The 144,179-nt window shown below is 41.9% G+C and overlaps 2 protein-coding genes across 3 annotated transcripts; one reads left to right on the top strand and one right to left on the bottom strand.

Annotated features, from left to right (window-relative positions):
- Window positions 1–12,429: 12,429 nt before the first annotated feature.
- Window positions 12,430–109,952, top strand: LOC139479173 (uncharacterized). Of its 2 annotated transcripts, none has more exons than XM_071261974.1 (2): window positions 12,430–12,492; window positions 107,411–109,952. In XM_071261974.1, exon 2 carries the CDS (start codon window positions 107,578–107,580, stop codon window positions 109,126–109,128), a length of 1,551 nt encoding a protein of 516 aa, XP_071118075.1. In that variant the 5' UTR covers window positions 12,430–12,492; window positions 107,411–107,577; the 3' UTR covers window positions 109,129–109,952. The 2 variants fall into 2 exon arrangements, with proteins under 2 accessions (XP_071118075.1, XP_071118074.1); XM_071261973.1 differs by lacking the exon at window positions 12,430–12,492 and adding an exon at window positions 66,917–67,069.
- Window positions 109,953–136,444: 26,492 nt separating this feature from the next.
- On the bottom strand, window positions 136,445–140,538 carry LOC139480258 (ankyrin repeat domain-containing protein 50-like). Its single transcript, XM_071263303.1, has one exon. It carries the CDS (start codon window positions 139,810–139,812, stop codon window positions 137,860–137,862), a length of 1,953 nt encoding a protein of 650 aa, XP_071119404.1. The 5' UTR covers window positions 139,813–140,538; the 3' UTR covers window positions 136,445–137,859.
- Window positions 140,539–144,179: the final 3,641 nt, after the last annotated feature.

Raw genomic sequence — 144,179 nt, forward strand, 5'->3', positions numbered from 1 at the left:
TGTTGGTAAAAGTCTCCAATTCCCCTATACCGATCTACCGTCCATGTTGGTAAAAGTCTCCAATTCCCCATACCGATCTACCGTCCATGTTGGTAAAAATCTCTAGTTTCCTCTACCGACCCGGTACCTCTTTGTGTCAGTAATCTTCACTAAACTCCGATACAACTCTTCTGCTGATGCCAAAGTACTTCAAAGTACCTGCACTACTTGATAGAAGGTATTTCGTTTTAAGATGCATATAAAGATAAGCTGAAGATATAACATCTTGGAAAGTTAACGATGAATGTGAAATATATATGCAAACGTTAACAAACCCAAACCAATGATGTTAATCCTCAGAAACATGATTAGCCCTGTCCATCTGCTCCCCTGAGTGATGAATCTGACGGACTTTATTTCTGCCGTACTACAAACGCATTATTCCGCTATGTCAAACAGATAAACGTTGTAGTACCCAAGGGGCAATTGGCCGCAAACATTCAACACTAGTGTCCTCGCGCATGACCAGAAGCACTGAAGACCCCATGGCCTTCAGCATCACCCGACCCGACCTTCCTCTTTAATGACCATCAGGGGTAAGTAGGTCATAAGGTCATCAGAGACTTGAAGTGGGTGAAAGGGCCTTGGGAAAAACACGTCCAGCTAACTGACCGCTGGGAAGCGCGAAAGGCATGTTCGATTAGATCAAACACGGTCCAAATATTATTAGAGTGGCGAAATAGAAGCATTGCAATATGTCCATTTGATGTGTAATTCTTGAAGACACAGTCGGAAATAGACTGTCCGCGTCTTCTAATACTTTCTATTACGGGAGATTCCCACAAAATAACTCACCCAAAGTCACGTGATGCGTATTTTGGTGCCTTTGTGTCATCAATGAAGGCACAATAAATGATGTACGTTGCGTGTGGCGTTCACAAACTAAAAAAACGTGACATATGTGTGGGTAATGATTGACATAAATATTTACATAGCATTTAACTCGAAATAGCACATGTCTTTCAAAGTTTTAGTTAAATCACGCCTTGTCGCTTGCTGTAGGTTTGTTTGTTTGTTGTTTAACGCCGCACTCAGCAATTTTCCAACTATATATGGCGGCTTTCTATGAATATTCGAGTCCGGACCAGACAATCCGGTGAAGTTGTATACTGGTTATAGGGTATACCAAGTATATACGAACTTCATCACTGTTGACATGTTTTTACCAAAGTACAACGACTACGTTTTTTTGTAAGTCGCTTATGTGCCGTCATCTAGCAGGTTAATTGTGATCACAGCCTGCAACCCTGTATCGTATTAATACAAACGTGATTTTTGTTTGTTTGTTGTTTAACTCTGCACCCAGCAATATTCCAGCTATATGACAGCGGTCTAAAATGACCGAGTCTGGATCAGACAACCCAGTGATTGATATCATGAGCATCTATCTACGCAACTGCGATACGATGATATCCATAAACCCAGTCAGCGAGCCTCACCGCTGAATACCATAGTCGTAAACCCATTACCATGTGCACAGTGCTGACGAACCAATGACCTAGCTAAGCGACAAAACCATTTCCATATTTATTAGATATGTCGGCAGAATATTTTTTAACTTTGTAGCAGCTGGACAAAAAAGAGCAAAATTATTTATTGGCCGTTGTTCTCAGATGATTCTTTTGATATTACCGTTAGCATATGTACATGATTTAGGCACAACGAACAGACAAAAGCTTTAAGAAAAGGCCAGCGAGTGAGGGGATAGGTTTAAATGCCGTTGCTCTACTTCAGAGGTAAACGCAATACAATACAACCTTGTGTCTCTACTTCATAGGTAAATGCAATACAATAAAACTTTGTGTCTCTACTTCATAGGTAAATACAATAGAATGGAACCCACTTTCTCTACTTCAGAGGAAAATACAATACAATGAAACCCTCTGTCTCTACTTCAGAGGTAAACGCAACACAATACAACCATGTGTCTCTACTTCACAGGTAAATGCAATTATACAATAAATCCCTTTGTCTACTTAATGGAATCATGTGTCTCTACTTCAGAGATAAAAGCAATTAGAAACCCCGTTAATCAGGAACCCCCATACCCGGGCGAATATGCTAATTCAAGGGGCATGCATATTTGGTTAATCCGTACGATTTTTACAAGGAATGTCTGGATGAACGGGGGTTCACCGTATATGTTGATCGTATGAAGGCACTTCTTTAAAAGCGAAATCCGTCATTCTCCCAAGAGTGATACGTCTCCTATGGTCCTATAGGATACGTTGCATATTCGCGCCATTGTGCGAACAGTTGGCATGCATGAACGAGTAGGTTTTTAAACATATTCAAGGGAATCACGGTAGGGGATAGACTTACATAAAGTTTCCGAACTTGAATATGCAAAAGATCTCTGTGTTTATTTGTCTTGTAATACAATAAAAGGAAGTCATGAGAATCTCTTCATTTTTAAAACGTTCCTGAAACTGATAAATATATATCTAGACTTGCTTGGGTGTTGTCGGGTACATATGTTTGTAGGAGGGACGGGACGGAGGATACCAAGAATATGCTTAAAATTGTACACGAAGGAATCGAACTGGATTTCCGGAGCGACAAACGAACGCCCTTACCACTAAGTTACAACATCACTCATATACTTGGCATGGCACTTGGGACTGTAGGGAAATTATATTCAAGCATCGCTTATTCAAGACAAACACGTCTTCAGTCACCGATTTATTTGTTCGGTGGTCCCATTAGGAACGTTCTAGTTGAATGGCGTTTTTTATTAGCTACGTAGGTTTAGATGATTGGAAATACAGTCACGGTAACTGAGTTCATACTTTGACATATACCTAAAGTCATTACCACAGTGCCTGTTGACATTGGCTGCATCCGCGGATCAGCCTTTGATGGTCCCCAGGTGGGCAAATACTACTGTGTCATTAAGCCTGGTCACGTGTCACTCATTCCAGTTTCCGTTGCTTGTCAACCAATGAAATTGATCGATATATCATCACTTAGGGAAAGGTCCTCTCGTGGTAACCCTCATCATGTACAGTGAAATAAAGGTAATTGACAATCTCACACAAATGTTCGAGTGCGTGGATTAGTCGAGCTGTTGAATTATATCGCACGGACAACAAATCAATTATTAAAATATAACTGTTCCAGTCTATTTCGGCAGAAAACTGTTTGTTTTTAATTCACAGTATTTATTGCGTATACACTTTGGTGATTGTCGGATACGATAGTCGGCTTGGTGGTAAGAGTGAGCTTGTTGGTAATAGTGAGTGGGTGAGTGAGTGGATTTAACATTATTTTAGCTGTATCACGGCGTGTCAGCTTGATGAGGAAAACCCGAAGTGATGCAGGTGTTCACCTCTTAGGTGAAGACTCGTGGAGATCCGCGTGGAGAGTAGTTCTTCAACAACCCATGCTTTCCGTATCCGTAACAGTAGACTAACGGGATCTTGTGGCCAGGCCCCCTGACTTGCTTGATGCATGTCATCGTATCCCAAATGCGAGGATCGATGCTCATGATATCAGCCATTGGATTGTCTGGTTCAGACACGATTATGTACAGACCGCTGTCATATAGCTAAAATAGTGCGGCGTTAAACTACAAACAAACAAACAAACAAAACGTTGACGAAACTCACCAGGGACGGGTATGGTGCTGACAAACCTAGAAACATAATCAAAGCGAACCGGGATTCGAACCAACGATCATATTTTCTGGCTTCTCCAAGGAAGGCTGCTCGGCACAGCAAATTGTTGCGTCTTTGACGACTGCAAATGTAAGATGGAAGTCAAATATCCTTGTAGACTGATAAATATCTTATTGCATTAAGTGTGTCATCACTGATTTCCAATGGTGTATCTATATCACCTCTGTTTTCCCATAACACCCAGTGGAATATGTTTCGTCTTGCCGTGACGTTTCATAATTATTAGATAGTAATAGGAACTTCAGAACAGCATACCAGGTTCAATAATTATGAGAAATAATGTCCCTTCTCATACCTTGTGATACCCCTGGCCAAAAAGCCGATAACCGTGAAGATACGGGGTAGAGTAGGTCTTCAGCAACCCATGCTTGCCGTAAAAGGCGACTATTCTTGACGTAAGAGGCGACTAACGGGATCGGACGGTCTTGTCAGCGGCATGTCATCGTATCCCAATTGCGTGGATCGATGCTCATGATATCAGTAACTGGATTGTCTGGTCCAGACTCGATTATTTACTGACGCCGTCATATTAGTGGAATATTGCTGAATGCGGCGTTAAACAACAAACAATCAATCAGGCGAAAGCGACATCTTTCGTTGCGCAAAGTCTCGCTCGTATGACAATTAGGGCGTCTGACAATTGGAAGTGAACCGTTCACACAATAATGAATCTATTTGTCATGTACTTTTTTATCATGAAAAGTATTTACCTAGTAGTTTCATAGCCCAAACAATACAAATATCACAAGTAACTCATTTATTTGATTCATTAAATCGGTTCATATTTTTCACATTTATCGAGAGTTCTAACTCCATAATAAACACACCATGGCTTATGCCCCTTGCAATATGACGTTACTGGTGCCAACTGACAAAGGAATGACGTCATTAGACTTTATTAGACCCGTTTCACGTGGTGTAGGTACAGGTGTGTGATTCTAGCTTCTCAGATGCGCAGCTTACTGCTCTGTTCGGTGAAGCGTTGTTCAAAATACAAATACTCTAAAATTATTTCGTTTTCCAAAATCGCGGCTGAGAAGACAACAATGCGTGGATAACGTACTGTAAGATTCACGATGATGGTTGGAAGGGTCCGTTTTATGAATTGAGGTGCTGTCGTGTTCCGCGAGAGATTATACCTGCTGTTTCTGAAACGGATCAGAAGCGGGTGGCCTGTTTAGTTCGGAAAACGAAGGCCTCATAACGGCATAACATTTTCAAACTTATTGTGAGCTTCCTCCTTTCACTGTGATAAAAAATGAGTGTATATTTTCAAACACTGATATAAGCTTATTCTAAAATTGCTTCAAATAAGAAGGAGACACGGGTGGCCCAGTCGTCTAAGGCGCCGCGATTCGCTGATTGTGGGTTCGAATCACGGTTCGCCCCGATTGTGTTTCTAGGTTTGTCAGCACCTAACACGTGCTCGTGGGTTTCACCAAAGTGGTAAACGTCTGAGACCTGCATCACTTCGGGCTTTCCTCACACATTAATCTGACACGCCGTGATATAACTGGAATAGTATTAAAAGCGGCGTTAAACCCAACTCACTCACATTCAAATAAGAAAGAAAGCGATGTTTGCGTATTCACTTCCCCTTTAAGCTGGTATTACTGAAATATTGTTCAAAGCGCCGTTAAACCCAACTCATAGCTCATCTTAAAAAAATAAATATACCCCAAAGCTTTGGTTCACTAGTTTTGCTCTGGAACATACACAAATCACCAAGGAATGAATTCTCCTGGTTCTATTTTTCCAACTACCCTTCTCTTCAGGAAAACTCCACAGCAAACCACGAGTAGGAATACAAGCATGCCTGGGTGGGTGGCCGGCGATAGCGATATGCTAACACATGGCAGGATGCCACTAGCGTTCACTCTCATTTTTGAAATTTGAAGTAGCCATGGAACATTGTTTCAAGTCCTGCATGTCATGCATCGAGATGAAAGCAGCCTCTGCTCACCTGGATCTGATGAAGGTGATATCACGGTGCTCATGTATAGCGTTTATCTCTGCCCTATATCACACAGCCTTATCTCTGCCCTTTACAGACTAGGCTGTTAAGGAAAACCAGGTCCACGGTACTCTCTGCAGACGTTTGATGTATTATATGTGTACACAAACGTACTTCTTTAAAATAATAAATACAACAGGAAAAAGACAATTTGTAGAATTCGTGTCGGTAGGGAATAAATTATTAGAATATAAAGTAAAAAACACCAGAGAATAACCAATTTCTAGTATTTCCCGAAATAGATTGCATTGAGCGTGAAAGGCATATAGTGGCAAAAAATATATAAATGGATCACTCAAAATCAGCGACGACACCAGGTCTTCATGGAAAGGGTAAACATGTCCTGCCCTAATAGTAGCACCCACCACTCAAACAATTTGCATAAAAAGTATACACAAAAAAGGAACACTCTGTCTTCAGAGCAACCCGGTAAATCAGGAAACATGCCTTTCTGAATAGTTTGTTGTGAATATGTGCATAACTATATAGAAATGGCAGTGCTGACCCATGCTTTCACTGGGATGTAAATCGTACACATAATATATCATACAACACATAATACATGATCCATATACATAATTATAGTACACAAGAAACTATACATAGATCAGCTTTGAAGAAAATGATCTCTTTACATATAAAATATTACACAAGAAACTATACATACATTAGCGTTGAAGAACACGGTCCCTTAACATATATTATATCATACAACATACTGTACATACATCAGCGTTGAAGAACATGATCCCTTTACATATATTATATCATACAACACACTATACATACATCAGCGTTGAAGAACGTGATCCCTTTACATATATTATATTATACAACACACTATACATACATCAGCGTTGAAGAACATGATCCCTTTACATATATTATATTATACAACACACTATACATACATCAGCGTTGAAGAACATGATCCCTTTACATATATTATATTATACAACATACTGTACATACATCAGCGTTGAAGAACATGATCCCTTTACATATATTATATTATACAACATACTGTACATAAATCAGCGTTGAAGAACATGATCCCTTTACATATATTATATTATACAACATACTGTACATACATCAGCGTTGAAGAACATGATCCCTTTACATATATTATATTATACAACTCACTATACATACATCAGCGTTGAAGAACATGATCCCTTTACATATATTATATCATACAACACATTATACATACATCAGCGTTGAAGAACATGATCCCTTTACATATATTATATTATACAACACACTATACAAAAATCGGCGTTGAAGAACATGATCCCTTACATATATTATATTATACAACACACTATACATACATCAGCGTTGAAGAACATGATCCCTTTACATATATTATATTATACAACACACTATACACACATCGGCGTTGAAGAACATGATCCCTTTACATATATTATATTATACAACACACTATACATACATCAGCGTTGAAGAACATGATCCCTTTACATATATTATATTATACAACACACTATACACACATCGGCGTTGAAGAACATGATCCCTTACATATATTATATTATACAACACACTATACATACATCAGCGTTGAAGAACATGATCCCTTAACATATATTATATCATACAACACACTATACATACATCAGCGTTGAAGAACATGATCCCTTAACATATATTATATTATACAACACACTATACATACATCAGCGTTGAAGAACATTATCCCTTTACATATATTATATTAAACAACACACTATACATACATCAGCGTTGAAGAACATTATCCCTTTACATATATTATATTAAACAACACACTATATAAATATCGGCGTTGAAGAACATGATCCCTTTACATATATTATATTATACAACACACTATACACACATCGGCGTTGAAGAACATGATCCCTTTACATATATTATATTATACAACACACTATATACACATCGGCGTTGAAGAACATGATCCCTTTACATATATTATATTATACAACACACTATACATACATCAGCGTTGAAGAACAGGATCCCTTTACATATATTATATTATACAACACACTATACATACATCAGCGTTGAAGAACAGGATCCCTTTACATATATTATATTATACAACACACTATACATACATCAGCGTTGAAGAACAGGATCCCTTTACATATATTATATTACACAACACACTATACACACATCGGCGTTGAAGAACATGATCCCTTTACATATATTATATTATACAACACACTATACATACATCAGCGTTGAAGAACATGATCCCTTTACATATATTATATTATACAACACACTATACACACATCGGCGTTGAAGAACATGATCCCTTTACATATATTATATTATACAACACACTATACATATATCACCGTTTCTGTATAGAAGTTATCAGCTGGTGGGTCACGTTAACGACGATCGTCTTCAATACTTACATGATGTTATGACTACTGGTGCGGTTAAAGTTTTCATCATAGTGGTGAATTTGTTAGCAAGATCCGAATAATAGTCAACCCACTGTTTACAGTTATCAGTTAAAAAAGCCAGCATGACATACTCTGTAAACTGCTTTATCGGCAACTGCACGTCTTCGCTTACGAACATGTTTAAATGATTTATGATGGCTTCGCGTGTCGTTTCTAGTTTTGTGCTTATTTCTTTACTCTGGTTACGCTTTGATTTTCGGTGTAAACGTCTAAATTCCATTTTACCCTTTTATACGATCTGTATTAGTGAGAGTTTTCTCCCCTTGGTCCATAATCTGTTATCAACTCTCGTTCAGACATGCTAATTTTATAGAGGTAATGTAAACACATTATCTTTCAAATAGGACTTTAAATGTGCCCCAAACACTTTGAGGGATATGGTGAGAGCTAGTGTTGATAAGGTTTTTACTTTGGTCTGTCCTAAAGTGTTCCATGACACCAGGGTGAACATGTAAGATAACGTAAACTTTAGGAATAACAACTTCTGGCTTATTGCATATAGCGACGTTTCGATGTAGATTTTTACACTGTTATCAAGCTGGAGTGACAACAGCCAAGTGATGAGAGGTAAATATGCATGACAGGTTGTGATAAGCTGCAGATTAACATTGACAACAGCAGGTAATAGATCCATGTTATATTCGGGATAACACTTTCTTAGTAAAGTACAGCTTCTAGTAATTTTTGGGGTTGCTTCCCATCAAGGATTCGAACCCACACTGCCAGAGTGAGGCACCTAATCGCCATCACACAAAGTCAGCGATCTAACCCACTCAGCCACCGAGGCTTCCACAAAATGAAAGTCCAACAACTGGTAGCCTGGCAGTGTGGGGGTACCAGAATCTGTAATGAGGGAATGAAGGATATGAAGGACACGGGTAATAAAGCCAGAAGTACAGTAAGGATAAGGAGTAAAGGTATTGAAAGGATTAAACAATTGTGACAAGCTGATTGGATCCTAATGACTATAGTTGTCCAACTTCTAGAATGCCAATCAAAGAGTCAGGTTGAACAGGGTCAGATGCTGTATATATACGTAGGGGGTAGTGTCTGTCCCAGCTTCTTTTGTACACAAAATTATGTGCAATTCGTCTGTTGTACGCCAGTTTGGGACATGTGTTGTATCCACATTGGGTGGAGCTTGATCGATGCTGACAAAGCAAGGGAAGTAGTCCGAAGTGTCATGGTAACATTGATCAAGGATGCTTCAGTGGATGAGGCAGTTGTACAGGGGATGGTGCGAGCGCATAGTATCTGGGGGTGTATTTACATTGTCTACTTATGTAAGTTAACCCGGATCTGTGTTGCATCAGTTCTGAGTTACACTTACAATGTGTCTATGATCAATAACGTTTTGATTTACAGTAAACTACGGTTATAACGAACTCAAAGGGACCACTAATTTTAGTTCGTTATAACCGTAGTTCGTTATAAGCATATATACAGCATATATACATCAAATGGCCGAGGCTATAAAATAAGTTCGTTATATCGGTCAGTTCGTTATAAGCGTGTTCGTTATAACCGTAGTTTACTGTAGTTCTTGCGGAGACAGTAGCCTCAAATGACAGCATCAACTTTGGCAGTATCATTCATGTATATATCAATGAGTTCTTCTGAAGTAATAACATACATTGGACGTAAAACATGATTTGAGAGAATAATGGCAGCATATGACGAGGGCATCAATATTACACACAGAATCTACAGCAGCAGCTAAAATGAAGAGTTATCACGCAACACGTAGATGTATAATTACATAAAATAGCAGTACACAAGAGCCTCCAGCAGAAAGTAAATTGGGAATTACATGAACAGGTAATAACTGAAAACCCTGACAAGACATTAAATCTATACTCACAATCCGGCGAAAGCCAATGTTCCTGGAGAGCCAGTATGTCCACTATTTTAAGAACTACGTTGTTTATATGGCACGTGCCATGTAATAGACCACGGACATTCCAGGTAAGAAGATTAGAGTCATTATTGTAAACAACACGGATGTGACTGAGTTGGACACTAGTTTCAGCATTGATGTTTTTCTAGTGACGTCATTGATTGTTATTATTATTACTGTACAGTTAATGTTGTTCATTATTCCAGAAGAGAGGACGTATTCGCGTCACTGGATTTCTTCAGGCCTGGAATTTTGATATTAATGACTTAATTGTAATCGTCACACGCTATATTGACTTGAACTGTGTCGCTCTCCTTAAAAGAGGAGGGACCCTTTACATACATAATGTGATATAACATTCCATACCTGTATCACCGTTGAGTGATTGAGGGAGTGAGTATGGTTTTACGCCGCTTTTAGCAATATTCCAGCAATATCACGGCGGGGGACACCAGAAATGAGTTTCACACATTGTACCCATGTCGGGAATCGAACCCGGGTCTTCGGCGTGATGAGCGAACGCTTTAACCACTAGACTACCCGATCGCCCCGTATCGCCGTTTAAGATCAGGTACCCTTTACATACATTTTCAACATGCTATGCACGTGTCACCGTTGAAGAGCAGGGAATCTTTAAATACGTAATGTGATACAACATCCCATACCTACTTTCACGTTAGTATTAGACAGTGTTACAACTGATATAGCCACCTACTTTCACCTTAGTTACCGGACAGTGTTACAACTGATATAGCCACCTACTTTCACCTTAGTTACCGGACAGTGTTACAACTGATATAGCCACCTACTTTCACCTTAGTTACCGGACAGTGTTACAACTGATATAGCCACCTACTTTCACCTTAGTTACCAGACAGTATTACAACTGATATAGCCACCTACTTTCACATTAGTTACCGGACAGTGTTACAACTGATATAGCCACCTACTTTCACCTTAGTTACCGGACAGTGTTACAACTGATATAGCCACCTACTTTCACCTTAGTTACCGGACAGTGTTACAACTGATATAGCCACCTACTTTCACCTTAGTTACCGTACAGTGTTACAACTGATATAGCCACCTACTTTCACCTTAGTTACCGGACAGTGTTACAACTGATATAGCCACCTACTTTCACCTTAGTTACCGGACAGTGTTACAACTGATATAGCCACCTACTTTCACCTTAGTTACCGGACAGGGTTACAACTGATATAGCCAGTTACCTTCATGTCAGTCACGTCACCAGGCAATGTTATATATAACTAACATATTACGCTTTTTTCACGTTAGTTACCGGCCGGTGTTATAATGAATATATTCAGCTAAGTTCACGCTAGTTGCCTCGCAGTGTTTCAACGAATACACAGGGTATGGGTACAGGGAAGTGTTTCAACTAACCTAGCCAGCTACTTTCACGTTATGTTACCGGTCAGTGTTATAACGAATAATAGAGGGTAAGGTACCGGGAAGTGTTTCAACTAACATAGCCAGCTACTTTCACGTTAGTTACCTGTCAGGCTTACAACGAATAATACAGGGTAAGGTACCAGGAAGTGTTACTTACTACAAACTAATATATAGTGTTGCTTACAGGTACAGTTAACGGGAAGTGTTACTACTAATATAGCCTGCTACTTAGAGGGTATCTCTACCGGGAGGGGGTCTGTGTTTGTAACGACGTCGACTCTATGATTGGACGACTGCTGGTGCTTCCAGGTTTTGTTCACTGTTGATGCAAGCTAATTATGTCCTATATGCACTTTGTGAAGAAAGACAATTTCTTTGCACATCAAAGAAGCAGCGTGGGGGCCCCTACAGAAAGTTTGCTTGTGGCATGTCCACAATTTGCTGAAATCAATTAGAAATTTTCTTTCAGCTTGGGGCAGCTGGGAAGGGAAACGTAGTTCTTTGACCTTCCAACTGAACCCGTCCAGAGAAGATCTGCCAAGGCCGACAGTCCGTCGACTCTAGTCAAGCATCACGATCAACGCTCTCCGTGCAAATACAAGTTTCTCAGAGTCATCAGAACACTGAGCTCGGCCTTCGCAGCGGCCGATCTGGGGCACGTTTGCTTCTTCTGACCACCAGCATTGGCTGTCTGCTCAATACATGATCGGTTAACCACTTGAGCCCGAGGCTGGTTCACGGCACGTGGGTAGAGCGCGCGAATCACGCGCAGCAAGTGTCGTCTGCTGGACATCGGCTGTCGTCTGCTCAGTCTACAGCACCAAGCAAGGTGATCCACGGTGATTACTCGAATCGATTGCATGGTTGTTACCTACCTTGAGGGACAAGGCTGCTGCATCTTATAATTGGAAAATGACATTCTATAATTCCAAGGATATTACGTGATCATGATTTACGGTGAGTTATGTTTACGTCTCTGCTGCGGGCAAGGTGAATGAATGTAGAAATACTGTGTACGTTATGGTGAAATCATTCAAGTAGTTTTAGCTCTGCAGGGCAGAGATGGCCTTCGTAGACGTTGAGCTGGTGCCTGTAAGTGTCTTGACTTCACATTGGCTTCGTTAATTAGGGTTCTCTTGAAGGAAACACGTTCCATCGCCCGTGGCACAATTTCTTTTAATATGAACCTACTTTTTATGCTTTTAACATTTCTTGCTTCTCAACTCTTTGATTTTGTTTAAAAACAATCGTCAAAGCTCATTCAAACAGTTTCTGTTCCGTCAGAGTGCGGTTAACGATAAAATCGTAATACATCTGGAAAGTGACAAAAACGACAATGAAGTTTTGTGGTTGCCGCCAGCAGAATGCCTGAGATTCCGTCCAAAAAATGGAGCAACATTTCCTGAAACCACTGGCAGTGCAGACGTCAGTGTTACCATTGTAAACAACACTTTCTGACTTCGTGCTTATACTACCAGGAGCGCTCGCACTCTCTCTAATGAAGATGCAAAAATGCAGGTGTAATATTATGATTAAAAAATCCAGTAAAAATCTATTGGTTACGCAACGGCTCCTCGGGCTCTGGATGCCCCGGGAGTAATCAGGGAACTTGCAATAAATATCATGAATCCTTAGAAAGTTCTTGACAAAAATTGACTTTGATCTTAAAACGGTGTTACGGTTGCTTCAGCTATGTCCATTGGCTCCTCGGCGTGTATTTATTGTCATCTATGCAAAACTATCACATCCATGACACACTGACTCTTAAGATGAAGATTCGTTTCAAAACCCTATGGTATTGTATCAAGTGACAGATGAGCTTAAAACTACCGTATAGTTTTGCAAACGCGGATCCAGGGAAGGGTAGGACGTGCAAGGGTTCGCATTTCTTCTTTTAAATATAAATAAACATTTGGAAGTTGTATATAGCTTATCGGGTATACCAAGTATATACATATTTCAGCACTGTTGACATGTTTTTACCAGAGTACAACGACTACGTTTTTTGTAAATCGCTCATTTGCATTCATCTAGCAGGTTAATTGTGATCCCATCCTGCCACCCTTCTTTTCGAAAAACACTGTATCGTAGTAATACAATTATGATTTTTGTTTGTTTGCTGTTTAACGCCGCACTCAGCAATATTTCAGCTATATGACGATGGTCTGAAAAATATTCGAGTCTGGACCAGACAATCCAGTGATTGACATCATGAGCATCGATCTACGCAGTTTGGATACGATGACGCCTGACCACCCGATCCCGTTGGTCGGTTCTTATGGCAAGCATAGTCGCCTTTTACGGTGAGCAGGGGTTGCCGAAGACATATTTTACCCCGATATACAAATATAAAAAGCCCATAGTTTTGTGCCAGTTACATTAACACAAGTATGAATGGTATTATCTCGAAGTATTATGACAGAGAAATGTATGAATACCGCCTTTGTATGTGTCTCCCTTAAAAGAGAAAATATCATTACCCTTTATGATTGGCCCATGTGACAGAACTACGAGTTTGCATACCCCTATCGTATTGTCTCTTCACAGGATACGAGTTTGAATACAAGTATATGCTTTTCCCCCTCGTGTTCTGTTCCCTTTTCCAGAGATAAGAGTTTGAACAGTCCTTTCGTATGTACCGACAGTGTCATCCAACTGTCCTCTTTCTGTCACCCAACTGTCATCAGTCACCTGTCATCCATCTGTCATCCAACTGTCATTCAAATGTCACCCAATCGTCACCTAACTGTCACCCAACTGTCATCCAGTTGGCACCCATCTGCCATCCAACTGTCATCCAACTGTCATTTATCTGTCTTTCATCTGTCATGCAGCTGCTGTCACCAAACTGTCACCAAGTTGTCATCCAACTGTCATCCATCTGTCATCCAACTGTCATCCATCTGTCATCCAACTGTCATCCATCTGTCATTCATCTGTCATTCATATGTCATCCTTCTGGCATGCAGCTGCTGTCGCCAAACTGTCATCCAGTTGTCACAATCTGTCATCCAAATGTCACCCATCTGTCATCCAACTGTCATTCATCTGTCACCCATCTGCCATGCAGCCGCTGTCACCAAACTGTCATCCAATTGTCATCCAACTGTCATCTACTAGTATCTGTCATCCATCTGTCATCTATCTGTCATCCAACTGTCACCCATCTGTCATTCATCTCTCATTCATATGTCATCCTTCTGGCATGCAGCTGCTGTCACCAAACTGTCATCCAGTTGTCACAATCTGTCATCCAAATGTCATCCATCTGACATTCATCTGTCATTCATATGTCATCCTTCTGGAATGCAGCTGCTGTCGCCAAACGGTCATCCAGTTGTCACAATCTGTCATCCAAATATCACCCATCTGTCATCCAACTGTCATTCATCTGTCACCCATCTGTCATCCATCTGTCATGCAGCCGCTGTCACCAAACTGTCATCCAATTGTCATCCAACTGTCATCTACTAGTATGTCATCCATCTGTCATCCATCTGTCATCCAACTGTCATCCATCTGTCATTCATCTGTCATTCTTATGTCAACCTTCTGGCATGCAGCCGCTGTCACCAAACTGACATGCAATTGTCATCCAACTGTCATCTACTAGTATCTGTCATCCATCTGTCATCCATCTGTCATCTATCTGTCATCCATCTGTCATGCAGCTGAGCCCAGTTGTCCCTAATCTGTCATCGATCTGTCTTTCATCTGTCACCCATCTGTCATCTATCTGTCACCCATCTGTCATCCAACTGTCATCTATCTGTCACCTATCTGTCATCTATCTGTCACCTATCTGTCATCCAACTGTCACCCATTTGTCATCTATCTGTCATCCATCTGTCATCTATTTGTCACCCATCTGTCATCTATCTGTCATCCATCTGTCATCTATCTGTCACCCATCTGTTATCCAACTGTCACCCATCTGTTATCCAACTGTCACCCATCTGCCATCCAACTGTCATCTATCTGTCACCCATCTGCCATCCAACTGTTATCCAGTTATCATCCAACTGTCATCTATCTGTCACCCTTCTGCCATCCAACTGTTATCCAGTTATCATCCAATTGTCATCTATCTGTCACCCATCTGCCATCCAAATGTTATCCAGTTATCATCCAACTGTCATCTAACTGTCACCCATCTGTTATCCAACTGTCACCCATCTGCCATCCAACTGTCATCTATCTGTCACCCATCTGCCATCCAACTGTTATCCAGTTATCATCCAACTGTCATCTATCTGTCATCCATCTGTCATCCAACTGTTATCCAGTTATCATCCAACTGTCATCCAACTGTTACCCATCTGCCATCCAACTGTCATCTATCTGTCACCCATCTGTCATCCAACTAAAAACTGTTATCCAGTTACCATCCAACTGTCATTCATCTGTCACCCACCTGCCATCCAACTGTCATCTATCTGTCACCCAACTGTCATCTAGTTATCATGCAGCTGCTGTCACCAAACTGTCGCCCAGTTGTTCCTAATCTGTCACCCAACTGTCTTTCATCTGTCATCCATCTGTCATCTATCTGTCACCCACTTGTCATCCATCTGCCACCCATCTGCCATCCAACTGTCATCTATCTGTCACCCAACTGTCATCTAGTTGTCATGCAGCTGCTGTCACCAAACTGTCGCCCAGTTGTCATTCATCTGTCACCCAAATGTCTTTCATCTGTCATCTATCTGTCACCCATCTGTCATCCAACTGTTATCCAGTTGTCATCGAACTGTCATCCATCTGTCATCTATCTGTCACCCAACTGTCATCCATCTGTCATCCATCTGCCACCCATCTGTCATCCAACTGTCATCTATCTGTCACCCAACTGTCATCTAGTTATCACCCACCTGCCATCCAACTGCCAACCAAATGTCATCCATTTGTCATACATATATCACTAAACATACATTTAGGATACCTTATATTGGCATTGAAGCGCAGTTAAACTTAGTAACCATGGAAAAAGAAATGTTGGATGTTAGTAAGGACTCGAACACACACTAATCCGCAGTGAAACACATTCTCCATACTCCTATACTCTCCCTGCACCAACCGTCTCTACGCTTTTTACAATGTCTCAGCACTCTCTCTATTATGTATTGGTACTCCCTCTACTATCTATCATACTGTTCCTGCACTCCCTTTAATATATCCAACTGTACTCTCTACATAGTCTCCGTACATTCTCCATACTCTCTGTACATTCTATATACTTTCCGTACATTCTCCATACTCTCTTTACTTTTTCAATACGCTCCGTACATTCTCAATACTCTCTGTACATTCTCCATGCTTTCTCAATACTCTCCGTACATTCTCCTTACTTTCTCCATACTCTCCGTACATTCTCCATACTCTCCATACTTGTTCAATACGCTCCGTACATTCGCAATACTCTCCGTACATTCTCCATACTTTCTACATACTCTCCATAGTTTCTCCACACTCTCCGTACTTTCTCCATACTCTCTGTACATTCTCCATACTCTCCGTACTTCCCCCCTACTCGTTGTACTTTCTCCATACTCGCTGTACATTCTCCTTACTCTCCGTACTTCCTTCATACTCTCCGTACATTCTCCATACTCCCCGTACTTTCACGCTACTCTCTATAAATTCTCTATACTGTCCGTACTTCCTCCATACTCTCCGTACTTCCTCCATACTCACTGTACTTTCTCCATACTCGCTGTACTTCCTCCATACTCGCTGTACTTTCTCAATACTCTCTGTGCATTCTCCATTCTCTACGTACATTCTCCATATTCTCCGTACTTCCTCCATACTCTCCGTACTTCCTCCATACCCGCTGTCCTTTCTCCATACTCTCCGTACTTCCTCCATACTCTCCGTACTTCCTCCATATTCGCTGTACTTTCTCCATACTCGCTGTACATTTTTCATACTCGCTGTACTTTCTCCATACTCGCTGTACTTCCTCCAAAAATTCTCTATACATTCTCCTTACTCTCCGTACTTCCTCCATACTCTCCGTAATTCCTACATACTCGCTGTACTTTCTCCATACTCGCTGTACTTCCTCCATACTCTCCGTACTCCCTCCATACTCTCTGTACTTCTTCCATACTCTCCGTACTTCCTCCATATTCGCTGTACTGTCTCCATACTCTCCGTACTTCCTCCATACTCTCCGTACTTCCTCCATACTCGCTGTACTTTCTCCATACTCGCTGTACATTCTTCATACTCACTGTACTTTCTCCATACTCGCTGTACTTCCTCCATATTCTCTATACATTCTCCATACTCTCCGTACTTCCTCCATACTCTCCGTACTTCCTCCATACTCGCTGTACTTTCTCCATACTCGCTGTACATTCGTCATACTCGCTGTACTTTCTCCATACTCGCTGTACTTTCTCCATACTCTCCGTACTTTTTCCATATTCTCTATACATTCTCCATACTCTCCGTACTTTTTCTATATTCTCTATACATTCTCCATACTCTCCGTACTTCATCCATACTCTCCGTACTTCCTCCATACTCTCCGTACATTCTCCATACTCTCCGCACTTCCTCCCTACTCGCTGTACTTTCTCCATACTCTCCGTACTTCCTCCCTACTCGCTTTACTTTCTCCATACTCTCCGTACTTCCTCCATACTCTCCGTACTTCCTATATACCCTCCGTACTTCCTCCCTACTCGCTGTACTTCCTCCATACCCGCTGTACTTTCTCCATACTCTCCGTACTTCTTCCATACTCTCCGTACATTCTCCATACTCTCCGACTTTCTCCATACTCGCTGTACTTTCTCCATACTCACTGTTCTTTCTCCATACTCTCCGTACTTTCTCCATGCTCTCCGTACATTCTCCATACTCGCTTTACTTTCTTCATACTCTCCATACATTCTCCATACTCTCCGTACGTTTTTCATACTCTCCATACATTCTCCATACTCTCCGTATATTTTCCATACTCTCCGTACATTCTCCATACTCTCCATACATTCTCCATAGTCTCCGTACTTTTTCCATACTCTCCATACATTATCCATACTCTCCGTACATTTTCCATACTCTCTCTACATCCTCCATACTCTCCACATATTCTCCATACTCTCCGTACATTTTCCATACTCTTTGTACATTCTCCATACTCACTGTACCTTCTCCATACTACCTGTACTATATCCATACTCTCCGTACATTCTCCATACTATTTCCATACTCTCCGTACGTTCTCCATACGCTCCGTACATTCTCCATACTCTCCACACATTCTCCATACTTTTTCCATACTCTCTGTATATTCTCCATACTCTCCGTACATTCTTCATACTCCCTATTTTCTACATACCCTTCGTGCTCTCTCCACACTCTTTGCACTTTCCCAATACGGGGCACGGGTGACCCAGTTGTCTAAGGCGCCGCAATTCACTGTGCAGAGTTGCGTCCCTTGGACACGCCACAAACCTACGATTATGGGTTCGAATCCCGGTTCGACCCGATTATATTTCTAGGTTTGTAAGCACCATGCCCGTGCTCATGGGTTTCACCGAAGTGGTAAACGTCTGAGACCCGCATCACTTCGGGTTTTCCTCCCACATTAAGCTGACACGCCATGATATAACTGGAATACTGTTAAAAGCGGCGTTAAACCCAACTCACTCACTCACTCACTAAATATCCCAACACTGTCTGTACATACTCCATATTCTCCGTACATTCTCCAAACTCTCCGTACTCTCTGTACTTTCACAAAACTCTCTGTACTTTCTCAACACTATTTACCTTCTCGATACTCTCTACCTACCCTATACACCCTACTTTATCAATACTCGGTACTATCTCCATAATCTCCCTACATTGGCCTTACTCTCCGTACTTTTACCATACTTTACGTTCTTTTTCCATACTCTCCGTACTTTCTTCACATTTGCTCTACTTAATTCTCTCTCTACATTATCCACACTCTCAGTACATTCTCCATGCTCTCAGTACTAACCTAGTACTCTCTGAACTTTCACAACACTATTTATCTTCTCTATGCTCTCTATTTTCTCAATACTCCCTGTACTTTCTCAATACTCCCTGTACTTTCTCAATACTCCCTATACTTTCTCAATAGTCTTTCTCCACACTCTCTGCATGCTCTCTGTATTGTATGCATTTACTCACTGTATTTGCATATTCCGTGTTATTTCTCAATAATCTCTGTACTCTCGCTACTTGATATTCTCTCCGCACTTTTTCCATGTCATCAATACTCCCACTCTAATTTTTCCATACACGATATACTGTTCCTCTGGTTTCCCAGTAGTCTCACTGACTCAGTTGGTGTGAAAATGGCGACCATTTAACATTTGCAGCCATTTTGAATATTTTGGTGGGTAATGTAATTGCACCCTCAAAATACACACCAATAGGAATATCAATGTAAAATGTCACGTCAAAATAATCTTTCAAATGATTCCTATTTTGCCTGTACCTGTTCTGTACCCTCTGTTGTTTCTGTCTTTGATAATCTACGTATAGTTTCTCTGTGCAATATGCTTACTCCATTTCACCACGTTGCCCCTAGCGTCTCCGGCCTACGTGAGTGGGTGGAGGGTAGTGGCCGGCCTTCTGCACAGCGGCACATCGCAACTAATACAGCAGCTTCTGTTGAATGCCAGGGAAATCAATTAATGCATTACTTGATCAAATCAGTGCAGCCAGGATACAAAGAACTCGGTGCTTTACATAGTAAATACACTACTGCCTAGAAGTTCATTCCCCTTACACGCATGGGCAACGCGTTACGCAACCAGTGTGCATCGGGTTGGTCACGCGTGTGATACCCGTGTGCAACGCGTTGCACACGGGTGTGCACCCCGTCCGCCACTCGTGTGCAACGCGTGGCACACTCATTAGAGGGGGAACAAACTTTTGACCAAAGGAGGACCCGTCTTAAGCTGAACCTGGAGGTGGTAACAAGGAGAGAAAATTTTGTTATCCTGACGAAAAATGATAATGCACATGTATTTCCTAATGTCTCCTTTCTTTATGTGATTTTGTGGGAATAACATGAATACTGTTGTGATCAAATAGATGTGTTTTGTTTTATACGACCATTGCTTCTAAATCCGATGGTGTTATGAGAATACATGGTCCTGGAACATGTTATTGCAATTGAAATGCTTTTATTGTGATTTGACATTAACCGTCTGTAGTACGACTTTCAGTGATAATATGTATGAGGTTTGGCGGCGCATTGTTTTTATTGGACCCTAATTACTTTATGATGACTTGGACTCTTTATCACAGCTCCATAGCCGTGAGGCTGGAAAAGAGCAGCATGTAATTAATGAGGGTGGGTTATATCATTGAGGATACACTTGAGGGAGAGAATACTAATTACCGTACTACAGGAAGAGACCTGTAGACGTAAGCGCGGGGTTGTGTTTTAGCTGGCCGTTCGATAATGGCCGCCAGGAGAAGTGAGCTTTGACTGCGTCATCTAAAATAAATAATAAGATACAGCAGTGTTATTTTCACGGTCTGTTGAATAAACTCCCAGTGCAACGGTCAATGTATCTTCTACTTGATCCTTGATACATCATTTTGGCATTCACAATATATAGTATTTCAACGTACAAAAGAGCACTGATCTAATGCAATTCCGCGGGAGTAGTTGTTACCTGTGCATTACTGTATTTTCTCAGTGAGTACCCGGATGATATAGCAGAAATCTAGACTTGTTCGCGACCTGTGCTCGCCATTCGTAAGCGCATTTTTATTGAAAGTAGAAGGACATATGGTCACACTGATCAACAAAAATGAAATACAGTTTTTGAAATGTAGGTATATTTGTGGGGAGCATCGGTAATGGTGATGCAGTTTTGATAAGTCACTTGCTTGGTAATTGTGCGATCTTCGTGTACACTATTTTGACTTGCAACACAAAGTAAATATTTCATCTGCACATTGCTTATTTTACCGTGTGTATATGTTTACATTCAAAATGTAAACAGATTTCACTAAGGAAACGTATTAAACGACTAAATATTCAGTTTATTTTACAAATTAACTGAAAAATATGTCCATCTTTATTAATATGATAACGAATTCCAAATATTTGTTTATGTTTAATATCATCACCAAGTACAGTTCTGTATTGTTTGGCTTCTTTTCTTAGCATAATTAATATATTGTGATGTGTTTAAGCTCTTTTGGTCGTCTTTATCATTTTTAGTCAGTCGGTTAAATAAATGAATGGATTATTCAGTCAATTTGTAAAATGACTGAAATATTTAGATATTTAATAAATTGCCTGAGTGAATCATATTTTACACATTGACTGTAACATTTACACGCTTACAAAGAAAATACTTGTGAAAACAACGTCTATCGCGCATCGAAAAACTTCCCAACCAAACGGAAAGGAACAAGAATGATTCTGTTCAAAGCTGTAGCGAATGAATGAAAACAAAATGCAAATATCATTATTACAACCTACCAAAGTTATAATGTATCCGGGAATATCAACATAAAGGAACAATATCCATTGCGTCTGCAGCAGTACAAAAATACTTATTCGATGTCAAATGTCTATGTGAGAATCAAATACTTTAATAATAATTATTTGGAAACAATATTTGGAATATATATGAAATATATTAAAATATTTAAATATATCGTTTTTAAACGTTATTTAAATGTATAGAATATTATAACCCGTGTCTGTTTCTTAACTGATCACTTAGTTTGTTTCAATTGTTTCACATAGGTGCCAAGTTAGCTTAGAAAGCCCACGTGACAACTATTTTTATAATGTCCACGGTTCTTAAAAACATACATTGAGTTAGATAACAATGAACAACCAGTCAGTGTATTATCGGTTACCCTTTGAACAAAGTATGTTGTTTTTACATCTGTACTTCACGCCATGATATGAGTGTATTCCCTAGGTTTAGTAACCCTACCTTCACATGTAAACACTTACTTTTGACATATCCACTGTGCAAGATAACAGTAATTAATCAATCAACGTATTTCCTGTTGATCCTTTGATGTCTGGGAATGATCAGTTGATTTACAAAAAAGTAAATCAACTGATCATACATCTCTTGCTGGGCTGCCACGTGCATAATTCACATTCCACCTCACTTCAAACCTGGATTTAGATTAAATAATTACCCCAGGAAGACCAAATTTGAACCTTTATCCGGTAATCTGAGTGGTGCTACAACTGAGTATACATAATATAAATTCATTAACTGAGCAGCATGTGAATTACGACAAATACAGAAGTGTAGGGTTAAACCAGAAAATGTGGATGACAACAAGGGAGTAGTAATTGTATCATCCACGCAATCCGAAATCCGCAAATGCTTTCACTCAGGGATACTTTTTTTATTATCAAACTGTAACAATCAGGGGTATTTCCAAATAACGACATCCGATGAGCTTTCGCCGTTATTTGTCTGTTTGTTTAGGCTGAAGAAATTAATTACCATGCGCCCTTTGTTGAAATCTTCATAGATCACGGGTAACCAATCAGTTTTCAAAAATGCGTAAGTTTATTTAGCTGTCCTTGCAGACTGGTAGCCCAGTCTCTTGTCACGCTCGGTTGCGTTAACGAGCAAATTGACTCACGGCAGCTAGTAAGCCCAAGCGGAAATCCAAAGGTCGTATTACCTGAAGAATCAACCTTCATTTGCGAAATATCTACTGCTCTTAAAATCAATATTTCTCCCAATACTAAAATTCAGAACTTTCTAACCAAGGATTACCAGTTGAAACTGGTCGATGGCTGAACATTCCCAGGGAAGACAGCCAGTGTCCACTCTGTGGTTCTATCGCTGTGGGAGATGAATTGCATTATTCATTCCGATGTGAAGCTTTACACCAACGGCGATATGAACTCTTAAATAAACAATATATTAAGTTTCCAAACATTTAAGAAAATTATGACCACTAACAGTGTAAGAAATCTAAAAGGCCTATCTAAATTCCTTAACAATGTGTACAATACAATTGGTAAATTGTATTAGTATCCACGTATCCTATTTTTATTATTTTTGTTAAATTGTACATAATAAAAATTGTAGATAATTGTATGTCATGTTATTCTAAGAATAAATGAGTTTGAGTTCGACACCCGAGAAGAAGCCAGAGATTAGTGCTCCCTTTTGAATAGTTTACAATCATGTGTTTTAGGGTTAGCTGTGTTGGCTTAAACGTATTTTTATTTCAAAAGAAATCTGGATCGGTAAACAAGCAAAACTTGCTTATGTAATACCTCTCCAGGTAACAACTTAACAACAGCTGGATATATATATATAAGAGAGTGATGAACATAAACATACAAAATGCACAAATGAAATACACGAAGCCAGTACACTGAAGCAAGTGGTGTCTGTGAAATAAGGTAATGCAGTTTTCCTTTACTACATGCATAAAATTAAGCTACTCAAACCTTTTGCTTTTGACAATGATGTCATGAACTGATTTAAGAAGAGTCATGTTTGTAGAACTGCTTAACTACTGCCATGTGATATCATGTTTAGACCATACCCATGTGTGTAGAAATACACAGTGTTTCTGATATTATCGTATTTTTTAACAGTTATAGAAAAAGTGAATTGCATCTTCAAGGTGATATCCACAAGTGCAGTCTGGTATGTCTGATACATGTCGTCTAAACTTATCAGCGTTTAAGTCACTGCAGCCGAGCCTAAGGCGACAGTGGACAATTTGGCATGATCTATGAAAATATTTGAAGTCAAAATTATTAATAATTGCATCAGAACGATTAATTAAGGATTTGATTTCTTTTAATGAGCGAGCATTAGTTACTTCATCGGATAGAGGGTTCCGCAGGTTGATCATATCCAGAAGAAATGATAATAAGCATAGGTCTGTGTTCTACATTTGATTGTTTGTATGTTGAATCTTTTTCTAAGGTTATATTTGCTGTTATCAGAGAATTGAATATACACTTTTCAAATATTTTGGCTAAGCAACTTGTGAGTGCTACAGGTCTATGATTTGGGCATTCATGTTCATCGCTGACACTGACACCGCATCAGCCCGGCAGTGGACTTGACACAGTTATTTGCGCACTGATTATATAACTCCTACAGACAGGTGGGGTGGTTGTTCAAAGCGAAACGGACGACCCCGTCTGTTATCTAATAAATGCTGTGCGGCGCCTTTGATCTTGCCTCCAACCATACACCTTATAGTAGTAAACGACGATCAGGATGGCCTGGAAATAAACACAATTCTGTCTGCCCAGTGTATCCACAATTAACTAGAATGCTTCATATCTACAAATATATATACAGAAAATTGCATCAGTGTGGTTTATCATGTACAATGCATTCTTACGCTTAGTGAGGCAGACTGAAATTGAACATTAGGATAACGTCAGCAGGGATAAAAGAGGTCATACCAAAGAACTTTATTTACTAGTGGAAAAATCAGACATTCCGATCAACCACTACAAGCCCCGGCCGGATCTCAAGGTTGACCAGGTGTTTGCACTTCTTTATTTAATCATTACGCTTTTTTACCCTAATAGTATAAGTGCTTCCCCGTGTGCGAGATAGGCTAAAGTCGGAAAGCGCACGTTAAATCTCCGAGGTACCTATCTACCAGAACTTTATTTGCTGTTCTGGTCATACATAAATATATGTAAGTTACGTACATGGGGAGGCTAGATTATTTACAGCTTACAGCAATATAGTGCAAATATTATGTTCAATAAAAGAAAACGTTGATAGATCTATAACACACGTTTTGTACTTTTAAACAAACTGTGGACTTTTAAGACATTTTCGCTTATTGTAATAACATCTAGCTAACCAATCATGTCTATCTATGAAATCTACAAGCATAGTTGCTGTCAAACCTTAAAAACATATACAGGGAGGTAAGTTTTGACTTGCAAGCACCTTAAGGTGAGTTTACTTTTAAACTGTTAAAAGCTATTGTCCCTTCAATACTAGTATAAGTCTGGAAGCTGTCTCTCGGACTGTTATGAGTTATGATGTATTTTATGATATAACTGGGGAATGTTCAAATTAGTTACTGTCATTTAATCCAACGTTCTAACTGTCAACTGTCTCAACAGGATCATAGGTTTGGTTATATATCTCCTCCCTGTCTCTATGTCTTAAGTTGGTAATCGGTAACTGCGGTCCAAATGTATCAACTTATTCATCTATTGTTGCAAACTTGACTGATTTAAACATATCTTATTGATCATGAACTACTCAGTCAGTCAAGCACCTGTATCAGAAATGTAAAACCAGCCATGTTTCATGTAGTCCCAATATCACTGAAAAATGCCGATGTAACGTGACATATAAATTTACTCACAGACAATATATTTTTCGTGAGAGTGAAGCACAATTTTATTAAAGTTTTATTAACAATTTCATAAACTATAATAATATTAATATTAAAATTCATCATCACTTGCCAAGTTTATGAAAATGTCCCCATTTGGGAGATGTCACATATAAACAAGGATTCGAACTAAATTTGATCGTCTTTGACACTGAGGTTTATCCCCACTTTGCCAGCAAACTGCAGAAGATTAACAGTGAGTGAGTGAGCATCGTTTCTATGTTTATACAAGAAAAGATGTCATGCCAAAAACGCTCACAGTAGTTAGTGAGTAAACTCACGACCTGTCATGACCTGGTTGAGTGACTTCCTCCAATCAACACGAAAGGATTACCCACAGAGAAAGAAAGGATTAAAGTCACCCATAAATCTTCTCCTAACGTAGTACTCCAACTTCTAAATGCCTCTCAAAGAAGGATTAAAATCCTAAAGATATCCTATCTACGTGGTATAGGTAGTCACAACCTCTAATAATAAACTGTTACGTTTGGTATCCCCAGCAATACTCACCATGGTCATTGGGCAAATGTAAAAATCACAAACCCTAACGAGATTCTGTCAACATGGTCACACCCGGTGATTGTGAAGATCTCAAATTCTATCAACTGTCAGACAGCATGGATGTTCATATTCATTTACAACATCCTCTTATAATTAGTATAAAAGTGTCCCACACAAAACCTTCTTTTATTTATTCTTTCAAAATACAACACAGAAAGTGGGGTGTGGGGAAATGGGACATATTCCTACGTGAAATAATGAGACATTAGTAGTGGTGACGGCTATATCATAATTGTACTGTCTAAAGCATAAATTTGGCGAACGAAAAACGTTATATTTGCAATCAAATGGAATGACTCCTGTGGGCAAATGAATATGTTCGCAATCCACAAACAATCATTTTATTAATGGCGAACATTTACCAACCCGCGACAATTGTGTCAACACGGGGGTTCCCCTAGCAATAAACTCGCATCTAAATTCACTACTGTTCTACTGTCGGCTAGCCACAATGGCTAGACTGGACCCTAGTGGAATGGTTCATGCCATAAAAGTCTAGCAACCGAACACTAATTAAGATGGGCCGACCTTGTATTTACGGTCTGGTGAGCACAGCTCAATGGCCGCTCATTAACTCAAATTTCACATCTCCCTGTTTTGTTTTATCTCACTATTCATTTGATAAATTTGTCAACTTCAACTGGAACCCGGTCCCGTGTTACACGCGTGGCACACGCGTGTGCAACGGGTTGCACACGCGACGCACACCCGTTGCACACCCGTGTCCAACGGGTGCTCACCCCGTGTGCAACCCGTTGAGCACCCGTTTCACATGCGTGTTACACGCGTTCTCAACGCGTGTTAGGGGAATGAACTTTTAGGCAGTAGTGTACGTACTGCAGAAAATGCAATATTGCTTCAACTGGGTCCGAGTGCCCTACATGGGAGTAGGTGAAGGATTCAGAGTAAATAGGGTTTAAATGAAGCTACTCTCAGGCCCCAGATATGAGTGTAGGCTAGTTCATGTCATGCTATGGTGTTCTTCTATCGTCACTGCTAGAAATATTTTCAGCTCTGAACATGGTAGGTTCGTTTAAATGTATCTTGCTTTCAATGGTCAGCTTTTGGTACATGTGTTTGCCACGGGTGCCACCGGTGGGGCAGGATAGGCTCACCTTTTCACACGAACACCTGGTGTCATTACTATTTGATAGTGATTCATAAACACATGCTCATGATATAGTCGGAATAGTACAATCGACTCTGCTTTATGCAGCGATTTCTATTGGATATGGAAAGGGTTTTGTCACTATATTTATTCAACAGGGTCTAGTTCTACTGGGTGGGTGCAGGTTTTTATACCTGTGGCTAACGAGGCCGGTGACAGTTTTCCTTGACCGTGGTCCTAATGGTCAACTTTGGCTGCGTTTTCTAGGTCTCAGATTTAACAGAGGCCCATAGAACAGGTGAAGGTCATTGTGCAATGCTGGTCCTTCGCGGCCTCGGTAGTGGGGGTAGGCGTTAGCTCTTCTTCATAATAGATTTGTCACGGACTGACAATTTAATAGAGCGACATATATGGAAAGATACAGTCAGAAACACTAGCCCTGAATGATGACGCCTCAGGACGACATCCGATGTTCCATTAAACTACAACTTATAATTCGCGAAGGTCGAAGATCAGGCCATTTCTTGCGGTAAAAAGTATGTTTCCTGTGGCAAAATCTGACCGGTTAAACTATTTCCTCCATTTCAGTACAATATTCGCCGACGGCCAAGAGAAGTTATCGCACTTTCTCTTCCGTCACCGTGAAACGTGGCTGCTCCCACTTATAACCTACTCTCTTTCCGGACATTCCTAACATTTACCGAGATTTAGCAACTACACTCATCAATTAGAGCCGCAACTAGGAACTTCAATCATCAATTAGAGCCATAACAAGAAACTGCTATCATGAATTAGAGCCATAACTAGGAACTGCTTAATCAACTAGAGTCATAACTAGGAATTGCATCATCAACTAGAGCCCTATCTAGGAAATGCATCATCAACTAGAACCAGTACTAGGAACTGCAACAAGGATCTAGAGCCATAACTAGGACCTGCAATCAGGAACTAGAGCCATAACTAGGAACTGGAATCAGGAACTAGAGCCCTAACTAGGATCTGCAATCAGGAACTAGAGCCATAACTAGGATCTGCAATCAGGAACTAGAGCCATAACTAGGAACTGCAATCAGGACCTAGAGCCATATATAACTAGGAAATGCATCATCAACTTGAACCATTACTAGGACCTGCAATCATGAACTAGAGCTCTAACTAGGAACTGCAATCAGGGACTAGAGCAATAACTAGGAAATGAAATCATGAACTAGAGCCCTAACTAGGAACTGCAATCAGGATTAGAGCCCTAACTAGGATCTGCAATCAGGAACTAGAGCCATAACTAGGACCTGCAATCAGGTACTAGAGCCCTAACTAGGAACTGCAATCAGGAACTAGAGCCATTACTAGGAACTGCAATCAGGAACTAGAGCCATAACTAGGATCTGCAATCAGGAACTAGAGCCATAACTAGGATCTGCAATCAGGAACTAGAGCCGTAACTAGGAACTGCAATCAGGACCTAGAGCCATATATAACTAGGAAATGCATCATCAACTTGAACCATTACTAGGACCTGCAATCGTGAACTACAGGCCTAACTAGGACCTGCAATCATGAACTAGACCATAACTAGGAAATTGAATTATGAACTAGAGCCCTAACTAGGAACTGCAATCAGGAACTAGAGCCATGGCTAGGAATTGCATCATCAACTAGAACTGCAATCAGGAACTAGAATCATTACTAGGAACTACAATCATGAACTAGAGCCCTAACTAGTAACTACCGCCCTAACTAGTAACTAGAGCCATAACTAGTAACGAGGGCCATAACTAAGAACTGCAATCATGAACTAGAGCAATAACTAGGAACTGCAATCATGAACTAGAGCAATAACTAGGAACTGCAATCATAAACTAGAGCCCTAACTGGGAACTACAAAAGGAATGGAATGGAAACATGAAGTTTTACGTCGCAAAGGCTTTCAGCCATAGCACGACGTTCAATACAAAAGGATCTATCAGTAATATACTCATCATGTCAAGACAATTTGACAATTTAAATTTATATGCATTTCTAGTAGAAACAAACAGACAAAAATGAAATGTAGATACTCCTGATCTAGATGCGAAAGTTTCAAAACAACTAATTATTTCTGGACATATCGGATTTACTGAGTAATTTATTACGCACTCGTAGACTTTGATAGATGTATTGTAATATCTTAGTTAATTTTTGACTAGGGAAACCATTATAAGATAATATTTTGTTCATGGAATATTGGTTCTTAGTAATATCATGCATATATTTCAATCTTAGGTTGTCGTAAATTGGACATATAAACAAAAAAGTGTAATTCGTTTTCAATATGGTTTTCGCAGAATGGACAAAAACGCATATCCTTAGGAATAGAGGAGAAGCGACCCCTGTTGCACATCAAATCATTTAACCCTAGCCTAAGTTTAATAAATGTGTCTCTAATGTTTCTCTCTGTTTTAGTATGCAGGTAAACCTCTGACGTTAGACAATATTTAAAGGTTTTATAGACGTCGTAGCGTGTACTGTTATCTAGTGACGACCTCCAGTTTTGAGTAAACATATCATTTGCTACCTGCTTAAAAGAGCCAAGAAATACATTTTGTCTCCAATGCTTTGATTAAGCCAAACATATCCAAATCCGTAAGAGAAGAGTAAATGCTTAATGTTTGATGCCAAGGTTACGTAACCACCACTATCACGATAGACAAGCATTTCGTAGCATTTTCTTGGGATTCGTTACCGCGACATCTGTTATTTTGAGCCAGTATCTGAGTAAACGTAAATATGAACAAATATATAACGGGCATCTACCACATTCGCCATAGACCATATGATTTGGAACCGATTTAGAAACATTTAAAAATCTTTTACATGCTGTTAAGTGTACATTTTCAATATTGTAATAGGTTTCAAAACCCCAGACCTTTGATCCATATGATAAGATTGCTTGAACTTGAGCATCAAACATTTTGAAGAAAATAGTAAGTGAGATAACACGCAATTTATCTAGAACGACAAATAGAATTATTAGGGCCTTTTTTGCTCGTAGGGCGAGATCGTTAACTAGATGTTTAAGAATAAGGTTCAACGGTAAATCAACACCGAGGTATTTATACATGTTTGTAACATTATAGGTTGATTATTAAAGAACCATTTATCTCTCGATGCAAGAGGAGCTCCTCTCTTAAATACGATAATATTAGTTTTGCATCATCAACTAAAAAAACAGGTGCAATCAGGAACTAGAATCATTACTAGGAACTGCAATCAGGAAATAGAACCAATACTAGGAACTGCAATCAGCAACTAGAGTCCTAAATAGGAACTGCAATCAGGAACTAGAGCCATAACTAGTAACTAAAGCCATAACTAGGAACAAGAGCCATAACTAGGAACAAGAGCCATAACTAGGAACAAGAGCCATAACTAGGAACAAGAGCCATAACTAGGAACAAGAGCCATGACTAGGAACAAGAGCCATAACTAGGAACTAGAGCCATAACTAGGAACTGCATCATCAACTTGAACCATTACTAGGAGCTGCAATCAGGAACTTGAGTCCTAACTAGGAAATGCATCAACGGAAAGGAAACGCTGCCTTAAGCAATAGTCCATCCATATCACGGCGGTGGACACCATTAATGGTTTTCACACATTGTACCCATATGGAGATTCGAACCTGTGTCTTCGGCGTGACGAGCGAACGCTTTAACTACTAGGGCATCCCACCTCTCTAATCATCAAAGATGGCGTGCACAGTTATGTTAATAATTTCTATGATCCGCTGATTCCGGGGCCCATTCTCAGCGCGTCAGCAACCAGACCGTGCTCATGTGTTTCATTGATGAGGTGAACCGATGACCTGTGTCCGTTAGGAATTTACTGCTACGGTATGGTCCAAATTTAGAACGGTGTAAAATCACAACGAACCCACTTGATTGATTCGTGTTTGATGGAATTCAGCCATGCCATGACTTATATACATAAAACGCATTGATATTTGTGTGAGTCTTGGTCGGATATTGCCACAGTTGTTGAAAAGCTAGTGTAAATCTAACAGCTGATTATATATGTAACTTTTAACATTAGCGGACTTGATACTCGACTGCTGAGTAAATAGACCTATTGTATCGTGTTCACCGGGGGAAATTACGAGAAGATCCTTAATTTTAACTGACAATAATTGGGCGCATGAAGATACCACAAACTACGAACTCTATTTCGTTTGGATAAATCTTTGAGCTTATTTAAGCCTGGAACTGACTTTGAGTGTTTGTAGGGTTGGGTGGCTGTTTACTGTATGATCAATGAATGGCTCACGTTATTGGATATTGTATGGTTACAACACGCGCACCACAACAACTCTCATCGATGAGGATTTTGACATTTCAGCTTTGAAATTTGAGATTTGGAATCTCTCCAACCATATAAGTGAGAACCAGTGAATGTTTGACAGGGATTCGTGGGACAGAATGACTGATCGGTGGGACAGGGCTTCTACGTCATTCTGCACATTATAAACAACACTAGGAGTCGGTTTCCTCAGTTGAGATGTTCCATGTTTGACATACTGGATATGCGTTTTGTGATAATTTATTTCAAGTAAACTTTGCCTATTAACTCTTTGTATATGCTGGATACTGCTGGATATGCTAAGTATAACCAAGGTGTATGAACTATTGGATATGCTATTCATCAGGTATCGTGTGAACGATTTGATATTGTATGTTTGACGTTGGCGTATGAACTGTTGGATATGCTATGTATTATATGGAGATATGAATTGTTGGATATGTTGTGTATCGTCTATGGTGCAGTGGTGCAAACAGTTGGATATAAAATGTATCACGTAGAAATATGACCTGTTGGATATGCTTTCTATCACACATGATGTGAACAGTTAAAGTACTCACGGAAATGAAAAAAAACTGTTTTTTCGATCTCAGATTTTAAATGAATGCCTTTAATATACAAAATATATAAATATTCAAACAACTTAATAAGTACTTGGCACAAATACAGCGTATCAAAGGTTTTTGTGTCTTTTTACACGTAAAAGTGTGTAAAAATATGAACAAAACAGACTATTGTGAAACTGAGCATAACCAGGTGTTAGTAGATCAAGGTGAATGACTTATGACACAATGACGACAGGTGAAACCAGGTGCTTGAAACCCACGTGCATGTGATTTGTCAGTGGTTAGTGATTTGTGAGTGGCATTGTGGGATAGTGAATCATCGTCAAAATATCAGAACGTAAAAGTAACATATTCCCTTCTCAAACAACAGCTTACATGTCATCATTATTATGTACATAAACATAGCTGTTATTTTTATTGTTGTTTTGATAACTTTTTCCAGGATAATTTCCATAATGCCTATAGCCTGTTTCTGCCATGTCAATGTGGACTTTTATTTTTGAATGTTGAAAGTGCTTACAAATTACCTCCTGTAAAGTACATTTTGTATTGAGCACAGAGATAAAACTAGCAAATCAAGACTAGTACTTTTCCAGTTGTTTTGTTATTTCGTATTTACATCTACGTAATGCTTTGTGTCGATTATTAAATCCAGCAAAACAGGTTTTTTTTCATTTCCATGAGTACTTTAGAGATGCTCTGTACCATGTAGAGGTATATGAACAATTGGATATGATATTATCGCATAGAGGTATATGAACTCTTGTTTGATATGCTTTCTATCACACATGGTGTACGCAGTTGGATATGCTATGTACTCCGTAGTCATATGAACAGTTGGATATGCTTTCTATCACACATGGTGTACGCAGTTGGATATGCTATGTACTCCGTAGTGATATGAACTGTTGGATATGCTTTCTATCACACATGGTGTACGCAGTTGGATATGCTATGTACTCCGTAGTGATATGAACTGTTGGATATGCTTTCTATCACACATGGTGTACGCAGTTGGATATGCTATGTACTCCGTAGTGATATGAACTGTTGGATATGCTTTCTATCACACATGGTGTACGCAGTTGGATATGCCATGTACTCCGTAGTGATATGAACTGTTGGATATGCTTTCTATCACACATGGTGTACGCAGTTGGATATGCCATGTACTCCGTAGTGATATGAACTGTTGGATATGCTTTCTATCACACATGGTGTACGCAGATGGATATGCTATGTATCCCGTGGCGATATGAACACCTGGATATGCTTTCTATCACACATGGTGTGCACAGTTAGAGATGTTGTATACTACGTAGTGGTATATGAGCAGTTGGATATGATATGTATCAAATAGAGGTATATGACCACTTGGATATGCTATGTAACGCGTAAGAATATGAACAGATGGATGTGCTATGCATCGTATAGAGATAGGCACCGTTGGATATGCTTTCTAACACATATGGTGTGAACAGTTGGATATGATTTGTAAAAAAGTAGAGATGTGAACTATCTAATTTGAAAATGTGTGTTTTAGTTACAAAAGCACGAGAAACACTTGTCAAAATTGGTAAAAATTTGTTTTTCCCATAGTCAACTTTCCTTTTATGTCGAGCAATGTTCCTGCAGCTCCATCTCATGGTGTCTACATCTCACAACTTTGAGGTACCATCGAGCATGTGCTGTCTACCCAGATTGTAAAGAGCATCATTCAACTCTTTTTGAGAATGTGTTTGATCTCGGCTACAACATTCAAGGCCACAGTGAAGCTTTCAAAAAGTATCAAGGTAAATAAGTGAACGACATTTTCAAATTTAACGCATCAGTGACAAAATTAATGTCTGATACAATTCCCTTTTTTGACTTGTACTACACGTTCCCGTGCTTTATCCGGTGGACAATTGACTTACCTTTGCATGTGTTTGTGACACCTTTTCGCGAACACCTAGTATCGTCACTAGTTGATAGTGATTCGTAAACACGTGTTCATGATATAGTCGGAATGGTACAATCGACTCTGTTTTTGGTAGAGAATTTGTATCTTTGTCGCTTATATTTATATAATATGGAAATGGTTTTATCGCTTTTTTCATTTATACATGTCGTCATTAGTTGAAAGTGTCGGCGTATAATAACTGAACACTAGAGGGTTGGAAGTGAGCATGACACTCTTGTCAAACGAATCAGAGAAGGAAAGCTGTATGCTGGCAATAGGGAAGGTGGGGTGTAGGGGCAAGAGAGAGAACTAAAGCTTATGATACCTTTATATACATGAATATTAACATAGTCTAAGTAAAAGGACTATATAATAGGTAGGTTTGTGTTTATCAACTTAATATTCTGAAATGTGAAACATAAAACAGAAAAGCTACATCAAAATATTTTAGTTAATCGAGATGACATAACAATCATTCAACAACAGGTGAAATATCTAACAGTTTATAGGATGGATACCACGTCCCAAGGGGTTTAACAAAGATGGATAGTTGCATCCCCAACAGGTTAATACCATGGATACTAATTAAACATACCAAGGGGGTTAATATCATGGATACTATCATACCAAAGAGATATATACCATGGATACTAAGTAAACATACCAAAGAGGTATAAACCATGGATTCTAAGTAAACATACCAAAGAGGTATACGCCATGGATACTTAGTAAACATACCAATGGGGTCAATACCATGGAAACAAAATAAACATATCAAAGGGGTTAATACCATGAATACTAAGTAAACATGTCAAAGGGGTTAATTCATCGATGCTAACATGCCAAAGAGATATATACCATTGGTACTAAGTAAACATACCAAAGGGGTTAATACCATGGATAATAACATACCAAAGAGATATATACCATGGATACTAAGTAAACATACCAAAGGAGTTAATACCATGGGTACTAACATACCAAAGAGGTTTATACCATGGATACTAGGTAAACATACCAAAGGGGTCAATATCATGGATACTAAATAAACATATCAAAGGGGTTAACACCATGAATACTTAGTAAACATGTCAAAGGGGTTAATACGATGGATACTAATATCCCAAAAGGGTTAACAAGATGGATACGAACACCCCAAAGGGGTTAATGAGATAGATACTCACATCCCCAAACGGGCAATGTATATACGCTTAAGTTGAATGCGTGTCATAGCTTGTACTCAAAGAGATTGACATTTTTAAGAAGTTGTAAATTATTTCCACCATACACCTCACGTTCTTTGTTAGTGGCTTGTCTCATATTACGTAAACTTGTTATCTAACACTTCAGTGTCCCGTTAGAAATATTTGCTTTGAGGTAAAAAATGTGAAAAATGCGATCCACTCGCCAGCTGTCAATCAAACTCCATCACCGCTTTGAGGAAACGGTTTGCACGTGCAGGCCGATGATAACAACAGCCCATTTGGTATTGCTCATCCGTGAGGTGGATATTCCTCAGTTGAAGATTTATTTGGATATTTCCCAAAACTGCCTTCTCAAGTAATTGGATGTTTTGCTGTGCCAATAAAGCCTTAGTCTAGCACGATCCATCAGGCACCCGTGGACCCATATACGGAAATATGTATTCATATGTATCTACACTTCCCGCCTTCTTATAGTCACTTGTATCTTGCTTAACTTCCCTTTCCTGTCTTCTCCATGTTGGTAATAATGATTATGATGATAAATACGTTTCATTTTCCTCGTAAGGTGACAAGAAATGACACGATGAGTAAATGTATTTGTATCAGCGGAAGGCAAACGATCTATGTTTGTTGTACCCCAGGTTCGCCGGGGATTCAGGCGTGTAAATATTATTTTTTTACCCCGTGGGGATTACGGGTTAGAATTGGTCCCTAGCGACACATGCATGTCGTAAGAGACGACTGAATGGTCAGGGGGTCAGGCTCGGTGACGCGGCTGATTGCGTGTCATCTTACCATTCTGCGTTGATCGTTGCTCACAATATCGATCACTGGAATTTTGTCCAGACACCTGGAATATTGTTGAGTGCGGCGTTAAGCAAACAAACAAAGGTATTATTTTTCCGGATTTCAGGATTTTACTGCAAGGACAGATTATCCGAACTCCTAAGTGGCAAGATTTGTTTTGTTATGTAACGCGTACTTGGCACTATGTCAGTAAATAATCGAGTCTGCATCAGACAATCTAGTGATAGAAATCATGAGCATCGATCTACACAAATGGGATACGATAACATGCATCAGCGACATTGACCACCAAATCCCTTCAGTTGCCTCTTACACGTGACAAGATGATGTGTATATTCATGGCAAGTTCCCTGCTTCGTGTTACGCGCATTTCACTAAGCGGAGTCACTGCGTTAACCTACTGGGCATAAAAAGACGAAAACAATTGTTGCCTCGAAGTATTTGCTCAGACATATTTGATCCCAACATTACAGTTTGTCGTTGCTACCAGATGTGTTCTGTGTCACTGTTTGGTTATTCTGAACCTGGGGCGGTCGGGTAGCCTAGTGGTTAAAGCGTTCGCTCGTCACGCCGAAGATCCGGGTTCGATTCCCGACACGGGTACAATGTGTGAAGCCCATTTCTGGTGTCCCCCGCCATGATATTGCTGGAATATTGCTAAAAGCGGCGTAAAACCAAACTCACTCACTATTCTGAACCTGTCTACATAGTCTTCACTATGCAGCTGAACTGTTGCCAAGATAGGGATAATGAGACATCTTTATATCCGTATTATTCGAAACGCGTTTATGCTAATGTACAACGATACGAGCGATGTAGAGAGTGAGTTTTAATGATTGTGTGTCATACTGATTTTGCGAAAAACGAGTGTCAGATTTGTGTAACATCTCAATAATAATATTTAAATTCTAACATGGTATTCACGTAAATGTATGGTACCATATGACTTTCTATTTATCATCGATATGTGATTACCCTTTGTCTTCGGTATTGAAAAGTGTCAAGAAAGTCAACACGCAACAACATTATTAACTGAAGATGACGTCACACTCATTGTGACGCAATTGCACATGACCTTAACAATATATGTGTTTTTTGTCAACCGCAACAATTCTTTAAGCGCCTGAGTTCGTTTTAACACGTTTGAGTAGTACTAGCTTGTATGAACTGTAATAATTGTAACCATGTAGATGCACATATGAAAGACGAAAGGGTTCATTGGCAGGCCTACGGATTCGGAGTGTGAAGGCACGAGTGATTCTTACTTCCTGTTCGCCTCCTTGCCGTACAGGTGAGAATAAGCACAGCATAGAGTCGTTGCCTGGTACATTTCAAACGTACACACGTGTATTTGTATATATACTTTACATAAAGAGTTTACGTACAGCCGATGTGCAGGAATGCTATGAGTGAGCTGGCGCGCACACACACGTGTATACAGCATCCTCCTGGTATATGTGCATGTCAGGTTCTGTAGAGATGTAGCCGAGAATACTCCAATGCTGCTGATGGGGTTGAAGTAATATTTACTCACTCATTCTGTATAGAGGAAAGGGTCAAGGCGAGGGGAACCTTTTATACTATCGGTCTAGTGATCTGTGATACTGTATAGAGAGGAAGGTGTCACACTGTCTAACGGTCACTTAACAGATGTGATGCTGTATAAAGAGGAAGCTGTCACACTGTCTACCGGTCACTTAACAGATGTGATGCTGTATAGAGAGGAAGGTGTCACACTGTCTACCGGCCTCTCCAAAGATGTGATGCTCTTGTCATAGCGACTGATTCACGACAACCATTGTCTGAAGAACATTTGATTCCAAAGACTAATTTCCCTGTAGACATGACATGTGCATGTTTCCATAACTTAATCATCAATATGTATTAGGCGCTTATCCCCCTTGTTAATCCTCACCAACATTTCATTGTATTTTGACTGTCAGCCAACCCGGCCTCTATATCACTTGACGTTAACTACTGTTATTTATAGTATGACATTTATTGCCTTAATTGTTCGTCCCCTGAGCTGTGTCGGTTCATCACTCCCAGAAGTCCAATGTCCAGAGCAACAGCATTGTCTGCCCGTTGTTGTTCATTTCTCTATATATGTTACCATTTCACTGTTGGTCACCACTCCGAGTGCTGATGTAGGGACCACCTCGAGCAGGATGTGTCGCTCTTAGGAAACGTCCAGAGATTGAGCTGGAGCTCAGCTCATCGCTGTGTTTGTGTTGTCAGAGGTGGTATTCCGCTCATTGTGTATTTGTTGTTTATTGTTTTTATGTATGCATAACACGTTCCTGGATAGTGATGTCGATTGTGTCCTTGATTCCCCAAGAGCTAATTCCCCGTCAACATGCGCGTTGACATTGTACAGAGAGGAAGGTGTCACACTGTCTACCGGTCTCGACACATCTGTGATGCTGTATAGAGAGGAAGGTGTCAAATTGTCTACCGGTCTCGACACATCTGTGATGCTGTATAGATAGGAAGGTGTCACATTGTCTACCGGTCTCGACACATCTGTGACATTGTACAGAGAGGAAGGTGTCTCACTGTCTACCGGTCTCGACACATCTGTGATGCTGTATAGAGAGGAAGGTGTCACACTGTGAACCGGTCTCGACACATCTGTGATGCTGTATAGAGAGGAAGGTGTCACACTGTGAACCGGTCTCGACACATCTGTGATGCTGTATAGAGAGGAAGGTGTCACAGTGTCTACCGGTCTTGACACATCTGTGATGCCGTATAGAGAGGAAGGTGTCACACTGTGAACCGGCCTCGACACATCTATGATGCTGTATAGAGAGGAAGGTGTCACACTGTCTACCGGTCTCGACACATCTGTGATGCTGTATAGAGAGGAAGGTGTCACACTGTCTACCGGTCTCGACACATCTGTGATGCTGTTTAGAGAGGAAGGTGTCACACTGTCTACCGGTCTCGACACATCTATGATGCTGTATAAAGAGGAAGCTGTCACACTGTCTACCGGTCTCGACACATCTGTGATGCTGATTTGTTGGCGATTATGTATATTCAGTCTCTACTACCACTAGGAGAAGACAAACAGCTTCTCTCTCTGAAAGGATGAGCTGAACATTTTATTTACACAGCACACTGTTTCGGGACATGCAACAAGCCCAACCTACAAACCTGAGTTAAATATTTTTTGTTCAAGTATTTTCGGAAACAAATAAGTATTTAAAGAAATCCCCCACCCCCGAATATCACACATGGTCCACTCCTAAAAAAACGCTAGTCTTATACATCTCTGTCACTCACACACATCCTATAACGGTAAATACCAACCCTATCGCTCTTCACCTCATCACCACAACTCATGGAATGTATGCAATACTAGGCACAATATACTAAGAAGCCACTTCGAATATTTATTGAATACATTTATTGGAGCGTCTCGACCAAGGACGTAAACATACCATGTAGTTACAAAACACGTGTTGTAATGTAACTATAGGCATGGAATAAACTGGCCTCTTAAACGAGTCCCTGTTCTATAGAATTAATGAAGGAAGACTGTAACGGTAACAGTCGTGACGTCATGGACGACGGTGGAGGAGCGCGTTGTTGGTTGTTGACGAAGTGATCAAAGTAAGGCTTACAGGCCATAAGATGTGGAGTTACGAGATGCCGAGTCGCAGGGAGAGGAACCCAGCATGTGTCGTCATTTGAAGTGAATTTACGTCTATACAACACAATACAACAGAACCTCGTTACACGTCAATGAAAAACTTTACGTCAATTTACTTTTTAAATGCAGATAGCCCGTCAATCCAATATACATAGCTTTTCAAGTTGAATATCTGGAAACTAATTCCTCTTGAACAATAACCTAACTTTTAAATCTGAAGTAATTTTCACATGCAGTTTGTTTCAAAAAGTTTTATACGGTAGACATGTGGAGGACATTTTCACATTTAACACATCAGTGACAAAATTGATGTCCGATGCAATTTCCTATTTTGACTTGTACCATATATTCCCATGGTTTTTTTTCAGGTGAACAATTGACTTCCCCTTGCATGTGTTTGTAGCGGGTGCCACCGGTGGGGCAGGATACGCTCACCTTTTTGCAAACAGCTGGTATCATCACTATTTGATAGTGATTCATAAACACATGCTCATGATATAGCCGGAATTGTACAATCGATTCTGCTTTGTAAAGAGATTTCTATTGGATATGGAAAGGGTTTTGTCTATTTATTCAACTGTTTCTAATGCATATTTCTGAACCAGAATATATGGCATTTCCTTGTTGCAAGCAGTGGTTTAAATTCGCATTCCTTCAACACATAACCTGTGATAGCAATGGTAACTTGCTAATTGGGGATGCTGGAGAGTGGTCAGAGCAAAGATAATCTTCTGCTTTCTGTTAATCAGTACTTCCGAGCAGTGACAACTATACTTAAGTGTAGTTGAACATAGATAATCCGTTAACTACCAATCAGTACTGTCAACCATAGACAATCTGCTAACTACCAATCAGTGTTGTCGAACATAGATAATCTGCTAACTACCAATCAGTACTGTCGACCATAGGTAATCTGTTAACTACCAATCGGTATTGTCAAACATGGATAATCTGCTAACTACCAGTCAGTATTGTCAAACATAGATAATCTGCTAACTACCAGTCAGTATTGTCAAACATAGATAATCTGCTAACTACCAGTCAGTGTTGTCGAACATAGATAATCCGCCAACTACCAGTCAGTATTGTCAAACATAGATAATCTGCTAACTACCAGTCAGTGTTGTCGAACATAGATAATCCGCCAACTACCAGTCAGTATTGTCAAACATAGATAATCTGCTTACTACCAGTCAGTGTTATCGAACATAGATGATCCAGTCCCCAGCATTTTGTATTCTGTACACAGTCCCCATTATATTGTATTCTGTATTCAGTCCCCAGTATATTGTATTCTGTATCCAGTACCCAGTATATTGTATTCTGTATCCAGTCCCCAGTATATTGTATTCAGTATCCGGTACCCAGTATATTGTATTCTGTATCCAGTACCCAGCATATTGAATTCTGTATCCATTCCCCAGTATATTGTATTCAGTATCCGGTACCCAGTATATTGTATTCTGTATCCAGTACCCAGTATATTTTATTCTGTATCCAGTACCCAGTATATTGTATTCTGTATCCAGTCCCCAGTATATTGTATTCTATATCCAGTCCCCAGTATATTGTATTCTGTATCCAGTCCCCAGCATATTGTATTCTGTATCCAGTCCCCAGTATATTGTATTCAGTATCCGGTACCCAGTATATTATATTCTGTATTCAGTCCCCAGTATATTGTATTCTGTATCCTGCTGTTGGTATATTTTATTTTATATACATCCAGTACCAATTATATTTGTTTTATTTATCAAGTGTATCATACAGAGTATATTTAACGTTATAACCTGTATCCAGTGTCTTGTGGTTTATAAGTTGCATCCAGCTGTCCCTTATGTTTCATTCAATGACCTATATTTGCTGTTGCATGTTGTGTATTTTGAGGTCAGTTAGTGGTAAACACGCTTTGTAATGATGTTGTCTCCACGGAGGGGAATGTTTCATGAATTCTTTCATTCCACTTCACGTTTTTTCACTAATGGAAACAAACCTAGTTTTTAAAGATTGCAACTTTTCCATTCAAACTCTCTTTTTGTTTACAACTGATTGTAGGCCGATCAACAGAGGTCCGTTCATTCGCTGTTAATAGTGCTCTGGTATATAGCACTGCGAATCATCTCAGCGCCTCAAGGAATAGTAGTTCCTTGCCAGACCACCAGATGTCTCCTTTCACATCCGCCCGACATAAACAAAATGGCGACTAGTTTTTGCCCATACAGTTGGCTCATCTTTATATCAAACTAGAGTCGTCAGCAGCAGTAAACATCGACTACAGTAACATCATTGTGAGCGTCTTAACGTAGGAAAGGATGTTTCACCGAGTTTGCTATTTGTAAACTTTGGCCATTATGACCGCGACCACGTGGGGACAGAGTAGGCCAACATTACCAGTAACTCCGGACCAGTTGGGGCGGGGCTCCGGGGCTCCGGGTTTCTCGGATAATAATCAACCAGTTACAGTTGGTAACCTATTTTTCTTGAGTAAGAGGAAGATGTCCCGATTATACGTTATAAGATGTTATTCTGTTTCATGAGAAATCTTTCTCGTTAACGTTTTTATATGCTTTACCATGATGAATAATGACCGGGCATTGTCAAGAAACATAACATAGCAGAAAAAATATATTATTTTCATCTAAGACCACCTTTTTGGGTTTCCATATCCATATGGTTGTGAAGTGATCCCGTTGTGTCATTGAGTGAGTGAGTATTGTTTTACGCCGCTTTTAGCAATATTCCAGCAATATCACGGCGGGGGACACCAGAAATGGGCTTCACACATTGTACCCATGTCGGGAATCGAACCCGGATCTTCGGCGTGACGAGCGAACGCTTTAACCACTAGGCTACCCGACCGCCCGTTGTGTCATTGGACTAGTCTGCTGTTGAAAATAAGGAACAGGAACCGTTGTTACAATTACATCAACCATTCTATCTCTTCTGTCTTTGGTCATAGGCTCGCAACTGCTTAGATGAATGGGAAAAGGGGGCACGGGTAGCCTAGTCGTCTAAGGCGCCAAAATTCGCTTGTTGCGTCCTATGGTACCGTCAGAAACGATTGTGGGTTCGAATCTCGGTTTGCTCGGATCATGTTTCTAGGGTTGTCAGCATCATATCCGATCTAGTGGGTTTCACCAGAGTGGTGAACATTTGATACCTGTATAAATTCGGGCTTTCTTCTCCCATTGTTAAAAGCGGCGTAAAACCCAACTCACTCCCTCAGTCAAACTGTGAACAGATAGGCGTCACCTGTCAGATAACTGGTCATTTGGGTAATGTTGAATTCCAGTGGTCGGATTTACATGTTTATCATGAACCTCGACCCATCACGGAGGTACTGGTGGAGGACTTTTGACTTCCTGTTCAGTTTGTATAATCGCCACAAGGTCGTGTTGGTGAGATATTGTGGTTGTGCATTTGTCACACTTCATTACTATGCTTTTTGTGTACTCGCAAGGCCGTTATGGTGAGATATCGTTGGATGACACTTGTCATTATTCTGGAATATACACGCTGTCTAATGTGGCCACGAGGACGTTATGGCCAGATATCGTTGGATGAGACTCGTCACTGTTCCAGAATAAACTTTCTGTCTAATGTGGCCATAAGGACGTTATGTAGAGATATTATTGGATGACAGTTGTCACAGATCCGGAATATACACGCTGTCTGATGTGGCCACGAGGACGTTATGGTGAGATATTATTGGATTACACTTGTCACTGTTCCGGAATATACACGCTGTCTGATGTGGCCACGAGGACGTTATGGTGAGATATTATTGGATGACAATTGTCACTGATCCGGAATATACATGCTGTCTGATGTGGCCACGAGGACGTTATGGTGATATATTATTGGATGACACTTGTCACTGTTCCGGAATATACACGCAGTCTGGTGTGGCCATAAGGACGTTATGGTGAGATATTATTTGATGTCACTTGTCACTGTTCCGGAATATAAACGCTGTCTGATGTGGCCTCGAGGACGTTATGGTGAGATATTGTTGGATGACACTTGTCACCGTTCCTGAATATACACGCTGTCTGATGTGGCCTCGAGGACGTTATGGCGACATATCATTGGATGACACTTGTCACTGTTCCTGAATATACAAGCAGTCTGATGTGGCCATAAGGACGTTATGGTGAGATATTGTTTGATGCCACTTGTCACTGTTCCGGAATATAAACGCTGTCTAATGTGGCCACGAGGATGTTATGGAGAGATAATATTGGATGACACTTGTCACTGTTCCTGAATATACACGCTGTCTGATGTGGCCACGAGGACGTTATGGAGAGATAATATTGGATGGCACTTGTCACTGTTCCGGAATATACACGCTGTCTGATGTGGCCATAAGGACGTTATGGTGAGATATCCTTGGATGACACTTGTCACTGTTCTGGAATATACACGCTGTCTGATGTCGCCTCGAGAACGTTATGGTGAGATATCGTTGGATGAGACTCGTCACTGTTCCAGAATAAACTTTCTGTCTAATGTGGCCATAAGGACGTTATGGAGAGATATTATTGGATGGCACTTGTAACTGTTCCGGAATATACACGCTGTCTAATGTGGCCACGAGGATGTTATGGAGAGATAATATTGGATGACACTTGTCACTGTTCCTGAATATACACGCTGTCTGATGTGGCCTGGAGGACGTTATGGTGAGATCTTGTTGGATAAAACTTGTCACTGTTCAAAAATATACAAGCTGTCTGATGTGGCCACGATGACGTTATGGAGAGATATTATTGGATGTCACTTGTCACTGTTCAAGAATATACAAGCTGTCTGATGTGGCCACGAGGACGTTATGGAGAGATATTATTGGATGACACTTGTCACTGTTCAAGAATATACAAGCTGTCTGATGTGGCCACGAGGACGTTATGGTGAGATATCGTTGGATAACACTTGTCACCCTGTCCAGGTGTATAAGTGCTGCTGCGGTCTGAAGATACCCAGGCTTGAGTACACCAATACACCTTTCCTCACCACAAGTGCTGAATTACCAGTCCACGAGACTCCGCGACGAGGAAATCGATGGGTTTAGTGTTTCTTTAATTAAGAAGACCGCAGCCTGATTGCCCCTCGCCAAAGGAGGACAGATCCCACTCACGACTCTTGGCCAGAGAATACTGCCAATTACTGCTTTACAATCTCCTCGTTTTGAGTTTACAGCTCTTTTTAATGATTCGACTCCTCACACAGTAACGTATGACATCGTCTATCCATAGTGCCACACACTCCATCACAGCGGAAGAGGCTGTCGCTTTAATTATAAAATATGCAGTTTCATCCTGAAATCGTACAATCTGCTCTTTATCCCATTGCCTATTCGTAATGTATGACATGTTAATGTTAGCGCAATTTATGTCTCGAATAATGAACAGAATGAAGTCGGCTTTGATAGTGTATTGAAGGTGTTCGCTGGCTAATCTAACCAGATGTTGTCTTGCCAGGAAACTTTAGATTAACCCGAAACAATCATGTCTATCGCTATACAGACATCACTATTGTAATCTATGTGTATATAGACATCCATTGTCAGGTGAAGACATTCTATTCAGTATGTTTAGTGACACCCATATTTAGGTGAACACGTTCTATTCGGTGTGTATATGGACATCCATTGTTCGGTGAAGACACTCTATTCTATGTATATGGACATTGATCACTAGATGAAGACATTCTATTCGGTGTGTATATGGACATTGATCACTAGGTGAAGACATTCTTATCAGTATGTATATGGACATTGATCACTAGGTGAAGACATTCTATTCAATGTGTATATGAACATTGATCACTAGGTGAAGACATTCTATTCAGTGTGTATATGGACATTGATCACTAGTTGAAGACATTCTATTCAGTGTGTATATGGACATTGATCACTAGGTGAAGACATTCTATTTAGTGTGTATATGAACATCCATTTCTAGATAGAGACATTCTATTCAGTGTGTGTATGGACATTGATCACTAGGTGAAGACATTCTATTTAGTGTGTATATGAACATCCATTTCTAGATAGAGACATTCTATTCAGTGTGTGTATGGACATTGATCACTAGGTGAAGACATTCTATTTAGTGTGTATATGGACATCCATTTCTAGATAGAGATATTCTATTTAGTGTGTATATGGACATTGATCACTAGTTGAAGACATTCTATTTAGTGTGTATATGGACCTAGGTGAAGACATTTTATGCATGACGTGTATGGACATTCACTAAATATGATTTCCGCTGTCTTCAATAGATGCCTACCTCTGTTAAAGCGGAGACATGTTTAGACTTAAAATGTAGTTCTATTGTACCTTATACACACGTGTCTACGGTACTGTATAACCACGTGTCTACGGTACTGTATAACCACGTGTCTACGGTACTGTATAACCACATGTCTACGGTACTGTATAACCACGTGTCTATGGTACTGCATAATCACGTGTCTGTGGTACTGTATAACCACGTGTCTACGGTACTGCATAACTGTGTGTCTGTGGTACTGTATAACCACGTGTCTACGGTACTGTATAACCACGTGTCTATGGATGGTACTGTATAACCACGTGTCTACGGTACTGCATAACCGTGTGTCTATGGTACTGTATAACCACATGTCTATGGTACTGTTTAACCACGTGTCTATGGTACTGTATAACCACGTGTCTATGATACTGTTTAACCACGTGTCTACGGTACTGTATAACCACGTGTCTACGGTACTGTATAACCACGTGTCTATGGTACTGTATAACCACGTGTCTATGGTACTGTATAACCACGTGTCTACGGTACTGTATAACCACGTGTCTACGGTACTGTATAACCACGTGTCTATGGTACTGTATAACCACGTGTCTACGGTACTGCATAACCGTGTGTCTATGGTACTGTATAACCACATGTCTATGGTACTGTTTAACCACGTGTCTATGGTACTGTATAACCACGTGTCTATGGTATTGTATAAGCGCGTGTCAATGCAGCACGGAAGTATGCCATCTCATTACATGGCCTCGTCGCGCTGGTGCCGAGCCTGACGTTCCAGCGTCAATTGATGGATATGAGGTTCTTGTAAAAGTATTGGTCTACCTTTGAAATATTTGAAAATCATAACCTTTAACATTTCCTCTTGTTCTCGGAATTCTATCAGTACGTCTCTAGAGGCGGTGCTTTTTTTGCAAGCAAGAAGATTTCCAACAAGGAAAATAATTACATTTCTCATGTTGTTAAATGGCGACGTTTTTATTAAAGCACGCACGTCTTTGAGCGGAGTAGGCCTATGTAATTACCAATATTAGAAATTACGCAAATATTTTCCTGCACTCAAATGTCATTATTTGAGTTATTTGAGGCCCACATTCTGAATGTTTAAAACAGAAATATGTAGACATACATACATAATTCCTGTGGTTAATTTAAGTCGTAGGACAAGAAATATTAGCATGTTCTTTAATTATCCCTGAACTCAGTCGTTGGTTTCGTCATTTCTAACATAAAACCAAAGTCAACCAACGTTCACGTTTAGTACTCTCAGTCGCTGTAATCCTTTGAGTAAGATAAATAATGATTAAGCTGAATAAACTACAGTTCGTTACAGTGATAAGGATTACAGTGGGCTTCAGGATTACAGACTACAGTCCGTTACAGTTTTACATGATGTAACGGCGATGTTTCAATGAACATGAGAGTGGCGTGGCTGACGTACATCTTGATTCAAGAACACCCCAGGTGACCCACAACAGCCTCCTTGCTCTGTATAGTGAGTGAGTTAGATGGGTTTTACGCCGCGTTTAGCAATATTTCAGCAATATCACGGCAGGGGACATCAGACATGGGCTTCAAACCTTGTACCCATGTGGGGATTCTAATACGGGCCTTCAGCGTGACGATGGAACGCTTTAACCACTAGGCTACCCGACCGCCCCTTGCTTTGTATAGTGGAGAATTATAATACACACACATGCACGCACGCACGCACGCACGCACGCACGAACGCACGCGCGCAAAGTATTAATTGCAAAGTGCTCCTTGGCGTTGATTTTCGCAGTAGATTAATACATCCGCTCGGATATGAATGTTGTTTTTTTTATTGCAGCTTATTCAAGGGATGTTAAAGAAGTACAGAACTTTGTGTTCTCATTTAGTCAAGATGACCATCAATGTGAATGTTTCCAATGAGAATTGCTTCTGATCAAGTTAGCAATTACATTTGTTAACCCCCTGCAATGTTACGACCCTTGGGTCAGTGTGCTTTGAAGTAGCAGAGATGTTACATGATGAAAGATGGCCAAATTGCCCAAGAAACAACTTGACTCTCAGCTAGTGGATCAGAAAACCCCACAGAATGCTTCTGAAGAAGATAACTACGATGACGCACCCAACGAGTAACGGGTATGCTTCTGACAAACTAGTGATCACACCCATGGCGTATCTTGGATTCGAACCCGCTATAATAGGATCCTGACATACACCCTTACACCACTAGACCCCACATAAACTTTGTGGAAACGTATCACACGATTTGAAGGATACACATGGCTGAGAGCACACTAGGACGTCCGGAAAAGTGTAGAAATTTGGAATAAAATATATGCAGTAAACTACGTTTATAACGCACACGCTTATAACGAACTGACTGATACAACGAACTTATTGTTTAGTCCCTGCCATTTGTTGCATATATACTGTATATATGCTTATAACGAACTACAGTTATAACGAACTTCAATCGGTGGTCCCTTTGAGTTCGTTTTAACCGTAGTTTACTGTAATTCATATTCAAAATAAATACATATTTAATATATATTTCATAAATATGTTTGTTATGCACCGTGAAACAGACTGCGGCTGAAGCCAGCTTGTTAATGATGTTATGCAGGGGCAGATCTAAAATGGAAAGGTCGTTATTGACTTATATTGGATGTAGCTCTGATTAGATTAACGACTTCTTACGACAGACGCTATGGTGTTGTGTTGTGAGACGGGCGATGTTGGGAGAACAGCCAACCGTCAACCCCAAACCTAATTACTCTGTGATGAAACGGCAAGCCGAATTATGCCATAAGGTTTTCAGGGCGTACTCGGTATTTAATGACACACTGACATTCAAAGACCCCCTGCGAATCACTGGCTTTGCTAAACAGGGGAATTAGAACGTGTTCCTTGCGCATGAGAGGAGGGTTGTCTGTACGCCGGACCTGGTTCATCGGAGGGACATGGGAAACGTCGGATCCATGGAGATGACGTTACAACGTGACGTAAACGTAATAATAAAGTGTTCAAAATAAATCACTTGTAATGTTATCAAAGACATCACTCGATATGACGTTTGGTTTGTAATACAGTAAACTACGGTTATAACGAACTCAATGAGGCCATGAATGGTAGTTCGTTATAACCGTAGTTCGTTATAAGCATATATAGAGGATATATATAGCAATGAACGGGACCAAAAAAATGTTCGTTATATACGCCAGTTCGTTATAAGCGTGTTCGTTATAAACGTAGTTTGTTTTCTGTATGCTGAACAATATATATTGTTTACGTAACAGGCTTTTTGACTCTATTGTAACAACATCCCAATTTACTAAACAGTATAAACAGTATATCATTACTGCTAGTGAATCATACCGTACATCACTTGCTTGATAACGGTGTTAGGGCCTACACCGAAACGTCGGTGCTAATTGTAAAGAAGTTGTTCATCCATGTATCTTATCCTTACTTAGTACTCCAACTTCTTAATGCCTCTCAACGAAAACGTATCGAGGATATAAACATTTACCCTAAATCCATGATTAGACACGGGCCTCCGATCAATATATGACAATGTTTACTATACACTTTATAAATGTCCATTTTCCGTTTAGCATTAAGACCATGGAACTTGAACATAACGGAACTGGTTTCTTTTTGGATCAAAAACATGCCTGAAAAACATGTTCACATATATTTTGTTTTTAGTAGGTTTTTAGTAAGTAAATCGATGACTAGCGTGTCTGTTGTTCAACGCCGAAATGAGCAATATTCTAACAATATAAAACGTCAATGCCAGAGAATACCCAGTCTCGATTATCCGATGAACAGATTCCATTTTGGGTAAAAGGGAAAATAGCGGTGAAAATTATGAAGGGATCACTGAAAATCAGTCATGACACCGTGTGTTCGCGAAATTACCACGGTGTCATATATAGTGTGAACCAGGCAAACCAGAGCAAGACCACCGCAGATTCCATTAGGCGCAAAAGGCAAAGTAGCAGTGAAAATTATGACGGGATCACTGAAAATCAGTCATCAGACCGTGTGTTCGTGAAATTACCACGGTGTCATATATAGTGTGAACCAGGCAATCCAGAGCAAAGGCCATCGCAATCAGAGCACCGCACGATGACACACAATCAACCATGTCATAGAACCTGACCTCCTGATCTCCATTTTGAAACAGGAAGTACGGGAGACCTATTCTGACCCGGATTCCTACGGGACTAAACTGCCAAAAAGACCAACCAGAATATAAATTTCACACCACACCACACCACACCACACCACACCACACCACACCACACCACACCACACCACACCAAACCAAACCACACCACACCACACCAGACCACACCACACTAAACGTCTTAAACGTATGCAATGAGTTGATATCAATCATTCTCTGCCTGTGAAAGATTTCTCTCCTCGTATCTTCAATGGGGAAGGAGGGTATCCTAGTGGTTAAGTCGCTCGCTCGTCACACCGGAGGACCGGGTTCGATTCCCTGCATGGGTAAATACAATATGTGAAGTCGTCGTGATGTTGCAAAAAGCGGCGTAATACCAGAATCACTCATTCGCCTGAACGTCGAGATGACGGAGACAGACTGGTATTTTGAATTGAAGCAAAATGAACTCTAGTTGCCTTATTACGCGTTCCTGAAATATTTAAAAGTGATTGTCGTTAGATTGGTGCCCGTCAATCTTAAATCCGAATGTTTGACCTGTAGTAGTATTTATGTAAATCAAATATCCATATTTAATCATCTTGAAACTTTGCTAAAATATATTTTACATTAAAAAGTTTTAATGTTTTAAAATATGCTAAATTACCAATTACGTTAATATCCTTAGATGTTAGATCTCCTACGAATATTGATGAACTCGAGACATGACCCAGATGGCCTGAGGTCGGACGGCTCCTCAACCTTAATGCGCCGACCGACCTGTAGTCAGACACAGTGATTCAAACGTAGTCTGCACACTGTCTCGAACCCTTGTAAACCGATTCTAATCAGATCCACAGACACCCCCTGTACACCTCCTTCAGTATGAGTTATCCCCCCTGTGAGGGTGTCTTTGTGTTGCCCGCTCCCTGATAAGGCACGTCAGGACGGGACTTCAGGCCTATCCATCATACTCGGGAGTAGAGCGAGACCAGGGTTTCATATCCAAGATCTCACGACTGTGTAAGGATTAGAAACAATCTATCAACGGCGTTTTTTCCCTTTCAAAGGCTGCATTGGTTCTATCAATTGTCCCCTGTTTGTGTGTTTGTATGTCTTTTAATCTTGAACGTATCCTAATTCTTGATCATTATGATTTTGTCTAACTGCAAACATGCTATATGCTCGGATATACGGCGGTTATTGCTTGTGTATGTGTGTGTGAGGTGGTGTATACAGACCTATGTGTGTGTGAGGTGGGGGATACAGACCTATGTGTGTGTGAGGTGGGGTATACAGAGCTATGTGTGTGTGAGGTTGGTGTATACAGAGCTATGTGTGTGAGCTTGGTGTATACAGAGCTTTTGTGTGTAAGGTAGGTGTATATGGAGCTATGTGTGTGTAAGGTTGGTGTATACAGACCTATGTGTGTGTGTGAGGTGGGGTATACAGAGCTATGTGTGTGTAAGGTGGGTGTATACAGAGCTATGTGTGTGTGTGAGGTGGTGTATACAGAGCTATGTGTGTGAGAGGTGGTGTATACAGACCTATGTGTGTGTGAGGTGGTGTATACAGACCTATGTGTGTGTGAGGTGGTGTATACAGACCTATGTGTGTGTAAGGTGGGTGTATACACAGCTATGTGTGTGTGAGGTGGTGTATACAGACCTATGTGGGTGTAAGGTGGGTGTATATAGAGCTTTTGTGTGTAAGGTAGGTGTATATGGAGCTATGTGTGTGTGAGGTGGTGTATACAGACCTATGTGTGTGTGTGTGTGAGGTGGGGTATACAGAGCTATGTGTGTGTGAGGTGGGTTATACAGAGCTATGTGTGTGAGCTTGGTGTATACAGAGCTTTTGTGTGTAAGGTAGGTGTATATGGAGCTATGTGTGTGTAAGGTTGGTGTATACAGACCTATGTGTGTGTGTGAGGTGGGGTATACAGAGCTATGTGTGTGTAAGGTGGGTGTATACAGAGCTATGTGTGTGTGTGAGGTGGTGTATACAGAGCTATGTGTGTGAGAGGTGGTGTATACAGACCTATGTGTGTGTAAGGTGGTGTATACAGACCTATGTGTGTGAGGTGGTGTATACAGACCTATGTGTGTGTGAGGTGGTGTATACAGACCTATGTGTGTGTGAGGTGGTGTATACAGACCTATGTGTGTGTAAGGTGGGTGTATACACAGCTATGTGTGTGTGAGGTGGTGTATACAGACCTATGTGGGTGTAAGGTGGGTGTATATAGAGCTTGTGTGTGTGAGGTGGGTGTATATAGAGCTTGTGTATGTGAGGTGGGGTATTCACAGCTATGTGTGTGAGGTGGGTGTATACAGAGCTATGTGTGTGTAAGGTTGGTGTATACAGACTTATGTGTGTGTGAGGTGGTGTATACAGAGCTATGTGTGTGTGAGGTGGTGTATACAGACCTATGTGTGTGTGAGGTGGTGTATACAGACCTATATGTGTGTGAGGTGGTGTATACAGAGCTATGTGTGTGTGAGGTGGTGTATACAGACCTATATGTGTGTGAGGTGGTGCATACAGAGCTATGTGTGTGTGAGGTGGTGTATACAGACCTGTGTGTGTGTGATGTGAGGTATACAGACCTATGAGTGTGAGGTGGGGTATACAGAGCTATGGGTGTGTGAGGTGGTGTATACAGACCTATGTGTGTGTGATGTGAGGTATACAGACCTATGTGTGTGAGGTGGGGTATACAGAGCTATGGGTGTGAGGTGGTGTATACAGACCTATGTGTGTGTGCGGTGGTGTATACAGAGCCTGTGTGTGTGAGGTTGTGTATACAGAGCTATGTGTGTGTGATGTGAGGTATACAGACCTATGAGTGTGAGGTGGGGTATACAGAGCCTGTGTGTGTGAGGTGGTGTATACAGACCTATGTGTGTGTGATGTGAGGTATACAGACCTATGTGTGTGAGGTGGGGTATACAGAGCTATGGGTGTGAGGTGGTGTATACAGACCTATGTGTGTGTGAGGTGGTGTATACAGAGCCTGTGTGTGTGAGGTTGTGTATACAGAGCTATGTGTGTGTGAGGTTGGGTATACAGAGCTTGTGTGTGTGAGGTTGAGTATACAGAGCTTGTGTGTGTGAGGTGGGTGTATACAGAGCCTGTGTGTGTAAGGTGGATGTATACAGAGCCTGTGTGTGTAAGGTGGTGTATACAGAGCTAGTGTGTGTGAGGTGGGTGTATACAGAGCTAGTGTGTGTAAGGTTGGTGTGTATAGAGCTTGAGTATACACAGTGTGTCAAGTGTACAAGGTGGGTGTAGACAGGGTGACGTGTACAACGTGGGCGTATACACAGCTCCTTCATCACGTCACAAAAACAATGACAGTATAAAATATAGTCGTGTATATTCAAATTGGGATGGAATTAGTTTACGAAATTCTGTATTCAATAACTGAAATCTCTTGACAATTTGGCTTTTTTTTCAAACGTTTCTTTGTCGAGCTTTACATTCTTGAAGTGATTTTTTAAAGAAAGAAGTAGCGCGAGGCATTGTGGACAGACGCATCGATTTATTAGGCAAACATTTGTCCCAACTGTTTCTTTTCAATCTCATTGCGTGTATGCATTACTGCAGTATTTATCTCCCTTGTAACAAAAATGATAGAAGATGATTTGATTGGAGCCGAGGTAATTCAGGCAGGTAGTTGAAGGTTGTTCTCTGCAAATACATCGACCCAGCTTCCATCAGTGTGTAACAGCTTCTCTGTGAATGTCACCAGCAGTGAAGAAGACGGTGAACATCCATGTCATGTCAAAATGAGGCCATTGACATGGACGAGGAGAACTGTCAATCATCGGCTCAAGTGATACATTGCATCACTAAAGGAATTCCTATTAAATAGCACTCACGTAATTACCAGTCACCGTGATTCCATTGACGATGACAGAACATCATGTCGCGACTGTGAACATCCATCAATGACGTTATTTACATGATATTGACTGACAGGAATAGCCTAGAACAAATAGCAAACCTCGTGTCCGGTGTGACTCTCGCGAGACGAGACCTGGATGTATGAAGGTTCCGTCTGTGCGTCTTCACCGCTGGAGTGTTTGATCACTGTGACGTTATGCTGACGGTCCATTTGTTGTAAGGCAACTGAACAGCTGAATGGTCGTTGTAACTTGAACACCTACACGCACACGCTTGAGGATATAATGAAGTTAAAACGCATGGCTTGTTCTCGTGGGGTCCTGCTTATAACTGTAACAAGTTACATGTCAAAATACTCGTGTAAGGTATAGACCACAGTAGTTGTACATGCCATCGGAATGCTGGAATGGTGCGGTGCGGGAGAATTCGATGTTTCGCAGGAGAGTTCATTCACCTTACAATCGGCACTTGGGCAACTGTCCTTCATACACGTCTTTAAGTATACCTCTCCAACCCAGTGCGTCATATAAAACGTCTGTAACAAAAAAAGTTAGGGGATATTGAATATTTTGATGGATATTTTTATGAAATTGTGTGCTCAATCTTTCCACGAAATAATCTTTCCCTAAATATTCATCATCCCGAACGTTTATGTACGTTATAGTCAGGTTGGGCCTGTATGATATGTACGTTGTAGCCGAGCAGCTTAACTATATGAACGTTATAGAAAGATTGGCCCAGTATGATTCATACGTTGTAGCCGAGCGGCTTAACTATATGTACGTTACTGTCAGATTGGCCCAGCACGATGCATACGTTGTAGCCGAGCGGCTTAACTGTATGTACGTTACAGTCATATTGACCCAGGACGACGCATACGTTGTAGCCGAGCGGCTTAACTATATGTACTCAATAGTCAGATTGGTCCAGTGTGATATATACGTTGTTGCCCAGCGGCTTAACTATATATGTACTCAATAGTCATATTGACCCAGTACGATGCATACGTTGTAGCCGAGCGGCTTAACTATATATAATTTGGAGTATGTTTATGATAAGTCGTAAGTATTCGTGTAAGTCATATCAGAAATGCAACCATGCAATATAATGACAATATGACGCATAGACAAATAACTCCATCTGTACACCTTTAACGACATAAAGGAAAATCAAGGGTCTCCGAAGATGTCGCTAACGAGATTACCACCTCTTACATGTCCACGTCGCCGTAGGGTGATTTTCACTCAAAACATCAAAGATGCATTTTCTGCATTTCCTAACAGATCCGAAAGGGCTAGACATGAATTTAAGTTTTAATTCCAACAAACTATGCTACGCACTTCTCTCCTTTCTGGTGCCACTATACTCAGCTTAAAACATTCTGTAGAAACAAGGAATCGCATTGTGATTTCTCCTAGCCGCTCCATTGACGTTGGAGGCAGGAGAGGAGTGAGTGAGTGAGTGGGTGTGGTTTTACACCGCTTTTAGCAATATTCCAGCAATATCACGGCGGGGGACACCAGAAATGGGCTTCACAAATTGTACCCATGTCGGGAATCGAACCCGGGTCTTCGGCGTGACGAACGAACGCTTTAACCACTAGGCTACCCGACCCATCCGAAGCAGGAGAGGAGCTGGTACCTATATACTAGTATATATTTCTGATTTTATGATACTTCTACATCATTTTGTCGTCATGCTGATGAAATACCTCAGTTATGAGGTGACGTCGGGGAACAAGATACGAACGGCTAAGACACATTTTTTTCACATCCCATTTCACTGAATTCAGAGTAACGGTAACGGTAACGGTGCCCGTGGTGTTTATTATCCCTAATGTCGGTGTTGATGGAACGAATTGTTTAAATGAGTTGCACCATAGGCCATTACGAAAATGATTTATGACAAGATAATATACTGTTATGGTCCAGAAAAAGAATTCCGTGTTTGTTCACCTTTTTTCCAAACATCTGTTACATGAATACGATCGAAATCTGCACTAATTATATATCTTAGCGACTAATTAAACAACGGTCATATAATGACATGCGGGAGATAACAGGAGCAGAGCAGACCAATCTTCTCGAGTAAATTCTGTGAACGCAGATTTACGATTTAAGCGCTAGACGCCCTCTATCCCAACCCCCGCCTGTCTGTATTATTTTATCATGAGACATGATATACCGCCCGACATGCCGATTGCCATCTTTGACGGCAGCGCAGCTGTCCAAACTGACCAGTCGATCACAGACAGTGTCCAGTTGCTGTACTTAAGATTTACCTGACCTGTTATATGGACGCTGGTGTCCGCGCTATAGGCAGTAGGCCGCATGTGTGCAGCAGAACCCTCACATGAAGAAACAACACATCTGTTATTGTTATTGTTTACAAAAGCTCAAAATGTGTATGCATTCCTTCAGAATGCAGCTGATGCTTTAGATGCCCATGGATATCTGAAAGCCACAGTTCCTTCATACAGATTAATGGTTAGCAGAGACCATACACCGAATATATCCAAGGCCGTTGTCGGTATATGGTCTCTGCGCTTAGTCTCTGAAAATTAATAATTTTGAGGGAAACGAACAACTCTAGTTTTAAAATTGAAATTGCTTGTTTGTTGTTTACCGCAGCACAATATCCCAGCTATATGACGGCGGTCTGTAAATAATTGAGTCACGAGTCTTTTCACAGGCGTGTATGATATTGTAGCAGACTTTGACAACTAGCTTTTGGAGCAAGGCATCAGAATGTATTGTGCAAGGCACATCTAAGTTGTTATGTTTTCAGGTGATTTATTGACCTATTCGTTGAGTCATAGTTCACCAATTGACACGTTTTAGTCAGTGAGTTGCTGCTAATCGACTTTTACTCTGGGATACCAGAGGTTTTTACTCTCTTTTTTTATTTTGTTTGTTGTTTAACGCCGCAGTCAGCAATATTCTAGTTAAGCCTGGACTAGACAATCCAGTGATTAATATCATGAGCATCGATCTACGCAGTTGGGATTCGATGACATGCATCAAGTAAGTCAGCAAGCCTGACCACCGGATCCCGTTAGTCGCCTCAAACGACAAGCATAGTCGCCTCTTACGGCAAGCATGGGTTGCTAAAGACTTGCTCTACCCCGGATCTTCACGTGTTAAATTGAAATTTGAGAGGTGGACCTGCTTCATTTAGTGCTAGAACATTACAGTAAAAACTGGACTGAACGTGAAATAATATGGTCCTGGTACTATGACGACTACTGCATACTTCAACCCAGGTTTACGGGGGTATTTAATAATAGCTATGATTTTTTCGGTCATTAAATTCACGGAACAGAAACGTGTTTTTCAGAGTTTAGTGCACAGTTGCGAATAGATAGATAAAAAAATAGATATTTGTATTGATGCATAAAGTTAAAGAGGTATGTCACACCAAACATCATGATGTAAGCTTACAACTATGTACAGACGTCAGTTAGAGGTGTAATTATTACTATAATTTTAATTACTGCGCGTTTGAATCAGTACTTGGTTACCCAAGTTCTGCCCTGTTGAAAATAAAATGCCATCATGCTTGATGAGGGAGAGTCTAGTAATTTGAACATCCACCAGTTCGTGCCTTCTGTTCAAACAACTTCCATCGACTGGGTCAGGGCGACCCGCCGCCGCCATTATTCTGACGGAAGTTGAAGGGTCTGAAAGGAAATTGCAGTGCACTATGGGACGTGCGTGGTTGTGTGGTTGTGTCTTGACATTATGGGATGGGACTGCGTTGGGTATTCGTTGTGACGTTGTGTAGTGGCCCAGATGGCGAGGATATGTACCGTATGCTATGTTACAAGTTTATTGCGAACAAAACAATTTTTATATCTCGTTTTATGTTTGGGTTAATGTAAAAGTAGAAATAGAAGGGATGATTTCCGGAATCATGTTTGTTTGTTTGTTTGTTGTTTAACGCCGCACTCAGCAATATTCCAGTTATATTACGACTGTCTGTAAATAATCGAGTCTGGACAAGACAATCCAGTGTCGATATCATGAGCATCGACCAACTCAATTGGGATACGATGACATGCATCAACCAAGTCCACGAGCCTGACCACCCGATCCCGTTAGTCGTGAATGACTGGAATATGTGTTGACTTGAGTCATGTTGATGTGTTTACCAATCACGACAAGGACTGATACATATTATTTACCCATAGACAAGGACTGATACAGACTTATTTACCTGTAGACAAGGATTGATACAGACTTATTTACCCATAGACAAGGCCTCCCAAAGACGTGTTTACCACTCGTTGAAGACTGACTTATTTTTGAGGACTGTTTACTGACTTGTTGACCTATCGATCGTGACTGACACAGGCCTGTTTACCTTTCGTTGATGGTGTATTTACATTTGTTTACCCAAAGGTTGACGTCATCAAGACCTGAATGTCGACGTATTGCAGACCTTAATGTTGACGTCATTGAGACCTGAATGTCGACGAAACGGAGACCTCATTGCTTCTTATCGACTCCACTGACTTCCTATCGTTGAGAACTGATTGCAGACTTGTTTACCTATCGTTCAGGACTGATACAGCCCTGTTTACGTTTCGTTGATGACGTGTTTACCTTTGTTTATAAATTGTTGATATCATGGAGACCCGATTGTTGATATAATGCAGTCCTGATTGTTGACGTAATCCAGACCTGAATGTCGACGAATTGCAGACCTCAATGTTGACGTTATGCAGACCTTAATGGGGACCTAATGTAGACCTGAATAGTGACCTAATCTAGACCCCAATGGTGACGTAATGTAGACCTCACTTTTGACGTAGTGTAGATTTCATTGTTATAATAATATGGGTTCTGGAATTACACTCGGTGCATGCTCAAACCGCGATATTGTTGACGTAATGCTGACCCAATTTTTGACGTACTGTATATCTCATTGTTGACATAATGTACACCTATTTTTAGACGTACAATCTCAAATCAAAAGCTAATGATATAATAGTCCATCACCGTTGATGTCGAAAATGTTCATCCCTTACACTTTTCAGATGAGAAAAAGATTGCAACAGGAATGTGCGTATTATTATCATTTTACAATGGCGTTGGGGAGGCTTATATTGCCCACAAGGGTACAGTGGGTCTGTTTCCCGATGTACATGTACCCCAGCTTCCGCCGTTCTGTCAAAGACCAATTCTTACATTCGGCGTAAATCAATACCCGCTAACTCACTCACTCTTCTTTTACACACACGGGTGGCATAATGCCCTGTTCTGTTCGTGAACCTTTGAGTATCTCAACGTCAACTAATTCTGGCGTTTACGTCACATACAGCATGACAAGGGCGATTAGTTTACTAATTATGTCAATTTCAACATGAAGAAATTTTACCTGGGCCAGTAATCTTGACAGTGAAGTAAGGGGTGAGAGAAGTGAAGGAAACATGATTCATTTACATGTATAATCAATAACATTGCGTTCGATTCGCTATATTGACACAATATGTGTAGCTAGTTTCTGGTACCCTGCTGGAAACAGTGTTTATGTTAATATGTCAAGCCAACAACAACATGTACATGGTATGACGTTAAGACATACAAATTATAGGCGAATACAGTATGATAATGAGAAACTGTGGCTCTAACTGGAAGATTAAAATGAAAACCGCCACCCGATTTTCGCAATTCGAGAAATCAGCAAACACAATGGTGGTATATTGTCATACCCTTCTTTGATACGGTTTTGAAAGTCATCACGTCTGGAATTATTCCTTTTAGCCTTGGATTTGCATAGAATTCCAGCGCTAAGTAAGATTTTCTCTCGTGTCGCCATGCTTTATAAGCCAAATATTCAATATAGATTGTGTAACCATGTCTCCTGTAAGTATATCCAATAAGAAAGAGACTTCATGGATGTCAACTTCTTCCAACTGATGAATCAGTAAGTATATACTCCGAAACGTTGTGTTCCTCGTAATAAAGAAGTTGACATCCATAAATTCTCTTCCTTATGTGTATCACCTTTAAATGTCTTTCAAAGACTTGAAGTATGTAGATAGTGCAAAAATGTTTCCAAAAAGCTGCACCTGGACGTGTATGCGCTGCACAACAAATATTCAACAGTTAATGAGTTACTTAACCAAACAGTATTACCATCTACATGTTCTAAACCTAAGATCAATGTATTGCACTGTGTGTAAGACCCAAATAGAGTTTCCAATGGCTGTCACGTGGAACCTACACCCCTATGTGTGTAATGAAACCGTTCAAACCAATTCCTCCAGAGAAAACCTTGCCACATTTAACTGTTAAAGGTTATGGCGATTCAGATAAAATTCCTTATTGTAATGCGAAACCTTTCAATTGATTTTTTGAAATGGCATCAGTACGGGTAGGCTTATAACCGTTAGTTGCATAAGAACTGTTTTCATGATAAATTCATACTTCTGAATCCAACTGCCTTCGATTTGATATCGCAATTTAGTAAGGCCATATGTAACACCAGAAACTAACACGAAGCTGACTGTTTGTGTTTGACCACGACTTAACAATATATCTTATCGATTATAGTAAATGCCTGAATACATTTCCTGGTGAATATTTCATACAAACAGTTTCCTCCACCAGATCCATTGTACGGACTGACATCGCTACAGTTGACTACCCGACAGTCGCCATTGTTCCTTCTACACTGGATCAGCGGGGGCTGGAGAAGAAGAATCTGTGACGTGTTTAAAGTGGCTAGCGACGTTTGTGTATATTGGGTATCTTGTTCTTGTATCCGGAAGAAGGATGAAACTGATGTGTAAATACTGATGCTTGCCTCAGTATCCATGATGAACAGGTAAGTCAGGTCGTCACGAATTGTCACCGAGTCCCCCATTGGATCTCCCCAGGGGATATCCAGATTGTCGTAATTGTCAGTCGATTTAATCTTTGAATGGGTTTGGGTTTGCTACCAGTAGGGCAGGACATGCTTACCCTTTTCGCGAACACCTGGTGTCATCACTGATTTTCAGTGGTCCATTCATATAATTTCCACAGCTATTGATCCTTTACGCCAAGTGGGGTCTGTTTCGACAGAAAATCAATCTAGGCTGGTTATTCTCTTGCATTGACAATTTATATATACTTCGTAGTTAATGAAAGGATGTGTCGGCGGTCATTTTAAACTTAATTATCAAGGTGACACGGGTGGCCCAGTCGTCTAAGGCGCCGCGATTCGCTGTGCAGAGTTGCGTCCCTTGGAAACGCCAGAAACCTATGATTGTTGGTTCGAATCCCGGTTCGCCCCGATTATGTTTTGAGTTTGTCAGCACTATACCTGTCCGTGGGTTTCACCGAAGTGGTAAACGTCTGAGACCTGCATCGGCTTTCCTCCCACATTAAGCTGACACGCTGTGATATGACTGTAATACTGGTAAAAGCGGCGTTAAACCCAACTCACTCACTCACTGTTCATGGGCGGATACAGTTTTTTTTAAAAGGGGGTGCACAATTAAGATCTATTTATTGTCTTTGGTGGTAATTTATACAGAAATAAAGATTTTTTTCGAAATAAAAAGGGGGGTGCACGCCAGAAACCTGTGATTGTGGGTTCGTATCCCAGTTCGCCCCGATTATGTTTTTAGGTTTGTCAGCACCATACCCGTGCTCGTGGGTTTCACCGAAGTGGTAAACGTCTGAGACCTGCATCACTTCGGGCTTTCCTCCCACATAAAGCTGACAAGCCGTGATATAACTGGAATACTGTTAAAAGCGGCGTTAAACCCAGCTCACTCACTCACTCACTCAAAGAAACTGCTAATGTATCAAAATTCATTTCTAAATCTTTTGGTTTAAAATCGTTGTGTTCTGTTGCCTGATAATATGGAATGTAAAATTGTGCTAGAACACTTTCAACATTCAAATCCCAGTTCAAGACATTTCTTTTTAAAAAAAATGTCTGTGACTTTTGTCTTTGTGTTTGTTTGCGCTTTGAGCATGCTCAGGCGTTGAGGTAAGCGCTATATGAATAGACCTATTATTTTTATATTACTATTATGTGTGAGTGGGGCGGTCGGGTAGCCAAGAGGTTAAAGCGTTCGCTCGCCACGCCGAAGACCCGGGTTCGATTCCCGACATGGGTACAATCTGTGAAGCCCATTTCTGGTGTCCCCCGCCGTAATATTGCTGGAATATTGCTAAAAGCTCACACACTATTATGTGTGAGACTGTACGGGATATGTGGATGTAGGTGATATTTATAGGGACACTTGAACTAATTCAGTACACGGACACTGATTCTTGTTTAAGACATTGTATCTCACGGCCATATACAACAGAAATCTATCAGTCAATCAGTTATTGAAATCATTAAGGCTGACCTACATTAAACATGCATTATGTAGTTCATGTACACATTATACATACAACTCAGATGTGTATGTTTCGACCACTTAATTGTCTGGTTTATTGACAGACCGCCGTCGCATGGCAGGAGTATTGCTGTGCGGCGTCAGACAACAAATACTTACGTTCTTATGCAAACTGTGTAAGTGGCCGGTTCTACCGGTAGAGTAGGACATGCTTACCCTTTTCGCGAACACCTGGTGGAATCACTGATTCTCATAGGTCCATTCATATAACTGTCACCCTATTTTCCCATTTACGCCAATGGAATCTGTTTCGTCGGATAATCGAGATTGTTTTTTTGACGTTAACGTTTCCTATTCTGCATTTCATAGCCTGGTGTATGTATGGTGATAAACAGTTCAGTGTATTGCTGCTGTCAATCGGCCTATATTCACTTTACATGTTCGGTAATAAATACAGGTAAATATGTCTTCCATAATTCTTCATTTAAACCGCTTCTATATGAAAAAGAATAATTGAAATATTAGCATTGGATAAATAAACATATAAGTAAGAATGTAAGTAAATAAAGAAATAAATAAATAAATATAGATAAATAAATAAATATAGATAAATAAATAAATGAATAAATAAATGAATAAACAAATAAATCAATAAATGATAAATAAATAAATAAATAAATAAATAAATAAATAAATAAATAAATAAATAAATAAATAAATAAATAAAAGAGAAGATAGAAGATAACATGCGTACCATTTTGTCTTCATACACATAAAAGTTACTTATTAACACTTTTAACGAAGCTTTCAATTATTCAATATTCCGGGAAACAAAACCCAATCACGTGTTCTGTGGTCATCAAATACAATATTATTTCGTAACACTTTCTGGAAAACTATCAAAAGACTATTCCCGTAACTCACACACAGATACAACCCGACGTACGTTTATCACGAAGCCTCTGAGAAGAGGTAACCTAGCAAATATGAAAATAGTATGTACACCCAAGTCGTTAGCATGAGTTTACAACGCGTTTGCTTCCCTCACACTGAACATACTCTCACTGCCATATAAGCATCGTCAGATATGCGTAGACTCAAGTTAATACACTTTTGAATTCCGTTTCCCTGAGCATTAAGTAATCACTAGTAGAATATCTACCTTCTTTTGTAATATAACTTTTCATAATTGGCTTGAAGCCGACTTCCTCGACTAAATCGACTGACTATGTGGCGACTCATGCATATTGCTGTTTGATATTAACCCTGGCTGCCACAGTATATGCTATTCGCCATGGCTCCAGTAATGGAGCTTCATAGACGGATCAATGGACGGAACGGCGATGACGTTGTGTGGTCGGTAGAACGCATGATCATAATCACTGTTAATTTCAAACGTAGTATTTTTTCCCCTCTCGATTGCCCAATGTGTTCCAGTAGGCTCGAGTCATTATAAAACCGTATAGCGAAGCAATGAACCCGCTGTATTGATCATTAAGTCCAAGTCGTTTTGGTCAATATCATAAAGAATATCATATACCCGTTAATGCATATTTCACAAACGTAAAAGTGTACATTTCTGCCTGTGTATAGAATTACGTGGAGACACGCCAAACGGGTACACTGAACGGGTAATTAGCTATCAGGGGCCTTGAGCTATCCACAGCAAAAACCTTTAGGAAATCGATGTGAGGTCTAGTATTGCTTATTCTTTATTTATACAGCAAAATGTCGTGTTTCCGCTAAGTAAGCTTCATCCCCTTGTGTTGGTCGGAAGCCCCTTTTGTTTGGGGCATCTTTTCGTGTTATTCGTATATAAAGGTATTCTGGTAGTGCATTATGAAGTACTATAGAGATACATAACGATATTATGTTAAACGTAATTTATAAATCGTTTTGTCTTTGGGTGATTCTCTATGGGTTTATGAGGGTGTCAGTACTGTTTCATACGTTTGTGTACGAGTATCTGTATGCAGGTGCTGTAAGGGATCCACAACACTGATTATGTTCCTCCAAATATTGGAACACAATCTATAGTTGGTTAGTAACAACTAATTAGTATGGTTGTTAACACAGCTCTTACTAGGAAGTTTAAGGTCTCCCCACAGTGTTCCAACTGCAACTTTTCCCAGTGTTTTCCGAATTTGTTGTCAGAATGCTCCCACACGGGTAAATATGCAAATAATTATAGCGTAATGGTGATAGCTTGGCAATAAGAAATGTTTAATGGTCTGAAATATAACGAGGTATTTATATAGTGCAATATTATGAATTATGTTATGATGTGTGTCTGTGTGTGTGTGTTTGTGTGCGTGTGTGTGTGCGTGCGTGCGTGATTGTTGCTTGTACTAGTTCTTACTTATGCTGGTTTTATAGCAATAGTTCACTGAGATACCAGGTTTAACATGAATTTTAAAAAATGACTTTCACTGCATAAACAGAGTATGAACCTTCATACATGGTCAACTATTACGGTGTCGGAGCATTGTCAAGGTTGGTCCAGGATACTCATAGCGGTCTTGGCATGTAACGAGGGCGTTCCAGGGAAATCGCCGAGGATTACCAAGGGTTTCCAAAAGTGCTTCAATCCATAGAGTTCCCAGAATCTCACCCGAGTGTTCCCAGAGCGTTCCCCAGCGTTTCCCAGCGTTACCACAAACTTGGTGTTTCTTGGGTGTTCCCAGAGCGTTCCCGAGTGATAACACACTCTTGGTGGTCCTGGGGTGTTCCCAGACCGTTCCCGAGGATTGCCACACTTTTGGTGTTTCTGGGATGTTCCCAGACCGTTCCCGAGGATTGCCACACTTTTGGTGTTTCTGGGGTGTTCCCAGAGCGTTACCACACTCTTGGTGGTCCTGGAGTGTTCCCAGACCGTTCCCGAGGATTGCCACACTTTTGGTGTTTCTGGGATGTTCCCAGACCGTTCCCAAGGACTGCCACACTTTTGGTGTTTCTGGGGTGTTCCCAGAGCGTTACCACACTCTTGGTGGTCCTGGGATGTTCCCATAGCGTTCCCGAGCGTTACCACACTCTCGGTGTTTCTTTCGTGTTCCCAGAGGGTTCCCGAGGATTGCCCCACTCTTGGTGTTTATGGGGTGTTCCCTGGGCGTTCCCGAGGGTTGCCGCACTCTTGGTTTTTCTGGGGTGTTCCCAGAGCGTTCCCGAGCATTACTTAACTCTTGGTGTTTCTGACGTGTTCCAAAAGCGTTTCCTATCGTTACCACACTCTCGGTGTTTCTTGGGTGTGCCAACAGTGTTGCCAGGGGTTTCCTGAGCGCTCCCAGAGTGTCCTTTAAGTGCTCCATTATGCAAACAAAGAGACTGGTGCCACCACAACGGGAAGGCTTCCCGCCGTGTTGGAGGCCCAGTCAAAGGTATTCGCGCTTAATGTTTTCAATACCGGCAATGAGAGAGTCGCCTAGATTATTGCCCTGGCATCTCGTCTGCGGATCTACGTGTGTTTCATCAGCAGCCATTCATTAGTGTTGGAGGTGGACTTGAGATAAAGGTGTTCCTAACACCCAACGTCGACCTCATGCAGTCTATGCCGATGTCCTTCCCATCTCACAGCTGTCACCAACTTGCAGTATGTCAGCTTGAAAACACTGCCGTTGATTGAGGAAGCCCGTGATTAGAAAAAACCCTCATCACCTTGGTTACGTAAGATTTTCCCTGCCATTTTCAAGCATTTGTGCCTGGGCTGAATGCCGCCCAAAGATGTCGTCTGTCAACTCCGGAGGCACTTCCGGGTAACTAGTGTAGCATTGATATAAACTACCGTCCTTCTGTCCTCGATCGCTCTCCCTTACTTCCCATACATTCCGCTTTGTGTCGAGAAACCCGGTGACAACGTGTTGACGTCGCACGGCTGTTTTGTTGTTTCTGGAGAGTATTTACTGTGGGGAGTGATCCTTGTCCCCAGCCCCCTGCCCCTCCAACCACCCCTCCCCCGCCCCTTCTGTCAATATTAGTCAGCTTTAGTCAAGTCCGTGGCCGCCAGCCGCACTAGAGATCACGTGCATACTGGGTATGTTGATCGATGCCGTCAGCAGAAGGTGAGGCGGTAGTGGTACCGGTGTGTTGCAGCGGAGGGATACTGATGGTGATGCCAGCTTCACTATGGACGGTAGCATCGCCGGCCTTTACTCGGATCACCGCTACTCCAGGAAAAAACAACAGCGGATTACCAGTTCTATAATGTGTGACGTTGGGTGTACTTTTCGCATCGTTAGAACAATGCACAGGTATTTATACTCATTTCATGACATGTTTGTTTTTTCAAAATATCTGATTTATTTTTTCAAAATATCTGATTTGTTTTATTACACGAATTGAAAAAATGTTAAGTAAACTAATTGCAACTTGAACATCATATCTATGCATCCCAGCTTTGCATAAAATACTGGCAGTCGAACAGCTCCAGTGGCGTGAAGTGATTATATCTTCTGCAGTGCACTGTTTACATTCCGTACATTCTTCTAGCATTCATGATTTAACTAATACTACCGTCAGAAAATTAAACTTTAAATTAACCCGAGAGCATATTGATCAGTTGAAATGAAACGCTTTGTTGTCTGAACCTCAGTGTCGATTTTACGCGCAGGAAAACCTACATACACTGTCTATGTAACTAATTACTATGAGTATATGGTATCAAATTTCCATCAGCCTTAATTATTCTATACACGCTACATAGCCTGGTCGATGTCCTCTCCCCCGGCTCAGAGCTACCTGTCTATCATCAACCACAGCAAACCACTACACAAACCTTTCAAATTAAATAATAATCAATACCATCAAAGCGATTAAGTTGATGCCAATTAGGTGTCTTTTATTTGAAATTTGCAGCTTTAAACATATGTAACATAACATCCATCATTAAGTATGTCCGATGTTGTATTTAAGTCTCATTAAGCCATGTGGAGCTGAAACTTCATCGATTAATTCTTTCAGGAAGCGAAGTCTAACATGGGAGTCCGTGTATCATGGCCTTTTTGTGTAAACACAAGTGTACATGAAAGTGATGAGTTTCGACACGACTTTTTACCGAAAAACAAATAAGTTCATTCCGTTCATAGTTCGTACTGTTGAACCAAATAGAGTGACCACTTAGTGTGTCTTCCGTCAGAATACATCAATGATATCAAACCTGTTTTAGGTGATGGAATAGGATCGTTGAGTAACTATTTATGGTTAATACAATAATGAGCTGAAGGAAGGATGGACTATTAAGCTAAATGGAATTAGAAACAAAACTTGTGTTCGTCCACAACAGTGAAATGTTTTCTTAATGTGTATAGTGATGTCAAATATATAGAAACGTATTGTGTACTTACTATAGCCCCAGCACAAGCTAAACGGATTTAGAACAAAACTTGTGTTCGTCCACAACAGTGAAATGTTTACTTCATCTGTATAGTGATGTCATATATATAGAAACGTATTGTGTACTTACTTTAGCCCCAGCACAAGCCAAACGGATTTAGAACAAAACTTGTGTTCGCCCACAACAGTGAAATGTTTACTTCATCTGTATAGTGATGTCATATATATATAGAAACGTATTGTGTACTTACTTTAGCCCCAGCACAAGCTAAACGGATTTAGAACAAAACATGGGTTCGTCCACAACAGTGAAATGTTTACTTCATCTGTATAGTGATGTCATATATATAGAAACGTATGTGTACTATAGCCCTAGCACAAGCTAAACGAAAACAAAACTTGTGTTCGTCCACAACAGTGAAATGTTTACTTCATCTGTATAGTGATGTAATATATATGGAAACGTATTGTGTACTATAGCCCCAGCACAAGCTAAACGAAAACAAAACATGCGTTCGTCCACAACAGTGAAATGTTTACTTCATCTGTATAGTGATGTCATATATATGGAAACGTATTGTGTACTATAGCCCTCGCGCAACAAAAGACACAGAGGAAACTTCTTGAAGCCTTATGTCTCAACAGGGACGAAGAGGATAAAGGCAATGTGAACTATGAGATGTTAGACTGTGTGATTGTACGCGGCACACCTGTGGTATGCAGTTTACCTCGCTTTCAGCAATATCCAAACCATATCGCCACCATGATACTGTGTCCCCACGTGGGAATCGAACCAGGTATTCAGCGTGTTTGAGGGAACGCCTTTACAACTTGACTACCCTAGAAAGATGGGTGGATATAACGTTAAAGGGTGTGGAGACTACACAATCATGTATCTTCGTCTTGCTCAGGATAATATATAGATTCTGGGTATTAGGTACCAATTAGGGTATCCTTGAAAATCACATTCGTGAAACCGTTTGTAAATTATACAGCTCATCTTTGGACTTTTTTAGTATATATATAGCTAGGGTTATATATATTTGACACATTTACAAATGTTATTTTATTAATACTTTCAAACCAAAAGTAAATAGCCTCAAATTATGGAATTATTTTATACGATTGTATGTGTCGTACGCCTGCCCTACACAATGTTATGCGTCTTACTGTGACGTCACAATGTTAGATTGCACTATTGCGTCATACTGTGTTAGAGTGGATTGTTATTTTTGCTTTTGTTTATCGTTGTAAATAACAGCGTTGTAATAACATTTTGAGTGAACAATCAGTGACCGAGAAGTAATGTTGACATGTTGTTGTTCACCTGCGGCTGTTGGCATATCACCGTTTCTCAGGGTCCGCATGACATTCTCGATCGTCTTTGAAGTGACATATGTTAATATGGGCACGGACAACATGAAAGTAGGGAATACTCTATAGACTTCACAGGCAATTCAAAGGTCATGGTCGCTGAGTGATGCGGTTTGCGTAATGACACAGAACACGGTGTTCATCTCTCCAGATCTGTCATTACCTGTGTAATACTTCGCGACAAATACCAGAGGGGACGCCATTTCTCCAGATCTATCATGATCCGTGTAGCACATGTATCACAGATACCAGAGGAGACGCCATTTCTCCGGATCTATCATGATCCGTGTAGAACATGCACCACAAATACCAGAGGTAAGCCACCTCTCCAGATCTATCATAATCTGTGTAGAAATGTAACAAAAAATACCAGAGGGGATGCCACCTCTCCAGGTCTATCACAATCCGCGTGGAACATGTACCACAAATACCAGAGGGGACGCTGTCTCTCCAGATCTATCATAATCCGTGTAGAACATGTACCACAAATACCAGAGGGGACGCTGTCTCTCCAGATCTATCATAATCCGTGTAGAACATGTACCACAAATACCAGAGGGGACGCTATCTCTCAAGATCTATCATAATTCTTGTAGAACACAAAAAGGGATGGCTTTAGGATAGACCACTTCCCGGGAAGTTTATACCCGATTTGTTCTATTCGCTCCAGCATCCAAAAGTTGTTTTGTTTTTCGTTTTTGAGCCGAACCATCATCTATGTCAGATTGTCTTTCATAATGTGTGTAGATTTACCACTGAGTATGTGAGATATCGATATATGTTGATGATGTCATTGGCTGTGTAGAGATACCAATATTGGTTAATGATACCACTGTTAGAGGCAAGGTACCAATATATGCTAATGATGTTACTGATTGTGTTAAAATACGAACATGCGCCAATAATATCAGTGAAAGTGTCGAGAAAAACAATATATGCTGATGACATCATTGACTGTCGAGATGCCATTATATTTTAATGATTTCACCGACTGTGTCCAGATACCAACAAACACCAATGATACCAGTTACTGTATATAGAGTTACTAATAGACATTAATGCGTGAGTGAGTATGGTTTTACGCCGCTTTTAGTAATATTCTATCAATATCAATGGCAGGGGACACCAGAAATGGGCTTCACACATTGTACCCATGTGGAAAATCGAACCCGGGTCTTCGGCGTGACGATCGAACGCTTTACCGCTCGACTATCTCACCGCTGCTATGATACGTGAATGATACAACAGAATGTGAATAGATGTGAATTTATTTGAATGGTATCACTGGCCGTAGATATATTAACATCACGAACTGATATACCTGACTGTGTTCAGATATAAATGTATCTTTATGATATCGCTGACATATTGTCATGGCATCACTGTAGAGATACTAACAGACCATGATGTATCGATAAGTCATTTTGAAATACATCACTGAATGTAGAGATAGTCCAAACCATCGTCGTCACGTACGCGGCCGTCATATCGAGGTATCTATATCAACGTCTTTGTAGACATGTCAATATATGTTGTTTGTTTGTTTCTTGTTGAACAGAAATATTCCATCTATATGACGGCGGTCTGTATATAATCGAGTCTGGACCCTACAATCCAGTGATTGACATCATTAGCACTGACCTACGCAATTGGGATACGATGACATGCATCAACCAAGTGTCACAAGCCTGACTACCGATCCCGTTAGTCGCCTCTCACGACAAGCATATTTGTCCCTTAAGACAAGCATGGGTTGCTGATGACCTATTTCTACCGGGATCTTCACAGGTACAATATATGTTGATGACACTCACCAACTGAAGAGTATCGCGATGATACCTAGATAAGGTTATTTAGCAGATCAGATTTGTTGATGAATGATTGGCCTGTGATGTATTAGTGATTCTCGTGCTCGTGAGTTTCACCGAAGTAAGAAATGTCTGAGACCTGATTACTTCGGGGTTTCCTCCCACATGAAGCTGAAAAGCGGCGTTAAATCAAAATCACTCACTCATTTATGAGTGAGTGACATAGTTTAACGCCACATCGACAGTATTCCAGCCACATAGTGACAAAGAGACAGGTATCAGAAATACAGATTAGGTTCCATGATATACGAACTTATCTCAGGAAGGTTAGATGAGTACTGGAGAACGTTGGGCGTTAGAATGTGGTTTAGTACAACCGTCGGAATACTTTCCAGCTTCTCAAGCGTGTATAATAAACACGAACCTATGAAAATATGAGTGTATGATTCATAAGCCAATTACAAGTATGATTAATACTTCCACGGTATTCGAGTTTTACCATATTGATCGTATTGAATAACTCATGGTTTTTTAAAAACATATTTTATTGTCCAAAAACACAAAGGGGTTGGGCACAAGTGCAAACTGATAATAATTATAGGTGTGGTCATAATCAGAATCATTGTTGTAATAGCGATGTTAAGAATGGTAATGTAGATTATGGAAACTCGGAGCTGTGTGAGAACATATTCAGTGACACAGGTAGCAGACAGGTGGAAGATGCGGAGAAGAATACTTTGTCACAAAAAGACCGTTAGTGTGTAAAGGAAGTGATATTGGATGACAATACACAGATACTAGGTCAAGGAGACACGATCGGATAAGTAGCACCTGGGAACGGCTGTTCGATCTGTGTTGACACACCTTGGTAATCAATGCAGCACGTGTGATACGTGGAGAAATGCAACAGTACACCTGTGCGTGCCCACGAACTGCGGTATGTGGTGTGAGTGCTACATTTGCTTTTTACAGTCTTCTCGTCACGTGATAGGAACGCTAGAAATCAGTTATCAGATATGAACGAGGTCTTAGTGTATCAAGGGGGCACGGGTGGCCCAGTCGTCAAAGGCGCCGCGATTCGCTGTGCAGAGTTGCGTCCCTTGGACATGCCAGAAACCTATGATTGTTGGTTCGAATCCCGGTTCGCCCCGATTATGTTTCTAGGTTTGTCAGCACCATACCCGTGCTCGTGGGTTTCACCGAAGTGGTAAACGTCTGAGACCTGCATCACTACGCTGACCACATTACGCTGACACGCAGTGATATTACTGGAATAATATTAAAAGCGGCGTTAAACCCAACTCACTCACTCACTCACTCACTCACTCACTCACTTAGTGTATCATAATAAATAGCTTCCTAGGGTGTGTTTGTGTTCAAACGGAGAGAGTATAAGAATTGATTAAAACACGTTGCAAAATATAGATTTTTTTAAAACTCTTTTTAACCATTAGATCATTTGGATTCTTGGTGGAACATTGGTTCCTCAACCATACTGGTTTACTTATTGATGTAATGTTCAACAAAGAGCATATATAGTAACCGTGGGACGTATCTATCTACCATATAGTTTTTTTACCCCCCATAAAGTATATCTAAACACCATAGATTATATCTAGTCACCATAGAGTATACCTAGACACCATGGAGTATATCTAAACACCATAGAGTATATCTAGACACCATAGAATATACCGAGACACCATAGAGTATATCTAGTCACCATAGAGTATATCTAAACATCATAGATTATATCTAGACACCATAGAGAATATATAAACACCATAGAGTATACCTTGACACCATAGAGTATATCTAGTCACCCATGTGTCCACCAAGAGCCCATGTAGTCACAATAGAGTATATCTAGTCAGCATAGAGTATATCTAGACACCATAGGGTATATCTAGACAACATAGAGTATATCTCGTCAACATAGAGTATATCTAGACACCATAGGGTATATCTAGACACCATAGAGTATATCTAAACACCATAGAGTATACCTAGACACCATAGAGTATATCTAGACACCATAGATTATATCTAGCCAGCGTAGAGTATATCTAGACACCATAAAGTATACCTAGACACCATAGAGTATATGTAGTCACCATAGAGTATACCTAGACACCATGAGTATATCTAGTCAGCATAGAGTATATCTAAACACCATAGAGTATACCAAGACACCATAGACTATATCTAGTCAGCATAAAGTATATCTAGACACCTTAGAGTATATCTAGTCCGCATAGAGTATACCTAGACACCATAGAGTATATCTAGTCAGCATAGAGTATATCTAGACACCATAGAGTATATCTTAACACCATAGAGTATACCTAGACACCATAGAGTATATCTAGTCAGCATAGAGTATATCTAGACACCATAGAGTATATCTAGACACCATAGAGTATATCTAGACACCCACGTGTCCACCAAGAGCCCATGTAGTTGTCCTAGTGCATATCTATTCAACAAGAACATATGTAGTTGTCCCAGAGCATATATTTCCAACAAAACACATAAGGATCTGTCATAAAACATCTATTCAACATAGCGCATATCCTTTCAACAAAGAGCATGTCTATCTATTCAACAAAGAGCTCATATAGTTGTCCTAGAGCATATCTTTTCAACAAAGAACATATCTGGTCTTCATCCAGCATATCTAGCAAGCGCACAGAATGTCTAGTGACCATTAGGTATTATTTTGTCACTGTAGAGCTTATTGAGTAAATATGAGACAAGAGGATGTCAAATAGTCAGTCAGCATATGTTTAATCTAGTCGTAATCATTTAGTGTTCTGGATTAGAAAACCATCTCAAATCAACAAAGGGCAAATTAACTTCCGAAAGGCGATCGTCATTGATCTAAGGGATCTGTAAATAACAGCATTACCTATTATCTGTGATCAACATGCGTGGACACAACTGTCCTGATTGAGGGGGCGTTTGTTTTGAACAGTACTGTACGGACACGACCCCACTTGCTGTCTATTGATCGTGATCAACATACAGTGTGTTGGTCAGTTACACGTGTATTTACAGGAAATAACCACACAGAGGATACATGTTTCTCATAACCATGGTTTCAACTGTTCAACTTTTAATGTTAATTCCAAGCCCTGTCATTATATATCCAGTGACTCAGTGATTAACCCATATTTCACCATGCCATATGCTCATAGCCTCAGGGATGCTACCATACACTGGCATGTTTAATAACAGCTGGATAAATACTTATAATTAATTCACTGTGTAAGTTGCCAACTGTTACGTGTTGGTTTACGTTAGTTATCCGGCCGTTAAGTACGACTGGCGAGCCATGACTCTCTGTGTCACAGTCACCTACAGGCTCGAAGCTCAATAGTAATATTCGTCAGTGTGAAAGTAATAATTGTTAATCGATCCTTTAGCTGTAAAGGTACAAGTGAAATAAATGTTTTATGGTCCTCTATTCCAGTAATTGTCTACTACAACATTATTTGCCAATTGTTAGTGTAGTGAGTAGGTTTTTGGGGTTAATACCTGGGTATAGTCTACCACAACGTTATTTGTCATTGTTAGCGGAGGTCCGTAGCTGTTTATATCAGGATGGCTAGCTATATCCACTACATAACCTGCCTTGATGGCGGTAGTAAGGGTATGTCAGGAGGTGTATACTGGGTATAGTCTTTTACGTTATTTGTCATTGTTAGCGGAAGTCCGTAGCTGTTTATATCAGCATGGCTAGCTATATCCACTACATAACCTGCCTTGATGGCGGTAGTAAGGGTATGTCAGGAGGTGTATACTGGGTATAGTCTTCTACGTTATTTGTCATTGTTAGCGGAAGTCCGTATGTGTTCGGAGTTTATACCTGAATGGCTGGATATAGTCCACCACAACATTACTTGCCTTGATGGCGATATTATGGAGGTGTCAGGAGTTTATACCCGTGTATAGTCTACGATAAAATTTTGTACCTTGATTTCGTTTGTGAGAAGGTGTTCGGAGTTTATGCCCGGGCATATTTCTAGCAGAAAATATACACATAGCTATAGGGTCTGGCAGTGTTTATAGTTGGAAAGTTCTTGAACAAATACCGACTACTTGAAACCGGATGTAGTTTGATAACAAAAATGCAATCGAATATTTTCCACCCAGACTCTGCTTTTGTATATTTGAATATTCCGTTTCCTCAGATTTGATAACAATGGAGGACCTTTTTTTAATTTTCGAATGAATAAACAAATCTTAATGTTTATTATTTGTGCTGTTTAAATATCTTCGTATGTTTATCGTTGTAATCAAGTCTTTAGACTCATTAGGGCGGGAAGTCAAACAAAGGCTGCGTGTCAGGCTTTCTCTGTCCCCCATACAAATAGTACTCTTTCTCAAGTAAATAACCATTAGGCGTTTAAGTCAGAGAGAAGCGGATCGATGTGTTTGCATAGACATTGCTATGTAGTCAGCATGTTCATGCACTGCTATGTTTCGCGGTGGGTAATAAAGCCATTATCATTGAAACTGTTCATTTAAGAACAAAAATAACTATATAGGCCCCTTTTGAGAACCATCCGGCCATGCCTGAGTTCTAACGGTCGTATGATCCGAATCTTTATACTCGTTACTCGAACCGACGCACGCTGTATATCAAACCAACATAGATTTAAGCGCATCTTTGTCCATTGCCCGCAGACATGGTTACAGCAGTAACGGCCTTTACACCATGACGTCAACTATATTGACGTCGCCTACAAATTGATTGACATACAGAGGCCGCTATTTCTGTCATGTATGTAGTTGAACACTATACAGCAATTGCCTGTGTCACCATCGGCTGATGGAACCCGGATGTTCCGCATGTGCCCGTTGCTGCAAACCAATGTGGAAGGTTGATGTTTTGGCAACAATGTCAGAAGCTGTATTGGAATGAATGAGTGAGTGAATGATATTTTACACTGTAGTCATTATACCATCTATTAATGTTAATATACTATATTCCAGTTGTGGTACGGTGGTAGGTAGCGTGTAGGTAAAGCGTTCGACTTACACACCAATGGCCTCGGTTAGATACCAAGATGGGTAGAAATTGTACAGCCCTTTTCTGGCGACACCAGTCAAGGCTTTTCTTGGATATTGTTTAACGCGATGTAAAGCCATACTCACACACTCATTCAGTTGATCCAATTGCAGTAAATGAGCCAGGGCCCCCTTCCACAAAGCCATCTTAGCGCTACGAGTATTGAAAGCCGACGTTAAAGTGTTGGAGTTACGATCATCTTAGCGCTAAGAGTATTATAGCCCATGTTAAAGTGTTGAAGTAATGGTCATCTTAGCGCTACGTGTATTATAGCCAAAGTTAAATTGTTGGAGTTACGGTCATCTTAGCTACAAGTATTGTAAGCCTATGTTCAAGTGTTGGAGTTACGATCATCTTAGAGCTACGAGTATTCAAAGCATATGTTAAAGTGTTCGAGTTACGAACATTTTAGCGCTAAGAGTATTGTAAGTCTATGTAAACGTGTTGGAGTTACGGCCATCTTAGCGCTAATATTGCTTTGTGGAAAGAGGCCCGTTTCAGACTTCCTTAATACCGACTTACGTCGGTCGTGCCGCTAGGATCATAGTGCGAAAACGGGTCGAAAGTCAAATCTTACAGGGTATGAGCCTCTAATCCCAGTAAGTAGTGTTTCAACTGTCATAAACTTCACTCACGAGCTACCAGTATGGGTATCATCCAATCTCAGTTCCCCTCAATGAGAGATGCTAGGGTCATTAGTTACCGCTGTGTGCTAAGTATCTCCCTCGTGTTTACTCAGGGACACAATGTTTACGTGAGGAACAGATAAACAGGGTTGTACGGTAATCTGGAAACAAAACATTGATCACAACAGACATATTTTTGAATTCTCCTGTTTACACGAACTGGCCAGATGGTGGAGTGGTTCACTGATGGTCCGTGACTTTATGAACATATTAGATTATTTTTGGTCTGTTAAGATGTGGTAATAATGTTGCTCAATGATTTCGGCGCCGAGGCAATAAACACTGGTGAGATTCCTTGCATATTCCACCTTGAAGGATATACACTTCAACATCTAACAGGTCATAACACAGGTATATGTATGTGCCAAGATATATAACCTGATACTCCTACACTACACCTACACCTGCACTTACAACTACACCTACACCTACACCTACACCTGCACTTACATGTACACCTACACCTGCACCTGCACCTACACCTACACCTACATCTTCAACTTCACCTACACCTGCACATGCACCTGCACCTGTACCTACATGTACACCTACATCTACACCTACACCTGCACCTACACCTGCACCTTTATGTACACCTGCACCTATACCTACACCTACACCTGCACCTACACCTACATGTACACCTGCACCTGCACCTGCACCTGCACCTACACCTACACCTGCACCTATATGTACACCTGCACCTATACCTACACCTGCACCTGCACCTGCACCTACATGTACACCTGCACCTATACCTACACCTACACCTGCACCTACATGTACACCTGCACCTATACCTACATGTACACCTGCACCTGCATCTACACCTACACCTGCACCTACATGTACACCTGCACCTGCAACTATACCTACATCTGCACCTGCATGTACACCTGCACCTACACCTACATGTACACCTGCACCTGCACCTACATGTACACCTGCACCTGCACCTACACTACACTACACTACACTACACTACACTACACTACACTACACTACACCTACATCGTCACCTACATCGTCACCTAGATCTACATCTACACCTACACCTACACCTGCACCTACACCTACACCTACACCTACACCTACACCAACACCAACACCTACAGCTACAGCTACATCGTCACCTACGCCTACATCTGTATCTACACCTACACCTACACCTACATCTTCAACTTCACCTACACCTACACCTACTGCGACATCTCGGTTGTTGTATCGACGCCTTTGTGCGAGTGCACCGGTTGATGTTGCATAAGTAAATATTGATACACATAAATGTCGTAACGCAAATGATTTCTCGGTCAATGGGCCACAGTTTATGTCTGGTGCTGCTACCCACAGATGGAATCGTGCAACCCACTATGGATAACTAAATGGCAAGGTTATCACTGTTATTGTTCTACCGTCCAGATAAGGACAAGTGTTATATATTGTATAGATGAGAGGTATTGCATGCATTTTAGTGCCTCCGGCTAATGTAGCTACTCCAAATAACATGAAGATATCAATACCTGAATAGCTTTTACGCTTGATTAAGACATTTTTTTCACTTATTCAGAAGAATATTATTCAAAACATATGTTTTCGAATTTTGGTTACTCCAGAAGAAACTTTATTTTCATTCCGGGAATGGCCACATTTCTTTCCATATATATAAGAAATTCCTGCCAGTTTTGTCTGCACTACCAAGACTTTGCAGTACGACCACGCTGTACAGTGAGTGAGTGAGTTTGGTTTTACGCCGCTTTTAGCAATATTCCAGCAATATCACGGCGGGGGGCAACGGAAATGAGCTTCACACATTGTACCCATGTCGGGATTCGAACCCGGGTGTTCGGCGTGACGAGCGAACGCTATAACCACTAGGCTACCCAACCGCCCCAGACTGTACAGACATGAGGTTCCTCTCGTTTATTCCTACAACTACGACATTGCAGTGACGACCACACTGTATAGGAGGTCCATCACGCGTGTAGGTCATTAGGTGGAGGGGCGGTCGGGTAGCCTAGTGGTTAAAGCGTTCGCTCGTCACGCCGAAGACCCGGGTTTGATTCCCGACATAGGTACAATGTGTGAAGCCCATTTCTGGTGTCCCCCGCCGTGATATTGCTGGAATATTGCTAAAAGCGGCGTAAAACCAAACTCACTCACTCACTCACTCATTAAGTGGCAAAAACTTTCAGCTACATGATCTGATAAAACCTGGGGTAGCATGTTGTATCAAGGTGTACACGATCGCAATAATTGATATGCATATTCACTTTATGTCAAAAAATGATAACTAGCGCATGCTTTGCAACGGGAATCCACTTCCGGTGACAATCAGGAAGGCTACACCTGTCTGCCCGGAAATCAAGTATTGATCAGAATTTGAGAATGAGGAAATCAAGAACGAGACCTGGCCAATGTTTACCAACGTTTTCAGTCCTGAAACGACGCTGCCCTGTCTTGGCCGTAATTGTAACAAATATACCTCCATGTGACGAGAGTCACGGGCACGACCTTCTAACTGACTGTCGTAATTGGTACTGATTGTCGTAATACTTAAATCAAATAAGAGTGGACCTTCGGTCGTTCTACCAGATTCAATATTCCCAGCCTTACTGAGAGAACAAAAACGAGATTCATACACTCTTGAGAAGAGGGATTTACAGAATGAGAGAATAACACAGACATGTTTAACTCATGAAATACTTGAATTCAAACAGTGACAGTGGCTGAAATGTAGCGGCGTTAATCAACAAACAAACAAGCTCGACGTATTGATATATTTTATATATATCCATATATAAAGTTCGAATGAGTGCTATATCCAATATAGTAGCTCAACGCATTAGTGGGCACGATGAAATACAGTCATCAGACAGAAATGTAATAAAAAATAATTAAAACCTTCTCACATCAATATCATGCTCTGTGGCACATATGAATATTCAATTTCAATTATGATTAAATTAACCTAACCTAGACTATAGAACTGTCCATATCACGCTATGTTAGTTGCATCGATAATGTATGTGTGCACTGGATGTAGTGTATGGCGTACCTACATATGCAGTGTCCTTTATTTACAGTATAATTTATTGTCGGATTCATGTGCACATCCCAATTCTAACAGACTTTACTCCTCTTGAGATCTTTCTTCCACCATTGAGACACCTACACACAGAGAGCAAGGTAAGAAGGGAAACCTGTAGGTTTACATATGTACGACAGGTGAGTATGATCAGTGCAGAGGTCTGCAACTGGGAGGCAGATGAAGCGATGTGGGATGCAGAATGATACTGATACAGTGGGTGTAGGGTTGTCGGAAATGTCAAATAGGTGGCGTGTGCGAAATACCTCTTTTAAAGCGATGGTTATCTGTTCTCTAAACAACATGTAAGTATAGCCAGTGAAGACTACGTATAGGGTCACCATGTAGACCTTCTCAAAGGGTACCGGTGAACAAGGGAACAACTGTCATCGATTTGGTAAAACTGATGTCAGCACCAGTCTTACTCAATGTACGTATCCATATATATTTCTTTGGTCAATGTGTGTTCTAAAGTGTATCTTCACTCGAAGTATGTGTCAAATATGTTTTTAAATACGTTCTCAAACATGTCCGACCCGTGAAGATCCGAGGTAGAATAGGTCTTCAGCAGCCCATGCTTGCAGTAAAAGGCGACTATGCTTGTCGTAAAAGGCGACTAATGGGATCGGGTGGTCAGGCTCGCTGACTTGGTTGATGCATCTCTTATCCCATTTGCGTGGATCGATGGTCATGATGTCAATTTCTGGATTGTCTGTTCCAGACTCGATTATCTACAGATCGCTGTCATCTAGCTGGAATATTGCTGAGTGTGGCGTTATACACAGACAAACAAACAAAATCAAATATGTCCGAGTTTTATCACAAGCTCAGTAGAATTTATCAGTTATGAGTCAACTACGAAAGAAATGTTTGTGCCGAGACGTTAAAACTTCCCGCACTGTGATGCAAAACGAATGTATGTCTTAAACATTTTTGTACTTATAATCAACGGAATTATATACACAGCAGACGTAATTCTATATGTGAATGTGGCCTATATTCTCAAGCAGTCGACGTGGGTTCTGTACGTGATGTGTGTTAAATATGATCCGACTCTCAAGGTTTTTCGTCAAATATATACATACCTTCACTCAAGGTATGTGTCAAATAGGCCCACGCTAAAAAGCTACGTTTGTTACAAAAGGCCTGGACTCCATTCCACAAAGCTCTCTTTTAACCATAGACTTGGTGCGATAGCTTTCAGGAACCAGGCTCACAATGTGAGGTGAAATTGGGTTTAACGTCGCGTCCAAGATTATTGCACTTAAATAGCGACGTGCATGCCCGTGTGTGTGTGTGTGTCTGCTTGTAATAGACCGGACTGATACTGATTTATAGTGCTAGCCCACTGAGATACCATGCCGCAGTTGAACATGAATACCCCACTCAGACACAGTATACTGACTCCGAGCCGACCAGTCCTTGCTTTAGCCCATACAGGGTAACAACAAGTACCATCTTTTAACGTCTGCTGTTTGTTGATCAATATGTATCCTGTTATTGTTCCAGTGCAATGTTGAAATATATCTGCAGTATTTATTTGTCCTAAAGGGGAGTAGTCTCACATCGGAAAAGATGGGGCGAATCGTAACAACAAAACCGTCCCTGCTGTTCTATGTCATAGACCAGGTTCTAACGTTACAGAGGTGTAACAATACCAAATATAGAAGATGGCTATTGTTTGTGAAGGGTTGACAATGAAGGTGTAGGTCATGCCACAGCATCACTCAGCAGCTTCTGAAACCAGACCAAGTCGCTCGATGATGATTTAACAATGTTCTTGTGAAACGCTTTTTTAATATTTCACAGTTTATCATGTTAGACACCAATGAAATATGAATCGGGTAGGCACTGAGTGAGTGAGTATGGGTTTACGCCGCTTTCATCAATATTATTGTTATACAGTGTAATACTACAGACATCTTTCACAAATCCCAACGTCAAAATGCTGGTATATGGTGGCCTTGTTGGCTATAACGTAAGAAGCGTTGACCTTCACCGCTGAGAAGACCGTGTTTAAACATTCGTAAATAACTATCCATTCCTTATATGACCTTCAACACCGAGCACCTGACTTGATGACCTACAGTGTAATACCACAGACATCTTTCACAAATCCCAACGTCAAAATGCTGGTATATGGTGGCTTTGTTGGCTATAACGTAAGAAGCGTTGACCTTCACCTCTGAGAAGACCGCATTTAAACACTCGTACATAACTAATCATGTTTGTATACGGGCTGTTCCGTGATCTGCGTGACCTCAACCAGATGAGGTGTCTGCCCCGGCCTGTTGAGTAATACTGCCTCCCCAGAGCCTTGAAGCACATTGCTCGACCTGCAGTATATAGTTACGACCATGTTAATCTACCATCTAGCTCATAATGATTAAATAAGGCTGCTTCATCTACTTTCAATATTTATCAGATCAATATTGAAAATGAATAGGTTATCTTTCCTTAAGGTCTGAGATAAGCTTATTATCGGAGTCACCCAGTGCATTTGAACAACAGCACTATTGCCTACAGCCGAAGTATTTCAAACGGATCAAGGTAATGGTGATCGTTTTAGAACAAGTTTTACAGGACGCCCTGATTGGGAGGTTAAACTGGGAGGTTGTTTCTATGCCTACGTCAGAAAACATTGTCTTAAGAACATTCTTGGCCCACAAGTCGTGACATTGTTACAAATGAGCGGCGTGCAACTGTAACAACTGCTTGCTCGGAACAAAATGCTCGTTGAAATACAAACCGATATCTATCAGAGCATATCAAACTCAATCAAACGGAAGGAAGATACTTTTTTTCAAATTCTATTTCAACGCACCCACAAACATGATCATTAAATAGATTAGTTTTATACACGAATCAATATCATATCGCGTTAGTAAACATTTCTATGGCATGATTCGTTACAGGGCATTCAGCGGGTGATTTAAGGATTATGAGTTCTTCAAAGTCACTTTGAATGAACGTCTAATCAACGCATCTTCTCCTGTGAAAAGCAACCCAACGCATCTTGTGACCCTGTATTTTTTAAGAAAAAAAAACACGCAGAAGGCCCTGTATGTTAGAGGAGGCAAAGTGACCATGTATGTTAGAGAAGACACACGTGATCATGTATGTTAGAGAAGGCACACTTGATCGTGTATGTTAGAGAAGACACGTGGCCATGTATGTTAGAGAAGACACGTGGCCATGTATGTTAGAGAAGGCACGTGACCATGTAGGTTAGATAAGAGACGTGACCATGTATGTTAAAGAAGACACACGTAACCATGTATGTTAGAGAAGACACACGTGGCAATGCATGTTAGAGAAGACACACGTGACTATGTATGTTAGAAAAGACACGTGGCCATGTATATTTGAGAAAACACACGTGACCATGTATGTTAGAGAAGACACCTGACCATGTATGTTTGAACAGACACACGTGACAATGTATGTTAGAGAAGACACACGTGACTATGTATGTTAGAGAAGACACACGTGGCAATGTATGTTAGAGAAGACTCCTGACCATGTATATTTGAAAAGACACCGTCACAATATATGTTTGAGAAGACACACGTGACCATGTATGTTGGAGAGGATATCAATGTCCCTGGTCCCTTCTAAAACCAGCGGTTATTTGAGCCAAGCCATCTTCTATCATGTTAACATTTGATTCAATGCTTTAAATTGGGAACATTTTTTAGTTCCGTGGTGAAAGGGTGGAGTTATTGAATTGTATTATGTTTGAATGTGATGTCTCTAGATTGCCGTCACCTCATCACCTCCTCGTCTATAGATAATTGCATTAAGCAGATTCACGACATGGTAACGAGGTTATAAGCTCCTCTAATTATTTTTCTAGATTAATCGATCTAATTTATCATGGCTCCACCATCAATAATCCATTCTCCGCTTTTAAAAGATTAGGCTTTTTGTGATTCACCGTAGGAACTGCACGTTATAGAAGCTAATGGCAAATTTCTTGTACTATTTCTCGCGCAACTGGTTCACTCCGAGTTTAGCTAACATAGCCCTAAAGAAACTCATTGCACGCATCTCCTAGAGCTGACGCATATTCCTTAGTGCGGAATCGTTGCGTGTCGGGTCTAGTGTGCCACACATACAGATATTACGTTTGTCGTAAGTCATGTGCATAGCAGAGTGAGTGAGTCAATCGGTATTTACACTGCCTTTAATATTTTTTCCAGAGAGTGCCATCGTGACATGGTTTTGAAGGCTGCACTTAGAATATTTATTTTATCGCTAGTTTTTACACTGAATAATAGTAATAATACGTGTACGTATATAGCCCAATTCCATACACATGTAATAAATGTTATATTCGGATAACACTTCTTTAGAAAAGTACAAATTCTAGTAGTTTTGTAAGTTGAGTCCCATCCGGGATTCGAACCCACACTCTCAGACTTAGTCACCTAAACGCCACCCAAAGTCAGCCAATTAATCCTCTCAGCAACTGCATACACATGACATATTTTATGCGCTACAAAATTTATATCATTGATAATGATGATTAATAAGCTATAATACATTAAATGCACTCTGAAATTGAGATGTATTTATCGATAAAGCACATTTCTGAAGAGGAATGTCTTTAGCTGGGATTTTAAATGTCAAGAGATGAAGATGGACAGTCTTTTATTTGTCCAGAAGATAGTACGGGCAGAGTTGAACTCCCTCTGATCAAAGGATTTCAGTTTTGTTAGTGGGACTTCAAGGAGAATCTGGTTTTCTGATCTGAGAGCGTGTCAGTTCCATTATTATATGAGACAATGGCCAGGTGAGCTTCACTGCATGGCCTACTTTATTTACATTTCTACTATGAGATTGTAGGGCATTTTCAGATGCTTTTATGTCTCCCTTAAGAATCATTAAGTACTCACTGAATGACAATCTAATTTTCTATGTTGCTGTCACGATACGTTTAAATGCGGAGTGAGATATGACAGCTAAGAGATTAACCTGTAAAATCAGGATCATTTCTGTCAGTTATTACTGTATAATTAGGAGGAGAAGATTGCTTAATTGATGTCGTGAAAGATGGTCTGTTCTTGTTGGCTTCTTTTTCCGTGTAAAAGAAATACGATTTGAATAGACATATAATTTTGGAGCTTGAACTGCCATTATGACCTTGAGTCGTGCGTATGGGACGGGGGATGGGGGGGGGGGGGGGGGTGTGGGGTGTGTGGGGGGATGTATACGCAAACCCCACAGTTGAACAGCAATCATTTGACTCTAGAGTCAGTGTACCAGGATATACTTAGAAAAGATGTAACTGGACAGTGATACTAAGACATAGAAAATGAAGGATGTGGAGTGGTGTGCAATGGGTAATGGGGTGTTCATGATTATTGCACTTATGTGCGTGCGTGCGTGCGTGCGTGCGTGCGTGCGTGCGTGCGTGCGTGCGTGCGTGCTTGCGTGCTTTGTACTAATCCGGACCTATGCCGGTTTCATAGTACTAGCCCACTGAGACAAGGGTGCACGGGTGGCCCTGACGTCAAATACGCCGCAATACGTCGTGCAGAATTGTGTCACTTGGACACGCCAGAAATCTATGAGTTACCATGCCGCAGTATAATATGGATACCCAACTTCAGGTGTGGGTGTATGTGGCTCTAATCCGGACTTACTTCGGGTTTATAGTGCTAGCCCACTGAGTTACCATGCCGCAGTTTAATATGGATACCCAACTCATACTGACTCAGAGCCATACATCGTTTTCGGCCAAGTACGTAATAACAAGTACCTTTAACGTCTTTTGGTATGACGCTGCCGGGGATCGAACCCCGGACCCTACGCTCTCTTACTCGAGAATCATACCTTCACCAATGAAATAGATCGATACTGGCAGGTATTACTAAACTACACCATCATACTTAGATTAAGATAGTCATAAATGGACCTAGACAAAAGTAGTTATTACTAGTACATACTAGCAGTTATGAAAGGGGTCCGTGTAGATCCGGGGTAGAATAAATCATCAGCAACCCATGCTTGTCGTAAACGGCGACTATGCTTGTCGTAAGAGGCGACAAACGGGATCGGTTGGTCTTGCTCGCTGACTTGGTTGATGCATGTCGTCGATCCCAATTGCGTGGATCGATGCTCATGTTATCAATCACTGGATTGTCTGGTCCAGACTCGATCATTTACAGACCGCCGTCATAGAGCTGGAATATTGCTGAGTGCAGCGTTAAACAACAAACAAACAAAGTTATGAATGGACCAATAAGAAATAAACTAAGCATTCATTCCCAGACAGAGTCAGTCACAATCAGACCATCAGGTGATAGCGCATACACTGCCTTTGCAGTTTGTAGAAGTAGTCGTATATCTGACAGGTTTATCATGTAAACAAAACCTGCACGTGTTCTATCTATTCAATCTGCGAAGAGCTTGCTCCGTGGAGGTCAGGACCGGGTAACGAAGGTACTTCCACGGCATTAGCCCATCCCATCTGAACAAACGGATACCGGTGACCGTGAAGTTAGGTAACTTAAGGTCATTGACCCCTCTACATCATATCACATACTTCTGTGAGAGTGTGGCATGATGTTTGTTTGTTTGTTGTTGAGCGATGTACTCGGCAACATTCCAGCAACATGACGGCGGTCTGTAAATAATCGAGTCTGGACTAGATATCCAGTGATTGACATCATGAGCATCGATCCACGCAATTGGGATCGATGACATGCATCATACCAAGTCATCGAGCCTGACCATCCGATCATGTTAGTCGCCTCCTAGGACAAGCATAGTACTCTTTTACGGCAAGCGTGGGTTGCTGAAGACCTAGTGGATAAAGCGTTCGCTCGTGACGCCGAAGGCCCTGGCTCGATTCCCAACACGAATACAACTTCTGGTGTCCCCGACGTGATATTGCGGGGATTTGCAAAAGGCGGCGTAAAACCATACTCACTCAATTTGACGAGGGGGTAAATCCAAAGGGATGGAGGTGCGTAAAATTTGGTGAAAGAAACGAGGATATATGGGTATGGCGCTTTCTCAGTGGCCAACAGCGGATCCTGACACAATCAAGAGGCAGTATTCTGCACAGCGAATTGCTGTTCCTTATGCCACTCGCCCCGTGTCACTCGCATACAACATTTTTAGGAGACTACACTTTAATAGAGTTTTATACATAATGGTGATGTAACACTTGGCAATATAATCCTGGTACTGTCTCCGGAAACGCCATATGAAAGAGTTATGTCCCCCTTTACTACGTAACTAAGTGAGTCAGTGAGTCAGTGAGTCCGGTTTAACCGTATTCCAGTTATATCACGGCGTGTCAGCTTAATGTGGGAGGAAAGCCCGAAGTGATGCAGGTCTCAGACGTTTACCACTTCAGTGAAACCCACGAGCACAGGTATGGTGCTGACAAATCTAGAAACATAATCGTGGCGAACCGGGATTCGAATCCACAATCATAGGTCTCTGGCGAGCCCTAGGGATGCAACTCTGCACAGCGAATGGGCCACCCGTTCCCCCTACTGCGTAATTAAGATAAGAATGCATAACATGTTTGTGTCGTTGTACTTTTATACTACAGAGTCAGTAGACTCTTCACTGGTGTTGTCAGAAGTATGTCTGTAGTTGTTGCCATTTCCACTGGCATAATTGGTTGATTGAGTACTATTCCATTATGAATAATACATCAAGTTATGCACCTTGGCACCAGTGAAACAAGTCACGTGACAGCTAATGAATTTGGCCGTTTACTTGATTAGTTCCCCCTTAAATATTAGTGTGGACACCGCCTCGTGGTGCAGTGGAAAGAACGTATGTCTGGAGACCGCCTCGTGGTGTAGTGGATAGTGAGTCTGTCTGGAGACCGTCCGGTGGTTTAGTGGAAAGAGCGTCTGTCTGGAGACCGCCTCGTGGTGCAGTCCTTAAATATTAGTCTGGAGACCGCCTCGTGGTGTTGTGGAAAGAGCGTCTGTCTGGAGACCGCCTCGTGGTGCAGTCCTTAAATATTAGTCTGGAGACCGCCTCGTGGTGTTGTGGAAAGAGCGTCTGTCTGGAGACCGCCTCGTGGTGCAGTCCTTAAATATTAGTCTGGAGACCGCCTCGTGGTGCAGTCCTTAAATATTAGTGTGGAGACCGCCTCGTGGTGAAGTGGAAAGAGCGTCTGTCTGGAGACCGCCTCGTGGTGCAGTCCTTAAATATTAGTCTGGAGACCGCCTCGTGGTGAAGTGGAAAGAGCGTCTGTCTGGAGACCGCCTCGTGGTGCAGTCCTTAAATATTAGTGTGGAGACCGCCTCGTGGTGTAGTGGAAAGAGCGTCTGTCTGGAGACCGCCTCGTGGTCCAGCTCTTAAATATTAGTGTGGAGACCGCCTTGTGGCGTAGTGTATAGAGCGTCTGTCTGGAGTCCGCCTCGTGGTGCAGCTCTTAAATATTAGTCTGGAGACCGCCTCGTGGTGTAGTGGATAGAGCGTCTGTCTGGAGACCGCCTCGTGGTCCAGCTCTTAAATATTAGTGTGGAGACCGCCTTGTGGCGTAGTGTATAGAGCGTCTGTCTGGAGACCGCCTCGTGGTCCAGCTCTTAAATATTAGTGTGGAGACCGCCTCGTGGTGTAGTGGAAAGAGCGTCTGTCTGGAGACCGCCTCGTGGTCCAGCTCTTAAATATTAGTGTGGAGACCGCCTTGTGGCGTAGTGTATAGAGCGTCTGTCTGGAGACCGCCTCGTGGTGCAGCTCTTAAATATTAGTGTGGAGACCGCCTTGTGGTGTAGTGGAAAGAGCGTCTGAAACCCGCCACGTGGTCCAGCCCTAAAATAATAGCGTGAAGACAGCCTCGTGGTGTAGTGGATAGAGCATCTGCCTAGTGGCACGAAAGGGATTAAACAAGGACGTGTCAGCTTGGATGGTTAGTGGTTAGATCCGGTCGTCTTGTAACAAAAGATGATACTTTTTGTTACCCTGGCATTGCTCCAAATTAAGTGTTTAAACAATGACTTGTCAGCTTGGAGTTTACTGTGTAGGAGTTGTGTAACCGACTTCGGCATGGTGTTTCAGTGAACTAGCACTATAAAACCGGCGTACGTCCGGACAAGTACAAGCAGACACACACGCACTCACGCACTCACGCACTCACGCACACGCGCACACATACACAAACACACGCGCGCGCACACACACGCACACATACACACACGCACACGCACGCACACACACATACACACATACACACGCACGCACGCACGCACACACGCACGCACACTCACATACACACACGCATGCACACACACGCACGCACGCACCCACACACACGCACGCACGCACGCACGCACGCATACGCACGCACGCACGCACGCACACACACACACACACAAACACTCATGTACGACGCTATAAGAGTGTAATAATCTTGAACCTATTTCACCCCACCTCTTAGAGTGGAAATATTTTTTTAAATGCTCACGACAACAGCTCAGTTTCACACCTAACCTTATTGAGTAGTAATTACCGTGTTGTTTCGCCTTGTTGAAAAGAAATAGAAATGACGTGTTATTCTTAAGTAATGGCGCCACCATAGCGTAACGGTCATTGTACGTGACAGAGAAGTCGACTTGCAACCTGATTAGAGACATGAGATTTGGAAGCCATAAGCGGTGATTAGTGAATGGGTAGATTGTGTCCCTTGTTGATTGTACAATGGAGGACGCAATTAAATACCTCTATGGAAATATAGGCTTTGTGTTTCAACTAGGATGTGGTAATAAAGACAGAGAACAGCATTGATTATTGATATGTGTTTCATTCAGCTTCTGTTATTCTTTATGCGCTGTCAACAATCTTCCCATAGCAACTTGTTAAATATGAATGTATATTGGATGAACTTGTATTGTGAAAAGTGTGCAATCAATAACCTACAAAACTGACTATTCATGTTTAGTTTTTATCTCCATCTGACATTGTCCTTCCCGCCACGATGCATCGATGATGTTTTCTACTTTACTGCAATGTAAATAGTAATAACAACATGTTATGTGACGTTGCTAAAACAAATGAGTTGATCACGTATCTGTGAGTGGAGAGAATGAGAGAGAGAGAGAGAGAGAGAGGGGGGGTGAGAGGGGAGAGAGAGGGAGAGACAGAGGGTAAGAGAGAGAGGGGAGAGACAGAGGGGAGAGGGAGAGAGGGGAGAGAGAGGGAGAGACAGGGGGGAGGGGAGAGACAGGAGAGAGGGGAGGGAGAGGGGAGAGACAGGGGAGAAGGGAGGGAGAGGGGAGAGACAGGAGAGAGGGGAGAGACAGAGGGGAGAGGGGGAGAGGGGAGAGACTGAGGGAAAGAGAGAGACAGGGGAGAGACAGGAGAGATGGGAGAGACAGAGGGAAAGAGAGAGACAGGGGAGGGGGAGAGACAGGGGAGATGGGAGAGAGAGGAAGAGACAGGGGAGAGGGGAGAGACAGGGGAGAGACAGGGGAGAGGGGAGAGACAGGGGAGAGACAGGGGAGAGGGGAGAGAGAGGGGAGAGACAGGGTAGAGGGGAGAGACCGGGGAGAGACAGGGGAGAGGGGAGAGACAGGGGAGAGACAGGGGAGAGGGGGAGACAGGGGAGAGGGGAGAGACAGGGGAGAGGGGAGGGAGAGGGGAGAGACAGGGGAGAGAGAGAAAGAGACAGGGAGGTTGAGAGAGAGAGAGAGAGAGAGGGGGGGGGGAGAGAGAGAGAGAGAGAGAGAGAGAGAGAGAGAGAGACAGAGAGAGAGAGAGAGAGAGAGACAGAGAGAGAGAGAGAGAGAGAGAGAGAGCACCGCACCTGGCTATTTTTGCTCGTGAGATCCACGCATGGTTGTGAAGGCTGCACTTAGAAAAATTGTTTCGCCTCTACATTGCCTTTCAAATCAGGATAGGTTGAATTATGGTCAACATAACATTTTCTGACAGTCCAATTGAATAAAACGAATCAAGCAGGTCTGAGCCTGAACATCAAAGTATGTAAGCGTATTGGTGTGGATAAAACATAGTTAATTCAATATTAGTGCAATAGCACTGCATTAAGGGACGTGACAGCGAGATTAATGAGAGGCATTCCGCGCATCTCGGCCGATGCTGGTTGAATAGTGAATAGCTGGGTGCACCTCCGGCTACTGGCCTTGACATGGCGGCTATAATCCGCCGTGAGTCTCCCATCCATCAATGAACGGCTCCTTCGCAGCAACCATTTGCTGGCTTTTGAAAAGGAACACCAAGATATCAGGCTTTGTAAACAGTGATCCATGTTTCAAATGGAGGGATATGGTGGTGAGATAGTTGGAGGTGGTCAGGACGGAGTGATTGGGTGGGGTTGTTGGAGGTGGCCAGGACGGAGTGATTAGGTAGGATGAGGTGGGGCGGTTGTAGGTGGTCAGGACGGAGTGATGTGGTGGGGGTGGGGTGGTTGTAGGTGGTCAGGACGGAGTGATGTGGTGGGGGTGGGGCGGTTGTAGGTGGTCAGGACGGAGTGATGTGGTGGGGGTGGGGTGGTTGTAGGTGGTCAGGACGGAGTGATGGGTTGGAGGTGGGGCGGTTGTAGGTGGTCAGGACGAGTGATGTGGTGGGGCGGTGTGAGGTGGTCAGGACGGAGTGATGGGGTGGGATGTGGTGGGGTGGTGTGAGGTGGTCAGGGCGGAGTGATGGGGTTGGATGTGGTGGGGCGGTGTGAAGTGGTCAGGACGGAGTGATGGGGTGGGATGTAGTGGGGCGGTGTGAAGTCGTCAGGACGGAGTGATGGGATGGGATGTGGTGTGGTGGTGTGAGGTGGTCAGGACGGAGTGATGGGGTGGGATGTGGTGGGGTGGTGTGAGGTGGTCAGGACGGAGTGATAGGGTGGGATGTGGTGGGGCGGGGTGAGGTGGTCAGGGCGGAGTGATGGGGTGGGATGTGATGGGGTGGGATGTGGTAGGGTGGTGTGAGGTGGTCAGGGCGGAATGATAGAGTGGGCTGGTCGGTGATGGCTAGGACGGAGTGATGGGGTGGGATGTGATGGTGTGGTTGCAGGTGGTCAGGACGGAGTGATGGGGTGGGATGTGGTATTGGTTGCAGGTGGTCAGGTCGGAGTGGTAGAGTGGGGTGGGGTGAGACGGTTGGGGTGGTCAGGACGGAATGATGGGATGGGATGTGGTGGGGCGGTGTGAGGTGGTCAGGACGGAGTGATGGAATGGGCTGGTCGGCGGTGCAGTATGTAGGATGTGCGGTTCGCTGTAAGGTGTTCATTTGCAGCTATGGTGTAGTACTGTCGCACCATACAAAACAAAATTTACTGTATTGTATATTCCTGTGCATAAGGAATGGAGAAGCAGCACTCATAAAATAACATAAATAACATAACATACATAATATAACAATGTCATAAATAACATCACATAAATAACGTTAAATTAAAATATAATTCTAGAATATATTTAAGATATAAGTCCATATATCTTTAATACTTATAACCTGAAGGCAAAAAGAACACGCTGGTCTTAGTCAATTGACTCAGGGCTAACTTGAAAGGTAGGATGGGACATTCAGCCTACTGACCCTAAGATGGAGCTAAGTCTCATGATTCTAGACAGTCTATGACAAGTGACGCGATCTGGTAAAATCTGAATATTCCTGCTGGGGTGATGTATGTGAACGAGATAATAATTGGCGAAAACAAGAGACACGGTTCTGTAGCCAGTTATCAATTTCATTTAACAATGAATTAACGTTGAACAATCCGCTTACATGTTGTCTAGTGTGGCTTTAAACATATTCTGTTCAAACAGATTGTTGAAGCATATCATTTTACTGCGGGATTAGAAATGCATTATTCATTCGTTAGTGTAATGCTGAAACAAAAGAGGGGCGGTCGGGTAGCCTAGTCGTTAAAGAGTTCGCTCGTCACGCCTAAGATCCGGGTTCCATTTCCCACATGGGTACAATGAAGCCCATTTCTGGTGCCCCCGACGTGATGTTGCTGGAATATTGCTAAAAGCGGCAAAAAACCATACTCACTGTTTCCTATCAGTGAAACCACAGAACATGATAGCCACCGATCACAACGCTTGTCTCCCATCCTGTGATATAGTAACGAAATGGCGGATATTACGAACTTAATTTTTGGTCGCGGCCTTTTGCTGAATAGATGTTGTAAATATGCTTATAACGAACTACGGTTATAACAAACTAAAATTAGTGGTCGATTTGAGTTCGTTATAACCGTAGCTTACTGTAGATGGCCACAGTGTATGAAACGTATTAGTGGATCACAATGTCATGCTTTTTCCACAACAGGATTGTCACCACCATGACTGGGTAGCTATAACAGCCTCCACAGTTATCACCTTCATCATTATTTACAGATGCCCGTATATAGCTGGAATATGTTTTAGTGTGGCGTCAAACAACAAACAAACGTTAACACTACCTCCAATAAGCTGACGTGTACGGTCCGACCCGTGAAGATCCGGGGTAGAATACAGCTTCAGCAACCCATGCTTGCCGTGAGAGGCGACTAACGGGATCGGGTGGTCAGGCTCGCTGACTTTGTCATTGCACGTCATCGTATCTCAATTGCGTGAATCGATGTTTATGTTATCAATCACTGGATTATCCGGTCCAGACTCGTTTATTTACAGACCGCCGTCAAATGGCGTGAATATTGCTGAGTGCGGCGTTAAACAAGAAACAAACCAAATTTGTACGGTTCCACCTTACGAATTACATAACAACTTTACCCGTTCCCGACCACCAGTACCCAGCATCACCATGACCCCCTGCTTGGTATCCCCTCCCCTCCTACCTTCACCTACCAACCAACAGATACCCACCCATCTGCTGACCCGTGAAGATCCGGGGTAGAAGAGATCTTCAGCAACCAATGCTTGCCGTAAAAGGCGACTATGCTTGTCGTAAAAGGCGACTAACGGGATCGGGTGGTCAGGCTGGCTGACTTGGGTGATGCATGTTATCGATCCAAAATTCCGATCGATGTTCATGATTTTAATCACTGGATTGTCTGGTCCAGACTCGATCATTTACAGACCGCCGTAATATAGCTGGAATATTGCTGAGTGCGGCGTTAAACAACAAACCAACCAACCACCCATCTGCTATCCAGCAACTCTGCTGTACAATTCTACCCCTGTTCCATCCTTCCCCTAATCACTCCCTCCCTCAATTCCATTCACCCACTCACACCACCGACATGTTATCTCACCTTACCCATCCTTCACCAACCCCTGTACCTCACCGCTGTACCTCGCTGGTCCCATACGTCATCGCCTCTCTGACCACTCACCTTGAATCAGATTGTGCACATCGTGGAAAACGTGAAGAAAACGTCTTGCATCCATTAACATTTCCCCTCGGTCCTGGATGCATCTTAAAGGCCATGCCTCCGCCTAGTAGGAAGCCGAGGGTTCTGTGAAGCTAACTCTCTATTTAATGGACTAACAGTAATGTCAGAACAGGGATATTACCTCGCTAATACATTTCCCTGTGTCTTTGATTTCCATTGTAATTCATCACTTCCTACCTCGATCCTTCACCCGGCGTCAACGGCCGACTGCACTTGACCGACGTGGTTGCTGACAAACCACCTCCTCTCGGTCCTGGAGCAAAACTATGTGTTCAGACAGTCGATATCTATACAGGAGTATATGAAATAAGTTTTTTCACAGTGATTTGTGACTTCCCTACTCATTTGTCGGGATTAGAGAAGTTATATGAGTAGACATCATACCATTGCTGAGTGATACGGCTAACACGTCATGTCTAGAAGATTTGCTATGCGGAGTAGATTCAAATAACAAGTTTTGTATTTTTGAGTAAATCTCTTAAATATATATTTTTTGTAAATATATAGTTTCAAATAACAAGTTTCGTAATTTGTTTTGTAAAATATATTAAATAAATGTATAATAAACATATAGTTTTTAAATACAGTTTCAAATAACAAGTTGATAGATATATAGTTGTAATTCACAATTTTGTTTACAAAACCTCTTATTTGAAACTGTATATTAAACATTATATATTTATGACACATGTTTTTGGAAAATTAATTAAATAATCATAGCATAGAATATATATGTCCTGCCTCCTTATTGAACCAATGGTATACTACCTCATTATTGAACCTATGGTATACTGCCTCCTTATTGAATCTATGATATACTGCCTCCTTATGGAATTTATGTTATTCTGTTTCATTATTGAACCTATGAAATACTGCCCCCTTATTGAACTTATGGTATACTGCCGCCTTATTGAATCTATGATATACTGCCTCCTTATTGAACCTATGGTATACTGCCTCCTTACTGAACCTATGGTATACTACCTCATTATTGAACCTATGGTATACTGCCTCCTTATTGAATCTATGATATAATGCCCCCATATTGAACCTATTGTATACTGCCTCTTTATTGAATCTATTATATACTGCCTCCTTATGGAATTTATGTTATTCTGTCTCATTATGGAATCTGTGTTATTCTGTCTCATTATGGAATCTATGGTATTCTGTCTCATTATGGAATCTGTGTTATACCGTCTCTTTATTGAATCTCTAAAATGGTTCACTCCCAATTGTCAGACGTGCCAATCATCAGACAGTTCAGGGAAGTGTGACCAGTATCACTGCCTAGTCTTGCCTGCTTAATTAATGAGCATCTCCCATTGGTGAGTAGAGTAAGATACTCCAACTCGTTCGGTGATACAGATGATAATTGTACTTATAAGTTGTGTTTGATCTGTGTCCGGTTGCTTGTGTTCTATAAACAAATCCTTGGAGTGGTTGTTTTTAATGATACAGAACATGTATGGTAAAAAAATTGAATAAACAAGTTTTCCCTTTAATAGAGTATAATTTGCATCCTTAACAAGTAAACTAAATGCTAGAAAGAATAAGAACGCATTAACAAGATTAACGTCTCCATAACATGAACAGAACAGAACACATGTTGATTCAAAAAGGAAAACTTGGTTTCCAAGCCCCTCGTCTTACAATTAACAGATACATGGCGGAGGGAATCATTTGGGTTTTGCCGGTAATATTCAGTAATATATTTAATTCTATAATTGTTAAACTTTGGACACATTAATAAGAAATGATACTCATCCTCGGTAACATTAATCAAAGATTGTTTACAAAAATCACAACATGTACAATCTCAATAGCAGGTGCACTTTGACACCCAAAACTTCATACCCCTAACGGGCGGTCGGGTAGCCTGGTGGTTAAATCGTTCGCTTGTCACGCCGAAGACCCGGGTTCGTTTCCCGACATAAGTACAATGTGTGAAGCCTATTTCTGGTGTCCCCCGTCGTGATATTGCTTGAATATTGCTACACGCGCCGCAAAGCCATACTCACTCACTCATACACGTAACACAAATGAAACAAATAATTGACAACATGTCTTCGGCATAAAATTACAGACTTTATTTTTGAATACAAGACATTCATGGCCTGTAGACCTTTACCCGACAAAGCATTTGGGCATACAGAAAAAATAAAATAATGCATACCATTTCTACCTCTTTACAATTTACAAACCAGTTTTCCCCATTATGTACGAGAACTCTTTTGCGAAATAAACCAATTTACTTTTGTTGCGTGTAAAACCACATGTAGTATATGCAGGGTTTCCATGTTCGTGGAAACCGCAGTCTCCCACATCAGCACCCCAACCTCTTCAGATTTGTGGGACTGGTACAAGGCACTGGGGCGTCAGAAGGTGCTAAGATGACCCAGCTAGACTTTGGTTTTGTCCCCACCCAGGAAGAACGTTACAGAGTCTGAGGGAGACTGCTGCGTCTGAAGGAGAAGTTGTGCACTGGGCAGAAGAATTCTTGAATATTTGGATGCAGTTGGACAATTGCTAAAGCTAGGTTGAGCAATGATATTTTAGTTCACTGTCATATGTGTAGGAATGTACCACTTTACTGTTAGGTAAACAGGGGGCACGGGTGGCCCAGTCGTCTCAGGCGCCGCGATTCGCTGTGCAGAGTTGCGTCCCTTGGGCACGCCAGAAACCTATGATTGTGGGTTCGAATCCCGGTTCGCCACGATTATGTTTCTAGGTTTGTCAGCACCATACCCGGGTTTCACCGAAGTGGTAAACGTCTGAGACCTGCATCACTTCGGGCTCTCCTCACACATTAAGCTGACACGCCGCGATATAACTGGAATACTGTTAAAAGTGGCGTTAAACCGAACTCACTCACTCACTCACTCTAAGGTAAACAGGTAACAGTACTGGTACTAGAGTAGTCAGTCTTACCTGATCCCGGTATAAACTGTCTGACAATTGGGCCATCTGATAATTGGAAGGTCACCTGCCCTAAATACTGCCTCATTATTGAATATATGGTATAATCCGACACTCGTTAATCCGACAATCGGCTTTATCCGACACTAATGGTGGTAATCGATTAAACCAAAGCAACGTAAACCCGTTAATCTGACAGTGTCACACTCCGACTCCGACACCTAATTTGTAACGAATAACCGAAATCACCGAAATCACTCATTAATAAGTCTCGTTTATCCGATACAGAGGTCAGCGTACTCTGAGCTTTCTTGACCTTTGTGGTGCTAGTTTCAAACTAGTTTCAAACTGGCGACTTCAATTCCAGACTACGCTTTTAAAAGTATTTTCAATCAGTCATACAGCCCGTATCTTTAAAGTTTGCATGATTAGAAAACATATTCCGCTGACAATATAACACAACAATATGAATATTTCATTTTAATTGCCCAGTCGTCTAAGGCGCCGCGATTCGCTGTGCAGAGTTGCGTCCCTTGGGCACGCCTGAAACCTATGATTGTGGGTTCGAATCCCGGTTCGTCCCAATTATGTTTCGAGGTTTGTCAGCACCAAACCCGTGCTCGTGGGTTTCACCGAAGTGGTAAACGTCTGAGACCTGCATCACTTCGGGCTTTCCTCCCACATTAAGCTGACACGCCGTGATATAACTGGAATACTGTTAAAAGCGGCGTTAAACCCAACTCACTCACTCACTCACTCATTTTAATTGTTTTATTTCAACGTGTTTGCATCGCTTTCGATCGCGAACGTTGATAATATGTCTTTTATATTATTTTCGTTTATCCGACATACTCGTTAATCCGACATAATCATATGCAATCAGCCTATCGGATTGACGGGACTTGACTTTATGTATGGTTTAACGTTTCAGCATTGGATGTATGGTTTATCGTTTCAGCACAGAATTCGGATGCATCAACTCTGATTGTGTTGTTTAATATGGCTTCCCCGAATCTATGGTTAAAAGACCCAGTATCTTTTTATTTTACTTTTTCATCATGGTTTAGTGTCTGAACGTTGAATGTATGATTTAATGTCTGCTCGTTGAAAATGGTGTAATGTCTGCACGATGAATGCATGGTTTAATGTCTGAACGTTGAATGTATGATTTAATGTCTGCACGTTGTATGTATGGTTTAATGTCTGCACGTTGAATGTATGGTTTAATGTCTGCACGATGAATGTATGGTGTAGTGTGTGCACGATGAATGTATGGTTTAGTGTCTGAACGTTGAATGTATGGTTTAATGTCTGCACGATGAATGCACGGTTTAATGTCTGAACGTTGAATGTATGATTTAATGTCTGCTCGTTGAAAATGGTTTAATGTCTGCACGATGAATGCATGGTTTAATGTCTGAACGTTGAATGTATGATTTAATGTCTGCAAGTTGTATGTATGGTTTAATGTCTGCACGATGAATGTATGGTGTAGTGTCTGCACGATTAATGTATGGTTTAGTGTCTGAACGATGAATGTATGGTTTAATGTCTGCACGATGAATTCACGGTTTAATGTCTGACCGTCGAATGTATGGTTTAATGTCTGCACGTTGAATGTATGGTGTAGTGTCTGCACGTTGAATGTATGGTTTAATGTCTGAACGTTGAATGTATGGTTTAATGTCTGAACGTTGAATGTATGGTTTAGTGTCTGCACGTTGAATGTATGGTTTAATGTCTGCACGTTGAACGTATGGTTCAATGTCTGTACGTTGAAAATGGTGTAATGTCTGCACGATGAATGCATGGTTTAATGTCTGAACGTTGAATGTATGATTTAATGTCTGCACGTTGTATGTATGGTTTAATGTCTGCACGTTGAATGTATGGTTTAATGTCTGCACGATGAATGTATTGTGTAGTGTCTGCATGATGAATGTATGGTGTAGTGTCTCAGCATTGAATGTGACGTGTGATTGCCTCATCCCATGCTATGTTAAATGTCTCTGCGTTGCAAGTATGTAAATTCAATGATGACACACTGACCCAAGGTTGAATTGAGTGAGTGATTGAGTTGGGTTTAACGCCGCTTTTAACAATATTCCAGTTATATCACGGCGTGTCAGCTTAATGTGAGAGGAAAGCCCGAAGTGATACAGGTCTAAGATGTTTACCACTTCGGTGAAACCCACGAGCACGGGTATGGTGCTGACAAACCTCGAAACATAATTGGGGCGAACCGGGATTCGAACCCACAATCATAGGTTTCTGGCGTGCCCAAGGGACGCAACTCTGCACAGCGAATCGCGGCGCCTTAGACGATTGCCCCCCAAGGTTGAAGGAAAGCATGAAAGGACAAAACTCCAGACTGCATTACTTGACGTTCTTCTTATTAATATAAAGCGTTTGGTCACTCAATCGTCATTATCAGACCACGTGGCAGGGATATATGTCGACCCAACAAACCAATGCTATACCCTTACAACTATTAAACCCCTCACTCGATACTATCACGCATAGATTGTGTATTGGGCATATCCATTCCTATTCCTGAGTTCGAATTCCAGCCTGTCTATCACCCCTCGTTGGTGGCTTAGTGGTTCAAAGTTCTCTTGTCACCACGAAAACTCGCGTTTGATTCCCAAATTGGTACAGTGGTGTCGCCAACCTTATATACTGCTAAATGGAGGCCATGTCGGTCTCTCCTTCACTGGCTAGGAACGTATCATTTCTGTAAACCTACATACCATTTGTTTGTTTGTTGTTTAACGCCGCAACTACATGGCGGCGGTCTGTAAACTAATCGAGTCTCCTGACCAGACAATCTAGTGATTGATATCATGAGTATCGACCATGTACAACAATTTGTACTTACTAGTCATCAATATCCAGGCATTTGGGATGCGATGACATGCATCAACAAAGTCAGCGAGCCTGACCACACGAGACCGTTAGTCGCCTCTCACGACAAGCTTGTTGCTCTGTACAAGATCTAGATCCCGTTGAACTCCTACAACCAGACCATGTCTGCTTTCTGTCGCCTCTACCCTGGGCAACGTGATGTAATTTCCCTATCCCCAGATCTGTCTCGCACCCCTAGGGTCACACAGCCAGCTCCGTCGGTCCACCCCAACTTTCCAGTCTCCTGAGCGACTCTATTTCCGCCTTGCGCCTGGCATTGTGTATATCGCACTGATACTGTGTAATTGACGGCGAGCTACCTGCAGGTTTTGTAATTTGACGCTGTATGGAGCTTGCGCATATTTGCGTATACTTGACTGAGTGAAAGGTATAGTTTTCGACATAAGAATCAGATAAAAGAACTCCTTCAGAAGTACTGTACTGCCTGGTGAGCAGATTGTTATCCATCATCCCACATCATCAGCACGTCGTCTAGAGATCAAGTGTTACACAATGTGCAGAGGCTGCGATGTCACCGGTGAATGCCAATGGCAGCGGCTAAAGACACAGCTATGATATCCAGGCCAAGTAAAAAATATTACATGTTTCGAAGAAATTTGGCACAATTTACTTCAGGAAATATAAACAATTTTTCAACTAATATTCCAGCTGATGCAACTGGAAGCCTCACTGGACATTCACGGTTCTCGATTTAAGATATTGATCATTTTGCGGGCCAGGCTGCAGTCTTCTTATACTATAATCGCCCGGACAGTAACGCCTCATCTTGCGACATGGCCGCCATGACAGAGATAAGAGTAGGAGAGGGGAAGGGGGGGGGGGGGTCTGAGGGAGAGACAGAGAGGAGAGAGAGAGGAAGGGAGAGAGGGAGGGAGAGAGTGAAAGAGAGGGAGGAGAGAGAAGCAGATAGGGAATGAGAGAGAAGCAGAGAGTGAGGGAGGGAGACAGGCAGAGAGTGAGGGAAAGGGAGTGTGAGGGAGAGACAGAGAAGACAGAGGGAGGGAGAGAGAGGGAAAGAGCGTGAGGAGAGAGAGAGGAAGGGAGTGAGTGGATGAGAGACAGAGAGGGAGGGAGAGAGTGAAAGAGAGGGAGGAGAGAGAAGCAGATAGGGAGGGAGAGCGGCAGAGAGCGAGGGAGGGAGACAGGAGAGAGGGGAAGAGAGAGGGCGAGAGAGAGACAGACAGGAGAGAGTGAAAGAGAGGGAGGAGAGAGAAGCAGATAGGGAGGGAGAGAGGCAGAGAGCGAGGGAGGGAGACAGGCAGGAGGGGAGAGAGGGAGGAAGAGGGAGGGAGAGAGAGAGACAGGATAGAGAGAGTAAAGAGAGAGGGAGAGAGCGAGGCAGAGAGCACCGCACTTGGTAATTTTTGCGCGAGGGATCCACGCAGGGTTTTGAAGGCTGCACTTAAAATACTGTTTCTCCTCCACTCTAAAAATTATGATCAACATAAGATTTTCTGTCAGTCCAATTGGTGGGATTGGGAGAGGGTTGGGAGCCTGTTAATTTAGGTGACGTAGGTGACAGAAATTAAAAGCGTAACCAACAGAGAATACTAGTAATTTGAATTTAATTATTATTTGAATGGGTCACTGAAAATCAGTGATGACACCAGGTGTTCACGAAAAGGGTAGGCATGTCCTGTTCTACCGTTAGCATCCGCTACTCACACAATCTGCCTAAAAAATAGGTGAAAGTAAAGTTCCTACGCCACACGAGTCGCCCCTGGTCTGTGGGGAGTCATGGTGGACCCAGCAAGGGTCCAGTATGCCCCTGTGGGAAATCCCGACCAGACTCCCGACCACCATCATCGCCATCTCATATCCCTTCATCCCCGCAACTGACAAAGTTGATCAGTTACTGTATGATTCGCTCGTATTTCCACCATATGTAATGAGTGGGTGAGTTGTGTTTAACGCCGCTTTTAACAGTATTCCAGTTATGTCACTGCGTGTCAGCTTAATGTGGGAGGAAAGCCCGAGGTGATACAGACGTTTACCACTTCGATGAAACCCACGAGCACGGGTAAGGTGCTGACAAACCTCGAAACATAATCGTGGCGAATCGGGATTCGAACCATAGGTTTCTGGCGTGCCAAAGGGAAGCAACTCTGCTCAGCGAATCGCGGCGCCTTAGACGACGGGGCCACCCGTGTCCCCCCATGTGTAATGAATTTGATCCCTGTTTTCAATACGTTTCAACTCACAGAGTGTTGTATCGCCGCAACACGAATAATTTTGAATAAGAAATCAGTATATTTCTTTATAGAAATTCCATTGAATAATACGTTTCTGATATTGATATTGTGTTTTCTGGCAGACATTGAAGAATATTTGAAACCCGTGAATCTCCCCTATTGATATCTAACTATCACATAGGCCTCTAGAGTCTCCAGCAATCTACTCCCATTAGAAACGGGTAATAAGATGGCTGCGAGCGACTTGTGCCGACATTATTTCTTTATTTGCTCAGTCGTCCTAGTTACATAAAGGGGCAATACACCGAAGTAATTGTCAACGTTGTGTTGTGTACATATGATCTACTGCCAAACATATATACCTAGCAGAGTGCTCAGCGGACGGGAAATGTGCTCAGGGCAAATCCAATCTCGCGAGATCTCACACAAGCCACAATATTTCCTTGCAAACAGACTGTTTGATGAGGATGGCCAGATGATCTCGGCACCTTGTGAAATACCAGTAATGTAACGACATTATTGATTACTAATACATGCTTGTGAGCCAGTCACACCTTTCCCTCTTCTTGAATAAGATGGATCCAGATCCCGCCTCGTCACGTCTTCCAGCGAGAACTGAGACGAAAGAGTGCACAGAGGTATATCGGCCCTGTGAAACTGGGATAGATGGTCCTCGCACAACCTTTTATCAAATTAAAGGGGTTGAATGTACTTATAGGGTAATTACTTTTTAACGCGGATTGTTTCGAGGCCTAATGCAGCGGTCACGTTTCGGAACTTCATGCAGATCAATCCGCTATCACGTGACCTTGAAACCGTGCCTAAGAAAATTAGAAAATAAATGAGAGAAGTATTGAAGGTTAAGACAGGATTGGCTGCCTGACAGACTCTGTCCGCCAGCACCGGTGCATGTGTACTGTGGCTAGTCGTCAGTCTGTTGTGCACATCGCACACGTTTCGAATGAATAGTCAGCGAAAATTGTTGCACATCCCTTACACGTCTTGAATGAATAGTCAGCGAAAATTGTTGTAAATCTCTTACACGGCTTGAATGACAAGTCAGCGAAAATTGTTGTAAATCTCTTACACGGCTTGAATGACAAGTCAGCGAAAATTGTTGTAAATCTCTTACACGGCTTGAATGACAAGTCAGCGAAAATTGTTGTACATCCCTTACACGGCTTGAATGACAAGTCAGCGAAAATTGTTGCACATCCATTACACGGCTTGAATGCCTAGTCAGCGAAAATTGATGTCGAATGACTAGTACGTGCAATGTGTTGTACATGTATTACAGTGAGTACAACTTGCTGTACAACGTGTGTGTACAGAGCGGTCTGTCAACCAACAAGCCACAGCAACAGTCAATTCTGGGTCCTTGTTAAATCTCTGACCACACAAATTATTTTTTCAAATTTCAAAACAGGTGGTAGTCACCGGGGGTCATTTCTGGTAAAAAGTTGGATGGGGTGAAACTCGTGTCCACTTTCACGTACAACAGCCATTGGAACACGCCATGACATAATTATGAGCATTGTTCTGATGGAGAACGACACCTCGTGGTTTTCGCAATCTATTTATTCATAATGTCTTTGCTGTCCCCAAAGAAGGTGGCCATAACTTTCTAAGTGGATCCGGTTGCTTTAAACTTCTTGGTTTTGGAGACCCGATGTACTTCTTCTCCATAGATCTGTGTTTGCTCTCGGGTTCAAAGTAATGGATCCAGGTCTAACTACCTGTTACTAGCCTGTTGAGATTGTATCTGGTTAACGGGGCATTAGAGGTGGTTACCGCATAGCCCTAATTTCATCATTCTAGGAACCCATTGGGCACAACCTTTGAGGTTATAAATGTTCAGGAAAGATTGTTTCTATTGACCCACATGTGGGGAAACATGTGTTCTCCTCTAACTCATGGAGTTTAATGCACCCATTGTTCCTTCCATATGGACGGCATCAACGCTTTCTTTTGTGGAGCTGGTTGTGGTCGACCAGAGCAGGGGCATCTTCTAAACTCTCTCCTATGCTGAAATTCCTTCACCCAACGTTAAGTTATAGAATATAGGACAGCATACCCATACACAGCATGCAACCGGTCATCAAACGTCTTTGGTGAGTGGTCCTTAAGAGTAAAAAACACCCGTGAAGATCCGGGGTGGAATAGGTCTTCAGTAACTCATACTGTAAAAGGCGACTATGCTTGTCGGAAGAGGAGACTTACGAGATCGGCTCACTGATTTGGTTGGAGCATGTCATCGTATCCCGATTGCGTGGATCGATGCTCATGATTTCAGTCACTGGATTGTCTAGTCCAGACTTAGCTGGAATATTGCTGAATGCGGCGTTAAAAACAAACAAAGCAAAAAAAAGAGAGTAAAAACCTGATGGCAGGGCATTATTCGGTTTTGTCCATTTCGATGCGAAGGAGTAGGGTACCACCGAGTCGAAGTCGATTATCAGCACGTCACTGACTGAAACGTGTCCATTTGTGAACGGTGACTCAACGAACAGGTCAATAAGTCCCATGTAGCATAATAACAACTTAGATATGCCTTGCACCATACATTCTGATGCCTGGCTACAAAAGTTAGTTGTCATAGCCTGCTACAATATCGTTCACCATTGTGAAAAGACTCGTGAGCGAAAATTCTTGTACGTTTCGTTCAGAGCCCAATCTACGTTGACATATTAAACCACAGCCGTAGCTCTTGTGCAAAAGAACTCAGGTATGTACGCGTTTCCATATGTTGTTTCACACAGCCCCTTTACCCACCATCTCCTATGTGCTGTTTCCCTATCTGGCGCTCGGAATAAAGGGGCTAAAACAAGGACTGGTCGGCTCGGAGTCAGTATACTGTGTCTGAGTGGGGTATTCATGTTAAACTGCGGCATGTATCTCAGTGTGCTAGCACTATAAATCGGCATTAGTCCGGACTAGTTCAAGCAGACACACACACACAATTGCATGCACGTCGCTATATCTGTGCAATAATCTTGGACGCGACGTTAAACCCTATTTCACCTCACCGCCATCTCTTATGCTTCCTCGCTCTACGTACGCTCTCCCGCAGACCGCCTCTCTCTTACTCCAAGGAACACTATTCTTCCTTTGTGTTCGTCAACGGATATTAGATGTATGATTGCTTGGGCCGTGAAAAGGCCAATCGGTTTCAACTAATTAGCCATATCTGCCCTTTATCAAATTGGACTGCTGTTTGATTTGATATGATTCAAAGACTTTTCACCAGAAGCAGAAATATAGAGTGACAATCCTTGTAGTGGTTAAGAGATGGTGATTTCTTGTTTTCGCACCATTAATGAAACACTGCTTTTGTCAATATACTGTCTAAAAGGAGCGTGGTTATGTTCCAGAGTCCGACACATTTGCCATTGATCTTATATGATAACAAATTTTCGGCGATTTAGCTCCATTATACAAACAACGCATCAGTGGCTATGAAACATATATCCGCCATTCTGTGGTATATCAGTCGTGTGTGAACATTCTCCAAATACCCATTTCCGGTCTAGACTAACCTCGGGCGCCAGGGTACCAATGGCGTGAGAGAGAGAAAGAGAGAGATAGAAATTGAGGAGGAAGAAAGGGAGAGAGGGAGAGCCATTCAGAAGGAGAGAGAGAGAGCGCGCAATTGAAAAGGAGAGAGAGATAAAAAAAGAGAGGGAAATTGAGGAGGAAGAAAGGGAGAGAGGGAGAGCCATTCAGAAGGAGAGAGCGCGCAATGGAAAAGGAGAGAGAGATAAAAAAAAGAGAGGGAAATTGAAGAGGAAGAAAGGGAGAGAGGGAGAGCCATTCATAAGGAGAGAGAGAGAGCGCAATTGAAAAGGAGAGATAAAAAAGAGAGGGAAATTGAGGAGGAAAAAAGGAGAGAGGGAGAGCCATTTAGAAGGAGAGAGAAAGCGCGATTGAAAGGAGAGAGAAAGAGAGGAGGGAGAGGTGAGGGAAAAACAGAAAGGAGAGAGCGAGAGATGGATGGAGGGAGAGATATTGGTCCAATTGAATTGTACGAATCAAGCAAGCCTGAGCATTAAAGTATATGAGCGTATTGGTGTGGATACAAGAGAGTTAATTTGATATTTGTGCAAATAGGGGATGGGTAGGCGGAGACAGAGGAGACAAAATGTGTTCTATCTGTGTGTTTCTGTGCGCGCATGCAAGTCAATAAAAACAATTAATAGTTGAGAGAGGGAGAGAAATTGAGGACGAAGAAAGGGAGAGAGGGAGAGCCATTCAGAAGGAGAGAGAGCGCAATTGAAAAGAAGGGAGAAAGAGAGAGAGAGAGAGAGAGAGAGAGAGAGAGAGAGAGAGAGAGAGAGAGAGATCTGTCTGACTCATTAACACCAGGAAATATTGCGCCGGAGCGAGGACAGCGGCGTCAGTCTTTACCTATTGTGTTGGGATCAATGTTTCTCTAGTCACTGGATAATGGCACTTTGATTTGAGACACCTGCATCGGTCCATACCGATTTTCTTCCACAGGTTATATAAATGAGTATTTACGGACGTCGAAACGTTTCACCAAAACGTGTTGACCTAGCAAGCCGTGAAAGACCACTGAATAGACTAATATGGCGGTCATTTAAATACTCTTATTTCGAGCAGAAAATTGCAATCGTAGTTTTACCGGCATTGTGCCAAGAACAGCAGAGTAATCATGTTAGCCCCAGACAGCTTCAATTTAATGCCTGTCTAATTTTGAACAATATGATTCACACAAAAGAACCTGCCAGGCCATATTTTATAGAATACGTCAATAGCAATTTTACAAACACATTGTACCATAAACATTTCATTGTTCATACAGATTGTACCAGGCTGAACGTGTATATTGATGTTCTCTTTCTCTTCAGGTGGATATGAGTGACATTCAAAGACCGGAAGTGACGTGGTGGCAAGTCACGTGGGACGGCCGTGGAGTGCCCGGCGAGGACATGTGGACGGAAATGTGGACAAAGTATCTTATTCCATGAAGAGGTCATTGTGACCTTCTCGTGTGTAAGCACGTTCAGCGCCAACAATGTTTGTGCCGCACGCGAGAGTTCGCCTGACTGGCGTTCCCGCACCCGGGCGCCGGAGACGTGGCGCTGCCAGGAGGCAAAGGGCAGCTAGGCGGAAGTTGAAACTGAAGGAGCATCTACGCATGCCTTGTCTCTTGCCAACTTGTGCTTCCTGTCTATTTGGCTTGGTGGTGTTACTAGGTGGCGCTGCCATGTCACTAGTGGGTTACCACCCTATGTTTGCAGATGGACACGATCCCCATGGCAACCACACAGTGACCACGACAGAGGGCAGTGTGACACTGAGGTACACCATGTATCGACATCCGGGCATCAAGGCTCTATCCTATCTGGGTCCTATATTCATGGGATGCGGATTATTTATTATGATAATTGCAGGTGTTCTTTATTGTGAAATAATTGATAAATATGTAAATATTGAACAAGAAAAAACATTGAAATTACCCAAAGAGGAATTATATGAGATAATCATAAACGAGCTGAGGAAGAATTATTTTCGGGGTATAGAAGTTCCGTTGCCAAATATTAATGGTGAACGCCCGCGGAGTAATTCAATAAAGAGGACGTTGTTTAAAGCGCTAAGCATCAGCACACCCGCTCTACTGCTGACTCCGGAGATCAGCCGTCGGTGGCAGAAGAGGACTAACATGCTGTCCCGCAAATATCAGGAGGAAGTACAGGAGAAGATCAAGTTAAAACTATTTCCGACTGGGGATACGTGGGTCAAGACTTCCTCGTTGCCCAACATTACACCGAAGGAAGAGTCTGTGAAGCAGGAGGCTCCGTGTGATGAAGTTGTGTCTGCGAAATACCTGGAGACAAAGCGGATCTCTAGGAGTTGTGGAAATGTGACCGATATATTCTCAGACCCAGCGGATAATTCTCATTTGTCTTCATCATGCTTCGACAACCCCGCGTACATCCCCGACATGGATAAAACTAAAGTCATTGCTTTGGTAAGGGAACACTGTAAACAGCTCGTTAGGTCAACCGGAAGTAAATGCAGTGTTCGATGGAAGGATGAGCGCGGAAGTGACGTCAATATACGTGCGCGGCATCCCTTAGCAACCAAGGAGGAATTACGTTTGTTTGATTCTGTTGATGAAGGCAGTAGGTTGTGTGTCGGATCTACCCCGTCGCTGAAAGAGGTGCAGAACCATCCACTACAGTCGTCGTCGTTGGAGTGTGATGAGTTGAACGGAGACTCGGACGTTGAGGTTGGCCGAGCAAATTGCATTACTAAGCACGTGTCTGTGATAATACATAAAGCCTCCGTACACCAACCAGATGACAGGAATGACGTCACTAATATGCAAAGGAATTCTGGGAAATCTTATTTCAGCGATAGTGACAGAAGGTCTGGTAATGACCAGCTTGAAGTGAACTGGTCCGACAGGAGTAGCAGTGGGATTGGCGAGGGGGGGCACTTCCGGCCGCCCAACTCATCTAATCACTCGATACTTCCGGTGGAGGACGAAGCAGACTCCGATTCCTTTTCTCTCTCTAATGTCCTGCACCACGTCGATATGTCTCGAGTCACGCATCTATAACGTTGTACATATGTTACCTTGAAGCCATTATGTATTACCATTTTCTCCGAACACATATCAATCACCAGGAACTGTGATGACGTACACGTCTCTCCAAGGCAGCAGGGCGACCAATATTAACATATGTACATAGCAGCACGTTTTATATTGTTCTGTATGTATTGTCACGTGTCCTTGGAGCTTCTTCAGCATCGGATCACAGATCCAGTTTGAGTTTTAGTTTCAAATAATTGTTTAAAAGATACCAAGAAACGAAGTAGTGAGTGAGTGTACTCTGTTCTCTGGTCATCGGTTTATCGATAGAACACTTGAATGAGTGAGTGAGTATGGATTTACGCCGCTTTTAGCAATATTACAGCAATATCACGGCGGGGGACACCAGAAAGGGGCTTCACACATTGTACCCATGTCGGGAATCGAACCCGGGTCTTCGGCGTGACGAGCGAACGCTTTAACCACTAGGCTACCCGACCGTCCCTTGATAGAACACCTTAACCATAACCCCAACGACCCATTGACTTAGTGAAAACACAGTATGTTGAAACTACTTTCCATCTTGAGTTACACTGTGATAAACACAAGCAACAATCATGGTGGCATATTGTCATCAATGAGTGAATGAGTGTGTTAATTTTTAACGCTGAATCGGCAATATTCCAGCTGTTCAGCAACGAGTTTTCAGGGAACTAATCAAGTCAGCTATAGTATAAATTGTCGAACACTAAAATATTAAATGTAATACCTGAAAAAAGTTTAATGTGACGTTTACACGATATATAGCTTTTTTTAGTGACATGACCCATAAATGTTTGAACTTCATGTTTTGACGTTCTTACGTTTTTCACGAGATCTATTCTTTAGACCATTAATCTTGAACTTGAGTTTAACTGCATGCCCGTTCAAGAATATTCTCGCTACGAACCATCCCAGTGAAGTAAATACAAGGAATGCACATTCAAACTATGGACTCGATCCGTGTCAAGTAGTCCACAGCAAACTACACAGTTACCTTCGTATCTATTTGACACATCTTTAAAAACACCTTTCAATGGTCGGCCAACTGATCAATGATGACTGACACTTGTAATCTCCACAGGTTTATGACCAACTTTAGAAATCTCTCCCGTCACGTTTTTCGTGTCGCCATTTTGACATTCTGTGTTTGACGTGAATGCATAACGACGCGCCGTTACTGTTAGCGACTTTTTGAGATGGTTCTTAAGAGACCTTTTTCAACTAATGGTGACATTTGAATCTGTGTTTGTTGAAACTAAACTTCAAAAGATGTTCCTGAAGAGCAATTTGAGCATTCATACGTTCAAATAAGCTCTCTTTGGTGAACTATTATATTTCACGTTACAGTTGGTTGTTGTATGGCTGTCAGTGTAAACATGACGTCACACGTACTAAATGGAATTGTGTCATACATCCATCGAAGTATAAAAAAGTTATTAAACAAAATATAAGAAGTCGCCAGCTACGACGTTAATACAGGTACAGAGGACGAAATACGTTACACTAGTAGGTTTAAGGTATCGTTTGGTAATATTCAATACTTACAGTAAAATAATCCCGAGTTTGGGATATAGGACTAATTGGATTACGATACGCTATACAGTATGCCATATTATTTTTTACTAAATTGGGTCGTGAGGACAGATTTATTTTATCTACTATTTTGAAATCAAACTATTAGTATTGAATAAGAGTCGTAATAATCGTTTTGCAAATCGGAAGGTGACACAAATATGGTTAAGCTATGGTGAAACACAAGTTTTTTTATGTGACTTCACGACAATATGGCTGTATATGTGAATAAAACTAAACCTTGTTTTTCCATACAATTCCACATTAATTACAATTATCAGTATTTGTAATGTAAGTTTCACCTCAGCATCATCCGCACCATCCACACTATCATTGACGCGTATTATTGATCTGTGGGTGAGATGCTGAAGAAGCCCTTTGACCCGAGTTTTTTTCCACCAAAGGTTCTGTATGGACGATGCACTCCACCGTGGGGCAAGGCTTGCGGTGAGATTCAGCACAACGGGGAACACACTCGCTTTCCTCCACGTCAAGACGTGTTCAGGGAATTCATTTCAAACATAACCATTAATCAGGGAAGTCTTAAGCAGTTCAATAATCATGTATCGTTTTCGTGGTCTCAGTCCTCTCTGGTAGTGTTACGAACGTCCTTGTGTGTGACTTGGAAATTCGACATTCGAAAATATTACAAATTAGACACAATTTATGGATAGCAACGTCTTTGCTTCTGTTAAGGCGACGTTTCGGTATAGATCCTTGTACCGTTGTCAAGCAGGTTAACTACAGTAAACTACGGTTATAACGAACTCAAAGGGACCACCAATTTTTAGTTCGTAATAACCGTAGTTCGGTATAAGCATATATATAGGAAAAATATATTTAAAAACTGACAGGACTAAAAAAGTTCGTTATATCGGTAAATTCGTTATAAGCGTGTTTGTTTTAACGTAATTAAAACATTTTACTTGTTCGACACCCGCTATCTGAAATTAGTTGTTCATATGTACATTTCCTTCAACCCGATACCGACGGTTTATCCGAGTTTCTAGAATCCGGAGTCGATACCGTACACATAAAGAGTATATTCCCTACATTTTCAACCATTCCACGAACAGCTTGTATCATGACCACATCCTCATGGAACAGTCGGATTCGTACAATCGGCTCTACTATATACAGAGATTTCTTGTGGCTATGGAAATGGTTTTATCGCTTTTATTTATCATGTTTAGTTACTGTATACCATACAGAACAGTTTACCCGATTACTTTTCGTGATCGGCGTTTAGCATTACCGTAAATATGATTATAGTATAACTGTCGGTAGTTTCATCCAAAGCTATTGAAACAGTATAGCTAATAAGATAAGAATTGAGGTTTGAATGTAATGTCGCTATTATGAATGGTCTGTTATACTATGAGCAATAATCAAGTGCCAAAAAAGTATTACCGTAAATATAATGGAAATAGTTCTTTAATCACCAGAAGTGTGAGTTGTCTCCCCTTGTGTCCTCACGGTTGTCTCGCGCCCAAGGTGCTGCGTGTTTGGGCGAGACTGGCCGCACTGAAAGCAATGCACGAATATTATGCACTTTCATGTTCCTTACATCTCTAGCGTTACGCACAATACGACCACCGGGTGTCTTCCTACCCGGACTGGGGTGTGTTCAAGTCAGTCATGTACCCGCGGAGCTACTCGTGTTAGGGTGTCCACGGGAGGATGCAGATGACTGAATGCTAAAACACTGGGGAAATCGAGGTATAACCTGCAATGCAATATTGCCACTAAACAAACTGGAATTACAGAGACAACCTGGCAACAAACATTAGAAGAATTGATTATATAATTATTTCACTAGTCTGTAATTTTGAAAGCCCAAATTCCTCACATTCATCCCATCACTGTGTCTGCCGTTCTTATATAAAGGCAGGTACAATATTTTAGCCCTCAGATTGTGTTCTGGAAGGACGCCAAGAATATTTCATTAAGGAATCATGAGAATCTTGTTCTTACATGATATCTTAATGTCATGAGACTAAAATAACAGAGGTAATATCGTAAATCCGTCCCTGTAGACGAATGTAATGTTATAGGAATGAGGCTGTTACACCAGGACATCCCTCGATTTCCCCAGCATCCCCGTTACTATGCAAACTCCTGATGCCGTCCATAGCACAATCGTCAGCATCTGACTCCATGTGTATCAATGTGTGATCGTGTGTGTCCATGTGTGATCTCTCCGTGTGTCCACACTCTAATAGCATGTCACCATTTTGCAACGAGGTTAATAAAATACTACTGTCATGTTTCATTCTGTGTTTTGGTCTGTGGAGGCTGGGGTGGGGTGGGGTGGGGGTGAGGGTGGATGTGGATTGGAAGTGGATGGTTTGGTTTAGGGGGTTGTGGTATTTTGTCGGGGTGGTGTGATGGAGTGGAATGGGGTTGGGGTAGGGGGAGTGAGTGAGTATGGTTTCACACCGCTTTTACTAATATTCCAGCAATATCACGTCGCTTGACACCCAAAATAGGCTTCACACATTGTACCCATGTGGGAAATTAACATTGGTCTTCGGCGTGACGAGCGAACACTTTAACCAATGGGCTACCCAACCGAAGTCTGGAGTGTTGGGCTGGTTCCTGGGGGTAGGGTCTCTGGAGATGGAGGGTGGTGCGAGGATGGAGAAGAACATCCCTCCCTCATAAATAGGATCGTCTGTGGATAGAGAAAAGCGGAAAAAGCGCGCAAACATGCTATAATATAATATCGCATGCATAGTGCTCCTATCTGCTGTAGAAAGCCATGTATGGATCTAAAAGATTTTAAACTGAAAAAAAGATTTGACGTGATTTAATGGATCATAATGGTTAGCGGTTATTAACTCTGCTTCAAAAGCAAAACTCTTCTTCATAACGAATGGCAATTGTTATATATATTGAGATTGTAAACAATTTCTCTTGCGATGTAATGGATGTAAGAAGAAAGTTTTGTAAGACACATTCTACAGTTTTTAAGATATTGATGAAAACGGGATATTTTTGTATTGACTCAACCATTACAACGACACATCGTCAATGTGTTACACAATGGAAACATGTTTTAACCCTCTGGCGATCTGATTCATGTTGCAGTCCGTGTGTGCAAGTTTCTCAGGCACATGTGTCAAAATGTTTTATCCAACAATTGACCGATGTGTCTTTTACTCGTCTGCCATTTATTTCTAATAACATTCTGACAATGTATAAGTGAGGTAATTGTATGTGCTACGCTTAAGGGCGTACATGGAAAGTTGACTTTTGTCAGATAAGTAATGCGTTATTGATCGAACTGTGCTTCCACGCTGTAGGCCCGGAAGGTAAGGTGTTAGCGAGTCCGCAGCAGGATGGAGTCTTCTACTACTACCCAAGTGCACGTGCAGGTGTGTGTCCAAACTCACAACACCCGTGAAGATCCGGCGTAGAATAGGTCTTCAGCACCCATGCTTGCTGTAAAAGGCGACTAACGGGATCGTCAGAGGCTACTAACGGGATCGGGTGGTCAGGCTCGCTGATTTGATTTATGCATGACATCGATCACAATTGCGTGGATCGATGCTCATGATATTAATCACTGGATTGTCTGGTGCAGACTCGATAATTTACAGACCGCCGTCATATAGCTGGAATATTGCTGAGTGCGGCATTAAACAACAAACAAACAAACAAACAAACTCACAACACGTGTTTCACTATCGGAGAGTACTTTTGCTGCTCAAAACACAGGTAAAATCATGTTTAATGAAACGTCATTAGTTATTATAGAATTCCCATTTATTCGTCATTTCTTTTGGGTGAAGTCCATGACCTTATTAGGTTCAATCAGGTTGTAGGATTTGAAACAATTGAGTACGTTATAATTGAATTATCTTTTGCTGCTTGAAGCACAGGTAAAATCGTGTTCAATAAAACGTCATTTCTTCACGTGGATTAATATTAAAGCCCAGGTTATCAAATGTCCGGATTAACGAGTTATGTGGTGGTGTGATGTGTACAAACGTTTCCAGCAGTCCTGGTGCCGGGGTTCACTTTACACTTAAAACTGACCACATATATATACACGTGTTCATTTCGAAGCATCGCGAACTGCACGTGCTTTCCGTGCAAGCGTAACGGGGCTGTGCAAAAGTGAATGGAGCACCCATTACATAACATTGTCTTGATGTCAATGTTCTGCCACACTGAAGATATTATCTCAATAATTTGTTAATTTGAAGCCTACACGATACACGGCTTTTGCGTTGAGCTATAACCAGTCACAAGATCACGAAGCTGACGTTTATAAACGTTTTGACGATCATCGATTTTCTCATGACTCTATTCTTGAAATGGCATAAACACTGAATTACTATCATGATCATGATATTTGAGCATGTAAATATTGAATTCAGATTTTGCATTCACTGTAAAATATCAACAAAATCACGGCGGGGGACACCAGAAATGGGCTTCATACATTGTATCAATGAGAGAATCAAACCTGGGTCTTCGGGGAGGGGGGGGGGGGGGAGGGGGATTCGCTGTGCAGAGTTGCGTCCCTTGGGCACGCCAGAAACCTATGATTGTGGCATCTCCCCGATTATGTTTCTAGGTTTGTCAGCACCATACCCGTGCCCGTTTGTTTCACCGAAGTGGTAAACGTCTGGGACCTGCATCACGCCGTGATATAACTGGAATATTGTTAAAAGCGGTGTTAAACCCAACTCACTCACTCACTCACTCACTCACTCTGGCGATGTAATGGATGTTAGAAGGAAGTAATATGTGTTTTTTCACATTTTGATGCAAACGGGAATTTACATTCATTGTAAAATGTCAGTGTGTTTGACTGCATGCTCGTGATTGACTATTCTCGATACGTTCATCCAATAAATGCACATCCAAACTATCGACGCAATCCGGGCCTTGACTGACAGTGACATACACCATTCTTCTACAGCAATCTATGAAATGACCTCAATATCTATTTGTCACATCTTTGTAATCACTTTGAAGGATCGGCCTATTGATCAATGATGACTAACATTTAATCGCCACAGGTTCATTGACAACCTCGAATTTCCCCGTTACGTTGATCGTGTCTTGTAATTGAAGTAAATGAATTACGATGCAGTGTCATTGTGACTTACTGAGGCAGTTAACGTTCATTTCTCGTGTAATGATGACATTATTTGAATAAATTTGTGTTGTAAATATAAAACGCCAACGCCAGGGAATAACCAATCTCGATTATCCATTGGACGTAAAAAAGACAAACTAGCGGTGGAAGTAATATGAATTCATCAGTGAAAATCAGTGATGATACATGGTTTTTTTTGGAAATGGGTACGCCCCACCGTTAGCACCTGTCACTCACTAAATTTGCATAATAAAGTATCAAGAATAATTAAGACTTGACTTTCACTTTGTGTGAGTTCATTGGAGTATGTTACTTCTCAGAGTGAGAGCCACACACTCTCCCTGACGCCAATGCCGGTTCCGAAGTTCGGGCAACTTTGTCCATCACTCTATGAAATTCTTGTTTCTAGTAACTCACACAATTGAAGGACAGTTCTTAATTATTCCCGATTGACCTCTCGCAATATACTGACGCTCGGCCTGTATTGATTATAGAATTCCCATTTATTCGTCATATTTTGTATAAAAAACATACCCTGATTAGGTTCAACCAGGTGAGTGAGTGAGTATGGTTTTACGCCGCTTTTAGCAATATTACAGCAATATCACGGCGGGGGACACCAGAAAGGGGCTTCACACATTGTACCCATGTCGGGAATCGAACCCGGGTCTTCGGCGTGACGAGCGAACACTTTAACCACTAGGCTACCCGACCGCCCCGGTTCAACCAGGTTGTAGATTTTGAAATAAACTGGGTAGCAAAAGAAGGTATAGGTCGAGTTCCATGATCGATAAAAACAAATTAACAAGAAGAGGTTTGGATGTGAATTACCCGACCCCTTCTTGTGCAGTATGATACTGTTCGGGTCCAACTGGCCGGAACAGTCCGTTGGACCTTCCAGTCGTTCCATATAGAGCCAGGCTGATGCACTAATTCCCTTGATGGAGTAAGAAAGTACACACACTGCATTGTCAGGAACTGGAACTAATGGTAATCAGCATTCAGCGGACTTCTCCCAGCTGGCACCGAAATATGGTCAACGATGGATGACTCTTTGACTCGCCAGAGGTAATTTGTCAACAAACAGCTAGTATGCTCCGGCCGACAGCCGTGTGTATGGTCTCGGTATTGAGAGACGCGACCAGTCTGGGCAGTGTCAGAGTCTTATTTCTCTCCAGGAATTACCGGGGTAATTCGATTTGGCCCTGTACAAGGGCTTTATTACTGAGAATTTCATTTCATTTCCTCCAAGAAGGCCTTCTAGAGCTTTTCTAACTGAAGAAAGCAATTTATTCCCTCGGAGTGTCAAGTCAATCCCGTATCCGGAATAGGCGGGGATTCCAAACTTTAGTGCGGACAATATTCGGGAGAGAAAAAAGCGGGAATCGGTCTTTTCTGTCAGCGAAACGCAATTTCCGATTTAGAGATACAACCACGGGCGGAGTTTAAATCGTTTATCTGACTTCAAGTTGTCATGATTCGTAGGGTAACTTTCAAAGAACAATTTATCAGTTGTTTGCTGATGAAAATGCAACTTGGTTTTTCCCTGAGGCATCCAATGAAATCCATGAGAGGGGAACACGACGCCATGCTTGGATCAGTGCTGATTGCGGATATAATTGTACTATGGTCCACATTGGACATTCAAAAAGGGCCACACATCTTAACCGCCTCCGTGGTCTTGTGGTAGAGCGTGCGCCCGGAGAGCGGGAGGTGCGGGGTTCGATTCCCGGCTGGGTCATACCAAAAGACGTTAAAAGATTGTACTTGTTGTTACCCTGTCTAGCTCCCGGCATTAAAGGGTTGAAACAAGGAATGGTCGGCTCGGAGTCAGTATACTGTGTCTGAGTGGGGTATTTATGTTAAACTGCGGCATGTATCTCAGTGAGCTAGCACTATAAATCGGCATCAGCCTGGACAAGTACAAGCAGCCACACACACGTGCATGCACGTCGCTATATAAGTGCAATAATCTTGGACGCGACGTTAAACCCCATTTCACCTCACCTCTACTATTCTACGTTAAAGGTGTCATTGAAATATTATTTAAAAAAATTGAATTGACTTGTTCCAAATTATTCAAATTTGACGTTTTAACTAAATTGGGCCGAAACTTTTTCTTTTATCAAATATAGATTCTTTATTTTAATGATCGAATTCTGTTATTTTAGAGGTGGAAATTGTCCTAGTTGTTTTCAGTTTGCACTGTTATCACTGAAACACAAAAATCACCGTCTCTTTAGAAAAGTAGTTCTGACCCGGCCAAATTTCCTTTTTAACCATCGCTTGTAAGAAATCTATCATCTGCAAACGATTTCAGTAAACACCATTTTTCTTCTCCCCAATGGCAATATTAGGCTGTAGTTCACTGCGGAGGTATGCTACCACCTCAGAAGCCTCTCATCTGCTCAATAGTAATCTAAAATGGCAGCTTAAACCTCAAACAGCCGACCTCAAGCATCTCACTGTACCGGGTCTTTGAATATTTAATCTTCTCAAGAAGGGTGTGTTTGGCGAGATGGTATCGATGTTTACCTGCACGATTATCGAGAATTCATCGCCATCTTGCTCGAATAAAGTGAGCATCCCGTCAATCACGACTCGCTCCCATCTCATGTGTCTCCCGTCTACTTGAAGAAGTTAGACCGCACACCAGACGGAGGCATCTTTAATCAAACTGCCAGGTCCACAATACGGACAGACCATTGCTCCAGGGACAATTAGCGCTTATCCCGCTCCCAAAACTATTAGAAAATTACTGGCCTATATTACCCCAGATTTCCTATTGACACTTTCTGTAGAAAGTAGTGCGCGGATCGATATCTCAGGCACTACCTTCAAAGGGCGAGTTACTCAAATGTACATACACAGAAACCAGCCAAATTCTTCCTCTCTGTTGTTTCCTGTGTATAGGACCCGAGTGTTTACCCCGCGGCAGCTTTATTAAAAGATTCCCCACAGACACATCATTAACTAGTTCTTGCTGGTGGAATATTGAGCGGACAATGTTTGGCTCAAAAGCTCGCGAGAAATGGCGCGATTACGAGACATATGGCTGTATTCCCACCAATATGTACTGAAAAGATCAACGTTCAGTGGCTTCCGTTACCGGCAGCACTGCGCTATCAACTCTCGCATCTCCGGCTGGGAATATCACAATGCAGTCATGCACTTTGCTGCGTTCTTAGAGGCCTTATTGAATGTTCTGTTTATTTTCACCTTGCATAAACTGAACGTAATGTAGTGATAATAATTGAAATAGGGAGCTGAGCATTGTACAAATATCGTGATCACCTTTGGCTGATGATTGAGAAGTTTTTTCATCAGTTAGTATTGAGTGTGGAGATTTGCTGATGTAGTCGTAGGCCGCCAAACAGTATGGAGATACTGAATACTGAAATACTGAAATGCACTCAAACGATATGAAAATATATTCAAACAGTATGGCGATATTGTCAAACAGTATCGACATAGTGTCTATCATTATGGATATATTGTCTGACAGTATGGATATTTTGTTCCAACAGTACGGAGATACTGTCTAAGAGTACGGAGACATTGTCTGACAGTATGGAGATTTTGTTCCAACAGTACGGAGATACTGTCTAAGAGTACGGAGATATTGTCTGACAGTATGGAGATTTTGTTCCAACAGTACGGAGATATTGTCCAACAATATGAATATATTGCCCAACAGATAGGAGAGTTTGTCTAACACTGTGGAGATATTGTCTAACCTTACTGAGATATTGTCTGACAGTATGAAGGTATTGTCTAGCAGTATGGAGATATTGCCTAGCAGTACAGAGATATTGTCTAACACTGTGGAAATATTGTCTAACATTACGGAGATATTGTCTGACAGTATGGATATATTGTCCAACAGTATGGAGATTTTGTCTAACACTGTGGAGATATTGTCTAACAGTACGGAGATATTGTCTAACAGTATGAATATATTGTCCAATAGTATGGAGATATTGTCCTACAGTATGGTGATTTTGTCCAACAGTATGGAGATTTTGTCTAACACTGTGGAGATATTGTCTAACAGTACGGAGATATTGTCTAACAGTATGAATATATTGTCCAATAGTATGGAGATATTGTCTAATATTACAGAGATATTATTTAACTTTACGGAGATATTATCTAATCAATCACCGGATTATATGATCCAGACTCTATTTGTACAGATCGCCGTCATGTAGCTGGAATATCATCTAGTGTGGCGTTAAACAAGAATCATACAAACAAAAACAAACTTAGCAGTTTTGAGGTTGATCTTGGCTCTATATCGAGACTCACTCTGAAGCTGCCGTATCTACCGACCCAAACACAGTACTCTTTGGTTATAGTTCTTCAGCTCTCCACAATGGACCTGAAGCCGCCTGCCAACTGTGCACCTAGATTTATGGGACTGGCGAAGTAGGTCTAGGTTTAAGCATTCCCCCTCGTATATAATGTTGGTATATTGGAGTATAAGAGTGGCTGAACTTCCTGGTGGAAGGGGCACTTGCAACTGTCACTCCGACTTAAAATATGATCTGGGTAGCATCTTCATCCCCTGGCACTGCTGGGATGCAGCAACAAAAAGTCCGTGGAGAAATAGTACATGTTGAAATAAGGGGTATATTCAACACAAGACAGTTTGGAGGTGAGGTAAAATGTTGTTTAACGCCGCGTCCAAGATTATTGCACTTATGCATCTGTGTGTGTGCGCGTGCGTGCGTGCGTGCGTGCGTGCATGCGTGTGTGTGTGAGAGAGAGAGAGACTGTTTGTGCTAATCAGGACTAATGCTGATTATATAGAGCTAGCTAACTGATATACCGCAGTTAAACGTTAATTCCCCCAATCAGACACTGTATACTCCGAGCCGACCGGTCCTTGTTTTAGCCCCTTAATGCCGAGCGTCAGGCAGGGTAACCACAAGTACCATCTTTTAACATCTTTGGTATGACCCGGCCGCCGGGGGTCAAGCTCCGGACTCTCCACTCTCCGGGCGGGCGCTATACCACTAGACCAGGGATGCAGTAGGCAGTTTGGATCTGGTTGGGAGATTTACAGATAATTACCATTGATTAAACATTGTTTAATATCATGTATATTTGTTAGCAAAAGTTTTGCCGAGGACAGAATGTAACTGCGATGAAGAGAGGTTAGTGAGGCTTCTGTGGCATCGTGCGACTCTAAAATGACAATGGCATCATGTACACTCACACACATCCCAATATGTCGTGCAGGAGAGGTTATAACATTTGTGTACATGCACCAATGGACGTCTAGATAACAGAAGCTACCTCGCGCACCCTGTTTGTAAACTCCAAGAACACAATGGTACACTCATACATGTCCGTCTTCAGCAACCCATGCTTGCCGTAAAAGGCGACTATGCTTGTCGTCAGAGGTGACTAACGGGATCGGGTGGTCAGGGTTGCTGACTTTGTTGATTCATGTCATCGTATCCCAGTTGCGTGGATCGTTGCTCATGATATCAATCACTGGATTGTCTAGTCCAGACTCGATAATTTACAGACAGCTGGAATATTGCTGAGTGTTGAATTAAACAACAAACAAACAAATCATAAATATCCGTATTTGTTGTGAAAAAGAAATCTTGACATTGTTTGTACCATACATTATATTAAAGTTATTACCGTCAGTAATTTCTTTATATCTTTCCTAAAGGGACATGTTTTCACCTTTCATTACTTCAAATGATGCTAACAAATAACTGAGTTTGATGTAAGGAATTATTTGGTGTTTAAAACACCTAAATTGTTTGTCGGAAACTGTATAAGTTCATTTGTGTTGCACTGGACACACCAGTTACACAGGCTTAAAAAACCTACTGGTTTTGAGGTGACTAACGGGATCGGGTGGTCAGGCTCACTGATTTGGTAAATGGATGTCATTGAATCCCAATAGTGTAGACCGCCATCATAAAGTTGGAATATTGCTGAATATTGTTGGAACAAACGAAATAGATTTAAAGGGAAAACATTAAAATGATTCCTAAACATTTCCGGAAATTCTTAATATTTTCGACCCTGATCCGAATTTTGCACTGCAGAGGTGTGAGTAAGGTACCCGCATTATAAAGTTCCTACAGCAACATCTTTCAAGAAATGTCCTATATACAACCTGATTTACATTGTTCTGTTGTCTGCGAGGAATTCCGGCCGCGATATGTTGTGCTTGGAGTCGATGTGTAGGCGTCAGGCATGTCGTACGGGGAAGTGGTAGTGAGACGTCCTGGTCATCGGTACTGGCTATGGTCATGGTCAGGGGATGCTGGACGCAGAGACTGCATGTAGAGGTCAGGGATTGGTGGATACTGATGCAGTTCGATGGGATAGGAGGAGACGAGGGTTAATCTGTTATCGCTCCATTAAGATTTGAAACCAATTGGACTCTTTTGAAATCTTGTAAATTTCATCACGTCACATTACTGTAAACAAATAGAGGCTGTGATGGATTGCTGTTGATGAAGTTGAAGCCACTGCTATTAATAAGTGGTGTGGAAACTGAAAATATGAAACGATGGATCTCGAAATTCATCAAAAGAAAGTAAACATTTCAGACGCGCTTAATTACTATTTGTGTTATGCTTTATGGTGTTTACTGGCAGTCCCCGTGAAACCACAAAGGGATTCGGTTATAAGATGAAAGTCAAACTGAAGTTTCACAGCTTCAGCCAATGAAATCCAAAACGTTTCTTTCAAGTGCGTTCAGAAGACAAGAATCGCTCGTCTACCACTGAGAGAGATGACACAAGCCGCGTTACCAGTGAAGAGTTTTTATAAGAATTTACAAAGAGTGCCTCTCGTCAGAGAATAGTGCAGATGTGTCTACAAAAAGCGAGTCTCGAGAGGCCATGTACTTCAGCGGTTGATGAAGTTGATGAAGTGGACCTCGCTGTGACGGTTTCAGCTCAGTCTTGGCACTGCAGTACTAGCAGTGTCCCAGACATTCATATATACCAGCAGTGTACACAACACCCACGCATACAGCACCAGCAGTTTACACAACACTCACACATACAGCACCAGCAGTGTTTACAACACTCACACATACAGCACCACTAGTGTGCACAACACTCACACATACAGCATCAGCAGCTTACACAACACTCACACATACAGCACCACTAGTGTGCACATCACTCACACGTACAGCATCAGCAGTGTACACAACACTCACACATACAGCACCAGCAGTGTCCCCGACACTCATACATACAGCACCACTAGTGTACACAACACTCACACGTACAGCATCAGCAGAGTGCACAACACTCACACATACACCACCAGCAGTGTACACAACACTCACACATACAGCACCACTAGTGTACACAACACTCACACATACAGCACCAGTAGTGTACACAACACTCACACATACAGCACCAGCAGTGTACACAACACTCACACGTACATCACCAGCAGTGTACACAACACTCACACGTACAGCATCAGCAGTGTACACAACACTCACACATACATCACCAGCAGTGTCCACAACACTCACACATACATCACCAGCAGTGTACACAACACTCACACATACAGCACCAGTAGTGTACACAACACTCACACATACATCACCAGCAGTGTACACAACACTCACACATACATCACCAGCAGTGTACACAACACTCACACGTACATCACCAGCAGTGTCCACAACACTCACACATACATCACCAGTAGTGTACACAACACTCACACGTACATCACCAGCAGTGTACACAACACTCACACATACATCACCAGCAGTGTACACAACACTCACACATACATCACCAGCAGTGTACACAACACTCACACGTACATCACCAGCAGTGTCCACAACACTCACACATACATCACCAGTAGTGTACACAACACTCACACGTACATCACCAGTAGTGTACACAACACTCACACATACATCACCAGCAGTGTACACAACACTCACACGTACAGCATCAGCAGTGTACACAACACTCACACATACATCACCAGCAGTGTACACAACACTCACACATACATCACCAGCAGTGTACACAACACTCACACGTACATCACCAGCAGTGTACACAACACTCACACGTACAGCATCAGCAGTGTACACAACACTCACACATACATCACCAGCAGTGTCCCCGACACTCATACATACAGCACCAGCAGTGTACACAACACTCACACATACAGCACCAGCAGTGTACACAACACTCACACATACAGCACCACTAGTGTACACAACACTCACACGTACAGCATCAGCAGCGTGCACAACACTCACACATACACCACCAGCAGTGTACACAACACTCACACATACACCACCAGCAGTGTCCCCGACACTCATACATACAGCACCAGCAGTGTACACAACACTCACACATACAGCACCAGCAGTGTACACAACACTCACACATACAGCACCAGCAGTGTACACAACACTCACACATACATCACCAGCAGTGTACACAGCACTCACACGTACAGCACCAGTAGTGTACACAACACTCACACATACAGCACCAGTAGTGTACACAACACTCACACATACAGCACCAGCAGTGTACACAACACTCACACGTACAGCACCAGCAGTGTACACAACACTCACACATACAGCACCACTATTCTACACAACACTCACACATACAGCACCAGCAGTGTACACAACACTCACACATACAGCACCAGCAGTGTACACAACACTCACACGTACAGCACCAGCAGTGTACACAACACTCACACGTACAGCACCAGCAGTGTACACAACACTCACACATACAGCACCAGCAGTGTACACAACACTCACACGTACAGCACCAGCAGTGTACACAACACTCACGCATACAGCACCAGCAGTGTACACAACACTCACACATACAGCACCAGTAGTGTCCACAACACTCACACATACATCACCAGTAGTGTACACAACACTCACACATATAGCACCAGCAGTGTACACAACACTCACACATACAGCACCAGCAGTGTACACAACACTCACACATACAGCACCAGCAGTGTACACAACACTCACACATACAGCACCAGCAGTGTACACAACACTCACACATACATCACCACTAGTCTACACAACACTCACACATATAGCACCAGCAGTGTACACAACACTCACACATAGTTCACCAGCAGTGTCCACAACACTCATACATACAGCACCAGCAATGTACAACACCCACACATACAGCACCAGCAGTGTACACAACACTCACACATACAGCACCAGCAGTGTCCACAACACTCATACATACATCACCAGCAGTGTCCACAACACTCATACATACATCACCAGCAGTGTCCACAAAACCCATACATACATCACCAGCAGTGTCCACAACACTCACACATACATCACCAGTAGTGTCCACAACACTCACACATACATCACCAGCAGTGTCCACAACACTCATACATACATCACCAGTAGTGTACACAACACTCACACATACATCACCAGCAGTGTCCACAACACTCACACATACAGCACCAGCAGTGTCCACAACACCCATACATACAGCACCAGCAGTGTACACAACACTCACACATACATCACCAGCAGTGGACACAACACTCACACATACATCACCAGCAGTGTCCACAACACTCACACATACATCACCAGTAGTGTCCACAACACTCACACATACATCACCAGCAGTGTCCACAACACCCATACATACAGCACCAGCAGTGTACACAACACTCACACATACATCACCAGCAGTGTCCACAACACCCATACATACAGCACCAGCAGTGTACACAACACTCACACATACATCACCAGCAGTGTACACAACACTCACACATACATCACCAGCAGTGTACACAACACTCACACGTACAGCACCAGTAGTGTACACAACACTCACACATACATCACCAGCAGTGTACACAACACTCACACATACATCACCAGCAGTGTACACAACACTCACACATACATCACCAGCAGTGTCCCCGACACTCACACATACATCACCAGCAGTGTACACAACACTCACACATACAGCACCAGCAGTGTACACAACACTCATACATACATCACCAGCAGTGGACACAACACTCATACATACATCACCAGCAGTGTCCACAACACCCATACATACATCACCAGCAGTGTCCCCGACACTCACACATACATCACCAGCAGTGTCCCCGACACTCATACATACATCACCAGTAGTGTACACGACAGTCATACATACAGCACCAGTAGTGTACACGACAGTCATACATACATCACCAGCAGTGTCCCCGACACTCATACATACATCACCAGCAGTGTCCCCAACACTCATACATACAGCACCAGCAGTGTCCCCGACACTCATACATACAGCACCAGCAGTGTCCCCGACACTCATACATACAGCACCAGTAGTGTACACCACACCCACGCATACAGCACCAGCAGTATACACAACACCCATACATACAGCACCAGCAGTGTACACGACAGTCTTACATACATCTCCAGCAGTGGACACAACATTCAAACATACAGCAAACATACAACACAGTTTCAATTTCAATTCTTTGTTGCATGAAAGTTCACATGCCTATATAAAACTTAGTTACAACCTGTTTTGATTATATGCCGAACCAGATTTCAATTGGCGTAAAGAATAAATAACTGGTCAAATTGTATGAATGGACCACTGAAAATCAGTGGTGACACCAGGTGTAAGGTAAGCCTGCCCTGCTCCACTGGCAGAACCCGCCATTCAGTTAACGTTAAAATAACACAGTTAGTTACCCTCAACCGATACCATGACACAGTATGATAACACAGTTAATTACCCACAACCAACACCATGACACAATATGATAACACAGGTAATTACCCTCAACCCACACCATGACACTGTATGATAACACAGTTAATTACCCTCAACAGTCACCATGACACAATATGATAACACAGGTAATTACCCTCAACCCACACCATGACACTGTATGATAACACAGTTAATTACCCTCAACAGTCACCATGACACAATATGATAACACAGTTAAGTACCCTCAACCGACACCATGACACAATATGATAACTCATTTAGTTACCCTCAACCGACACCATGACACAATATGATAACTCATTTAGTTACCCTCAACCAACACCACGACACGATATGATAACGCAGTTAATTACCCTCAACCAACACAGTATGATAACACATTTAATTACCCACAACCGACACCATAACACAGTTAATTACCCTCAACCAATGCAAGTCTGTCATACAGACCCTGAAAATAAGTATATCCAATACAGCCCATGTAAGTGTATAATGTTTGGCAAGTCTAGATTACCGCAGTATCTGAAAATGAAGAAAGTCTCTGTGTTCCTTTTTAATACATTTTATAACTATATAACAATTGTTTTTTCTGTAAAATATTTCAGAGACTAGATGAAAGTCTACCCTCAACGAAGTTAACCACAGTCACTGAACAGTACCACGGCATTTCCTACTGGTAAACCGCAACTGATATTGTAACGAAGTATTATCATTGCGGATGCAACACATTGTATTTTAATTGGTATGATGTGTAATTTTTATCCTACTTTATCACGTTGGCGCATTTATATTAACTTTATGGCACGGTTGTACATAGCCAACAAATACGTGTTTGTAGGATCATAAAACAGATCTATTTTATGGTCTATGTATGGCCTCGTGATCGGGTGAAGAGAATCCGAGCCGAGTCAGTTGGCCAGGCCAGTGCGATGCAGTACAAGGGAGGCTACTCCACAAGGACCCAGTGCTTCTGTGTCTGAAGCACTCGTGTGCACTCGGCACATTCAACGCGACCTGTGAACAGGCGGGGTGAGTTTGTGCCGAGGTAACATGCACTAGTCGTTGTAGACCGGGTGTTATTTGGTTAGTGTATTGTTATAAATTGCCCTCGAAAGCCCACTTGTACTTAAACAAAACTTTATATCGAGTTTTTAATCATGAAGTATATTGTTGTGTTTTCTAGTTACGTCTGTGAACCAGTGTATCAGGAAGTGGATTTAATGCCTTCTCATAGACGCAAAACATATCTACGTCAGCTATATACGTATATAAGCCGCTAGCGGTCGCGAGGCGATGTGGTTACACTGCAACAGAACCAGGATGTTGTCATTAATGGTTTGATACCCATTGACCTACACCCCACTCCACTGTTAAAACAGCAAGTTAAATATCTAGTGGTTGTTTATTCATGAATGGTTATTGGGCTACCTTTTGTTGAAGTGGAAGGTACATTTAAATAACAAGTTACGAATATGTTTGTAAAACTGATATTGCAAATTGGACATTTCCAAATTTGACACATCAGAGACAAAAATGATGTCCGATGCAATTCCTTATCTTGACTTGTACGATAGGATCCCGTGGTGTTTTTTTTTCAGGTAGACAGTTTACTTGCCTTTGCATGTGTTTGTGACGGTTGCCACCGATGGGGCAGGGTACGCTCAACTTTTCGTGAGCACCTGGTATCATTATCATTTGATAGTGATGCATAAGCAAAGACTCGTGATAGAGTCGGAATGGTACAATCGACTCTGCTTTAAGCAGAGATTTCTACTGGATATGAAAAGGGTTTTGTCGCTTATTTACATGTAACAACAAAAACATAAAAATTGTCCTTTGTCATGAATACATATATCCAATATTTGAAAAACTCCAGCAAATTTTATCCTTCCTCTTTTAATTGTAGACTTGTTGAACATGAATTATTGATGTCCCTTATCTTTTCCTTTATTGTTCTTATCGTGCACATTTCCATTAGTGATCTCATCCATATCTGGGCGGTCGGGTAGCCTAGTGGTGAAAGCGTTCGCTCGTCACGCCGAAGACCCGGGTTCGATTCCCGACATGGGTACAATGTGTGAAGCCCATTTCTGGTGTCCCCCGCCATGATATTGCTGGAATATTACTAAGAGCGGCGTAAAACCATACTCACTCACTCACGACTCATTCATATCTGGAATAGTGAGTGAGCTGGGTTTAACTCCGCTTTTAACAGTATCCCAGTTATATCACGGCGTGTCAGCTTAATGCGGGAGTAAATCCCGAAGTGATGCAGGTCTCAGACGTTTACAACTTCGGTGAAACCCACGGATATGGTGCTGGCAAACCTAGAAACATAATCGTGGCGAAGCGGGATTCGAACCCACAATCAAGGGTGTCTGGCATGCCCAAGGGACGCAACTCTGCACAGCGAATCGCGGCGCCTTAGGCAACTGGGCCACCCGACATATCCGGAATAATAACCACTTTCTGCACACCTGACATAGTCGTGCCTTACTGTATACCAACACATGCCTGGTGGTTTGTAAGGTAAACATTCCTCAGTGAGGCGGTGCATATGTAGCTGCGGGTTATCAAATTCTCATAAATAAGTGATAGGTGATTTATGTAGGTTATATGTTGGCGACCTGAAAGACTTATTCTCCACTCCCCAAATTGAAACATTACGTAGACTTGCGTGACGGGGTCAAGTTATAAACAATAACGTTTTCAATATAATGTTTCCTTCATTAATGTAAAATACGTATGTGTGAACCAGTTATCAGTTTGGTGTATGACCTTTGTTTGTACAAGTACGCCTCCATAGCAATACAGAGAGATAGTGTGTGTGGGGGGGGGGAGAGAGAGAGAGAGAGGGCGAGAGAGGAGTGAGAGAGAGGGAGGGGGTGAGAGAGAGAGGAGTGAGAGAGAGGGCGAGAGAGAGGTGGGGAGTGAGAGAGAGAGATAGGGAGAGAGAAAGATGGAGAGAGAGGGAGGGGGTGAGAGAGAGGGGGAGAGAGAGAGGTGGGGGAGTGAGAGAGAGAAGTGTGAGAGAGAGAGAGGAGTGAGAGAGAGGGCGAGAGAGAGAGGGGGCGTGCGAGAGAGGTGGGGAGTGAGAGAGAGATAGGGAGAAAGAGAGGTGGGGGAGTGAGAGAGATATGGAGAGAGAAAGAGGGAGAAAGAGGGAGTGAGTGAGTGAGAGAGAGGAGTGAGAGAGTGAGGGGAGAGAGAGAGGGGAGAGAGAGAGGTGGGGGAGTGAGAGAGAGGGGGAGTGAGAGAGAGAGAGGGGAGAGAAGGGGAGAGAGAGGAGTGAGAGAGAGGTGGGGAGTGAGAGGGGAGGGCGAGAGAGAGAGGAGTGAGAGAGAGGTGAGAGAGAGGTGGGAATTGAGAGAGAGAGAGAGAGAGATAGGGAGAGAGAAAGATGGAGAGAGAGGGAGGGGGTGAGAGAGAGGGGGAGAGAGAGGGGTGGGGGGTGAGAGAGAGAGGGAAGAGAAGGAGAGAGAGAGGAGTGAGAGAGAGGTGGGGGAGTGAGAGAGAGGGGGCGAGCGAGAGAGGTGGGGGAGTGAGAGACGGGGCGAGAGAGAGGTGGGGGAGTGAGAGAGAGATAGGGAGAAAGAGAGGTGGGGGTGTGAGAGAGAGATATGGAGAGAGAAAGAAGGAGAAAGAGAGAGGGAGTGAGTGAGAGAGGGAGCGAGAGGGCGAAAGAGAGAGGTTGGGGTGTAAGAGAGAGGTTGGGGAGTGAGTGAGAGAGGGAGAGAGAGAGGGTGAGAGAGAGAGGTTGGGGAGTGAGAGAGAGAGGGAGAGAGAGAGAGAGGTGGGTGAGTGAGAGAGAGAGGTGGGGGTGTGAGTGAGAGAGAGAGGAGATAGGAAGAGAGAGAGAGAGGTCGAGAGAGAGAGGTGGAGGAGTGAGAGAGAGAGGTTGGGGAGTGAGTGAGAGAGTGAGAGAGAGAGGGGGCGAGAGAGAGAGAGAGAGAGAGAGAGGGGGGGTGGGAGGGGGACACAAATATCAAATGTCATACACGGAACACATACAGCCAACACACTGGACATACAAACATACTCATACAAATCGAAAACGCACAGAAACCTCTCTCTCTCACACACACACAACCACATACATCACACCCACAGCACACACACAAACCCCGAGAACACAAAGGAAACCCTTTATGTAGAAACACAGAAGGGACAGGCGCAGGACTTTAGTGTATGTAATAAAATGAAGAAATCCGTTGTAATCAGGCTTCCACGTATGACTGAATGTAACAGTATCTTCACCCGTGAACATCATTGCAACATTCCAACACTACTGCAGAGATCTAGCAGAACATTTCACTACACAGAATGGGGCCTTAGACATAAGAACCTTAGTACATTCGCTCGCTCTTTCGTATGATATTTTATGATAATCGTGATTTATTCAAAGCGAAGTTGTTATATATGACGCTTAACATAGGACGTTTATAGAGCAAGCAAGGTTGTATTTGGGATCACTAATCTTGGCAGTGGGGGTAAGATACCCAATCGACCCGAGACTCCTGGAATCTTATATTAACTTACATTGCTATAATTCATTTATTTGGTTCATTTAACAACCAACAGCAATTTATCTCGATACAAACACACGGTGGCTTGTCTTATGTCCGCTTCAAGGTAGGGGAAACTTGGTCATATAATATATTTACGTCTTATCTCGGTCCATTAAGTCATAATGAATCTATTTTTTGCTCCAGAAACCGCCATTTGTTGGTAGGCTAAGCCTGTTTATTTGGACGCCTGGTTTTCAATCACGTTCCTTACCTGCCCGCCTGGATCAAAGTCCCGCTTACCTGACACAAAGAGCCACTTACCTTGATTGAGTGTCACGACTACCTGAGACAAGGAACCTAGCTCACATTGCGAACCAGGTTCCACACACGTTTAATACAGACGATACCCTTTTCAATAAAACGTCCGGACTATCGAATAGTGGATACACAATTATACATACATAATCCATATTCCGAAGATATTCATTCGGACAGAGGGGTGTCCGTATGAACGGGGTCCTGTTAAATGAGGTTTCACTCTTGTTGTTCTTGTTGTTGTTGTTGTTGTTGTTGTTGTTGTTATTAGTAGTAGTAGTAGTAGTAGTAGTAGTAGTAGTAGTAGAAGTAGTACGAGCGAGTATTGGTAGTAGTAGTAGTAGTAGTAGTATTGGTAGTAGTAGTAGTAGTAGTAGTAGTAGTAGTAGGAGTAGGAGTAGGAGTAGGAGTAAGAGTAGGAGTAGTAGGAGTATTTACAGATTAAATAAATGCAGCAAAGAGGGTTTGGGTGATCCTGGCACAGTCAGGCTTTTTAGGCTCATCCTCGGCTAAGGGCCCTTGCCCCTCTACACGCAGCCCAGACAGGGAATGGGACTTCTCCCAGAAAGCGCTGCCTAGTCAAACCCACCCAGAACTTTTCGGAGAATATGAAGACCCTCGACACTGCAGCCTGCTGCATTACGCAGATTGTCAGAATGGCTGTATTCCTGGTAGCAAACCCGGGTACCCTCCCAATGTCAGTCAACAGATGGGGACCACTCCAGCAGAAGAACTGTGCAGGGTTGCTGATCCACTCAACACACTGTACATGAATTCGATGCAGTGGTCGTTGAAAAATTGAATCTTGCCCGATTTGATATGGGACTTCGCTTGGTTGACATTCATTTCTGTACCGTCCAGCAGTACAGAACCATCAACAAAATCAACACTGACATTGAGAGTATGTGCCACACCCTTGGCTCATTTAAGTAAACTATGGAATGCCTTGTTTTCATCATGAGTCTTGACATACTTCACAAGAGGATCATCAGACAAATAAATGTGTGCAAAAGGGCACAAAACAATTCTATCATGAAGAGCCCAAACGTTAATCAAACCATGCCCTCCCACAATGATTGGTAAATATCAGCGATTGAGGGAAGAGCGAGGGTGGTGGGATCTGTTGTCTGACATGATTCTTCATGTGAGGGTGTCAATAGCCTGAATTTCTTGTTTTGTCCAATCCACAACACCAAAAGAATATGAAACGACGGGTACAGCATAAGTATTTGTGGCTTTAACTTTATTGCGAGCTTTAGTAGTAGTAGTAGTAGTAGTAGTAGTAGTAGTAGTAGTAGTGGCTTTAGTAGTAGTAGTAGTAGTAGTAGTAGTAGTAGTAGTAGTAGTAGTAGTAGTAGTAGTAGTAGTAGTAGTAGTAATAATAATAATATACCGCAGGTGTCCAGGTACTAGTATCTGCTCAAATGCGATTTTATTTGTTCCTCGACCAGTAGATTCGTTATCATTCTCAACACCCTGGGGAGTATACAACCCAAGCTGCCCAGGGCGCTAAAAGGTTTTTACATCCACCTCACATGTCGGGTACCCATTCCCTGCTGGGTGAACAGGGGTGGATTTGAACTAAGTCATTTGCCCAGGGTGACACCACAAGTTTCGACTCTTGTGTATATTTTACAAAAAATCTGGCATCTTTTCAAATAGTAACGAAATCTTGTACTTTTAAACTATCTGGAAAACGAGTCTCTTGCTGTTATCGTTATATGATAATAACGGTATCGCTAAACTTGTTGACTCGGTACATGACGAATGTACAGCCTGGTGTCACGGGTCTGAGCTGTTTGTCCTGACCCCGACACATGACACCGAGACAATTACTTTTAAGAAGGCACATATGTATAACAGCGACGTTATAAACACACAATTAGTTTGGTCGTGTCAGCCCAGTGGCTCTGAAAGACTCACCAACAACAATTATATGTACACAGGCAATACTAGTGTTTGTTTACATGCTCATTCGTCCCACCCTCTGATTTCTATAGCTTCGGTATTGTTCACAGCAAGTTCTGGAGGAGAACGCGGGAATAAATCCCAGTGAGTGAATGGCGGTTAAAGGAAGGTCGAGATATAACAATGAGCAGATCAAGTTACCTCGTTCAAATGTTCACCTTACCACTCTCAGCACATTCAATCGGGAAATGGAAGAGTAATGTATTTACATACCTACACAAGGAATCCCATTTCCCCAGCTCTATTCCAGCAGTGAATAACGACTCAGGTGCCCGTGTATAGTATTACATTATTTAAACTATTCTATTATTTAACAGGAGGTTTTAACAAGATTAGATCTCTAAATAAAATGTTATCAAACATTTAGTCAAGCAGTTAATCCATTATGACCATAATTAGACAAATAATGTTATACACGTTAAGCTGTGAAATTAAGTCATTTAAATATCAAGATGTGGCCTGTATGCTTGGATTGTAAAAAGAAAAACCATGTAATACTAATACTAATACTAATCATCTGAGTGAATGAGGTTTTACGCCACTTTTAGCAATATCACGGCGGGGGACACCAGAAATAGGCTTCACACATTGTACCTAAATCGGGAATCGAACCCGGGTCTAGGGCGTGACGAGCGAACGCTTTAACCACCTGGCTACCCGACCGACCGACTAATAATCTGACATCACCACAGGAGGCGAGGGAGAAACTGTAGACGTGATGTATACGGAACCTGGGAAACACAGGAGCCCCAGTCGCCAAAGGCACCGCAATTGGAAATGATGAATTGCTACGATGTGTCAGCATCTTATAATGATAGGTTCGAATCTCACAATCACTTTGTTTACGATCCTTGGTATGTCGGCTCCATGACCGTGTTCGTTTGTTTCACCGAAGCGATAAACCTATACAGTAGGCATCCCCATTTATAGTGCTGCCAAGATGCCATCTTTCAACTGAAATGATGTTCCAGTTATCAAGGGATTCTCAACTCCCTTGGGAGTATACAACCCAAGCTGCCCGGGTGAGCTAAAAGGTTTTTACATTCGTTGCTCATTTCAGTTGCTTTTATTCACAACACAGATAACTTATGACTCGATTTCTGACTTCTGAATGACAGATATGAACCTTTCAAATTCATATATACCTAACCCCCCAACCCCCCTCCTGGCAGCCCCCTCAAAAAACAAAACAAAAAACTTTCACGCGGGTAACAACAAATATTTAGTTCTTCTGATCTTTTTTCCCCAAATCATGAAATTGTTTTCATTTAAATTATATATGAATTCATATCCGAATACATAGGGAATCAGAAGAAAGCTATCATTTGTTGTGGCGCTTTCCTCTTTTGTAAGTCTAAAGCCCATTTCTTGAATTCCCTGCATTGATATTGCAGGAATATTGCTAAAAGAGGCGTAAAACCCAACTCACTCACTCTTATGCGTATCCCTCTATCAATGCCACAATGTAATACATTGATTATAATTCCCTGAAATGAAACAAAATCCGTGCATGTGATAATAGAAGTGATCTCCCAAGCCTTCATTAATTCCCGTGGCCGTGGGCCCACATGCACAAAGCGATCTTAGCGCTAAGATGATCGTAACTCCCATACTTTAACATAGACTTACAATAGTCGTAGCGCTACGATTGTTATGTGCAAGTGGGCCTGACCTCTATTAAGGGTAGAAGTATCTTTCATAAAATGGGATAATCCCCACTAGAATATTAATGCAAAGCCTTTAATAGTAATAATAAATTACATTATCGGCGTATTATATTCTACAGAATTCACTGATTATAAAAGTACACACATATAGAACAGGGCCTCGTCCCCAAAAGCGATCTTTGCGCTGAGACGATCGTAACTCCAATACTAACACATAGACTTACGACATTCGTAGCGTTAAGATCACCTGGTGGAACGGTTCCAGGATGTTACGGCAACATGTCTGGCATGATAAGAAGTGAGGGGAACATTTATACGGACTAAGCTCAGTTCTGACGCAGTGGGGGTTTAGTGGTTAAAGACACTGAGTGTCAGGATCCCGTTCTCGTGGCTTCGATTCCCATATTCGCCATCAAAATGAAAGTAGTAAACTTTTCTTCCTTCGAAAACCACCTTTGTGTTATTTTAAAACACACATATACTTGCCGTTATAGAAAAAGTATTCCGGATTTTAGCCAAGTATTTTAACTTATAAAGAATTATTACAACACAAATATATATATATATATGTGTGTGTGTGTGTGTGTGTGTGTGTGTGTGTGTGTGTGTGTGTGTGTGTGTGTGTGTGTGTGTGTGTGTGTAAGAAGGGTGCAGAGTAGAAGCTAGGATAGCAGCATCTAATCTCAGTTAAAAATTGACCATTTTTCGTTCATCTTAACACTGCCTGATATATACATGTATATATCAGGCAGTGTTAAGATGAACGAAAAATGGTTAATACATGTATATATCAGGCAGTGTTAAGATGAACGAAAAATGGTCAATTCTTAACTTAGATTAGATGCTGCTTTCCTAGCTTCTACTCTGCACCCTTCTTTTCTGGTGCACAAGCCCTATCCTATCCACTTCATTATTGGCGCATTCACTGTATAAATAAATTCTTACCAGCCCAGTAACCCTTAACCACATGGGTATGTAAGGGCTTGTGTAAATCGTGGTTTCTCTATTGCCAGTAAAGGTGGGGGGGGGGGGGGGGGGGGGGGGAACGAAAAAAACTTTCCTTCCTGGTCGTGGTACAACGGATATACTAAGCGGCGTACAGCAATACTCAGTCAGTCAGTAGCATAGCGTAGCTGTAACAACACAGTACAACAGGGGAGACATGAAGCTGTGTAGCATCTTCATCACTTCTACAGTATAATGTAAGTGTTTAACAATTTCCAAACAACATTTAAACATGTCAGGGAAATAAATAAATCAAAACGAAACAGCAGCTGTTAAAACGATTTACTTTCTCAAGAAAACGAGTCCTTGGTATCTCTATGACTATTTCATGTAAAACGTAATAATTTTGCTACTTATTAACAGTTAATACTGAATGGAAAACAATAATTTATAAAAATATGTCTAGCAGTATCACAGATACTATTTTGTGATTAGCATAAAGAAGATTTAACCGGTGTTACCGTTATAAATATTTTATAGATAGCATATATGCATATACACGCGTGCCTCTATTGTCTCGATCTTTAAAGTAAAGGGAGTGACGCGTTGACTTGGAAACGGCTTTCAGTGGATTTAATCAAATAAATCTGGCAGCGAATGACCGAGCAGAATCTTACATTGACCTTGATAATACAAATAATACTACAAATTTGCATAATATTACGTTGCTTCCGTGATGAAAATATTAAATGCATATATATTTTTATCACTATCGCCAGTACATAAGTGTTATCATATATTAATATATTAAATTACATTCTTTGTTTCTGCCACAGGGATATGATCACTGGAAATATTGTTTTCCATTGATATTCTTGGCACAAGTAGTGGATACGAGTATAAAAACGTGTCATAGCTAGTGGATAACAATACAGGAACGTTTCATAAGTCGCGAATAACAGTACAGGGCACGTTTCATAGCTTGTGGATAACAGTATGTGAAACGTTTCATAAATAGAGAAAACAGCACAGGACACGTTTCATGGGTAGTTGATAACAGCACAGAAAATGTTTCATAAATAGAGGATAACAGTACAGGAAACGTTTCAAAGGTAGTGGATAACAGCATGGGAAACGTTTCATAAGTCGCGAATAACTACAGGAACGTTTCATAAGTCGCGAAAAACAGTATGTGAAACGTTTCATAAATAGAGGAAGACAGCACAGGACACGTTTCATAGGTAGTGGATAACAGTACAGGAAACGTTTCATGGGTAGTGGATAACGGTATGGGAAACGTTTCATAAGTCGCGAATAACTACAGGAACGTTTCATAAGTCGCGAATAACAGTACAGGAAACGTTGCATAGCCTGTGGATAACAGAACGTGAAACGTTTCATAAATAGAGGATAACAGCACAGGACACGTTTCATAGGTAGTGGATAACAGTACGGGAAAGGTTTCATGATCCCCAACTACAAGTGGATAACATAAATACGCTAGATGGCGCTGTGACACAATATGGAGCTGCAACGCAACCTGTACCTGATCGTCCCTCCTCAGGCAATGAGGGAAATAATGGGGCGAAGTCAAAGATGCAGAATCCTCACACAAATGTTTCTAACATTCCTGACAACAGGATTCCGTACATATACATCAGAAACTTGTTGTTTCACCGTCTAATAACGTCAGTGGATAAATAGATTAGTGTTAACACCGTTCTTTCGTAGAGTTGATGAATTCGTATTTAAGAGGTCCATTGAAAATAACATTGAAATTAACACCTTTACTACGAGTCCTCGTCTATATCACTGAGAACAGAAAGTCGGTTGCTGTCAGTTAATGCCCCGTCTGATGCGATGTCGTTATCGGAGTCTCCTACTAACGTCTCCGTGACAGCGGGGATCGACAACGACGCGGACTTCGGTCCTTTCACGGAGACGTCTTTATCGGGCGGTGTCATTTTCTGGTTCCTGCTTGCAGTGATATCACCTTTACTGCTGAGTCCATCTTTTTTCTTCGAGGAGTTGCTGCTGTTGAGGGATTCGGAGCTGGATGCCAGAGCTCCATCCACGCCCTTCATGTGGGGGGTTGGAATTCCGGAGGTCGACAGTTTTCGAAGCTTAATGTTTCCAGATGCACGCCGTTTGTCTTTAAACGATTCCACGGAAAGTTGACTTTTAACCAAACTCGATCGCCTCCCTTTTCTGTCCTTGACCTTGTCTTCTTCCGCTTCTTCCGGTTGTGGTAGAGGCGAAGGCGGGGTCAGCGGTAATTGATCCGCAATTGTTTTGGCAGCATCTCGCCACGATGGCGAACACTGAAACTCGTATTCAACATAAAGCTTTTTGAATTCCGTTCTCCAACTGAATGGTTCTGTGTCTGTCTGATATGCGGCCTCCCGTCTCGGAGTCCATGCTGACTGAGGTCGCCGGATGGAAGGAAGGCCTCGCTCCATTTCGAGTTCATCGTAAGGCACAGCGGTCAGCTTAAACACGTACTCTTTGGTCTTGCGGAAATCAGACATACTGACACATCTGATTATGCTGTCCTCATTCTTTGCATTTGGTAAAAGGCATCGTTTCGGTGTTTTGTTTCCCGGTGTGCTCTTCGTGCTTGCCTGACTCCGTCCCCCTGATGACAGACTTGACGCAGAACTCACAGATGACGCACGGCGACGTTTCAGTAATGCCGTTTTGGGACGTTGAGGTTGAGGCATTGACGAAGCCTCCTCGGAAAATGACTTCAAGTTACTCTCCGTGAGTGACAAACTCAAAACACTCTTCTGACTTGACAACTCACATTTTTCACTTTTCTCACTGGATATTTCATCTTTCTCACCCTTCTCGCTTCTCACCTCACACTTCTCATTCTTCTCGCTTCTTACCTCGTACTTCCCATTCTTCTCGCTTCTTGCCTCGTACTTCTCATTCTGCTCGCTTCTTATGTCGCATTTCTCACTCTTCTCGCTTCTAACATCATACTTTTCGTTCTTCTCGCTTCTTACTTCGTACTTCTCGTTCTTCTCGCTTCTTGCCTCGTACTTCTGAATCTTTTCACTTCTTATCTCGCACTTCTCACTTTTCTCACTGCTCGCCCCGTAGGTCTCATCCTTCAGGCTTCTCACATCGTCCATTTCATTCCTCTCGCTTCTCACCTCATACTTCTCAATTTCATTGTGCGTCTCTTCCTCCTCTTCCACCACCTCCTTCTCACGCTCCGTCAGAAGCTGGACACATTCCATCCAGGGCAGCTTCTGTGCCAGGCTGCGCGCGGATACACCCGCCCTATTCTCCATCTCCAAGGACAATCCGTATCTCTGGAGATGTTCCACCAGCAGCTTCACCATCTCCACATTCCCCGACTGAACACAGTAGTGTAGAGCCGTATTACCATGCTTGTCAGCTTGGTTCAAATCAAAGTCAATCGCATGAAGAAACACTTTGGTCAACGCATCCCGTTCATATATACACGCATAATGTAGTGCGTTTAAACCAGCCTTATCCCTGAGTTTCAAATCGGCGCCATTTTCTATCAGATGTCTCGCTATCCCAGTCCCCCAAGACTCTGGTTCCATCAACGCACACAACATCAACGGGGTCTTACCGTCCATGTCCCTGCTGTCGATGTCCAAGCCGAGATCGACAAGGTCACGCACCTGCTGTAGGTACCCCATCTTCATGACGTCACTCAGGCACAGCGGTGGCCCCCGTAAGAGCGCCGATGCCGACTGTGGTCGCATGTTGATATTGGTCTATCAATCTTGTATGACAGTTATTGGTTTGACTGATGTGCCTTTGTGGCCATTATACACACCATCACGTTGCTGGACTAATTCTCAATAAACTGGAATCGAAGGAGCTGTATAACTATATCTTCCCGTGTTGTGTACTCCGATAGCACGACCACTGTTGACAGGTAGACTCCGATCACATGACACACAGTTCTTGAACACACAAGTAGACTAGGCCACGGCGGTAATCCACAAGATAGTTAAAGTTATGACACATGTGTAAATAGAAAGTGGCTAGGCGACTAATTCACATTGTCCGGGCGCTGTGGCTGTAGACTTGATATGAATACGCAGTTATTCCCTTTCTGGTTCTTGAGCTCCGAATTAAAGCGACAATACCGCCAATGAAATAACTTGTCAAATCACTCAGCCGCGTCCAGTATGTACCTATACCACAATGCAGCTATGTAATAACACTGTCGATTATACACCAGATCACACAACTGACGAGTCGGAGCCGTGGGTGGGGTGGTGGCGATGGGGGGAGGGGAGCGGGTAGAGAGACGTCCGGCTAAGTCTGTCACCATGTAGCCAATATTGGTAAATAGATTGACTCAAGTTTCAAGCTTCGACCCGTCTCCAAGTTATCAAGGGGGTCACCTGAAAGCTGACGGGAGAGTCACAACTGCCGGTGTTCCATGCCGTTAGACAAGTGAAAGCGGTTGTATGACAGGGTAGTATATTATTGTTAGCAACGGGCGTGTTGGTGAATATCGCGCTATATCTCACTGTTAAAACATGCTGGCTAGAAATAAACCCATTCGTTCAATATGAGTTGTATTTTAAGTCCAACTGAATTGTCATCGAATGTTTCTAGACACATTTCTGGTCTTATGTTGAACATGGTTACAGCGACGCTGGGGGCACTCTTAGACTCCTGAAAAGATATGTGGTAACCGCTTAACTGTTAGGGAAAGTACGTACCACTTCACACTGCGGGGTAGCCTAGCTATACGCACTAGGCTATGACGCACGTCCCCTCAATGTCAGGCCTAGTTGTACTAAACACATTTACCATACACTGTGATAGGGTCTTTCTCACGAGTACAATTCCACCATGACTACTGACTAGCTTTCTGGGAGCTGGCACGAGTTTGTTGGTTCGAAATAGTCGAAATTGACAATACATAATTTACGAATGATTTATTATAGTTGTTTACTTGTTAACGTATATGAATATATTTATTTGTGTGTGCGTGTATGTGATTGTGTGTGTGTGTGTGTGTGTGTGTGTGTGTGTGTGTGTGTGTGTGTGTGTGTGTGTGTGTGTGTGTGTGTGTGTGTGTGTGTGTGTGTGTGTGTGTGTGTGTGTGTGTGGATTAATGTGTGTGCGCGGGTGTGTGTGTATGTATTAATGTGTGCGATGTGGATGTGTATGTACTATTGTGTATGTTTATATGTGTGTTATAATGTGTGTGTATGTATTTGTGTGTGTGGTGGATGTGTGTGTATGTATTAATGTGTGTGTGGCGGATATGTGTATTAATGTGTGTTTATATGTGTTAATGTGTGTATATGTAATAGTGTGTGTCTTTGTGTTGTGTGTGCGTTTATATGCGGGTGTATGTGTATTAATGTGTGTATGAATTAATGTGTGTGTGGTGGATGTGTATATATCTGTGCGTGTTTATATGTGTGCGTTAATGTGTGTATATGTGTGTGTGTGTGTGTGTGTGTGTGTGGGTGTGTGGGTGTGTGTGTGTGTGGGTGGGTGTTGTGTATGGGTGTGTGTTGTGTATGGGTGTATAATCAGTAGAAGTTGGTAAGCGGTCGACATATGTCTGTAATTATATCACAAATAAGTTTCAAGTTTATAACGATCAAAAAGATAACTGTATGTTTCTAGCCAAGGTAACCTGGATGGGACGTGATTTTTGCTTTGCTGGGTGTTTCCCTGGGCAATTTACGGGGACCACTGATGCCGTGTTGTAGATGGATCACCCCTGTGGATCACCCCTGTGGACCATCCCTGTGGTATCTGTCCATACAACAGTCATTACTGCCCAAGCAGACCGACGGGATAGGCCAGGGATGACGAGCAGGTAGATCCTCCAATATAGTCTCTCTACGATGGTGACAGTCTTCGCCCAGTGGAGCTATACAATCCCCTCATGAAGACGGTGTCAGCTCGTCCATCTATGGATATATGGCTAATAGTATACTGTTCCTTCAAGATGGAGACGGTGAACACTCGTCCATCTATGTATATACTGTCTCTGCTTTGTATCTTGAAGATGGATTATGACATGGCAAGGGCCCGTCGAAGTATGAGACTTATCCGACTCCGAAACCGACAGGAGTGTGTCGTTACTTCGGACATATGATGGGATACCCGGCACAAAAACCAACACAGAATACCCCACAAGGAATACCCAACGCAAATTACGGGACCGGGTGAAGGCAAATCCTTTACACGGAATTCCTGCCGCAGAATACCGGCACAGAATACCAAGCACGGAATTCCCGACACGTTAATGTAATAAACTAACGCCTGCCAAAACGTGGAACACTGGTGTTAGTATAATGTATAATATATTGTGCCGTCAGATATTGCTCGAAAACAGTACGGCTTTGTTATAGGTTATATTTTATTCATAGACAGGGGAATATCCGAGTTAGAATTGTTCTTCAGCAACACATGCTTGTCATAAGAGGCGACTAACGGGATCGGGTGGTCAGGCTGCTAACTTGCCTGATGCATGTCATCGTATACCAATTGCTTGGATCGATGCTTATGATATCACCCACTGAATTGTCTGGTCAAATATCGATTATTTACAGACCGTCGTCATACACACAAAACTATTTTATTCATATTTGGGAGACGGAGATCACATTTCACTTTTTCCAAAAATATTTCATACACGATAAGTTTGTGTTTATAATTATATAACTGAATTTCATATAATAAATTAATTATTTGAAAAGGTAGAAACATTTATTCAAGAACAGTTTTCCTGAACATTGTCTCAATTTCAACATTTTGTGTTTAAAATGTAGTTATTACCTGTAACTGCAATATTTTGTTATACCACAATGCAATGCGCACCAGCCGGACGTGACGTAGGTTCCTTAGCACCTTCGCTGGTATAATAGGCCCATAGTCCCAGGTGCTTGTCTTTCCAAATCTCAAAATTTCAAAATTACTATATAAGCAACCCCTAAAGCCCCCCTCCTGGGTTGCACAAACTCTCTTTTCCCCTTTTTGGAAACACATTAAATGGCCTGTCAGGGCCCGTGTGCGACATACGCTTGCAGTCGGAAAGCGCACGTTAAATCTCCAGTATAAGTAAGTAAAGGTGCTTGTCATACGAAGTGACAAATGTGGATCTGGTGGCTAAAACGTGTGACACACAATACCCCGCACAGAATACTAGCAACAAAATACGCAGCTATGACAGCTTCTTTCGCATGCTTACTGTAAAATTGACAAAAAGTGATGATATCATGTGTTCACGAAAAGCCGAGGCAATTGTTCACCTGAAAAAGGGGAACATGGTACCATTCAAAAGAGGAAATGCGTCAAATTTGGCAATGTCCTCCACATGTCTGCCATAAAAAAAATGTAAACGCTTATAATCGAGTCTGGACCAGACAATCCAGTGATTGATATCATGAGCATCGATCAACGCAATGGGGATTTGATGTACCAAAGGTTTGAGCACTGACTGGTATATATGCTAAAGATTCAAAACTATGTTTCTTAATGCACATAACAGATATAAGTCGGTTCAATATATATGTGTGTCATATTCTATATTTCGGACAAAATATCCCGTGCAAGATCCTGCTTAGCATAGCGGTCCTCGGTATTCGGAATAACATCAGTCAGTTCAGGCAGCAGTCATGACGACGGGCCTCAGGAGATACCTCGGGATCAGGTAAATCAATACGGAGAACACCTTGTGTCCGGGGTAATTCACTCACTCCAGGGACCCCAGCCGCCAGGCACCAGTCACATACTCTCATTGCAATTACATCTTTCACTCCGATCAGACACATCCCAGTGTGAAGATCTGACGACTTTTCCATTCGCGATTAACTCGTGGTAATCCGGGACACGCCGAATGGCGACTCGTGCCTCTCTCGTGGCCATTTTTGCGACTGAGTTTCGTCTAAGCGCAAACGGGCATAGTTAAAAGAATTGTCAACTCGTTGTGTAATGATTCACGTATATTTCCCCCATATATCATATACATATTCCAGGTGCTATTGAAAACACATCGGGACTTACTGTATTATACAGTATGATTGAACACATTTAACTGTATCTTGGGTATATTTGTAAATGCAAGACATATGTCAAATCAAAAATT

The sequence above is a fragment of the Haliotis cracherodii genome, unplaced genomic scaffold (assembly GCF_022045235.1).
Source record: "Haliotis cracherodii isolate W230 unplaced genomic scaffold, xgHalCrac1.p SCAF_4, whole genome shotgun sequence".
Lineage (NCBI taxonomy): Eukaryota > Metazoa > Mollusca > Gastropoda > Lepetellida > Haliotidae > Haliotis > Haliotis cracherodii.

Bases quoted from the DNA above. Each gene is read 5' to 3' on its own strand.
- LOC139479173 (XM_071261974.1), top strand. From the start codon at position 107,578: ATGTTTGTGCCGCACGCGAGAGTTCGCCTGACTGGCGTTCCCGCACCC.
- LOC139480258 (XM_071263303.1), bottom strand. From the start codon at position 139,812: ATGCGACCACAGTCGGCATCGGCGCTCTTACGGGGGCCACCGCTGTGC.